This window comes from Typopeltis vanoorti, chromosome 10 (assembly GCF_054136105.1).
Source record: "Typopeltis vanoorti isolate ZY-2024b chromosome 10, IOZ_Tvanoo_1.0, whole genome shotgun sequence".
Taxonomy (NCBI): domain Eukaryota; kingdom Metazoa; phylum Arthropoda; class Arachnida; order Uropygi; family Thelyphonidae; genus Typopeltis; species Typopeltis vanoorti.
Window position 1 is genome coordinate 79,713,091 of NC_143558.1, and position 144,179 is coordinate 79,857,269.

Sequence of the window (144,179 nt, forward strand, 5' to 3'; positions counted from 1 at the left end):
AATATCCTAAATACATATAAAATCAGATTAGCATAATTGAATTAAAGGATCGCTGAGCTAAGAAAACTGAATCACAACTAATTGAATCGAAGGTAACCATTTCAACTTAAAATGAAATGTTTCGAAATCTCATCATTAACATTGCCTACACTCTCCGCAAATAACAGTCGCAGGGACTTCGTAACATTTGTCTTTCGCTTGGTTTACATTCCATCTAGGATGCTGCAATAAAAGCTTTTCGCTGAAGGTCAGTTGCGTGATTTCATTGATTGCAGGGAATTTTGATTCTGAAAAATTTCAACTGTTATTTCGCAAAACAGGCAGAAGACTAACCGAAGAACAAGCCCTATTATTAGACATAATACACTGTTCTCATAGCTTTAGTTGCTGTGAAATTAGCTTTATTTAAATCGAAATAATCCACACACACACACACACACACACACACACACACACACACACACACACACACACACACACACGGTATTCAATACAGATTCTTAGTTAATAATTATAATAATGAGCAATTTTATCAGCAGCTAACGAGATTTAATTGTTTTTAAGAGAAAGGATACAAATCCAGTGGATCGGATCAATGTTTGTTTTGTAGAAGAGATTTCTTGCGTAACTGGGTTTGAAATTCTATTGTTTTGAAACAATAAAATTATTTATAATTAATTTGGGACAAACAGAAACTTAAAAGTTTATATTGTATTTTTCCACTGATAATATTATCGATGATAATATACCACGAAAATACTGAAAGCTTTCCTTTTTTATTTTTGGCCAAAACATGTCAAAAGTTCGCACAGTATGGTAACTTAACTGCATCATTTCACTTTTACGACAACACTTTCTTTCTTTCCCGGCAACAAAGCTGTTTTTATTTCAAATTACCGCTAGATTCAGTGTAAAAGACGGGAAACTTTAATTAACGAGTGACGCCCGAAAAGAAAATTAAATATGGGCTCAAAGAAAAGAAATAATGTTAACAGACTGTTCTATGGTGATTAAGGAGAAGCATGCAATGTTCCTTACAGACAAATCAAGAAAATTAATGTCGGTACATACTATTTCATGGAAGGTATATTCAATGGACATTTTTAAAATCGCATGCTCACGTAAGGAAAAAGTATTTTGGTATGACGCCAAGGATATTTTAAGTAAATGACCACTTCTAATTTTATAAATATAATGATTTTCCTTTGTGGCATTTTTAGCATACCGGAATGTTCATTTAAAGAATAGAAATAGAATAACGGTTTAATCACGAAAATTAAGGAACTCTAAAGTTTTAACAGAAATGATAAATGAGTCTAATTGACTAATTACGCTTCACAGATGATTGGTGACTCCAGCTCCATTTCGCAGTCTTGATTTCAGTACTGCTTTAATGTGCAAAGAAACATTTTTTTAAAATAGATGCATTTTTATAGTTCTTGAAATAACATTCATCGGATTTTAAAAAGCTTCTCTGGAAAAAAGAAACAATCTAATGCGAAAATATTGTGTAGGCAATAGTAATGAAGGTTTGTTGTAAGTATTCAAAAATAGCTGAGTTATTTAGTTTTATCATTTTCTTTTTAATTTGATATATTTTTATGAAATGTAGCTCTAGGAAATCTGTGAACTACTATGCAAGTATTCTTGTTTTACGAGGAATAATATGATATGTCAGTTATGCTATAAAAACTGTGCTCTCCAGATTCAGACAAATTAATGAAACCAACGTTGCTAGCCATACGTTACAGAAAAAATATCATTTTAAAATTGATCCACGGAGGCTCAACTAGGAGCCTTTGTAGTTCAGTAGGTGACGATGATAACCTTTGGATGAAAAACAAAACGTTCGAATACCACCTTGGACGCGATGAATATAAGAGCTTTTCAACGAAAGATAAGTTAGCCAGTGATACGGGGGTGGAAGGTTTTCCTTGCAGAATCTCCGATTTTTCATTGTACTAAATAGAATACACTCAGTCAAAATACACTGTCGAAAATAGAATCGACAGACATAAATTAGATTTCTATTAAGTTTTTATGAAATCATGTTAGTTAACCCTGATAGGCCATTGAGACTGAACGTAGTAGCAGGAAGAAATAGAAGATAACTAAACAAAAAAATTATAACAGATATCATCAAAACTTGTAATTAGACCAGCCTGTTACAGATATTATAATTTTCTTTCTTTCTTTCTGCTTATAGCACGTATCCCATAGTAAAAGATGTTCAAGCTATTAAGAGTATAATAAGCCATGAGTATTATAGTAGTAGAACCGCAAAGAAATGTGCTAACTGAAACTTGAGTTCTATCATTCAACTAATGATAAGAAACTTTGAACAGCACATATGTTTTTAATGGAGCTGCGTCTAGTAGTTGTCGAGGTTATAAATAAGAACTTAACGAAGTGGAATTTATTCACACCACTTCCTTAAATTCTCAAGTTTGCTTTACAAAGTGGTGATACCATTTCATTTTATTAACAACTGTTCTTGTCAAGTGAAATGAAATTGTTGAAGATAATAACAGAGTGTACTGAAAAACATAACATCCCACGCAATTATTATTATTATTATTTATACGAGCATATACAAATACACTCGTTTATTAAATTTCTGGCACACTAGTATAGAGTCATTATTCTTTCAAACTTCTTCAACCACTAGAGGCTTCTATTATAGAAGTGATAACGAGCAGGGATTGGAAACGAGAGTAGCAAGGTCTAGATGGTGTTTCTGATTGCAGAAAACTTCAATGACTGACACTTATCGATAAATGAATGCTACGTAGGCGGGGGTGGAGTGAATGTAAATACATTATTGCTGTTCAATGCCAGCTTGGTGCATGTTCCCAAGACAAACCTCTTCTGCACTGCTTTCAGAAAATGAACGAAATGTTACCTTGAGAATTCATTTTTATCGGCAGTTTTCTAAAATAGTGCAGAAATTGATGGAATGATTTGAAGAGTTCCCTTGATGTACAGCAGATTTTATTGTTACTCCAAAAGTGTATAAACCATTGCAGCGATTCACTGTCTTAATGCCACTCATCATGGTGACCAGATAAGGCTCCATTTCTTTCCGAAATATTTAAAACGGCGTCTATTGTGTTAGTGAAATCTGGACAAAAGTGAAAATGTTTACGTGAATAAGACGCTAGTTCTGTCCTGATGTATTCATGAAACTACCTGAACATTGGTGGAAGTGTATGGATAGCAGAAGTCGTTGCATTGAGAAATAATTGCTTGAAATTACAGAATATCTACGAGTTACTGGGAATGGCATATACGATATTCGCTTATATATTCGCCAAACACATATTTAAATAATTTTTTTTCTTACGATGTTTCTACAGCCTGAGGAGGAGGAAAGGTAATGAGTTCGGCTAATGGGAACTATTCGCCGATCCAGAAGTTCTTAGCCAAGCCAAGAACTTCTGGACATTCAAACGCCTGAGGTGGTTGTATCGTGTAAGAAAGCAATATTGGAAGATTATTTGTGGGCTATCCGTTTCCAATGAAGTGTATCTCGAAGGCGTAGAAGAATATGGTTCTGTAGACAGTGGATTCATGATTTGGTCTTAGGAAGAAATTCCAGTGTACCAAACAGTTCGATGCAAGGAAAACAATCACAGTTACCTTGAGATTTAACCACTTAAATGTCTTGGGTCGAATGAACGCTTTTTCTCCGTTTACAGCTGAACGTTGACGATCATATATTTCTCCTTCAACATACCAATTTCTAAACCCGAAGGAAAGAGAAAATATGCTTACTCTTTTAATCAATTAATTCAAGATTCATTTCATCAACGACCATCGTTTTTCGGTGGATGATGCCAGGAGATGTAGCCAAATATCCTACTTAGTTGTCTCTTAGGTACTATTACAAGTTTCTTTATAGAAATTATATCCAGTCTATGTTTAATCATCTCATGATCGTATTCGGTCTCATCTTGGAAGGGGGAAAAAGAAAGAAATTACTTTCATCATGGTAGTTAACTTAAAAAATCTAAAATTGCAGAAGAAAGGTAGGCATTATTGATAACCATCTGGAATGTAAAAGTTTACCTTGCAATGCTTACTCTTTCAATCAATTAATTCAAGATTCATTTCATCAACGACCATCGTTTTTCGGTGGATGATGCCAGGAGATGTAGCCAAATATCCTACTTAGTTGTCTCTTAGGTACTATTACAAGTTTCTTTATAGAAATTATATCCAGTCTATGTTTAATCATCTCATGATCGTATTCGGTCTCATCTTGGAAGGGGGGAAAAGAAAGAAATTACTTTCATCATGGTAGTTAACTTAAAAAATCTAAAATTGCAGAAGAAAGGTAGGCATTATTGATAACCATCTGGAATGTAAAAGTTTACCTTGCACAGGAAAAACTAACAGTGAATAAAACTGCAATTTGTACTGTTTGAGAGAAACAACGAACCTATTTTGGAATTAAGAGTAAAAATTGCCTATGATGCATTATTCTCAACTGTGGTATTCAGGGAACTACATTATAACTTAGTGATTGAAAATGTCTACGATTCAGGAAAAGCTGGAAATAATATAAAATATGAAACCACTAAGTATCCCACAATTTGCACATAACAGAAAAAATCCACCACTCGTCATCATGTTTTAACCTTTTTCCAGCACAAGTTAGCAACAGGAAGCTTATTCTCTAGGCAATGTGGAAATTTGCTAAATTAGTTTTGCCTATGGCCATCAAACACGTGAATCACACCTTGATCAGGAGTTTGTGGAATAACCGCTTTGAAAAGCATGGCATCCTCGAAACTGAGGATGTTACTATTAGTCACACACTTTTTCACCAAACATTATGTTCTATATTTTGTTTGTGCGACTGTCCTGATGTCAGCAATTATCAGATTTAAATTTAGAATGTTTAGAGACACTATACCGAAATACCAATGATAAAACTGTTTTTTTTTTTTTTTTAGTAAACTTCATAAATCAGATCTATACGTTCAATATTTTTGTTAGCAGTTTGTTATTGACTGCTGAAAGAGAGTATTAGAGCATGTCAAGTGGTCAATATATCTTTTATTACAATAATATTCAATAACGAACTCATTTAATTTTAAAGAATTCATAATGTGTACGCTTTCGTACTGAACATTATTGATAATGCTTTCATTAAATTAGCATTTTTTGCTCATGAAGCTGGTCCGTCATTTGTATTTAACTATATACCTTGTTGCCAGGATGGGATGGTGCGTAATATGATTACACACTATCCCATTTTTATTCCACTGTATAATTCTAATGGCCACCTCCTGCCTTTTTGATGCTTGTAAAGATGTAATGGGTTCTCCCTAAATAAAATTAAAGATCGCCAGTATTTCGTGCGCACACACAATCACTCAGAAATATGAGGTGTCACCTATTTGACACAGTTTTTTTTTTAATATCTCTCCTACATGAAAAATTTTTCAGGAATTATAGCAAATTACTAGCCGAGAATGTGAAGGTTTCCGAATACACATCAGCTAGTCTGGTTGGTCGAGTGGTTAGCATATTTGCTCTCCAGCCAAGAGGCTGCGGGGTAGAAATCCCCCAAAGGCATGGATGTTTGTGATTACCCTACTAACTATTTACCATATATACTGCTATAACCCACGTCCTGGCACAGTATGATGTCTTTGTGCCATAAAAATAAAATCTAAACCAAATATACTGTACATCCAGATGGTACATAACCACTGTGTGTGTGTGTGTGTGTGTGTGTGTGTGTGTGTGTGCACGTATATGAATATGTAATAAGTATGCACGCACATAGATATACTGATTAACAGAAAATAAAATTGAAATAAAATAGGAATTTGATGTATGGAAATGACATGCATAATTACTTTAGGTTCAAATATTAAATTTCTATAATATTCTATAAGTCAAGAATAATTTTTAATAGTTCTACATTATGCAACGCGAAGTTCTAAAACTTTGTATGATGGCTCAATCGATCGATTTTTATTTGATACTGCGAAAAATATTTTTGCTATAAATAGTTAAAAAAAAACGAATGAAAGAAAGAAAACCACAATAAATAAGAAAATCCATCCCAGTTTGATTCTGAGTTAACAAAATTAGCTGCGCATACCCCCGAAAGAATAAAATGTGCTATGCAGGCATACTCCAGGTTCGTGACCACTGTCGTAAAGCGGGTTTCGTCGAATATTGAATCTCTGCTCCCCCCCCCCACTCATAGATGTAAGTAATGGTTTAGTAACGTTTTTAAGTAGTCACACATGTAAATGAATTTACCTAAATAAAGCATTTATTTAAGTCAGATATGTAAACGAAGATTTTAGAATAATTTTCGTAAAATAAAGTTAATTTTTGTAAAGTAAAAGTAAAAGTTATTTTGAATAACTTGAACACGCAATCAGCTTGGTCAGCAATTTACACCGTTAAAAGTTTTTCCATTTCAGCAATTTACACCGTTAAAAGTTTTTCCATTTCAGCAATTTTCACTTTAACTTTATTTTTAGCAAATGTAAAAACATTAGTGCAAGATAATTTTGGACACATCTGTAGAATGAGTGAGGACCGGAAGATAAAGACATTTATGTTTGGTATTTTGGATGGTTTAAACAGAAGAGGCAGACGATATAAAAGACTGGTGTGGAATGGGTGCAAAAACTGCGACACTGTGCACTGGACAAAGAAAGGTGGAAGAAGATAGTGAAACAGGCATCAGACATCAACGGGCAGTGAGCCCATGATTCATGATGATGAAGATGAATTTTAGCCTACGGCCTATCTCTCAGTGTCCGATACACAAACGTCACTACATTTAATAATTTAATCCTAGCATGTAATGCAGTAGGCTTACGAGTCTTCTTTTCGTTGGAAGCAACAGCACTCTTTGAATTTTATCTGTCACTATTAACAACAATGAAATAAAATAATAGTTAATAAACAGGTCAGAGCGAAACGCCGAAAAACAGAGAGATGCCGCGAGCAACGACATCGTAACCAAACTGAATCCTCGAAAACTGCGCATCAGTTGATTCATGGGACAGTGATGTCCTTGAAACCATCGTACGAGCGAATGCAGTCGTATAAATGGGCATTGATCATAATTAAAAATCGTCGTATGAGCGGATCATCGCAAAGCAAAGCACGTAAGTGGTATTGATTCATCATGAACACAATCGGAATAATGATTTTTTTAAGTGCATTTCTTAAAAACTGAATCTGAGAAATAAATAAATAACATAAAATGAATATGTTATCATCGTGCTAGCAGTTAACCCAATACAGTATCAACAACGGCAACTCTAAACAAAATATTAATAACCATTATCCTTATTTATTTATTCATTTATTTTCTGTTATCCGTAACCGCAAGGGAAATTTCATGACACTTGACCTGCAGAAAAATCATTGTAGGTTTGATTCCAGTCTCGAAGTAGAGGGATTTTTGTATGATTTTTTTTCACAGTAATCCAGAATAAGTCGGTCTTTGAATAGTATTTCTCTTATGCAAATTTTGACCTATTCTATACCACGTACGAATATATTAAATCTTGAACTCTCCGATTCTTACGCAAGTTTCAACTCTTGAAACTGAAATCTCCAGTTATGTAAATAGTCTAAAAGTTGTTTTGATACCGACGTTTCTTATTTCTGCATAATTATGTTTCATTTTTTTACCAAGTGTACTCTTTCCTGTAAAGAATAAGAAGTAAGTAATGTATTTATGTAAATTTTGTTTCCTTAACTACTTCGATAAATAAAATTTTAAAAATGCTATCTTCAGTAGCCTCATTTTGAGATTTGCACTTCCTTAACCTTGCACTTATTAAGAGAGCCAATATCTTTCTGGCATTCTTGTTTTCTTTTCATTCAGAGCGATAAAATATTTTGACTGCGTTGCTTAAAGAAAAAATTCACAATGAAATGTTTATTAAAACAAAAAAGGAATGAGCGTGATTATCGATTGAAATCAATACAAAGCAAGTACCTGAAAAAAAGTGATACCTTCTTTCACATTTTTGTATTTAACTGCAAACACACTCAACTTATTCAAGTGATATTTTTGTTTTGTAGAAAATAAAACTTAGACGATATGAATACGATATGCTTTATTTTCCTGCGTATTTCATAAGTTTTACAAAACGGTCCGAAGCATTCTTGGTCGTAATTATCATACAAAGTCAATGAAAAATATTATGATATTAATTAATCGTTCGTAGGTTACTTCCTCCCATCCCCTTGCTGCCAGAATCGCAGGTGTGCAGCGATTCTGGCAGCAAGGGGATGGGGGAAGAAGGTCTCTGTAAGACCTTCGAAAGTTGGAAGAGGTGCTGTACCACGTCGTCAGGATTGCTTTGTGCAGATATGTGTGTTGAGATGAAGGACTCATACTTGGATTTTCTCTGTCGACATAATCCCATAGATGTTCTATGGGATTCAAATCTACTCAGTTCGGTGATTAATGAAGCAATTGAGAATACAGTAGCTGTCGTGTTCAGTGAATGACACGACAACATTGCACGGTCCATTATCCTGCTAGAATATACCTACGCCATCTGGGGAAGATAACTACCATGAAGGGATATATCTGACTTGCCACAATGGACAGGTACTTTGTAGCAATCATAGTACGGTTTATGAGCCCCAAGAAATTCCCAGAAAATCAATTAGAACGATTACAAAGAAAATAAGCCGAAAGGCTATTTTACCGGCGAATTTGTTAATTAAGAGGGAGATGTTAAATCCCGTTTTATATTATAGCCGGGTACGAGTTTCGTACCCGGCTATAATATAAAATGGGATTTAACATCTCCCTCTTAATCAATTAGAACGATGTTTCCTTCCGCTTGTTTCTGTCGAACAGGACTAGAATATTATAGTGATTTCTCTCCCCAGATTTCGTCTAACTTAATACCTACCATCCGCATGGCATAGGTCTTTTTTTCCCAACTTTTGTCCAGTCTATAATGGTGTCGCTCAGCTGCAGCTATAGAAGTAGTCATCGATGATTGGACATATGCATTTATCCCTTAACTGAGTTCCTAAATCGAAAGCGAGTATGCAGAAGAATATGTTAGATTACATTGTGGGAAACATCGCCATTCGTACTCTGGTTAAATTCCGTGTTTATCCATTCCACAGTTTTTTTTATTTAATGGTTTGTGCAAGCTAGTAAAACTCTGCGTTCACCAAGAGCACCGATGATGCGTGGGTGTCCGCCATTGGCCAATAGATTACTGTCCTACCTACTATACCTCCACAATTCACTTTAACTAGAACACTCTGTGAGCATCTTGCGATATTGGCAATTTCCTGGATGCTGGCGTCCTTCATTAAGTTTCCTGCAATCATGCTTTTCGAATTTCATCAGATCACGTCCTTTGCTCATGCTGATTAGCATCTTTGAATGAATAGTACGTGACACACCTACATACAAAACCGGTGACGTATATAATGACTTTCACTATTATACGAGTGCCATGTAGTGGGTCTAATAATACCCGGTTATAGTCATAATATTTTGACTTGACTAATGCACGTTCATAACACATCCGATACCAAATTACAAAATACCGATTACAATTGGTACAGAATTGTAATATATACATGAGAAATACCCAAAAGACGGATTTTGCTTTGTAATTAGCATTTTGTGTGTGTAGGACTCGCTCAATTAAAACTGATTTTTTCCCAACCAGAAAACAGAAAATTCAGAACACACGAATTTATAGACATAGAATACTAGTTGTAGTGGTGGTAGATGGCGTTGATGGAGATGATTCGTAGTAGGGGTTCGTTGTAGTGGTTGAGACAGTTGTATCAGTTGAGACATTTGTAGGTGTCCTCCCGCGATGAGTCTTCGGACTCCTTGGAGGTGTCAGGAATAATAATAATAATAAAATAAATCAGTAGAAATCTCGCTTTCACAGTATTAAGATACTGTATTTGTTTTTTACTTATTTTCAGGTATTTTAGGCTGCAGTTTTTATTTTATTTTATTTTATATTAAGGGAACAAATGAATTCATAAGGGAATTAATGGAAAAGGGAATTTAATAAAGGTTAGCAGTTTTACTATGATTTCATGTTTTAATTCTAATAATAAACATAATATAATTTTTCAGTATTCATGTTATCGGTTTCATGATAAGTAATATGCTCAGCACGAGGTTATCGTTCCAATGATTATATATCATCTTTTTGTAAAGCCAAAATATATATTGTTTTATGACTTTTACGGCATTTTGAAAATACTCTTTTTTGTTTTTATATAATCTTATAGTTCTGTTTATTTTATGAAAACTAGGAAAGTTACAGAATCGCCATTCATCGGCAATACTTAATATTAACTTCCAAAAGACTTTGCAAATTGTGAAAGCGCCATTCATCGGCAATGCTTAACATTAACTTCCAAAAGACTGAAAATTGTGAAAGCGCCATTCATCGGCAATGCTTAATATTAATTTCCAAAAGACTTTGCAAATTGTGAAAGCGCCATGTTTAATGCAGTTATTTGTTTGTGCGTTGTAGGATTTTGACTTGCATCTGCACTCAGGTACGAACTGTAAACTTGTATAATTTGTGTGTTTATTGAATTATTGTGTTAGGATATAACTTATTTGTAAATTAGCTTCATTATTCTACGATATAGTTACTTTTTTCGTAGCTACAAGAAGACTTGCATCTGCACTCAGGTACGAACTGTAAACTTATATAATTTGTGTGTGTTTATTGAATTATTGTGTTAGGATATAACTTATTTGTAAATTAGCTTCATTATTCTACGATATAGTTACTTTTTTCGTAGCTACAAGAAGCGCAGTGCATAAATCGTGTACAGTATATTACTGCTATAGTTATTGTCCATTCCTGTGGTGTCAAACGGAAGAATTTTTGGGAGAATAAATAAGTTTGAAAAAAAAATAATTTTATCGAAAAAATAGTGAAATTATTACATATATAGATACTTTTTTTTTTAATTTCTAAAGAAAACTGTTTGCTACTTCTAGAAAATTTTCAAATCTTGCTCGGTTTGTTAATTATTTTAAGTTTGCAACCTAAACAAAACTACAGATCATAATTTTTAACTGCATAAAGCTTACTCGCATATAACGCTTATTTACATAAAATGCCAAATTCGCAAACTGCTATTACCGAATTTATCGTTAAATGCATATCGCTTCTTCTTAGCATATTCAAGATTTAATTAATTAAATTGTTTTTTTTTTATATAAAAAAATTCTTTCTGAGCGCAGAAATTTTTACTTTGCTGGTTCTTGAAGATGTTTACCACACAGACAAATACATGTAGCTGAATACTGTACCGTGCTTTGTATCTTCCATATTACTACATGTTGTAACAAGGTTGTTCCTTGTGTTGTAAAACACGCGTGGTTTTACACAAGGGTAAAACCACTGCATGGCCTACAGTTGGCTGAACTTTCTTGAACCAAGAACATTGAACGCATTAGTTGATATATATATTTTAAACAGTTTATTTTTATGCAGTCATGTCATAAACACGGAAAAACGTAACTCTTAAAGGACAAGTAGCTGTTATCAAAGATTCACAAATAAGCTATCGCAAAATGAAGTAAAAAAGAAATATGGAATATTATAAACGCTGGTGTCGCGACTGAGTATATTTATAATGGAAGTATAAGTAAACAACTTTCGTAAGTTACTCTATTGTATTTGGAGTTTTTATGTGCTTTTAATTCAAGAAACGAAAATATATGAAAAAATGTCTTTAAGCTGTAAGTTATGTAATTTATCATTACATAAACAAATCACTATATACATGCACATGCATATAGAAGATATTCATAGTGCCAATACCTGCATCTTTGGTTTCCATAGGTAATCTTAACTCGCGATTCTTTAAGGTCTGTCTCAGTACATGCATATAGCAGATAGTCTCATATTTTATTTTTTGAAAAACTACGCTATGCAATTAGACGTTCTTCCATGCTACTTTATTAACTGGAGAAGAAATACATCTTTTGAATTACGTTTTTGTTTCTCAAAAAAAAAGTGATCTTTCAAGTGGCACTGTTCTTATTCGACGATTAGTTCTATACTTTCTTGGATGCGAAGGCATGCACAGGACATCCTAGAGTAGCCTTCTCGAGGGTGTCCTCCAAAGTCACTAACTTATTGATGGCGAGTTGCAAACTGCAACTGTAACGCAGGAAATTTTATAAAATGTTTGAACCCGAAAATGTTGCAGTCCTAATTTCTCCCGACTAACGATAAGTATGAAAAGTAGTGTGTACGTGCACCAGCGGCGGAATTAGGAAAGGATGCTGTATTTTCCTTAAATGGGTGCATTCCAAAAGTTCACTACATCAAAATGAGAATTTTCGCTGGCGTCATTCTTTTGAATTTTTTTAAAATTAATAGATACATTATTGGTAGATCACAGAGGAGATAATTATCATTTTAATATAAATTGATATTATTAGCATCACGTATGCTTTTTTGTTTTTACATGGCGACAATTTTGTCATTCTCGATGATTTTTTTTGTTATTATCAATACTGAAATCATTGCCGACGACGAACTTAGCATAGCTATTCCGAAATTTCCCGTTTGTATCCTCTTTCATTTACTACTACAAAATTATCTACACTAGTTAAAAACGCTATTTTTTCCGTTATCCCATCCCCTACCCCAAGACTACATTTAACGATGGCTCCGATGCTGGCTATGGATCGAAACTTTGCAGGAATACACTGTGCGTTCGTCATGTAGAAGCGATATCTGAGAAAAAAAAGTAGTTCCAAAATTTACCACCAAGAGGCGTTGTATAATGTACCGAATTTAGATGTAGTAATTTTTCTGTGAGAAGGAGAAAAGCGACACAAGCATAAATAACATTTATACTGTGCTGTCCTTCCCGGTATGCCACGAATTGTATCCTTTGCACTGTGTGTTCAACGGCACAACCCAGCTGGTTGGAACTGATGTTGCGCACATTGCGTTATTCTGTCTTTCAGCGCTGGCGAGTTATCACGATGATTCCGGTAAACAGTGTCTTTGAGAAATCCCGAGCCAGAAGTCACAGGGGGTCAGATCAGGTGAACGACGCATCCACGTAGTGGGAAACGCACGGCTTCTCTGGCTTCCGTGAAATGTTCTCCGAGAACCTCCTGTACGGATCGACCGATGTGGGGGAGACATCCTACATGAAGATGACTGAATCCATGCACAAGCGCTGCTGTAGCTGTGGCACAACAAAATTGTTTATCATATCGAGATACCTCTCGGCAGTAATTGAGGGTAATTGAGTTGGAAGAATGCAAAGGAATTTGTTGGATTGCATGCGGGTTTTGCATAGCCTATACACGGCAACTGTGGATATTCACAGCTCCGTTCAGGTGAATGTGAGTCTAATCGCCCCATAAAATCATCCACGACCACGTAGCGTCGAACTTCACTCGAGCAAGGACTGTTAAAGCGAATGTCAGTCGATTTTCGAAGTCCTGATACGCAACTCCTGTGTCAGAGTTATCTTGAATGGGTAGGAATGCAGAATCTTCCATAGAATTTTACAGACAGCTGTATAAGGCACATCCACATGTCTTGATACTGCAAGTTTGCTGCAGCAATCAACGTTGTTATTCATGGCCTACTCCAGAACGGCAACAACAACTTCATTCACTTGCTGTGAACCGAATGGTTTTCGACCTCTGCCAGGTCTAACTCCCAACGACCCCGTTTCTTCAAAACGACAAATCATTCGTTTCAGAGCAATAGAGATAGTGGACCTCGTTGTTCAGACGTCGAAATTCACGAAGTGCTACAGCAGTGTTGCAATTATTTAGGTAGTACAAGTTCACGAGGAAAGCACGTTAAGGCAAGGTTAGTGCCATTACTTTGGACGGTATTAACAACCAGAATGGAGGAAAAATTCTCGTGTCCATCTTTTTAAACCCTCCCGGTGCTCAGTTGCGTGATATGCAAATTCCATGCGTAAAAAAGCGTTGTAAACTTTGGTGTTTACAACGCTTCTGGTGGTGGTGGTGAATTTTGAAGCTACTTTTTTTCTCAGACATCACTTCCACATGACGCACAATGTATTCCTGCAAGTTTCGCAGCATTTGGATCAATATTAAAATAACCCTTAATAAGGGATATTTTAATATTGATCGCCCTGTATATTCATGGTGTTATATAAAGATATGATTGATTACAAATCCTTATGTCTGTAATGTTACTTTAAAAGTAGTAACAAATCAAAATCCCTTCATTCAGAAGTCAACGTTCTGAATGCAGATATGTTAGAACATTTGATAGGACTTGGAATAATGGATACATATTTGCCTGTTTCTAGAGTTGCACATATGAAATTCTTATAACTTACAACACTTATAATAAAAACTTGGTATTTGGTCATGCGGAAGTTTAATTGTTTACTGTCCCTAAAGTCACTTTGGATATATAAATATTTGTAATCTGTCATGACTTCATTGAACACCTTGCATAATATACAGTAGATGCGTGAATTTATTTTGTTTTATCCCGCTGTTACATTGCAGCAAAGATTATGTAGTCCATTAAACAATTGGTGTACAGCCGTATTAGTTGATGTACAACTAATGTCTGATTAGTTTTTCTGAAGTAAACTTTGGAAAACAGTTTAAAGAAAATACCAGGGTACAGTCATTGCTGGATTAAAGTTGTAGAAGGCCTTAGAACATGTAGAGGTAGTAGGTACTCATATTGACAAGGAACTTGGTCAGGTAATCGCTTTGATACTTCTTTAATTCAACTTTAAGGACGGCTGTTTCCAATCGAAATTTCCCGGAGGAAAATAAAATAAAAAAGAGTGATTGTTTAAGTACAATTTCGTTTTCTTCTGTGTGTCTACTGGAATCGAATTGTAACATAATCAGAAAACAACTTTTAGTGAAATAAATGAATTGTATTAGTGGAGCCTGGTATACTATCTGCATCATTGACACCAAATGCCAATACTTAATCAAATCCCTGACTTTTACTTTTTCTAATTTCTTACTTTTTCTAGGAATTCCACGACGTGATATTACAAAGGTCCTTATCCTTAAATCCTATCATCTTTATTTTAGGGTACCTTGTGATCCATCATTTCCCAGCGCTGCCATGCGATGTGATATATATATATATATATATAGTTGATTTGCCCCGCTCAAACTAAATTAAGATAATTGGACAAATTTGAGTATAGTTCCTGAACGGTAAATTTGATTAAACTCTATTCATCCCAGTAGAGTTAGTTATTGCTTTAAGCATTTCGAATAATTTTACCAAATTTTAAACTACACTTCAAGCCAAACTGAGAGCTTGGAAAATTTTCAATAGCGATTTCTAAATAGCAATAACATATTTCAATACCACTGCATCCAGATATATGGAATAATATACGTATAATGACTGACCACTGGTATCACTATATAAGAAAAATGTGGAAATGTACCCTTCATTTTTTTTTAGAATATCCTAAGATACTTTCCTATTCATTCTAATGTTTTTTTATATGTTTTAAGAAACTACGCTATTAATGTGCAAATTTCGTATATTTTAAGATTTTTTTTTTTTTTGAAAACATATATAATGTTATTCTATATGTGTACTCTTTTTCAATTACTAGTACAAAATGTTCACTTGTTTCCGATATTCCTCCTCCCACCTCCACCAAGACTTCATTTAAGGATGTCTCCAATGCTATTAAATAGTATATTCTTCTTAACTTAAAAAAATATGACTGTGAGCCAAATGAAAGCAAGTAAATTTATTTGGTTTAAGAGCCTGCTACACAAAAACATATAATCAGTGCGTTTGCTACTGTTGCTAATCGTAAGGTAGCCACTACATTTCACAATAACGAAATATTCCACTCTCACCTTCGGACCTTCGCTTAGAAATACGGTATTTACCTTCACATAATTAAATTACCAGATGGTCGGAAGCTAGAGAGACACTTACTCCCAGATTAAAAAGCCGTGTGTTTGGTATACAAACAGTATAACTTTGATATAACGCTCTTACTTAAGTTCCAAGTAATGCTTTCTTGCCGGTTCACCTGTTTTGCTTGAGAAAAAACCGAGTGTCCGATGAGAAAACTCTCCGTTTCCCCTCCCCCCCATTCTAGACTGACTGGCTATCAATTGAAAAACCTTTATAAATCTTCCCCGTGGGGTACATGTGATATGGGTCAAAGATAAATAAATAAGAAAAACCGCTTATTATAGCAAGTATTTATTCTAAAGAGTCAAGGATATATTGCTCATTTCTTATGTTCTGTAACTTTTTGATGGATAGTTTCTTAAGCCTGTTAGCTTAACTAAAATGTTGCAAATTGAAAATTAGAATCTAAATGAAAGTTCATGCTTCAAAAGACATTGAATGAGGAAAGTAGAAGTCAGAATTTTTTTAATTTTTTTTTTTTTTAATCTCAACTCAACTAGCCTTCAAGAAAGTGAATATGCATTCCAGATTTTGCCAGTTTAAGATATAAGAATGAATTCAGCTCGAGAGTGTTTAGGTCCTATATCAAAATCCATACTAAAAGAAAGAGATCATTAATAATTTGATTTGAGCAACATAATAGTTGTTTTAGAACTATTGCTAATGAGAGGACATCGCTTCATGCAAAACCTCTTATTGATCGGAAAACATTATTACAAACGAAATGTTTTCTAACTACTATTTTCATTAACATCGAGATGTTCGATGTACTATTATCATTAACATTGAGATGTTCGATGTACTTTTTTGAGAGCTCGAGAAAATGGCGAAATGGAAGTTTCCAAAGACTGAAATACAAAATTGGAAGAATTTTTCAGAAGCGAAAAGGAGAGCCCCCATTTCTCTCTTCTCTTACCTTTTTTACATAGATACTTTTAAGCAATATTTGTTCAATAGAACTGTAAAAAGACGGTTTTAATAATTTAGTGCTTTTTGTACATGTTTAATAAAATGCCCATTAATTTTTTCATTATAATTATAAAATTCGCAATTAAAGTAGGAAAAATATACGCCTTTTGGTTGCAAATGTCTGAATTCGAATCTCATGTAAGGAACCGAGGAAAATTTAAAAAGAATATTCAAAATGGCGTGTTAGTCGGCTCATGAGTGTGTTTTTTTTTAACTCCTTGAAATTCGTTTTTTCGTCTTTGAAAAACATACTGGTCGGAAAAAAACACTTTATTGATGGATACAGCAGAATATGAATTGGATAATTTTTTTTTTCAAGTCTACTCACGAGAGGTTGGAAACATATCTTTCAGTACCGTGAGTGCGCCGAGGTTTAGATATTCGAAATCCTACCCAACTCTATAGACTAAACCATGGAAATTGTTCAAACCAAGTCCGACCTCCAGTGGGTAGGGTAGTCATTTCACACTGGGTGATGCGATGAAAATCATCTACCATATGAAGACATATTCAAAGACAGCATGCATCGAGATTTGACTCTCTTGGTTGGAGAGCGGAAGCTCCACCTCATAGGCCAACCAGGCAGGGAAAGGTTAAAATCAGGTGAAAGCTAAGTCAAGTATAACTAGATCATAACAGATAATTAACTCACCCGAATACCTAAATGGAAATGGGATAAGGTTCTATTATGATTTGAATGGAAAACATAGACACTGCAGAATAATTTCGTCACGTGATGGTGTGAAATCATCATCCTTCTTACTTCTTCATGTAGCTTCCTCAGTGAGAGGGTGCAGCACCATGTCCTTCCAGTTCTCTCTGTTGGCGGCTTTCTTTTCTGTTTCTTCATAGCCATGTGATCCTGTCCATGATCTTATATCTTCAAGCCATGTACTTCGTTTTTTGCTTCTTGATCCTTTTCCCATAATTTTTCCTTCTAAAACTGATAGTATCCTCTGTCCTGCTGAACGTCTCAGTACATGTCCTGTCAATCGCATCTTTCTCTGGATCATTTCCTGTAATAAAAATCTCTGTGTTCTCATTCTCTGTAGGGCATCTGTATTTGTCACATGTTTTGTCCATGGAATTTTCACAGCTCTCCTACGAGAGCTCTGAAATATATATAGCACCACATATCTCGTATAGCACCACATTTCAAAGGCCATTATATGTTGCCTTACTCTCTTCTTGAATATCCAGGTCTCACTTCCATATGTGAATGGCCACACTAATGTTCTTATCATTCCTTTCTTTGTCTCGATACTCACAGAACTTCTGAGCACATCTTTTTTTTCCAGAATGCATCTTTAGCTATGGCTTTGTATTTTTATTTCTTTATCTTGCTTTCCATTTGCAGTAAATTAGGTGCCTAAATATTTATATTCTGTTGTATGTTCAATTTTCATATTGTTTATGAATATTTCTAGCTCGGATCTGTTTCTTTTGAGATTTTCATCAATCTGGTTGTTTTTTGCATTTATACTAATCCAAATTCTTTACCTTCTTCAATTAGTAGCTGCAGTAATTTGATTAATTTGTTCTGTTTTCTGCTATTAGAACATCATCAGCATATCTAAGATTGTTGTATTTTATACCATTGATACTAATTCCTGTTTTTTGTTTTACAATTTTTTTCATCACTGTCTCACTATGGATATTAAATAGATTTAGTGAAAGGATACCACCTTGTCTAACTTCTCTTTTTATTTTCACTTTAGAAGTCTCAGAGTTAAACAGCTGCATTTTCTGTTTGGTGCAAATCATTTTTATAACTTAAGTACATGATCTTCTATGTCTAATTTATCTTATATATTAAACATTTTATTATGTTTTATCCGGTCAAAAGCCTTCTGAAAGTCTATGAAGCATATGTAAATATTCCTATTTCTTTCAAGTGATCTCTCTATTAGTATTTTTAGTTCTAGGATAGTATTAATGGTTCCCATTCCTTTTCTGAAGCCTTTCTGTTGTTCACTCAATTCACCGCTTGTTGCTCTTTCATTTGTTCCTTAACGATGGTTAAAATAATTTTAGATGCATGGGATATTAGGCTCACAGTTCTGTAATCCTCCCAATTTTGTGTATTATGTTTCTTTGGAATTGGTATGCAGATAGATGTTGTAAAAACTTTAAAAACTTCAAGTAATTACTAGAGAGTCCTAATTTGGTTTGAAAGCAAGATTTTCAGATAATCTAATTTTTAGCCCACTCACTACTCATCGTATACGTTTACAACCTTTCGTAAAGGCCTTAATAAAGTCAATGCATTGTCAATAGTGAAGCGAAAAGATGCTCCTGTCATGGCGTCAGTTATAAAATGCACCAATATTCCTAAGGATGCTGACTTTAACAGACATTTCACCATTTTACTAGCTTGGCCATCGGATTTATGACAAATCATATGCAGTTTACTTGCGGAATATATAATCCAGAAGGTGATAAATCCTAGTTTTCTGAAACGTATGATGGGCTTTCCGAAAGTATTCTTCTTTTTGATAACTCTCCACCCAAAAGAGATCTTTTAGCCGAAAAAATTCTGTTCCAGTTATGTAATGTATCCCGCCACATCATGTTTCGAAGTTGATTTTTTGTGTCGGGGCAAGCCTTAAGAACATTTTTACCATACCTTCCCCTTGCTATTTGCCCACGCAAAACTCTTGAACGTGACGATTCCGTAATAACTCTTTTTCATGACAATTTCTGGATAACTCCGGAAAAGGGGCGTTTTTAACGTAAAAAAAAGACAGTTCAAGCCTCTACTTTCTTTACATACACTGTTTTGCAATACATTTTCTTCACCTTGTAACAAGTTTTTGAAAGCTAAAAGCAACCTGAAGCTTATATTCTTCAGATTACTTGACTTGTCCGTCATTTTCAAACTGTATATCCATGTGATATGTCTTCGATTTAGAAAGTAATTACCAGAAATCCGATGTAGCCAAGTTTGGGCTTTAAGAAGGAAACTTCAATTCCAATCATTTCAATAGCTGTTGAAGTGAATGCATTCGTGGCCTCACGATTTCATATTTCAAAAGCAATGGCTGTTCCTCGCTAGAGACACAATTAATTCATTGTTTCAGCCATTTGAAGTCTTCACATGGCTTTAGGAATTAATGATAATCTCTTTCTCCATATAGTCCTGGTGAATGACACTTTTGCTGTTTCGAAAGACAGTCAGCATGCAGTTTCTGGCGTTAAGTTTTGTACTTTTTGTAGTGGGTGAGATACAATGGTAATGTTCCATAGAGAGAATATTCATTTTGGGATCATAATGATTGACCCTGCTTTCTTCCCAAGTCATGATTTTGTAAAGAAAAGTATTGTCTTCTCTTTAATAAATGTTTAAACAATCGGCAACAAACTTCCCGGCTCGCCTGTTTTTATTTTGTTAGTCAACTGACACTGTACTCGACGTGGGCACACTTGACTGTAGTCCAGTACTGATTTTGTTTGATTCGAGTGGGTCAATGATTTGGTTTACCACGCTAATCCAGTATTCAGTTCAGTGCTTGTGATCTCTGAATTATTTGCTGATTTCTTTAATTAACTGCTCAGCTTATGGAAATCGTACTTGGGTAAATATTTCGATAATCAGGAAGCCTTTGGAAATGGCATTGGATCCTAAAAATCGAAATATTTACCCAAGTACTGTTGCATCATAGCATCGGTGTAATAGTTCCGATTTATCCCAGAAAACTTCATGTCTCATTTGCGAAGCGTCTTATGGGTCAACTGAAGAGAGCGCATATGATGACAAAGGCTTAACTCCTATGGTGTTCGGTATCTCGAACGTGTCCTTCAATACGTTGTTCAATTGATTTTTCTGTTTGTCCATACTAAGATTACCGGCAATCCAGATATTGAAGTTGGCTAGATCGAAGTTTTGTAGATCGGAATAGTGATCTCATCTTGATAAAGGGGATATATAATACTTTTATTTTGTATTTCTTAAGTATTTTTGCTAGTTTTATGGAAATAGAGCTAATATATGGGAGCGTGATGAATCAGTGGTGTTTTCTTCTTTATTAGAAATTTCTCATGTCGGTTGAGTAGTTTGGAGATGGTGTGATCGTTATAGCCATATTGGAGGAAAGCTTTCTTAAATGTTGACGTTCCGTGATGAGTCGACGGGATTTTTAGACTTTTAATTTACCTATTTCCTTAGTTAGTGAGAAGATTTAGAAATGGGGGTGAACCATTAGATTCCAATTCATATGTGAATTTTATGTAAGGGTGTTGGCGATTCAGGTACTCAAAAAAAAAACAGAAGTGAAGGTAGTCCATGCTTCCAGACGAAGAATATATCATCAACGTACCTTACCTTTTCCATAAATTTGGTTTATATATATATATATATATATATATATATATATAAAAGATAAATACGTATACAAGATAAAAATACGTTTCAAGACCACTGTTACTCTAAGCGCTTTGCACGCGCAGGCATGAGTATTACCTTTAGAACATCCCTCGTACCTTGTTGCAGATACGAGGGGTGTTTTAAAGATAAAGCAAACCAAAAGAAATACTTGATACATGATTCTGTCAAGGGGTTTTAGAAGGAAACAGTTAAATCAAGTATTTCGTTTGAAGAAATTTTAAACTAAGCAAAAAAAAAAGACAATAAAAGTTACGTTTAGAAATGCTAAAGAATTTCATTTATTGACTAGCGCAAGAGATTAGAAATTTCCATTGAAAACGGTTCGCAATAACGAGATACTTTAGTACGAATTCCCATTTCTGTAATAACAATGCTTTATCATATTTGGGCCGTATTATAGCTAGATCAGCCTTTCGTAACAAGAAACAAATATTTAACTAGCTTATATTTATCTAGCTTACTCTACTATAAATGAAGCTAACCTTCAGCTATATATGAATGTATCGTAGCTGTATTTGCACGATACATTAATTTATGTCCGAAAAAGCACCTCTACAAATTTCGAAACTGAAATATTTCATAATTCAATACAGCCATTCGTTCTCCTTTAACACATGTAGCGGTTACTTTTTTTTTTCGAACCCAGATTTTTAAAGAAAAGTTTGTCCTACTGAAAAGGCAAGTTTAGTAAAAATCAGAAAATACAAATGATGCGAAACAGTTTACTTATTTTGTATAATTTTCCTTTTGAATAATAAGGCCAGAATTCATATTTTAATGTAGTGTTTAGAAAACCTCTCCTACGTTTTTTTATTAAATTACAATTTCCTGTATTTTCATAAAGTTATTATATGAAATGATAAATTAATCAAATTAGCAAGTTTGTATATTCCATTCAGTAAGTTCTTTATGTAACAAATACGAAAGTGCTTTTCCTGAATAAAAAATTTAAAAGCAAATGAAAATTGTTAATAAACATAGATTAAAGATGAGAAAGCTGCTCCTAATGATTCTTAGCATGTTAGAAGCTAATTTTATTGCTTATGATGCACAGTAGCTGTAATTACTTTTTTTTTTCCATATGTAGTTTTGTAGCTTTAGTGTGGCTTTTTTTTGGTTACTTTTCCTGGGGAAGCGAGATTAAAATAATTTTTCCCAATTTGGGAGGTACTAAAATTTTGGAAGCACTACAAAAAAGGGAGACATGAAGTCTAATATTTTTTAAATATTTTAAATTATTAAATAAATTTATTTATTTTACAATTCTGGTATATTAAATTCACTGTTGTTTGCATTTGAACTATGAGAGGATTTTATCACTGCTAGCCTCAATCTATCTATCTTCCCCTTCCATCTGATTCAGACGGGTTGGGTTTCCTCCTAATGAGGATTTACGGCGAAATGATGCAGCCGGCACGCTACTCCTCTGCTGCATCCTTATTGGAGGTATTCATGATTGTATTCCGTGTGTCTTCATGGGGCCGGTTTGCCTGCTTGCGGGATGAAAACTCCCCAGCTAAACTGGGGAAATAAAACCTACTTCCCGCGCCCAAGACCGGCTAACTTGGCTATGGCTGAGGAAGATCCTTGAGCTCCTCACGTCACCGAAGGGAAGCAAACCTAGGACACTTCTTCCCTAGGCATATGATTGCGAAGCGCACAGCCACTAGGCTAACCGCACGGACCACTGCTAGCCTACCTCCACTCATTCCAATTATACCAAAAGTTATATTTTAATGTACATATATTCAAAAATGCATATTTTATATTGAAATTATTTTTGTTTAATATATGTCCTCTATAAGCTGAGACGAGGAAAAGTTAATTCTAAATAGGATATATTTTTCCATTTTACAAAGAGGAAGAGCAAAATTTTCTATTCTTTTAGCAATGTAGTTTTGAGTGGTTTCACATCTACATGAAAATGTTGACAAAATCTTCATTGGTGAGGAAAATGTCAGTTAATTCCATTTTTTACTGCATAGCCAGACTTGATATTAATAAAAAGCGATATTAATAGAATACTATGCTGTGTAGTTTCCTGCGTAGGCCAAACTTGAAGTTTTGATTCGGTGATTGATGGTCGATGATTTTCTGTTGTGAGTTTTATATGGAAGTTGTAGTTAGTAGCTTTTTCAGTGATGAACGTAATTGTATATTCTGTATCTTTTCTGATCTTTGTAGAGTAGATACCAATAGTCGCCTGGTCCGTGTTTGACTGAGGGTAGTAGCAGCGGTATCTAGGGCACATCTGATAATCGAAAGCTGAGTCAGGTATATGTTGTCCAGGATTCCGGGTGTTTGCAAAAGATGCAAAGATGTGAATATTAGTGGGTTAGAATTTGTGTTGGCTTTTGAATATTAAGAAGAGTATACAGTGACATCAGGGAGTTTGTGTATTTTGTTACAGTAGGTAGATAGCAGCAGTAGAAGGGATCAAAGGATCAGGGTATTATGGAATGGAAAATATGTTTATGAGAATTCTGCTGGAGATAGGAATCATAAGACTTTTAGACCTCTTGCGAGGTCTAAAAATCTTATGATTTTGAGTTTTCTTTGTTAGCAGTGTTATTTGTTTTTGAGAATATTTTAGGTAATATTCTAGGTAATAATATCTTCGATAGTTCTGATTCCTTCTCAATAAGGAACGGAAGATATTGTGCAATTACAGATCTATAATATGTATTATTGTGAACCGAGGCTCTGTGAGTAAAAATAGACGGGATAACCTTTTAATTAAATGCGTAATGTATATTTAAATGTGTCATGTAGTTCTTGCAGTTAACAGCTGGATAACATCTTTATAAACGATAGGTAGGAATACTAGCGCATTGGTCATTCTGAGGATTGCGGATAGTAGTGAACAACTAGTTTTTTCCCCATTTTTCTGAAAATTTTCAGGAAAAGTTGTAGAATTGTATAGGTGGAAGCTGTAGTTAGTTGCTTAGTGATATACATGTATATCACCAGTAGAATCTTAGGGAAAAAGTGATTCTGAAGGATGTAATCTTGGTTTGAAAAGAAACTTTGTTTCTCTTTAATATGTAAATATGTTCTTGAAGTTATTTTGTATTTGGAAATGATAGTGTCATATTAAACATCCAAAATCAGGACTCATGGGGAAGTAGCAGTCTTCCATATTGAATTCAGATTTTTTAGCAAATTAGTAAAAATAAGGGGAGGATTATGTAAAGTCACGCACTTCAGATTTTCGCCCCTCTCTTCTGTTGTAGACATAAAAAAGGTACCTTATTGCAAACGTTTCAACTTTCTAAGTTCATGCAAATGATAGACCTTTTGATTTATCAGCCAGTCAATCAGGAGTGGCAATACACACACATACACATATCATGTGCGTATGTTTCCTTACTAAGCTATATAATATATATATATATAATATATATGTAGAAAGTATTTTAGCTATCACAGGAAACTGAAAATTTAATACTGTTACATTTTTATTAGATTTATGCATCAATAATTCTGTTTGCGTTATGGAAATAGTAGCAATTATAGTGTGTGAAGAAGATGTTTTTGTTCATTTACATTCTTTGTAAATGAACAAAATGTAAATGAACAAAAACTCTTCCTGTGTCTAAATCGACACAGGAAGAGTGTTTATTATAAAAAATACTCCTCATCTTACTCATGATAGCGCTTTTCATTTGTGAGAAATATCAACCAGCTTATGCTTAAAAATGCGAAACCGTTTCGTTTGCACATGTGCAAGCGCTCGACGAAATCCTGTGTAATCTCATAGACATATGCGCATTAATAGTAAACTATTAATAGAATTTATCAATAAAATTAATTAATTAAAATTACTAAAAATCATAATTTATTAATAAAATTAATTAAATCAATAAAATTAATGATTTATTAATAGTATTAATAGTAAATTATTAATATAAATTACCTTTGACATGATTATAATGTATTATAATTTTCTTTGGGATTAAATAAGTTAATGAAATCCTTTCAATTCAAGTTACTTCGATGTTGTACACTGTTTCTTGCATTTTTTCTTGATTCAGTTTGTTTTACCCAGAAGAATGGAATCTAGTATACGTTTTTTTCTGATCATATGATTTAAATGTTTTGGACAACATCCAGTTTTAAATTGTAAAAATAAATATTTCTGTAAAATTGCTAATTAATATTGTGTTTAAAACTTGAAATAGTTTGATCACATGAATGAAAATTCATCATGTAGATTTTCTATAGGAACAATGATATGTATGCATAAAGAAGCACACTTGAAACCAATTATGCTTTTAAACGTACAATTTTATTACGGTCAGTAAAACAGAACTATGATTTTTTTAGTAAATAATATTACATTATACATTATATAACAGTGACTAAATTATTAACGAGGTGTGACAAACGTTCATTCCGCCCGATCAATAAAGGTAATTCCAATACTGTAAACAAACAATAGAAAGAAGAACAATAGAAAGAAGGTTGAGTTTGATTTCCTAATACAAAGATGACGGGATTGAAAAGGAGGACTGCAAAATGAACGCATTTCATGGCTTCATACCAGTCTTAGTAGGAAGCTTGAATTTTTCTAGTTATTTAAATTTTACATCAGAACTATTTCATAATTCGTACAATTCCGGATTCAACATTCCAAAATCCAACATTTTTTTTTCCAAAGTGACGTTACCTTGACAGCGCTTACTGATTTTTTCAATGTATTAAATTTCACAATTGAAGCATAGTCGTTCAATGTAGTACTTTTCATCGGTTATTAAGTCATCCTATTTTATAAGTATTGTATTTCACTAATAAAATTTAAAGGCTGCCCAGACGCATGATTCAAATATGGTCTGAGATGAGAGGAATGTTTCAGGCAAATTTTATGTAGAACTAATTACGGTGGCTTTAGACGGAAGCAGCAAGGGAGGGGGATATGCTTCTCAGAAACTGCTTTTTCCCTTGTTAGGCGGAAGTCTAGAAGATAAGTTGAATAGTAGTCTGAGGAGAAGGCGTTCCAACTTTTCAACATATTAGAATGATCATTCATAAGAATAAAAACCGAATATTTATTACTCATTGCTTTTCCTTCAGTTATGACTAATGAAAGTAACTTCATAACTGAAAGTGGTCTCTCTAACAATGGAAGAAGTAGGAACAATAAATATCCATGAAAAGAAAGTAGTGTAATTTTAGGCATCATTTAAGGAAGCTGACAGCTGAGTGTCACAGACATGTTTGTATGTGTATGTGCTTCACGTTGCGTCTTTCATATCTTGATTGATTTTGACAAGAAAACAGGAGGATCTTATCTGAAATATAATAAAGAAAAATTCGATTTTCATGAAGAGTAGATAAGTATTGTATCACTTTGAGCAAAAAATAACTTCATATGTAATAGTTCATTCATACAAATAATTTCTTCGTTATTTACTCTGTTATTGACTGACTTCGTTCAGACTATGGCATCACTCTCCCTGTGCCATCGACAATCCGATTGTATTCATGTTGGCTTTGGAATTTATTTTATAAATTTACAATTTTGCATATGTATGCAGCTATATAACTACAAATCGAATGGTATGCGAAGAAATATCCATATTTGCGATTTTAGTGATTCATGTGAAAGAGGTTGTTCATTCGCAGCATTTTAATTTAAATGCGAGTGAATGTTAACAAGACTGTGCTTTTAAACCACTTGTATGACTGATGTTACTTAAAATGAGAAGCTCAAGATTTTCTTAATTCCACCATGCTTTCCAGAGATCAGAATTTTCAATTTATATAAAAAGCTACATTGTGGCATATAATGTAGGAAAGGAATACATTAAAGTCTTTCAATCATTGTTTACGCAAAATGTAATATGGTCACTAGAAAGAAAAATGCATCTAAAGGTAACCGTCGCCTATAGTATAGGCCTTACACTAGCAATATCCCCTGAAATTCTAGAGTATGCCTCAAGACTTCTTTTACGCAAATGATTTGTTTTGAAAAAGAAAAAGCATTAAACTCGCGTACTTTCTGTAAATAATCTTTTAAAAATTCTGTACCAAATGCGTAACGATTACTTTAGTCGTTTTATATGAATATATATCATGTATTATTCGTTTATTAATACTTCTGTTAAATTTGAATGCATGCACATCATATCAAACATATTGATTCAGATAATTTTGGAGGTTCCCATAAGTTTAAAAGCATCTTTATAGTATATTTTTTAATATTCACATTCATTAACATTTAAATGCACCTTTAATATTCGAGATTGCTAATGATATAAATACTCACTTTATATTAATTAATTAATTTATTTATTTATTTAAATAAATTTAAATAAAATTTATTTAAATTTTATTTTCAGTAATACTCTCTAATAGGAAGAATTTTACGAATTCTGTTGTAATTTTTTTTTTAGTTAACGAAATTATTATTCAAAGTACCACTTAGCTGTCATTTGTATTGCAAGAAAACATAATAAAATTATCGTAATGGGTTCATATTTACTCTCCTAAAGAAAACATTTCTCTTAATTTTGTATAAAGAGACTGTGTGTGTGTGTGTGTGTGTGTGTGTGTGTGTGTGTGTGTGTGTGATTTTTTTTTTTTTTTTTTTTTTTTTTCGTGGCGAGTAGAATTTTTCATAATTTGTTGAGCGCTGCTGTATTTTATATTGCAGTTTATAATATTACTTTTTTTCAGGCTTGATATTAGAAAATCTAATTAAAGAAAAAATAATTGATTCATTATAAAGAAAAAGCGTTCATATATGCATTTTTTATTACTAAAATGCATATATATATATATATATATATTGCACTGTCATCTTTCATAATAAATAATGTTGATATTTTTAAGGTATTCATTAATTTATATCTTACTTGGTAAACTGAATGTCACTTTTTTGCTTCAAGTCCCATTTTTATCGAACGCGGGGACTGTTTTCTTCACCTCTTCCGAGTTCACTCTTTTCTTATATTTAGTCTATTAATAAGGATAAATTTAGATCTGACTATATTAGGTTCGGAAACATAGATCCACAATACAACACATTGTTATCTCTTTTGAAGCATGCGAATATATTGAGAATTCATTCGTGTCCTTTTTTTCAGTTGGTACCAAGCAAATATCTCTCCTCTATTTTTGAAACGCGTGCCATAGGTTCGACAACGTTGATTTAGTTCATTAACAGCTCTGTGTATATTTACTTAAGCAAGAAATATTTTATTTTATTTTTTATTTTCAAATTTGTTAAAACTGCAGTTAGGTTCTTTAAACATGATAGAACGCCATAATTGTTTAAGATTTTCATTTTTTAAAATTATATTTAATTTACAATTCTTATTTCAGATGTATTTAAGACACCCACCAACTTTCTTCTTTCAGAAAAAGTTTTCACTTATTTATTTATTTATTTTCACTTACCAGTGGTTGCAGATCTTCAGCTATAAGATGTTATGAACATATGCAATACTGTTCATTATAGACATCCTCACAAGAAATTGTGCGATATGTCTCTATACCAGAAACTCAATTCAGTATCTCACATTCGTCATTCAAGCATGCAGATCTTCATAATTGATACCCGTAATTCCGGTGTTAAAACTTGCATAAAACAAATTATAGCTGCAGATCTACATATATTTTTGGTAAGATTAAATCGTTTGTGCTAGGAAATACTAGAAATTTCATTAAAGGCTTATACTATGCCTAACACGAATCACTCTCTCTCTCTCTCTCTCTCTCTCTCGCTTTTATATCTTTTCCCCATAAACTGCGATTGTCACCAGATCTGGCAGAAGCCACGGATAATGAAGTAATTGGTCCACTCTACGCTAAGATGGAAGGGTCGAACGTTGGTTATGTGTTGGAAGGAATGGGAGGAAATTTTGAACATCCAGAAATATATACATAGCACACTTGACACCAAAATATCTTCAAACTCTTAAATCCGGTTAAGTGACTTGTCCGCTCTATCGATTTTCTCTTTCTATATCGCTTACGAGGCACATATACAGTACATTGGGATCTTTCAAATGACCTCTCTTATTTATATCTTACGGCACACGACCCCCTCTGTAGGGTACACCTTCACAACTGGTTGTAGATGACTTGCAGTTTTGGCAGGCGCATGTTACAGCTTCGAAATATTCATAGTTCCTGAGCTCTGGATCAGCATCTCTATCACATTTCTTAAGACGAATTCGTCGCATTTGTCTTTCCTCGTGCATGCAGACAGGGTGAAAAGACTTTTTAAAAGGGAATCGCCAATCAGCTATCTGTAAAATACAAATTCAAATTACACATCTTGGAAGAGAAAAGCTAATAAATTATACAAATTTTCGTTTTTAGTCAAATCTAAAAAATATAGTCAAAGTTAAAAAAAAATAGGCGTTCTATTTTCACGAATATAGTATTGAGCTAAAGACAATCATTGGTTTTCCCAGAATATTTAAATGGAAGACAAGCAAGGAAGATTACTAGATGTGATCAGAAGAATTTCGGACTGACAACCAAATGACACTACTACAGTACAAAGCTCATCTATTAATGAATGAGTAAAGTAGAATCAGCTTGATCATTCTCTGTTGAGAAGTAATACCTCTAAGTGTGTGTGTGTGTGTGTGTGTGTGTGTGTGTGTGTGTGTGTGTGTGTGTGTGTGTGTGTGTGTGTGTGTGTGTGTGTGTGTCACATGCGATTTCCCTTTTCAGGAATTAGGACTTCTAAGAACAGCGAATGCGCATCAAATTCTTCTTCTTCGAACAGCAAAAATAAATGCAACAAAACTCAAAAGTTTGGTTTCTTTTTTCGAAATTCGAAAGTGAAGTTGCGACTACTGATGGTGCTAAAATTATATTCTGTTCGGAAGATTTATGGAGTCTCCAAGGAGATATGGTGAATACAACTTCAGAAATAGCATAATGTAGAATGACAGTTTTTTGACCAACAACGTTTATTAAAAATTAAATATTTTTGTTTTTTTCCAAAACTTCAGAACTTGCGGTATTAATTCGTGAGAGAACTACTTCGAAAGGAACAGGAATATATTCGGCAATATTTGATCATATTTTGAACGTTGTGCAACATATACCCTATGTTTGACTTCAGATGCACTCGATGCTTTTGAGAGCAACATTAATATATATATATATATATATTCCTTTCATCAAACGTAGTCTGTATACTGCTTTATAAGACAAAATGTCGCTAGAATCGATTGTACCCACGCATATTGTCAGTAGCACTTGCAGACGAGTTATCGTTGGATGTCATATCAGTGGCATTCATTCGTGACATTAGTAAATGACTGCATTACTCAGAATCAACTGAAGGCAATATTATCACCCACTAAAATATGAGGGTGCCATCTCGGACAAACGCACAGGAACCGACATCAAAGGGTGCTCGAAAGGGTGATACCGAAATTTCAGAACGACCGTTATGGAAGCGATCAACCAAGAGTTCAAAGAGTCTGTATGACTGCGGATTAGGGGGGGGGGGAGGAGGACGTTGCGTAAAGAGCTGCTGACTTAATTTCTAGGGAAAGGCAATTGCACATGAGGAGAGCAAAAACAATGTAAAAATAATTGTAGTCACAAATTGGTCGAGATCAAGCTGGGAATACAATGCGCCCTCTTGCTGTTTCCGTGTGAGGCATTCCTATATAACCTTTATTTTAATCCGGTTAAGCCAAGTTTTTCAAGAACCTTCCATGACATAAAAAAAGACATCTATAGTGATTCCAAATTTATTAGCGATGCAACCTGAAAAGGTGTTTGTTGAGAAGGCGAATACTATATTGCCCATAGTATTGCTACTGTGAGTGAACTAAGTTAAATAAACTGAAAATCATGTTCTAAAGGCCGAACATGGAGCTTTGCTTTTCCAAGCCATTTCAATTCTCTAATAAGGATTTTACCACCTAAAATTTACCACATATATATACAGTATATATATATCATTTTTATCCAAAAGTGAATTTGCTCATTCGAATTCTTTCTTTTTTTCCACAAACATGTGTGCTTTATCTCTACAGGTATTCGTCGCTCAGATAACAATAAACCGTATTACCTTATTTATATCAAATTACAAGAACTGTTAAATTAAAAAAATATGAAGGAAGATATTATGGATCTGAAATGCTGCATTACCTGAAAAATGCGCGTGTTTCTTATTAAGAATAGAATAAATGTATTCTCTTATTCATAAATATATTTGTTAAAATTTAAGATAATTTTCTATTATGAATTAAAACATGCAATAAGAAACATTAATTTACTTAATTAGAGCGAAAAATTGTCTCTCTTACCTCAACCATGTTTTTGGAGTATCCATATTTTTTAATGCATGGTTTTGTTGTAAGATTTCGGTTAGTAGCGTACAGGTAATATATATATATATATATATATATATATATATATATATATATATATATATATATATATATATATATATAAATATATATATATATATATATATAAATATATATATATATATATATATATATATATATATATATATATATATATATATATATATATATATATGAAAGAATGATCATTAACTCAGTTAACATACATATTTTTATAAAGAATTGAATGACTAAAACCGAGATTTAAGTAAAAAGGTTTTAATATAAAACCACGACTAGTTAAAATTTAAGATAATTTTCTATTATGAATTAAAACATGCAATAAGAAACATTATTTGCAATATCCAAAGTATGGAATATTGCGATTGCAATATCCCATACTTTGGACAAACAAACAAATCTATTGAACAACGGATAGAAGAGCATAAGAGAGACATCTCTTATAAAAGATCTCATGCAACTGCGTTATCCAGTCATGTTCTTTTTTCAAATAATCCTAATGATGACCAACAAAGCCACTCCGTTTGCTGGAATAGATCAGAAAATATCTTTCGCTGTGATGATGAGTTTGAGAAGAAAATTGTAGAATCAAGGGAAATCCTGCTGAATCCGGTCCACTTAAACAACAATTTAAGTTATAACATCCCAGATAGCCATGCTGCAGTTATTCAATATTGGCGTTCACGTGAACCTGCACGCACAATTGCAATAAACAATGGCACGCCAGTTGGAACAACCTGAAAAAATACAACGTTTTTATGTATCGATTATGTGAGGCAATTTGTACCTGTAATTTCCAGTTTGTTTAGATAATTCAATGTTTATTAGTATTCCTTTATAAATACCTGAAGAAGGCTGCTATATGCCGAAACTAGTAGTATTTATCATTAAAATCTTTAATGTTATCTCGGTTTTATAGTCATTAAATCTATATTTTTTTCAAATGTACAACAACCGTGTAAAAGCTGATCACCATATATATATATATATATATATATATATATATATATATATATATATATATATATATATATATATATATATATATATATATATATATATATGGAAAATTCATGAAAAGTATCTAAGCTTTGGTTCGAGATCTATCCTAATATATCAATGAATATGAGACCATATGTGTTTTAGAATTTTAATTAAAATACAGTAGTTCATTCCCCATAGCACAATCGATACGGACAATGACTTTTAGTTGCGAACACGTGGAACTGAATCCTTTTTAGGGTGCGAGAAACAATTATAAGGAGTTTTTAACTCAAAGTGGTTTAGTTGATTTCATACGGAGCTTGTAGGGTTTTCCATCTCCAGAACACCATTCATTTTTTTTAAATCCCGAAAAACAGACATACTCAGTAGATAACATACGGACAGACGGCAGACTATGCAGAGCAAGTTAATTTTATCGTAATATTCATTATGCATTCATGAAACTCAATGCCAAGCAAGTGATGAAACGTTATGAAAAGATGAAATGAGATATAATAATTCAAAAAGAATTAAAAAATAAACAAATATATATATTGCTATTTATTTTTAGAAAAACTGAAAAAAAAACATTCTTAAGAGAAGGGAGAAATAGATGAAAAACAACAACTGAAATTGTAAATACTTTTTTTTATAATAGAAATATATTTTTTGTTGTTAATTTAAAGTTTTCCTGTACGTCATTTCCAGTTTTATATTTGAAAGAAATTTATCAGAGGATTGTTTATGGAATTTAGTGTTTTACTACAATCGGAGCAAATTCCGTAGTCGCATCTCATCTCAACTGTTGCTATCGCTTTCTTGCTGTTCTATTAATGTCGCAGTAATAGCCTTTTCTCAACACTTCAGAAATGTCCAAGGCCACTGATATACGATTCTGCGCAATGTATTGGATTTTTGACACTTGGCGGCGCCATGACAATTCTCGATAATGTCATACTTCACCTCTCTTCTTCCGTCCGGAAGTAACGAGTGTAATGAGAGTGACAAACAGGTTCTCGCGGAGCAACGACTTCCGCTTTGCGGAAAAGTGGATGCGACTTCGCTTGTCTATCCAGCTGTTACATTAAATCGTTTCGGACACATGCAAGCACTGAGAATGCAACAAAGATGACGAAGCTCGAATCTTGAATATAATGAAGAGAAGAACGTAATTGTAATGGTACAAAGCTGAATAATGTGTCACCATGTGTTTACAAAATATTACTTACGAAGAAATCCACAACGTAACGTTACCACAGACGAATTTTATTTATACATATAAGGGCTTCTTTTTTATAGTTTAACATGCCGAAAGAACCTCAAATCATCAGTGTTACGTTATTCACCTTGAGTAATTCGTTTCAGTTCAGTTATGATTTCTACTGAAATAGTTCTGAAATTGAGATATTTTTCTAATTAAAGAAGGCCAGAATTTAATTAGATTTCCCAACGGATCATATGCGGTACATATGAAGCTGTGTTCAGATTGTCATTGAAAGTAGGTCTAAAAAAATCTCATCTTTCTCAAAGATACTATATAAAACGTACGTTCAGTGGAAGAACTTGAAACTATTTGCTTAATTTTGGAATATAAATGTATTAGAAGGAAAAGTTCAGAAGATATCGACACACTTTAACACTGAACTCAAAAAACAATAGCAAAACCTCTCCAAACACTTTTTCTTTTTCTTCTTAATATCTCTCTCTCTCTCTCTCTCTCTCTCTCTCCTCATAAGAAGATAACGCTGGAGATTCATAAATATATAAGTCAGGTAATATTCGGAACTTGGGTGAGAGGATGAAAAAAAAACAAAGAAAGTGTACTCTTCGACGCCGGCCTGGTTGGCCGGGTGGTTAGAGGCTGTCGGCTCGAATCCCGCCAACGATATGGATGTTTGTGGTTATCCTACTACCAATATGTACTGCTCTGACCTGTGCCCTCGCGCAGTATGACTTTTGATATCTTTGCGCTATAAAAAATCAAATAAAAAAAAAATAGAAATCCTCTTCGACAAGTGGAGAACATGCTAACAGACTACATTCGAGCAAAAATTGATATCTGAAACAATTCAGCTGTTCTTTTCCTACTGAAAAACATTCAGTTCTCTCAGCAGAAAAATAATAGAAAATTAGCAGAAAATTAAAAGACATTAGCTCTGCTTTACAGTTTTCATTTTGCAAGGTAAAAAGCTAAAACCAAAGTATTAACTTGTCTGAATACATCCTAGCCTTCATTAGTGTTACACGTTACGTGAATGCGTAAACGCGCAGAACGTTCGGAATAGGATTTTAGTTTACGTTGCCTGGTAGCCAGGGTTGGCAAAAATGGATTCTGAGTAAAGAAAATTATAACAGAAATCTGATTTTAATTCTAACTGGCATACTGACGGTGGTTTTTCCTGGTTTAATAAATATATCAAAAATGGTTTCATGGTACATTATTATTGACATTATTCGAAACGTATTAAGCAATTAGGCAATTTTTAAATTATAATAATTTATTTTAAATAATTAATTTAAAAACAGTTTTCAACCAAAATTATATATATACATATATATATATATATATATATATATGGTATCCAATATCTCGGACGTGTTCTTCAGTGCATTGTTCAATTGATTTTTCTGTTTGTCCATTCATCATACTATAGACAAACAGAAAAATCAATTGAACAATGCATTGAAGAACACGTCCGAGATATTTAATACCATAGAAATGAAGCCTCGGCTTTGTCATCACACGTGCTCTTTTCAGATGACCCACAAGACGCTTCGCAAATGAGACATCAAGTTTTATGGGATAAATCAGAATTATTACACCGTTGCTATTATAAAACAGAAAGAAAAATATGGAAATCTTTGAAAATAATATTAGATCCTAGACATTTAAATATTAACCAAAGTATTAACTTGTCTGAATACTTCCTAGCCTTCATTAGTGTAACACGTTACGTGAATGCGTAAACACGCAGAACTTTCAGAACAATTAGAAATAATTTAAAAAATAACATCAGTTTGTCTACAAACAACTCACTGGATTAGCCATAGGTAGCTCCCTCTCTTCTCATTGCGCTGACTTATTCATGGAAGATCTAGAGGATAAAATCTTATCCCAGATCATTCCAAAACCGAAAATTTGGTACAGATATGTTGATGATATCTTTCTCATTTGGGATCATACGAAAGAAGAACTAATGGATTACCTCAACCAAATCAATAGTTTCCACCATACTATCAAATTCACATTAGAAATTGAAAAAGATGGAAAACTGCCATTCCTAGACATCCTAATAAAGAAACAAACCAATAATAGTATCAACCTATCTGTTTATAGAAAACCTACAACTACTGGACGTTACCTCCATTTCAACTCGTCTCATCATATATCTCAGAAACTTAACATCATCCATATGCTCAAGAATAGAGCTATACAGTACACAATAGACCAAGATGACCTAAAAACGGAATTAACTACAATATCCAGAGAGCTATCTTTAAATGGTTATCCAAAAAGACTCTACAACAAGATTCTCTTGACTGATATACCACATAGACAACGTGATGACATCCAATACATCAGTACTGTTACTGTTCCGTTTGTCAGCAGCATTTCCAAAAAATTGGCTAACCTTCTAAAACCACATAATATCAGAGTAGCATTCAAGCCAGTCATCACTATTCGGAAATTTTTAAGATCACGGAAAGACCCTCATCCTTTCTACAAGTACTCTGGAGTATATAATATACCTTGCTCATGTGGTATTAGTTACATAGGTCAGACCTCTAGAAGCCTTGAAACGAGAAAGAAAGAACACATAGAGTATGTCAGAAACAACAGACAAGACATTTCTTGCCTGTTGAACAATGCCTCTACCTTTGCCTCTACCAACCATCACATTGAGTGGGATAAGAGCCTTATGCCCTATGTAGAAGATAACTATCATTCAAGAACCTTCAAGGAACCAGCTACAGTCTCCCGCACAACTGAAAACCTAAACAAGAATCAAGGTCTAACCTTACCAGAAATTTGGAAAGCTTTAATTAGATCATTAAACATCAAAGAAATGAACTTTCATGACAATTACATCATGAGTCATAACAAATAAATCACGTTTCCGAGACACGCGCATTGTCTCGCACAATACTAATTTTTGTATGAAATAGAACCATCAGTTATAACCTAGTCTGTTACCTTCGTATAGCTTACTAATTTGTATTCCCTGAAGATGCCGATAGAAAAATTGGCGAAACATGTAGAACGACAAAATAAAAAGCAACTTGACTAAAATTATAAAAAAAGTGTAATAGTTTATATAACATCAGTCTTTTCTGTATAACTGCATAACAGTTCTCACCTTTGTTACTCCTCATTGTTTTGTCTACTAGTTTGTATATTTATACCTGAAGAAATCCTGTATAATTGGGATGAAATGTCCTGTTACTAAGTAAATAAATGTTATCAACTTATTCCGGTGTTCAGCCTTATAAACTTTAATCAAACATGTGTATATATATATATTTCAGTTTCAAATTCTTTAGACGTATCCCATGTTCACGGTGATATCGCTGATTTTCAATACCTGTAAGAGTGATAATGGAACTTAAAGGCAATAAGATTTTAGCAATAGTTGTTGGGTGATAGGACCGACTCCGGTCCTATCACCCAACAACTGTCGAAACGTGTTAAACAAAGATATCGCCCCATTTATCCATTGCTCCCTTCTAGGATGTGAAGAACTTTTTAACGGTCGTTTTTTTCTGGAAAATCAATTTCTCATCCCCTAAAATAGCCGATCGGACGGGCAACACATTTAATTAACAGATATAATATATACAGGGAAGACTTTTCATGAAAAGTCATGGGAAGACTTTTCATGAAAAGTCATGGGAAGACTTTGGTAAGAACATAGAAAATAAATATCAAGAAAATGGCAGATATTCTGGAGGTTGTTGAAGAAGCTCAGAAATAGAGGAAAGAGTGCTGTAAAAGGAGTTAGAGATGATAAAGGTGACATGAAAACTAGAGAAAAAAGATATTCTTGAAGTATGGAGTAATAACTTCGAAAAATTGCTAAATGAAAGAACCAGTGATAGCACAGGCGATATCATGTAGGTAAAAAACACTCAACAGACATACAGTCAGGAATACATATCCATACTTGAAGTAAAAAAACAAAACATCAAAGGCTTGGAATGGGGAAAGGCAGCAGGAGTAGATGATATTTGACCAGAATTGCTGAAGTATGGAGGCATAAAAGTCCTACAGTGGCTACACTGCATAGTTCAGAAGCCCTGGACAGAGGGACGAATTCCAGATGATTGGAGTAGAGCTCTCATAGTACCCATCCAAAAAAAAAGGAAAATAAAACTGAATGTGATAATTATAGAGGTATTTCCCTACTGAATGCTCTTGGTAAGATTTATGCAAGTATACTTGAAAAACGGTTGACAAGAATTGTGGAAGAAAAGCTTGGTGAAGAATAAGCTGGATTCAGGCCAAATAGAGGCTGTCAGGATCAGATCTTCACTTTACGAAAAATAGTTGAGAAATTATGAGAATATAACAAAGAGCTATATTTAAGTTTTGTAGATCTGGAAAAGGCATATGACAAGGTGCCAAGAGAGAAGCGATTGAATACGCTACAGTTATATGGTATCAATGGGGCATTATATCAAGCAATACTTAGTCTTTATTTGAGTTGTAAGTCAGCAGTTAGAATTGAAGGAAGTACAAGAAGATGGTTTAATGTTAAATCTGGTGTGAGACAAAGATGTACATCATCCTCTCTGTTATTCATTATCTATATGGATCACATTATGAAGGAAAGTGGTATTAAACCGGATATTAAAATTGGAGATATTAATCTCAGCTCTTTCTTTATGCGGACGATGTTATACTTCTAAATAAAACCGCTACAAGTCTGCAAGATTCCCTGACCAAATTGAATAACTGTTGTAACAGATGTATGAAGGTCAGAAATAAAAAGATAAAGACAATGAAAATAGGCAGAAAATGTCTACTGCGTTGTGAATAGAGAACCTGTGGAACAAGTAAAACAATTCGGCTACTTAGGCACGATTTTTAGTGAAGATGGTAAATTAAATATGGAAATAGACAACAGAATCAACAAAGCTGGTATGGTAGGATGTAAATTGAAAAAAAAAACCATATGGAATAAGAGAGAAATTAGGCGGAACACTAAATTAGCCGTATAGAAGACAGTATTCAAACCAGTTTTAACTTATGGATCTGAGAGCTGGGTCAGAAGTAAAACACTTGACCAAAGACTAGAGACCGCAGATATGAGAGTCCTGAGAAAGATTAGGGGTACGAACAGGTGGCAACAATGGCAATATCATATTAAAAACGAGGATATTAGGAAAGAACTTGACATTGTCAGCATCCAGGGATGCGTTAGAAGAGCTAATCTGAGGTGGAATGGTCACTTAAACAGAATGGGAGAGGAAAGATTAGCAAAACAAGTGTTCTCTGCCAAGTTGGCAGGAAAACGACCCAGAGGAAGACCTAGATATAGGTGGATTGATACGGTTACAAAGTGCCTTAGACGATAAAAATATAAGATCTATAATGTTTTGGTCTTTGACAAGTAACAGACTGATTTGGAGGAAAATTGTAGATAGGAAGTTAGTAATGATGTAAATTTTTCATGTAGTACTATCATATCCTGTATACTCATTGAGGGTACATGGCAGGAATTAGATGGTGATGAATGTATAATGATAATGATTATGAATATATACAGGTCTTTGTTGGTTTGGCCGTATTTCCAGCGAAACCCGAAATCAAGTCGGCTGATATGTATTACATCCGATAAAAGTGTCGAGTCTGAAGACCCAAACTATACACGCGGTCTATTCTACCCCTCATTGAACTCATTGACAGAAAAAGTACTCTTAACAGACTCTGCACATCCATTCCACTCAATCACCACTCTCTAATTGACGATAAAATTATACGAATCATTTATTTATTACCGTTACTTTACACACACACACACACACACACACACACACACACACACACACACACACACACACACACACACACACACACACACACACACACACACACACACACACACACACACACACACACACACACACACACACACATGTAGAAAGTGCACTGGGAATCGTTATTGATTGTAGTTTTTTTTTTTTTTTTCTGTTTGCAGTCACTAAATTTAAAGGCAACTAGAATGTGTGCACATTTAAGTACATGAATGCTATTAAAATGACCAGAATTTTATGCATATCTCTTTCTTTCTTTCTTTTTCTTTTTTCTTTTTGGTTTTGTTTTTTGAAACGTTATTTGAAGGATTTGTAACAATGCAGTACGATATTTGCATAGCAATTTATTGCTGATTTTCTTCAATAATCATTTGCAGAATCATATAAGCTCATTAAATTATTTGAGTTTTTAAGGAATATGCTACAAGAATCCACGTTAAGTAGCACGTTTGCCCACTACAGTGCAGCATTGATAACGTTCTACTAGCAACAGTTGGCGCCGCCTCCCTACTCAAAATGCATTACTATCTCCTTTCATTTTCCAAATTTCTATTCAAAGCTTTTTAATATTTAATTACTACAATATCGCTACTCATTCAGTTGTAAACTGATACTTACCTCTCCTGAATCACACCGTCCCCAGCAAGACATAACGGTCAGCATATCCCAACACTGTCGTCCTTTTCTGTCGGTTCGTGTAGCCTTAAATGTATATTCTCTTCGGTGACACTCGAGAGTCGTGCGCGGATTGATGAGAGCAAGAACTGTCAATAATGGGGACAATGCCACAATGATAGCAAGGAGCCGCAAAAGCATCCTAACTCCGATGGCAAATAAGCGGTCTGAAAGAAAAATATCAGCAGATAAGTCATTGATAAAAAAAAGAAGCAATGATTAGTAATATAATTATTCTAAAATAAGAATTAAACGCAAATCATATAAGCAGAAGTTAATATGCCCGCATACATGGAAAAGGTGTGATATTTCTTTCTAACATTTACAGTTTTCTGTAAATGTAAGTTGGTGTTTAATAGGTAAGATAAGGTACAGTCAGAACAGATTCTCGAAGTAGATGGCGTACACCAAAGATGTGAAAGTTAAAATGAAATACAAACGATTTTTAACAAGGATATCTGAGAATCACTGCACTAGGTAAGAATCTTTATTTGTCTGAATTCTATCTCTTAATTGCCACCTAAAAAGGAATTTAAAAACTGCCGGAGATGATCTACAAATTCATTGAACAATTAATTACTGATAACGTTCACTAGATAAAATCCGAATAGACTGCTATGCAAAGCATTTCTGTTTCATATCTTTGTCAAGACCTTTGTTAGTAGCTAGTTTGTACATGAGAACGTTAATTAATGAAATGTGAAATAAAATAAAGTTTTGGGGATACCACTAAGTTAAACATGGAAAGAGAGCTTAGCAGGTGAAGTTAACATATTTTGGTATGTGGGTAAAAATCAGTTTTAAACATTTGGACATGATCGTTTAATTATTTTGTAAGAAAAATGACAATATACGAACATACGAATGATACGAATGTATATATATATATATATATTGTGACTAGTATTGACTCCGCTTGTAGATATTTTAAAAATTGGTGTTGACATTGCTGTAGAAGCTATTCCAGATTACAGTTAGCGGAGAAAAGAACATGACTGGAGATTGCGCTTGCACGGGTTCTTTGTAAGAGATGTCACGCTGCTGTTCCTCAAAACGTAGTGAAATAGGCTTATCAGTCAGTCTGTCCATAATAAGGTTTACCACAGTTGTAGGCGACTTTATAAACTCCTGGAAACTGAAGCTGGTTGTGTTTTGGTTTGGTGTGACTCAGAAAAGAACGAAGCTTTGGTAGGGTGGTGAAGTAGGTTTTAATGTTGAATTTCTTCATTATTTTTGCCAATTTTTAGGAGATAGAGAGCTTATGAACGGCAATTGGATGTGAGTAATAGGATTGGAGTTATCTTCTTGTCGAGGTTGGATACGTGGGTGTAGATGTTTACTGATGCTTCGAGAAGAATAGCCGTTGTTTAAAAATGTGCTTTTCAGATGGTTGAGTTCTGTTTGAAGGTCTTCTTCTACTGAAATAAGAGATCTTGCTGGATGGGCCAGAGTGGAAATAATACCAAGTTTCTGTGGAGGGAAGTGATGAGAAGAACAGCTTCAACACCATGTAGACTGGAATCTTACGAACAATATCCATAAATGCGGTGACGAACTTGAGAGACGTAGTGTAGAATTAAAAGAAATAGTTCTGGACCCATCACACATAAACAACAATTTAAGCCACAGTTTGCCTGACACCCACAGTGCAGTGATTGATTTCTGGCACTCTCGAATCAGTTGCCACTCACTTACAACTCACGCTAGTCCTTCCACCCGGACATCAGTTCAAATATGACTGTTGCTGTTCCTATTTTGATAATTTGAGAAGTCCATATTTTTTACCATGTATTTTTCCAGTTTTTTTGTTATTATTTACACACCTGAAGAAGTCGACGTTCCGACAAAACTAGTGTGTTATGTTAAAGTTTTATTACTTTTCTTGGTGTTCTTAGTCAGTATAATTATTAATTAAAAAATATATATATATGCATTCGTATGTTTCATTCATTATATATATATATATATATATACACATATATATATATATATATATATATATATATACATATATATACATACATACATATATATATATATATATATATATATATATATATATATATGAATGAATGATCATTAACTCGGTTAACATACATATTTTTTAAACGAATTGAATGACTAGAACCGAGATTTAAGTAACAATGTTTTAATATTAAAACACTACTAGTTTCGGCTTGTAACAGCCTTCATCAGGTGACATTATAAAAGAAAGAAAAAAAGAAAAAACACTAAAACACTGAAGCTTAAATAAACTAAGAACATCATAGAGAGTCTCTATACATAATTAACATTAAAACATTGTGGTTGTATTTAAAGCTGTTCTTTCGTTTGTGGTATTGTTGGGAAAATACGTGCTAGTAACGTCTCCTAAACGCCAGTACATGATTACAGCTGAATGACTATCTGGGAGGTTGTAGCTCAAGTTATTATTTAGATGAACAAGATTAAAGATGATTTCCCTAGATTCTACGATTTTTCATGCGATTTTTCTCTCTAGTTCATCATTGTAACAGGAGATGTTAGTAGATTTTTCCCAGCAGACTTTGTGACTTTGACTTTCATCATTAGGATTAGCCGAGATAAGGATATGACTTGAAAATGCACTGGCTCGCTGTCTCTTGTGAGTAATGTCCCTCATGTGTTCTTCCATACGCAATTCGAAAGATTTGTCTGTCTGCCCAAAATAAGGAATATCACAATCACATAATATTTTATATGCACCAGGGTATTTGAGTTGATGATGACAAGGTTTTGGGTGGCTTATTAAGAAACGGATTTTTGAAAGTGGAGTGAACAAGGTTCTGATATTGTATTTTCTTAGAACGTTTGCTAATTTATGTGAAACTCTACTTATATAAGGAATAGAAATATTGCAATTGAATCTATTTGTTTCTTCTGAGTGATGTCTAGTAGGATTAAGAAGGAATTTTTCAATGATTCTCTTGGAATATCCATTAACTTTGAAAGAAGTTTTGAGATGGTTTATTTCTGTAAGAAGTTCATTTGGGTCATCTAGAAGAGAACGGGCTCTATGTCCCAAGGTGGAAATTATTCCAAGCTTATGAGGAGAGAAGTGACGGGACTGACTATGCAGATATCTGTTGGTATGCGTTGGCTTTCTATACATCGATATTTTGAGTTTACCAGAGGAGCGTGTCAGTTTGACATCAAGAAAAAGCAGGGAATTATCCGTTTCAAGCTCGGCAGTAAACTTAATACTTTGATGTTGACTATTGAGATGTTCGAGGAAAACCATAAGGGAATCATGTCCATGGCTCCAAATAATGAAGACATCATCTACATAGCGTTTCCAAATTTTAGGTGTTAAAATAAAGGAAGAGATAGCCTTGGTTCAAAATTCTCTAAGTAAATATTTGCGAGTACAGGGGATAAAGAATTACCCATAGCCAGTCCATGATTTTGTTTGTATATAGTATCTTGAAATTTGAAGTAACCGGACTTGATGCAATGTGTAAGCAAGGCTAACATTTTTTTGGATAACTTGTCCTTGAGTAATGTTAGGACTTCATCTGTTGGAACATTAGTGAACAAAGAAGTTATATGCAAGCTACCCATGATTTCATCTTCATTAACTGTTATATCCTTGATGTATGTAACGAATTCTGTAGTGTTCTTTATAAAGGATGGTGACTTGCCTGAAAAACCTTTTAGGTATTTGGCAAGATATTTTGAAAGGTTGTACGTCGGAGAATTGATACTTTCTACAATGGGGCGTAGTGGGGTGTTCTCTTTATGAATTTTAGGAAAACCATATATGCGAGCAATAAACGGATGGAGAGAGAATAGGGATAAACAAACGTTACAGGATAATTCCGTGGTTGTTTTTAATAAGTCGCTGTAGTATTTCTCAGTAAGATCTGCAAAATAATCCCTCTGCAGATGCAATCCCCTCTTGATTCGAAGAAAACCGCTGCCCAGCGAGGAAGAGTTTTAGTTTTGGGAAGAAATAGAAGTCAGAGGGAGCCAAATCTTGGGAATAGCGTGGATGTTCCAACAATTTATGGTGCAGATCCTTTAATTTTCCCATTGCCAAAACACCTTTGTGGGCAGGTGCATTATCCTGATGAAAGATGATTTTTTTTTCTTCTGCAAATCGGTTATTTTCCCACGAATTTTTCGTCTAGTTCAGTTAAAAGATCGGAATAATATTTCTCTGTATTGTTTTACTCTTTTCAAGATAATTAATAAACAAAATTCCTTCAGAATCCCAAAACACCGATTCCATGACCTTTCCTGCTGATGGAACCGACTTTGTCTTCTTTGGCGCTGAACACCCGGCGTCTGTCCACTGTTTTGACTGGTGTTTGGATTCTGGTGTGAAAAGGTGAACCAAGTATCATCCGTAGTAATAAATGGACTAATAAAATCAGTTTTATTCTTGGTAAAATGCTCCAAGCACTGTTCAGAGATTTTCATGCGAGTGTGTTTTTGATCTGCTGTAAGCAAGCGCGGCACCCATCTTGCGCAAAGCGTTTTCATTTGCAATTCTTCATGCATAATATATCCTACGCGTTCCTTGGAAATGCCTATACACACACACTTTACACACTTTGACTCTCCGGTCATCCAATACCATATCGTGCACTTGATCAATGATTTCTGGTGTTGTTACACTTTTTGGATGTCCTTCACGTGGATCACCTTCAAAACTGGTACGGCCACATTTAAACTCGGCAGCCTATTTCTTATTTGTCAAAAACGAAGGTGAGGAGTGCCCATAAACTTTTATGAACTTCGAATGAATTTTCTTTGGAGTTAAACCTTCTTTTACAAAGAATTTTATAATCGCACGATACTCAATTTTATCCACTTCAAGGGATCTTTTGCTTCAGATAGCTGTATAAAACAAACTACTTGATACAATGACTTGCAATTTCACATGGATGCTTATGACATATGTGCCAACTTAGAAAAAAACTCGTGCCAATAGTGTTGCCATCTATGGTCTACGAAGTAGTGAGTGGTGCATCTACTATGAATGAGTTTAAAAAAAGTAGTGTGGTTGATGTTGATGAGTTCTTGTGTCCTTGAAGGTCTCAGATAATAATAATACAATGCTTCACCCAGAGGGTTCTTTTGTTACTTTATCTTCTTCCTTACAAGATGTATGTATTAGATTAATTAGAGTATGATACAAACATGTAAAGTAATGAATTCTCTTCAGATTTTCTTTTGATGTGAACACTGAAAGAAGTAAATATCAAAAAGGATAAAAGTGAAATATCAAAATTTGTGATTAAAATTATTTAGTAAGCATGGTGCTTTTTTGTTCAGAATGTATCTAACCTATCAGAGTATTCTGTTTTATACAAATAAGGTAAAGCAGTATCGGAGCCCGTGTATACCGAGAAATCCCATCTTCCCTTTCATGTTAGGCTCAATGATCCCATCATGGCTAAGTACCTTGGCTTCCTAGAAACCTGCTACTGAATATGTTAGGTTAGTTGATTATATCTACTGTGCATATTCTTCTATGACTCTAAATTGTATACATGTGCTCTTCTGCATGGGACACCCATTTTGTGGGGTGAAAAACCTAATTTTCAGTAGGAAAAACTCAGCCACTCCTGCATGAACTAGCTAACTCAGTCATTTGGCCCTGATAAGTTCTTCACTACTTAGACAGGTTTCAAACTCTGGAAGGAGGTAACGATCTTTCTATCCAAAAGGCTTGTCTATAACTGATTGAGTTATGGAGGCTTATACGGAAAGAACTTTATATATAATTTGAATTATTTCCAACTACCTTGTTGAGTGATATGTGTTGAATAACAAGTATATTTTTGTGCTTTGTAGATGCTGGTTTTGAATCCAGGAAAATATTAACAGCTTAATAAATCATTTATTTTATACTTTTCATGTTGTTCATACCGGGAAGCACAATTGAAAACTAAACTTTGAACAATATCATACTCTCTTGATACATAAACAATTACAAGCGCTTGCTAATGCCATATTTATTTGGGCATCTTAGTATGCTATTGTACAGTAATTATGCCTAGAGCACGACTGTTATGATAATGAATGGAACCACTATACAAAAATGCATTTGTAATTCTTCATGCAAAATATATCCTACACATTCTTTAGAAATGCCTATAGTCTCAGTAATTTCACGCACTTTGACTCGCTGGTCATCCAGTACCATATCTTGCACTTGATCAGTGATTTCTGGTGTTACACTTTTTGGACGTCCTTTACGTGAATCATCTTCAAGGCTGGTACGGCCACGTTTAAACTTGGCAACCCATTTCTTAATTGTCGGAAACGAAGGAGAAGAGTGCCCATAAACTTTTATGAGTAAACGAATTTCGTTTGGCGTTAAACCTTCTTTTAGAAAGAATTTTATAACCGCACGATACTCAATTTTATCCATTTCAAGGATACAGACAGCACTTTTGCTTCAGACAGCTGTATAAAAAAGCTACTTGATAGATTGACTTGCAATTTCACATGGATGCTTATGACAGATGTACCAACTTAGAAAAAAGAAAAAATCTTGCCGATAGCGTTACCATCTATGGTCGAGGCCGAGAACGTTTCAGACTACCCTTGTACAAGGGTGTACAAGGTTGAATATATATATATATATATTCAATTCTTAATAAAACTATGTATGTTAATCCAGCTAATGATCATTCTGTCATATATATATATATATATATATATATATATATATATATATATATATATATATATATATATATATATATATATATATGCCCTTCTCTAGATGTATATCAGATCACACCTTGTCCTAGTTCGTGATGAAATTCACACGCATAATCTATAAACTATATAGATTTCAGAATGAATCGACATTGCTACTGTTTTGCAGTTGCAGCAAAACAGTAGCCTATCTCACAGAAAACCAAAGTCTAAATTCTAATGGGAGAAAACTTTACAAAATGTTAATTTTTTATATGTGTTGGCTCTTTTATAGGTAGTTGATACACTCTTAGACTATAAGGTGGATTTGCTGCTATGGTGTTCTGCCTTTTATCAGTTTCCTCCCTTCTATTTGGTGAAACGAGAACTCCCCCCCCTCCTTATACTTTCGCCTTAGCCCACTGAAAATTTCAGTTCAAAGCTATTGAATTTCACTCTAAACGCTTACGCAATCTTATCGACCATGAAACGTTTATTCAGCTACATTTAATTTCACTCTGCATGATTTCGGATATATACAAAATATATCCGAAATCATGAAACATCATAGAAGAAAGACTTCAGGAGGAGACTTTCTACATATATTTGATGTTTAACTTAATTAAATTACTTGAATGTCCTGTGAGATGGTAACGGGTATATAAACATACAAAAGGAATGATAGACTGTTTATTACACTAATAAATTTACAACTCATTACAGTATTTAATTTTAGGTATATTAGAATTTACTTAATAGTTATAGAATTTTTTGATTTCGCGTTAAACTAAACCGCTTCCAATGTGTTCGATACATTTAGTCACGCACATTTATACGCACTTAAAGCTGCCATTAGAAGTGTTTATATGAATTATTCATGTTCCGTAAATTTTATGTCTTATTTCTTAAGAGAGGTGTGGCCGGAAGGGTTGCGTTTCAGTAATAACTGGTAAGTATATCCAAACGATGACTATAGTACAACTATGTATTCTACAAAGATACCAATGTAGGACTAATTTACATTCCATCCGTTTAATAAATTGTTTTTCTGTATAATAAATTGTTTCATTTACGGCAATTGAGGATGTGACGTGTTGTTTCTATGACAACGGTAGGTTACTAGTAAGATGCAAACTACTACCTCCAAATTCTGCATTTTCAAATACTTCACATTCAGGAAACTGAGAGACATTTGTGTGGTATTCTCTCTCTTTGACTCTAAACTCATTTAGATCCTAGAGACATATTAATGATATTAATCTCTCTCTCTCTCTCTGTTCTCTAAATGTGTTTAAAACCTGTGAGGGATATTGCATACTGCATTCCCGACAGCGAAATTTATCTACCCGTCTGCTGTTTTCTTTGTATTCATTAGAAAGCAGTTAAATTGAGTTTTTATGATTCCATTTGTACCATTGTGCCCTTATTGTTTCATATTTCAATTCAGACTTTATTTTCATTAGCTATTAATTCGACAATTGTAATAGAGAACTCATATCACATAAAAGTTCATATCATTTTATTGATGGATACATGTAAACTCCTTCAGAATGCTTATTCGCTCCTTAGCAATGACGAAATAAATAACTGAATGGAAAATTTCTAATATTTTAATAACTACGAACGTAATTAGAAACTATTTAGCATGATAACTTGCGCACTCAAATTTCGTAAGCATATTGTGTTAAATGTGGTACTTCGAGGTGTTCAGCTGAGTTTTTTCCCCTCTGTGTTCTTGTGTAGACAATCTTGTATTCTAATTTCAAGGAGTGAGTTGTTCGTCCTTTGGCGTGGGTGTGATTAAGATTGAATTTATAAAAAACTTTCAATAGGAACTTCATTCGGCTACTAGAACATATCAGTTAGAATTACATTACATACTGCCTATTATAAAATGAATACCCAAAAGTTCTAGTTCCACTGACCAATTTTTGGACCAAATAGAATTTCCTGCTAAATTTTCAGTACTCTGCTATCTCAGTGTAGTAAGTTAATCTTCATTCGTCAGACTATGCGATGTGGGAGAAAGGTTCTGATTTCTTTTCATCGTGATTGATTTAGTCCTTGTGCTCGTCAATCCTAATCTATGCTAACTGGGCTATCTGGCCCTGTATCCATTAATTTCTATACCGGAAGAAGGAAGAAGTAGTGTCATTCCTAAAATGTTGACGAAGTTGCTTGCTTTTCTCGATATTATTACAATAGTTATAGTGAGTGTTGGATATAGGCTAAGGTCCTAGAGCACAAGGACTACATTGAATATATCGAAGAAAAATTATGCCCTTTGCCTATCCCATTGTTACTGGGCACAGGATCCAGTGGAACCAAGCGAATGTGTTAGTCATAAGTTACTATATCATTATGATTATTATTTAAAACGGAAAATATCAAGCATTTCGCAACAACTCTAAATCGATGTGACTGCATATTAGTAAAACGTGGGAAGTGACTGCTTAAAATACCATTATTTTTTACCAATGAATATTAATTTTGTAATTAATTTTATTAGCTAATGAAATAAGCGCTTTGTTATTATTTATGTTTGGCTCACTATGGAATGTTCTACCACTCAAGTAACGGTTACCGAAACCTGAATTGTAAACGTGCTTAACGTCATATCAGCTTAAATGCATTATTATTATTATTATTATTATTAGTAGTAGTAGTAGTAGTAGTAGTGGTAGTAGTAGTAGTAGCTTTAGTCGCTCCCTGATAAAATTGAAGTGAAATCTAAGAACTATTAATACCTGTTTCAGTAATTATATGTGTAAACCGTTACTAATATTCATTATCTGCAAAACATCTTCTTAAAATCGGCATAAATAGCACAAAATTTGTTTATCCTACTACAAGTTCTTAACAAAACGACAAAACAGAGACGCCGGTCCCGCAACATATCATTAGCGTGCGACAACTGATGGAAACTACTGTACTCGATTATGAATTAAGACAGTTCAAAAATAAACAGAGAGCTGTAAAACTAATAATACATTCTGGTTTGATATGTATTTGAAATATCATAAATATCATTAAGCAACTATCATTATTTTAATTTTCACTTTCTATAAAGTCGTATAAAGTTTGAAGATTACTTTGAAATCATTGACGAAATTTTTGTGGGAAGACGAAAAATTTCTAGGTTTATTTTCAAGTGAGGATAAGTTAACTGAGATCAGAATAACTGACGATTCTTCCTATTTTTTTCCACTTAAGGAAGATATTCTCTTCCTCTCTTTTGTGAGCTAGTTGTACTTGCATAAATGAATGTCTGTTTTAAAACATTGTGTTTAATTTTACTTCATCACCACCTTTGCTGACGATGTACTTACGCATGTCATTCAGTTCTCATTAAACAAGCAAAATAGCAAGAGCGCAGTACTTGTTAGATGATACTTTTTGTTTTCTGATATCCACACACACACACACACACACACACACACACACACACACACACATATATATATATATATATATATATATATATATATATATATATATATATATATATATGTAGAAAGAGAGAATAGTAATGATGTTTGTCAGTCAGAACAAAATTGTTGGCAATTGTGTATATGCCAAATTTATTTATTGGTTATTGATATCTCTCTTTAACACATGTTAGCAAATTGGAGCGAATGTGACATCACTGAGCATCGGAATGACCATACGGTATCTGTGGATGTCCAGTGAACATGTAGATAGATAGACTTTAACACATAACAGCGATATTTCAGGAACTCGCGATTAACACTATCATCTGAAAGATCTGCGATTAAAATTTGTAGCGCCATCTAGTAGCTAATATTACAATTAATATTATAATTAATAACAATCGCATGAAGCGTTGTTAGATTTATGAAAATCTTCATTCAGCGGCGATGGTGTTCTTCTATTTCCGAATGTATTTCTGCAAGAAAAACGTCATTCGATGAGATGTTTTTGGATTTTGGAAGGAAAAAAATAATATAACTATTTCGAGAGAGAATTTCGCAGCATAGGTTTTAGCTTTTAAAATTCACTTTCACGTATTAGTGTTTTTATTTTATTTTAGCAGTTTGCATTAAGATATTTAAAGGACCTGGGATGATTTCATTCGTAATGAACAATTTTCATATAAAGTAATTAGTTTAGTTTCATAATTTCTTGACTTATTATTTTGAGGTATGGCATTTACAAAAAATGCTCGATCGCACATTAAAGCATGCGTCCACGAATACATCTTACTTCAAATCATTAAGGAAATTCGAGTCATGTGCGTGATGAATGCAGTAGTATAAGAAACAACAACGCTACTGAAGACTCGGCCGTGCAGAATGTGAATTAACTTTTACGGAATAATCTTCATAAAAACAAGTTTCTATTTCCGCTATCCGATAAAACTATCTATATTCGAAACTGCCAACAGCTATTGAGTATATCTGATTTCGTACTTTCCAAAAATATCATATCAGGAAAAAAAAGAGAGAGAGAGAGAAATAAATTGTGCTGAAATGTAATAGGGATTGATGTTTTATAGATTTTGAGGAATTAAAGAAAACTTATACAAGCACGTAAAAAAAAAAATAATTTAAGTCCCTTGTTCTAATTTTTTTTAACCTCCAGAATCGGCGCACATTATCTCATTATCTCACCCCCAATAATGGGGATTGTGATCCGGAAAGCAGACGATTATTATGATAAAGTTACCTGCAAGCTTAAAAGTTTAATACTTATTAATACAATATTAGAGAAGATAAGAGCATGAAAGCATTGCATTCATTTGGCATCAAAATCTGTTAAAAGAAAAACTAATAAATACAGTTATTCTTTATAGCCAATGCTTTTCCATTAAACCCGAAGGTTCGAAAGTGACGGCAAGAACTTACAATTTTCGGCTTGAGATTCGCGTGCCTAAGGTAGTGGTCAGCTCTTTTCGAAAACTTTTTAAGTTTGAAAGACAACCATTGCTCCATCGTTTTGCTGTTCGGCTATAAAACATAACGTATACTTATTATATTATGATTTCAGCTTATTATTATACTTGAATCTCGTGTTTAGTCAGATTATTTATTCAAAGTATGCTCTGTTACAAAATATATGAATATTGTCTCCCCCCCCCATAAAAAATCTTGTATCTGAAAGACTAACATGGTCTAGTGTTGTTTATTTTTCATTTTTGTGAAGCTCATCGGTGTCAGACTGTCAGACGTGAGGAACTTCGATGTGATATGGAATACTATTTTGGTTTTGCAAGATAAAATGAAAACGGATAAAAGAAAACTAAATCTCTCTGTGCTAAGATATAATCCTGAATGTTTTTATTGAAATTTTCTTTTCAGATTTTATTGAAAATTTTTTTATTGAAAGATTTTCAAAAGTACATTTTTAAGGGATAATATGGAATATATATTTTTTTAAAATTCAAAACAATGACAATAAGCAATATGTGTTTTAAAGCCCAACTGTAGTAGTCACATAAATGTTTCGACACCAGCTGAAACATCAGCTTTTCCATATCAAATATTGCATATGAATTACCAATTATTCCATAAAACCCGACAACGCTGTTTTGAAATTACACGTCGTGTGGCCACGTACTGAGAGCTAAAAGAAACGTTAAAAGTAGACTGAACTGAAATTCAGTCTTTGTTCTACACGTAGTCAAGCGCACTTAAGGATATGTGCTGTCATGGATATGAAAGTTGAAAAACTTACTTGTGAAAAAAATGTCAAAAGTTTCAAAATACGGAAATCGAGAAAAAGAATGTCTACTCTAGGGGAAGCTCCAAAATAGACCATTTCCTCGCAGTCATGGAGGGAACGGAGAGATAAAGGAGTTAATAGTTCTACTGTGGTCCGGTCGACTGTGACGCTTTATAAGCGATAAACCATGGTATTTTTATTACCCAAATTTCCTCTAGTAGGATAAAATTCTATCACTAATGCTAATAATGCATGCAAATAAAATGCTAATAATTAGATGAAGTGCAAAATGTTAGATAAAACCGCATTGATTATTTGAAAGATTTTTCAGATAATATTTCTAAAGTTGAAGGATAACTAGTAGGGACTTGATGAAAACCGTCATCACCTTAGCTATAGAATGATTTATATAATTTCTTAGCACTAAAGAAGCCGGTGTCTAGCCTTCTGTTGTCAAAACGTTTGGTGATGATTGATTATTATTATTATACCTAACGGAGTATGGTAAACTAATAATAATGAACTGTCTTGTTATTATTGTTTTACATTCCGTTATCAGAGCGAATTCATAGTCAAAGAGCACGAAAACATCACAAAATTATCAAATCTTTGACTAGTAATTGTGTCCATTCAACCTTATTCAAAGAGTTTGGAATCGATTAAATATCGACTGCTACTAGGTTATATGATGGTACATTGCGTGTTTCTTGTTGCTAGTGATTTAAGAAGTACATTTCTATTAATATTTTTATTTAAAATACTCATTTTCTGGTATCTTGTGTTCGTCACTTTTAATTGCATACCGTCTCGGCTCTGATCAAGTCTTGTGTGTCAAGTTTTTACAAACATTACCTTCAAACTTTTTACACAGGCATGTAAATTAATATCCTTTAATTAAAGCCTCATTTTATTTTAATTTTTTAGCTATTTGTTAACAAAAAAGGGACCAAAAATAGTTTAGCTTTTTCTTTCCTACGTACCTCTTAAATTTCATTTTTGCAAGTTGATTAAAATGGAGACATACCAGAACTCCTTGAAAGGAAATGACTACTCATAGGTTTCCATATTAATATATGCTAATAAAATAAAATGTAATAAGTATATTTTTAAAATTTAATAGATTTATTAACCTTTAAGGTCGGCTGTGTTGGGGCATCTCTATATATCTTAAGCATTGCTAACTATATATTATTTTAAAAAGAAGGAACTACTGAACATTTATGCATCAGAAATCCTAAACTTTTTAAAATAATTTACCTCATAATAAATCGGTAATTTTTATTGTATATTCATTTTATATTGTATAAATATTGTATATATTCATGATTAGGATCAAGTGCAGGGAAATAAATTTCAAGAGAATGAACACCGGATGCAAACTGAAAAGAACAATATCAATAGGATCGTTTTCGTGCTCGACAGTATAATTTAAAAAATAATAATAAATAAATAAAATAAAATAAAATAATAATAATCTGTTATATTCAGAAAATTTTATGAAAGTGGTATCTGGACTTTTCAAAGAATCTGCTAAAGCGATTTTATCGAATGAAACCCTTAAAAGTGAGTAATAAATGATTTTGCATGTACAGGTAATGGACAAAAAAAAAAAAAAACATGGAAACACTGAGGTATCGGGTCGCGTTATCGGTAGTTGTTACCATAGTCTACGATGCACCAAACACAGATGCAGTTGATATGCAAATATACTCCCAACATTCCTAGGGAAAGTGTATCAAGGCAAACTGAAGCCTGTTTCTGTTTATTGCATGCTAGAATGGAATCCTGAGAGGACTTCAATGACTTTGAAAGGGTCGTGATTGTTGGAGCCATGCTGGCAGGTGCATCTGTGTCTAGAACAGCTTTGTTGAAACCCATTTCAACAAAAACTCTACGCCATGGAACTATATAGAGTTGAATATTACGGTCGGTTTGCCTTATACAAGCCTTTGATAACTCCCGTCAACGAACGTCGTCCAATGGTGGAAGATCACATGCAGTGGACTACACAACAGTAGAGGGCTGTGATATGGTTCGATGAATCCACGTTCACACTTTTTGCTGCAAACGGACAAATACGTATGTGGCGTCAACCGAAGAAAGCTTACCAGCCAGAGTGCTTGTTTCTAACTGTGAAATGTTTGGTGGTTCTGTAATGCATTCTAATGACATGGTTTGGGTCCACTTGTTGTATTGGAAGGCAAAATGGATGCTGCACGTTATCTTTCAATTAGAAGTGTGATCATTTTTATTCCATTATCCTGTTGAAACATGATAATGTTTCAACAGGATAATTGATCGAGCCATTCATCGAGCAAATGTGGTTTGCAGAACATGACTGTGAGAAGTACTGTCTATCATGGTCTTCCCAATCGCCAGATTTTAATCTATAGAACATTTTGGAGCGATCTCTCAGGCAACGTTAACCAACCTCCAAAGAACGAAGGCGAATCGATCCAGTTTCTGTCGGACGAATGGTGTAAAATTCCCTCTGTTGAGTTTCAGGCACTGACAGAGTCTCTCCTTCAAAGAATACAGGCTGTACTATACGCAGGGCTGTACTTATACACGGGTACACGAGACTCTAACTGGGCCCCTGAAAAATTAGGGCCAATTTTAGAGCCCCAAACAATAAGTGTGAGCGGGACACTAGTGCTTCGGTCCCTGCCCCCTCCGGACAAGTGTAAGTACGGTCCTGACTAGACGCCCACGGTGGACGAATGCCATATTAATCGAAACGGGTCATTGTTTTTTTGTTCATTACATGCACATGGGTCTTTGATCAAATCTTCTTGTCACATTTTAGACCTCTATTATTCAACAGTCACTGAAAACAATGAAAACTGATGGCAAACATGCAGTTTCCAATATGTCACTTGCGTTTTTTTTTTCATTTTTATATTTTTGCGGTTTTATATTATCATTAGTTTTTCATTATTATTTCTCCGTCTTCTTTGCACCGTATAAATCATTATGATAAATCTGATGAAGTTACTAGATATTAAAGTTTGCAAAAACTTATCGGTTCATTCCTTAATATTTATATGTATTTTTGTCTGATTTGTTTTCATATAATTCCCGTTTCTCTTCTCCCGTCTGAAATGCAGTGTAGTTTCAAGAATATTCCAGATATGTTAAATACATTGTAGTGATTCAGACCCTTCCTTATGTGAGGATACAGTAGTAAAATGATTCCGCAGGTCGACAGCTAAATAACTTACGGGACTGAACCTGCTGGAACAAGTCAGATTCGAGACCACGTGTGGAGAAGATACTGTGTTCACTTGGTATAAGCGATATGTCTACGAATCTTCCTACTCTTTATTTCGCTCTTCCATTTAACCATCAAGGATAGACAGTATACACGTAAATTCAGATTTGTTGCAGATTATAAAAATCTCCCTGAAAGCAATCTGTAAAACATAAAAAAAGCAAAAATCCCCATTCAAAAAACTATAAACATTAATAAAATCTGAAAAAGTTTCCATATCAATTTTGCCAACATTCATGGGCCAGTCCGTTCATCTCAACTTCACAAAAAACCACCCTTCACACAATTTCTTCCGCCAGTGTAGTGCCTGTGCGTTCATCAGATGATATTCCTTATCAGAGAATGCGACAAATTGATCTGATCTGATTCAAAATTTCCTTATCAAGCTTTGCTACGTTCATTTGCTGTGTCTATTCAGCTAGATTTTCTGCAATCTGAAATACCCAAATAGTGACGTTATCCTCCTCGGGGACTTCAATATCCACAGTTCAAATGCCTTCCCTTCTCGATCAAGTAGACAGAAATGCTGAGGTATTTGCCAATAGCTACAACCTAACACGTTCCATCTCTTCAGCAGAATATCGGACAGTTATCATCATTCTAATACCCTAGACCTCTTCTTAACAATGCTACTTCTCCATTTGATAATCTCACACCCAGTTCTCATTCAAGTTTCCTTTATTATACAATATCTTACCTAGCCGTTCTCTGTCTGGTGTCCTTGTCATTAAAACGTACCATATGGAATGATCTCCGTAACTTCTACTCCTTTTTTTTCCTTGATCAGATTACTGTCTCCATTGTCCTGATCTCATCACCTGCTGAAACTGGCCCAAATAGCAGGAATAAGTTTTACAGGACTGAAGATCTTGCAAAACTAATCAACTCTTCAAGGTTAGGTAAGAATTGTGGCAAGTGGAATGATTTTCGAATCAAGTATTCCTTTGTCTATACAAGTCTCCACCCTCCCAAAAAAACCCAAAGAATATTTAGCAGAATACGCTTCTAAAAGTGTTCCCTATTCTCATCTTTCGACTTGTATGTTATTTTCTATATAAGTTCTGTCAATATTTGTAACTTTACCTGAAGGATTTACATATTCTTTAATAGCATGCTTTCATATTGACTTTGGAATTACATATATTACATTTATTCAAATAATATGAGGACGAAGATTTTTATTTGTGAGATTATTAAAATTATATTTACTCGAAAATACTTTTTTTATTTATTAACGTTGAGCGACTTTTCAATAAATTGCGGCACTATAAACATTGAAATACATTCAGAAAATCATCAAGATGAATTAAATTTAATTGAACTTTAATTTAAAGGTAGCTGCAAATCTAGAGAGACTGCGGCACGATGAACATTAATTAGGATTAAATACGTTCAGAAAATCATAAAAATGAATTAAATTTAATTGAACTTAAAGATAGCTACAATTGATAATGGTTAGATGAGGAGTAAAGCAGGTAGAAGATTAAGTATAGGTGGTACATACAATGGAACAGCACTAGTAACGAAAGATCATAAATAGTCTGTTTCTCGCTGTTTGAGTTTTGGAATTGAGACTTGGATACAGTGATACAAGCAGTAAAAAACGATAATATTTAGAACATCCATTCTTTCTATGGATTTTTTCATATATCAATTTTCATCATCTCTTGGCGCGCGCTCACGCCCCCCCCCAACACACACACACACACACACACACACACACACACACACACACACACACACACACACACACACACACACACACACACACACACACACACACACACACACACACACACACACACACACACACACACACACACACACACACACACACACACAAGGAGGATCTGACAGGCCTTGCTGATGTCCTTACCCGTGTAGCTGGAAAAAGAAATCTGCAAGGCCTGAACTAAAGTAAGAGAAACAAAATACATAACAAATTATTGTATTTTAAAACCTAATATTATCTTCTCTTACAAACATCACATCGATTGCAGAACTTCGTTCTCTACATGTGGGAAGAAAAGAGGCATCATTAATGTGGAGGAAAGGGGAACAATATATATATATATATATATATATATATATGACATGACCCTACGCACACAGGTCACAAGATATAACACAACAGATAACACAGCAGTCCGGATGTGAGCCAGTGATCACGGAGAAAGAGGGATTCTATTAACAAGTTTCCTGAAAATTTGGTTATATTCATTGGTAAAAAATAAACCATTATGAGGAAAGCCGTTCCAAGAACATGGTAGATGGAATAAGAACAGACAATGAGTGGTTGGTTTGAAATGGTTATGAGAAATGGAGAGAGTTTCATCTGGTAGGAGGATTACTCCCTTCTATATACTACTAAGAATTCTTAGAGACATTTTGTGCACAGTACCATTCCCAAATCTGAGAAGAGTATTCTAAGATCGGACAGATTTGAGATTAAGTGTTGAGTAGGAGAGAAGTAGTATTTTGAACGAAAAAAAAACCCAATTTTTTGAGTCTGAGAAGGATATGGATGTAATATGTTTATGCTAGGATACGTTACATATCAAAGTCAGCTAAGAAAGAAAAATTGATCTTCACTGGATATAAGAACATCAACAACAGCTAGAGATAGCGAAATAGGATTTTTTTTCCCGAATAAGACAGGATTGTTTTGATAGCATTGAAATTTACTGGATTATTGTCACCTCACTCTCTTTCAGCAATACTGTCTTTCTACCTACAGAAAAAATATAGTTTTTGCTGTGGATAGAAACGGTGATCTTTTCATTATTTTTAAAAAAGGTTGCTTTATAAATCTGAGAAGTTTCAACCTCCAGATGCCATTTTCAGGTTTCTCCGTCTACAACCGTATTAAAATTACACTCATACACTTAAATCAATGCGCCACCAATGACAGATGACAGATATATAAAGGATGATTAAAGAAGCATCTCAATTACACAAAACATAAGAGATGAAAAAAGAATACTTGATATAAGACTTAGGTATTCGAAGTTGACTCTTCTTGCTTAATTGCCTTCTGGTGCTGTCGGAAGCATTAATCGAAATGCATTTCAGAAAATACAAAATTGTTTTCTTTCGTTGAATTGTGTTTAATGGCCTTGATACCAATCAGTCTTTCAAGACGACCCTCAGAAACAATAAATAAATAAAATCATCGTCGTGCGAAGTCAAATCTGTCCATTATAGTGGCCTACTTGTAGTGATCCATTTTGCTAAAAAAGTAAAAAGAAATGCTTATTAGTTGATAGGCTACGAGGAAGCACATAATCCTAATGAAGCATTCACTTTCCAAATCTACTTCCGATGGATGTTCCTTTAAAGTGCTTCATTATAATTTTTGGTATCAATCCTGATGAAGCATTCGCTTTCCAAATCTACTTCAGATGTTCCTTTAAAGTGCTTCATATAATGCCTTAAAACCTCAATCAAAAATTCCTCATTGAAGTTTGCTTTTATGGAGAATATTTCATGCACACATTTCGAATAAAATAAAAAAATAAGTTATGTAACTTTGGCTTTGCTGCTCATTTCCGTGAGGATAACGGACTTAGATTATGAAGACTTTTGCTGAAAAGAGCTGATGCAGAACAAAGTCAAGCGAAATATTACTTCAGATGCAAATGTTCAGTTAAAATTGAGTAGATACTTAAGGAAATGCGTCTTCTTATAATATTTCATCCCCAATTTTTGATTATATCAAATTAAACTGCGCACTTTTTTTTCACAGTTTAATCATTTCTTAACATTCATGGTCGTCCACAGAGCACATCTCTTTCGATTGCGTTCTCCTTTTAAATCAATAGACCTATGCAAATACTCGTATATGTCCCATTATAGTATCTCTATATGCTATTTTCAGTGTTTCCTTATTTTTTACTGTTAAAAAGCAAAATTTGGTATTTGGTACAAATACGTTTCTTCTTACTTTTAGGTATTGTAAATATCGCCAAGAAACAAACTTCTTTCAATTTTTATTGAATTACCACAGCAGGCTGACGCCGCGTAGCGAACATGCAGGTTTAATCAAGATAAGCCTATGACTTAACGTGCTTAAATCTGCACAAACATGTACTGAACGTACATATAAAGCATACGATTGTCATCTAAATGATTCCACCTGATACATTTTGACTGGACTTCGTAATACCAGAAATAAGTTTCACTATATTTTCCATATTTAAGCAAACATTAATTAGTGATATCTTGACACAGAATGCAACAGGGAGTGAATTCTATGTCGTATATTTCTGAAATTATAGTTTGTGTTTGTACTTATCAACCACTTTATGTCGCAAGAACTACAGTGCACCTATTCTAAATATTAAGATATAAAATTTGTAATTTTAGTCATTTCCTCGTCCTGATATAATATGCTAGCAAGACCTTCATGGCTCAGTGGAGTTAAGCCACGTATTTGATCGAAAAGACGTAATTGAATATGTTCACCCGATTTCACTCAAAGCTAAGTTACTTAGCCTTTTCACGTTGATAGCTGGTTATTTTCATCCGATAATTCGGGTTGCACTTTCGCAGAAGTAAATGTGAGAAAATAAGTAATCTGCAGGATGCTAAAGGCATTCTGTTTCTTGCTTATCTTGAAAAAAGTAAAACAATAACAGCGGAATATTATTCCAATCTTTTAACCAGACTAGACGAAGAAATTCATGAGAAAAGACCCGGTTTGCAGAAATAAAAAAATCACCTTTCATCAGGACAATGCACCTGCCCACAAAGATGTTTTGGCAATGGGAAAATTAAGATATTTGCACTATGAATTGTTGGAACATCCACCCTATTCAAAAGATATGACTTCCTCTGACCCAAAACTAAAACCCTTCCTTGCTGGTCAGCTCTTTTCTTCGAATCAAGAGGTGATTGCAGCTGTAGAGGGGTATTTTGCAGATCTTACTGAGACCCACTATAGGAACGGGATAATGGCACTGGAGCATCGCTGCAATAAATGTATTCTAGTCTTAAGGGAGATTATGTTGAAAAATAAAAATAATTTTGAAATTATAAATTCGTTTTTTTATTGTTAGACCGAGAACGTTTCAGACCATCCTTGTAAACGGTGCTTTACGGGACTGCGTTGTGTATATTATTATTTGTGTGGTATCAGTAAAGTTCTTGACCAACTAGAGAGAAGAAAAAGAAATTTAATTTGTGTAGTAGAAATAAGCCATTAGTTTAGTACTTTTATTTACTTGTTATCTAGAGTTATTTAGTGGAATACGCTATCATAATATGGCAAGTCATAGGGAGGTAGGATACCGGAAAACACCTGGTTAGAGTGATGAGAACATTGTAGGTAGCTGAATTCTCAAATAAATTGTGTGGCATCTGTAACTAGATTTCTTGACCAATCATTACAATTGGTTAGAATTATGGTCGAAACAGCGAAGATTGTAAAGCTTTTATGTCCGTTAATTTTCAGACTGATGTTTATGCTTTGGGGCGAAAAACCTGTCATTTAAGTATGAGACAAACTCGCATTCAGTTTAAAAGCTCTTGTAAATATTCTTTGCATTCGTAGGTCTTTCCAGCTGATAAGCAATTGTTGATTCGTCTTCATTAGTACTGTGATCATTATAAGGATAAAGTAACTTAATAATTACCGATGCGTAGATTGTATTGAATTATCTTCTCTGTCTCTTCCTCCTGAATTCTTATACCAACTATCTTGCATGTGATTAATTCGTAGAGCTACGAAAAAAAATCCATTGCATGAAATATCTGGGAATGCATAAATGAAAGACATTGTTGACTGTAAAACTCTCATTCTAGTTCCGTATAATCTGGCGTCGACTACATCAGGAAGTCTTTGATATACTATTGTAAGATAATCAGGTATCACTCTAACTGAATTTCAAATACTGTAAGTGGTAATTTACTAAGATAGTGCTATGTCATCGTCTTATATCTGATTTTATTCCTTTGGGTTCATTTATTAATAGTCAATGATATCGTTCTTTTGTATGTTTACGAAAAGCAAAAGTAAACTATATATTTTGTACGAGATATGACAAAATAACTAGATTATTTCAGCAAAACTATTTTACTACTGACTTCTACTCGGGGCCATCAATTCAAACGAAGGTAGTTTCAAAAGCTGTGTACACTGTAATCCTGTTGGTAAACATAAACCGAGCATTTATTTAACATCATACATTTACAGGGCTTCAGTATAATCTCAATTCTGCCTTATTACTTGCTACCCAACGTTTTCGCAGGTCAACAAACTCGTTTTGTAGATGTGTTTAAGTCTGATCAGTTCAACAGAAACCTCGTCAATGGTAGTAAGTGTTTTCTTACTGAGTGACTATTTCAACTTAGGAAACATCGAAATCTGAAGAGCTCATGTCAGAACCGTAATGGGGACGAAAGAAAGCTAGAAACTTTACCGATACTTCACTAGAAACATCAGGCCCCTCGCTGGAATGTAAAATGAGTGTCCTGGCCGAACTCATGTCAGGTATTTTGTTGCGACATTTTTGGACACAAAATATATTGCGGGCTCTTCACTGTCATTTTATTCTTGTTATGTAAGCTATTTTCACAGTCCACTTAACCGTTGGTCGTTAACACTTTTTTTTTTTTTTTTAGTTTGACTAGAATGGGTTGCATATTTCCACCTTGACGATTGATATTCTCAATTCTGGTTTCAAAGTTACGCTCTTTCGTTTAGTTTATGGCATCAGTGTTAACATCCCCCCCCCTCCAAAAAAAAAAAAAGAGCGGTTCTCCATTCAAACAATGTAGCAGTTGTTTTGCAATTCTCTTGTGAATTCCTTGTTGGCATTGACAGATTTGGGAGCACCTTTTCTCTTTCAATGTAGTTAAGATGTTTGCTTCATTGCGATTTCTTCCCAACTTTTTACTGATCTCTTCTAACAATCCGTAATCGATAACTACCGATCTGTCATCCGTCGATGGATGTCAGATCGGCTTTACATAAGATATGTAAGTCACTGTTACACTTCAGTTGATTTTTTTTAATATAATGTTTTAGTTGTGTGGAAAAATCTACTATATTATGCTTCACATGTAACTTCAGTCGGTTTTTTCATATAATGCTTTAATTGTGATGCGATATCTAACCCAAGTCAGATTCCTTCCCCACTTTGCCTTATTTCTTGAAATAAGAATATTACAAATTTGGTTTACAATTGCGCGAAGGCAGCATCTATTACATCGCACAGTGACACATGCACGTATGCAAAAAAAAAAAAAAAAAAAAAAATGCAGTATTGTGCTGCCTGTTGAATACCATTGACAAAATTGTAATAGCTACTAAGATTAGCCTGTTTTTCAAAAATAGGTCAATAGTGACTACATCAGATTAGTAAACTCCATTTACTCCCTTGTGGTAGACAACTAAAAACGTTTCGCAGAGTAAAAACAACGAATCCTACTTTTGCTATATCAAAAAGTTCAATATATGCTAGGTTAGGTTAGGTTAGGTTAGGCTTAGTGATTTTTAGATTAGAGACTTTTAGAGTTCTTTATAGAGACTTTAGATTAGTGAGGGACTTTTATTATGGTTCCTATGTTTCCAGCTACAGCTCTGTGCTCCCAACTCCCCAGTCTTTCCAAATACCAACATTATTTTAATTAGTACTCCTGTTTTTTGTTGTTATTGGAAGAAGGGGATTTAAGGTGTTTCAACAAGTTATTCTTTAATAATCATTACAAAAAGAACAAATTCATAGCGTTTTTTATATGAAATTTTACAGAAAACTTTTTTTGTAGAAATTATGTTAATTATCATCGTTTTGTGAAGCTAGCAATTGAATACAAGAATAAGTCGAGCGTCGGAAGTGCAGACAAAAAGATTTAATTCCGTACTAGATACGTTAAGACGATGTAAAAATTCCCGATATTTCAGACCGAAAAAGACAGTCATCCACTGTCTGATATCTAGCTATAATCCAGGCGTTTTTGGTGACTTGTTAGTGTTGCAAGTATATCTTTTTTTTTCGAGGAAACCTTGTAGAACTGATTTTTTAAATACTTTCAGAGAAAGTTTGCAGTCTCATCAAGTAGCCAAGAGGACCATGCTTACACTTGTCATCGAATTGGTCATAGGTTCAGCTTCTGCCCTGAATTTGGAAGGTTGTGACGGGTTTAGGTAGTGGATGAATTTATTCGTCCTGAGGGAGACAACACATTGCTTATTTAAGACCTGAATTGGCTTGTAAAAGTTCCATATTTTGTCTCTAAAACATGGTTTACCTTACCGAAAATCTTACTCTTAGTTAGATATTTGGTAAGTTAAACCATATATTTAGCTCAGTTGGTATCGACCATGCCTTTTGGTTGAAATGACCATGGTTCAAATTCAGTGTAGGGCAGACGCGAACTATTATAAGGGCTTTTCACCTGCAAGTGAGCTAGCCGTTTTCATACAGAAGTGAGGGCTTTTACTCCTGGAACAGTAGAGTTTTTATTCCCACAAAACGGATACAGTTAACCTGCTAGAAAAAACTGGCATATGACAAGCATAATGCACTGCCTCATAACTTGAGATGCTTCGGCCAAATAGTCCACACAGGGTCTAATCCTTAGCACACCCACGGTGCTAATTCATGAGACGTTTATAACCTTTCTTGGGCGGGAATGCTATATATATAACACTACAATCATATGCTTTACTACTATTAGTACTACTATATATATATATTTTTTTTTTTTTTTTTTCACTCTTTGAATGTGTTCCATCCATTTATGTTTATATGTATATATTTTTAAAATTTTTTCTATTACTGATTCTTGGTTTAATTCTTTCATAATTTCTTCGTTTCTTTTGTGATCAAATAGAGTATATTTTGCAGTTTTCTCATAAACTTCATTTCTGCTGTTATTATTCTTTTTGTTTTATTGTCCAGACTTCACTTCCAATATATATATATATATATATATATATACACACACACACACACACAAGAGATTTAATAAAGTTTCACTACTAGTTTCATCGGAAATGCCGACTTCGTCAGGTGAATACAGTACCATGGAAAAAAACAACATCTTAAAAAATATATATTGTAGTTTAGACAAAAACAGAGTTTAGAACGAGTAGTAGTTGTGTTTAAAATTGAGTCCGAGCGTTAGTTCTGGCGTGAAGCACTGTGCGACTGAATGATATCACGAGTGCGCCAAAACTGGATTACAGCGCTATATGAATCGGGCAGGCTGTAACTGAGATTGCTGTTTAGATGGGTAGGGTCGAGAGCTATTTCTTTGGATTCCAAGATACGTCTTTCTAATTCATGGGAGCATTTATGGATGTTTGAAGTTGAATTCCAGTCTATTTGATGTTGTCGTTCTTCAACATACACCGAGACAACATAAAACACCGAGATAATTTAGAATAAAAGTTTAATAAGGACACAACTAGTTTCGTTGTGTCCTTATTTAACTTCACCAGGTGTCAAAGCACAAGGGTATATACAAAAAGACAGAAACATTGCACATTAACAACAACAGAGTTTATCAAAAACTATAGTTAAGTTTGAATTGGAGTCCACGCTTCAGTTCTAGCTATATTTATATTCGTGCGTGTGATCTCGCGAGAACGCCAGTACGGAATAGCAGAGCTATGCGAGTCTGGTAAATTGTAGCTAAGGTTGCTATTCATGTAAGTAGAATTGATTTATCAGTTTGTCCGTAATAATTTACCGCAACTACAAATAATTCTGTATACTCCTGGGAACTGAAGATGGTTATGTTTTTCTTTAGGCTGACTAAGGATAGATCAAAGTTTTGATAAAGTAGAGAAGCACGTTTTGATGTTGAACTTTTTTAAAATTCTTGCCAATTTTGGGGAGAGGGAATTAATGTAAGATAAGGAGATGTAAGCTCTGGGGGGTAGTAGAATCTTCATTGGTTTGTTGACGACGGTGAAATAGAAGTTTCTCAATACTTTTTTGGAGAGAAACCATTATTGATAAAGGTCCTTTTGAGGAAATTAAGTTCGTTTTGCACTCTACGTCATCTGATAATAAGGATCTGGCCCGATGCGCAAGAGTAGATATAATGCCATATTTCTGCGGAGGATAGTGGTGAGAGGACGCGTGAAGGTATCGATCTGTATGCGTTGGTTTCTTGAAGACTGAAATTTTAATATTACCAGTACTCCTGGTCAGCTTTATGTCTAAAAAAGAAAGACAATTGTTAACTTCTAGCTCAGAGATGAATTTGATGTTGTGATGAAAGTTGTTTAAATGAACCAAGAAAACTTTGAGGTTATCTGGGCCGTGTTTCCATGTAAGAAAAACATCGTCAATATAACGGAGCCAGATTTTAGGTTTGAGCGTGGCCGAACAAATTTCTTTTTCTTCCAAGTCTTCAAGAAATATGTTTGCTAGCACCGGGGAAAGCGGACTACTCATGGATAGTCCTGTGTTTTGTTTTAGATCTTGTCTTCGAATCTGAAGTAGCCTGAGTCGACACAATGAGTAAAAACTTCTTTGATAATTTCTCCTTGAGAAGAGTGAGAACCTCCTGGGTTGGTGCATTGGTAAAAATCGAAACTACGTCGAAGCTTTCCATCATATCTCATTTGTTCAGTTTGAGGTTTCTGATCTTGGAAACAAAGTCAGCTGAATTCTTGATGTAAGAAGAGGATTTACTTGTGAGATGTTTTAAGGAAGAGGCAAAATATTTAGATAAATTGTATGTGGGCGAGTCGATGCCTTCAACTATGGGTCATAAGGGAGTATTTATTTTGTGAATCTTAGGAAGGCCGTACAACCGTGAGATAAGAGAATGAACGGATCTGAGCGAAAGGCGGATATTCCTTGGTAATTCCGAAGTCGATTTTAGAAGATTGTTGGTTCTATTATGTAACTCTCTTGTGGTGTCCCTAAGTTCAGAGTAAGTATTTGCCTCTAATAAGCACAAAAAGAGACATCTCTTATAATAGAATCCGAGCCAGGGCCCTCCCAGCCACGTCCTGTTCTCTATAAACTCTGATGAAGGCCTCCAACACCAAATAGACTGGAATCAAGCTTCTAATATTCACAAATATTACGATGAACTTGAAAGACGTATCCTGGAGTCAAAGAAATCGCCCTCGATTTTACTCATATGAATAGCAACCTTAGCTACAATTTACCAGACTCGCATAGCTCTGCTATGCGAGTCTGGTAAATTGTAGTAATCAACAACGAAACTAGTTGTGTCCTCATTAAACTTATATTCTTAATTATCTCGGGGTTTTAAGTCATTAAAATTATTGAACATGTTCATAAACGGAGTTTATGAACATGTATAATGGGTCATAAGGGAGTATTTATTTTGTGAATCTTAGGAAAGCCGTACAACCGTGAGATAAGAGGATGAACGGATCTGAGCGAAAGGCGGATATTCCTATCTATCTATCTATATATCTATATATATATATACTTTTTTGAATATTCATTTATTGCATTCTCATTTGTACACCCGAAAGGAAAATGTTTTCTTTCTCTGTAAATATATACTTATAATATGTAAATAGTCATTGTTGCCTATCGTGTAATGTTTATTTTAACAAGTTAAATTAAAAAAAAAAAAAATAAAAAAAAAAATATATATATATAGATAGATTAAGCTAACATTAACCACAGTAAAGGCTAATAGTGCTTCCTTTTATAATATTTTATTTTCAATCACACTCTAACAAAATAGCATACAACACTTTTGACACAAAATATGATCGATATTTAAAATGAACTAATACTCCAATGCGTAATAAGTATCCCATATAATTTTTACTTTACTAACTCGTTATGGCCTGTATGTATACCCTGTGGAAATGACGTTTGCATTTATAGCGCTAAGCCGCCTGAAGATGCTTTCCTCAGATATGTCTGTGGAAGGCGTATTTTTTCTCATGGAAACTCGGGTTACACTTAAGAAAATCGACCGTATAAGCCACACCATTTCAGATAATAATGCATAATGTTTTGGTTTACAGATCGCTAGATGGCGGCACTTATTTTTCGTACTCACCTCCCGTGTGCCACTTAAAATCACTGATAATCTTGGGCCACCTATTCCGTGATTGGATAAGGGTGGATGCAAGCTGCCCACTAGTCTTCAGAAATTAGTTTACGCTAAATTGTGCTTCCTACTCTCTGGTTAAAGAGAGTAGGAAGCACAGGTTAAAGCCAAGCAGATTTACTGATTGGCTTTAACCTAAAATAAAATTAACCATCTTTTTTTGCTGTATAATTAATATAATAAGTTATGTGATATTGATAAATTAAATAAAAGTGAATTACCATATTTCAAATGTTTTAACACTCTCTGTTATTAATATCACAACGTATGGGGGGATTTAATGAAAAGAATGTGAGCCTTTCTGCTTTCTTGTCCCAGTGAATGCCACATGGCCTTAGCATTGAGATTGGCTGAGGTGTACGAAATGTAAAACTATAGCACCTGCATTGTGGGTGAACTGTAGGTAAGATTATTTGGAAACCATGTTATAGAGACGAAACATGGTACTTTTTTGATTCACTTCAGACCTCTGATAGGTAGGGAGGTGATGATACTTGTCCACCACTTAAAGTCATTCACCAATATCCGTTTAATGGTAGGAAACATTCGTTTCATATTCATCTCCTTAAAGAATGATGTGATTCATTTTTTTTACGTGCAACCAGCAGTTTCACAATTTCATTTCTGCACTGTCATAGAGGTTAGATTCTGTATTGCAGCGTATGATTTTGTTCCATCTTGAAACATTGTGGATAATTCCTGTAATTAAAATAGTCTGATTTAAACCTCACTGAAGTGTCTTAATGATGAATCCTTCGAGCTAAATTGAAGTTCTTATATGCACACGAAAGGGAATTACGGATAAATAAAGCGAATATATCGAATCAGAGAATTAGAGAATATAAGCGATTAATTGGATTCTTATTATCCAGAAAAACAAATCTAAATGATTTTGCGTCGTTGCGAAACGCACCTTTATAAAAGTGAGAGTAGCCACATGTTTGTTGTGGGTATGAAACTTATAATTAAAACGGAATATTTCGGACATGTTAAAAACTGTTAAAGTTTTGAATTAGGATTTTTTTGAGGTGGCATCGAAGCAACAGTAGCTGTGTCCAGTATTCATTGGACCAATTGAGATTGGTCCAGTCAGTCTGCGAGCAGATTCACGACCAGCCGTATTTGTTATTTTTTACTTTATCAGTAAAAAAAAAAAGACAGCATAGACCGTAAGACAATGCACTAAGGTATTTATGGTGTTTTAATACATTTGTTAATTTTATATAAAATATAAATTTATTATTATAACTCGACTTAGTTGAGTATCAACATAATAATTCACCATGCATAGTACAAGGACGGCTCTATCGACATAGTTTGAGCAAATTAGTTCCCTCCAAAAACTGACTGATGTTTGAGTAGGTCAAAATATCTTACTCGTTTTATAAACATTATTGAAAAGTCTGTTCGGGAGAGTGCTATTTGTAATTGCAGTCGAAATGTGATTAACGATGTATTAAAGTTTGTGAATATTTCAAGTGTCTTCATACGCTCTACAATACAGTATAGTATAATATAGTATATCAAAAATAAGAGCTTAATAATAATAATAATAATAATAATAATAATAATAATAATAATAATAATAATAATAATAATAATAATAATGCTATTATTTAGATATGTTATAACATCAGATGAGATATACGAGTAATGCAGGTTTCGAGAGAAAAAGAAAGCAAGGAATCTATCTCTCAAACGAAACAGATTTTATATAACGGATTATTATCTAGTATGACTTGTATTTAATTTAACCTACTAATTTTTCATATAATCTACAAAGAGTTTTTAGGTGTTAAATCTAAAAACTCGTTGTAGTTTTTAGATTTAAAAACTACAAAGGTTAGCAAATATATCACATACAAACTTGCAAACCATTTTGCTTATCTCATTATATCTGATTTATTTTATGTCAGTGCCACCCAAGAAAATTTATAAAATGTTTAGCTCAACCAATAGTACATTGGGTTTAGATAATCTGGAATCCCTGATGCAATCAAATGGAATATTTGGTCGCATCAGGGATTCCAGATTTTTACAATTCACTTCAGTTGTCCATTAAGCAGAATAGTGGTGGTGGTCTGGCTCCGAGATGAAAAATTATCTGTCGCCTAAAGACATACGCAAACATCGATTCCACAGTGGAATTCGAACCAACCACTTGTAGGTTGGAGAAAGGAGCTCTATTCACTTGACATGATATGCGGCCAGTGTTTTCGCTGGCACTGGTTATTCATCTGCATTTAATTCTACTTTTAATAAAAAAAGTTTGAAAAAAAAATTAAAAACTTTAACTTATTTTTATTTTTTAAAAATTTATTAATAAAGCACTTATTTTTATTTTTTTGTTGATCAAAATGCTTAGTTAACAAAACGCCTTATTGGGATTCACGAGGCCTATTTGGTAGAGGAACTGACATACTGAGTTAAGCAGTCACTCATTATAGGTTATTTGTAATGAAAACATTTGAGTGATTTTGTGTTTATAGATGTATGGTAATTGTAAATTTATTTATTTCAGTTATTTAAAAGTACAGACTACTACAAAGTTGATCACATCTGCTGATACTTAAAATTCTTGTATGTTTTAGCAATTTATAGACTATTTATATTATAGACGTTTACGATTATATTATTTAAACTTAAGCCACTACGACAAGTATTGCTAATATTCAAGTGCACAGTTATAGAACTAATGTGCAAATACGTACATGCACTCACGCATGCATACGCACCTAGGAGAACTATACTTCTCTCAGATGTATACTGTTTAGCCGGCCTCTTAACAATTAGCATACCATAAATAACTTTTGACTCCCCCACAAAAAGTACATCTTATTCAGTTATAACTACTACTATTACTTTCTTCCTGATAATCCAAGGTATTAGAAAGGAAAATGTAAAACGACGGACAAAGAACGGAGAATCTCTCTCTTTTAATTCCTAAAGACGCATTGAAAGAAAAAAGAACAATTCCCAAAGGAGATTGGGACTTTTACTTCTAATTGGCTGAAGAACGTTTAGGAAGTAACGGTTATAACAGCGTAGCGCTATTGATTTACTGACTCAGTTCAGATTAGCTGAGAGAAAACTTTAGCATCAAAATAATCTCTTTCTCTCTCTCTCCCTGTGAGAGAGGGTGGTGTTCGGTGACAAGCATTGCTACAATAATTAGTTAGGATAAATTAGCTAGAGCATTCTCAAGGGAAAAGTGGCTGGGAGTTTTGTGTTGAAAAAAAATGATAGAAGTGGATGTTACCTGTTAGACGACGGATGTTCGTGAAGACAATCACCAGCCAGAGAAAGATGCTTCGGTGATGCAGACAGGTGGCGGCCAAGTCTCAAGACGCGGCTTGCATGCTACACCCCAGCGACGTTTATATACGGCCGGGCTTTCTCTGTGATTCCTAACTGTGACAAGAGTGAGTGGCAAATATCCAACTCGAGCGGGGCGTCTGACGATCAGTGAGCCCACGCAGTCAATGTCTGCTGATTGGTTGGCTCGGTGTGTGCCACCCACGCAGTAGACTGTAACGTCACTGTTATTACGATACGTGATTCGTGGCAGTCCATTTCAGAAACTTCTCTGAGGAGGGACAGTTCCTCTATCACTTACTCCACTTGTTCCTACACCGGCGATTCTCTCAACTCTGGTTGCTGCTTGTCTTCGTCCTCTTTACACAGCTGAGAAATACGCAAATTCCGTTTCATTTAAAGATTTGAAACAGGACTGCGGTGGCGCTGCTGTAGCGTCAATGATCACACAGTAATGTTCTGAAAACTTTCTTTGAACTTATCCGACCTGGAATAAATACGTCAATCCAAGCTGAGCGAGACCTATTCACCTTGGAAGGTTGGGGTTGAACGGAAGAGCCAAAGCAAGGTCTCACACGAAGGCAGGTTTATTGTTCACTAAAGATCATACAATAATAAAATCCCCTCTTTATTCCCCCCCTCAAATGTTAACCTGCTGGTAGTAAATGCAGCGCATGTCCCTCCCTGCACGATGTCACATATATTTTGTTCTTGATTTAACACATGACGAACTCATGTGTTAAAATCTCACTGTTGTACAACTGCAACTTTATAGTTATCGTACAACCTTCCACTGTCGTAGCAATAGCTTCCTATTGGGTTATCGGTCCAGTTAAGGACAGTAGAATCTGTGTAGAATAAACCCATTGTGTAGAATAAGTATAAACACTAGTGCTGTATTACCAATTGTCATCTTTCCGTTGATAACTATTGCAACCGCATTGCTTACCTCTGTTGTTATTTTATTTAAGAAGAGCCAGAAATAGCAAGTGGCTTGCGTAGTGGTTAGTGTACGCCTGGTGTAGTGGATATTTTTTATATATCACTACTACCTAAAGAAATTCAGGTAGTAGACTTCATCGCTCAGTGAGAAACAATAATTCTGTTTACTGAAGATCCGAAGTGGCTTGAAGAAATTCCTGTTTTGACTATAGAGACTGATACTAATGTACTATAGGCTTAAAACGTTCCTCGGATTATTCACATAAAAATAACAACTAATTGTTCTCATTAAGCTGTTTTCTTAGGTAATGCTATGATAACAAATATCACTAACAGAATTTTTAATTATTTGAATCATTGCTCCCCCTTCGACCATGCTTCCTGAAATTTTAAACTCAACAGAATCTTAAGAGGAAATTTACATTTTGCAATTGGATTGTATTTAATGCTGCAAAGTTCACTGATATAGATTTTATATTTTTGTTATTTTTCTATAACTTGTATGAAAGGTATTATAAATTAATTTTTCAATTTAGGTTTAAGTTTTCTGTACTTTATTCACTCTGTTAAGACTGACTTATTCAGCCTCAGTATTCTGAATACGAACTGAATTGAATATGAATTGACCTGGCGAAAATAAGAATTAACTTGAACTCTCAGAATTCATAAAATTTCGATTAAGAAAATCTCAGTTTCTTTCTGCGAAAATTTCGCCACGATGCGCTGTAACAGACACTTTGCAAGTCAGTGTAAATAATTCGTATTTTTTATGCTATATTTTATGCTAACAAAATAGACAAGTATTTTTCTCAGAACTCATTTTATAATGAAAGAAGAAATAGTTTTTTAATATTGATTTATAATTAGAACAATATAAAGTACAAGTACAGCGAAATTACCCTGATTCATCTTGAGATAGTATCATTGTTATGTGAAGAAAATTATTGGCTTGAACTTTCCTATTTCAAAGAAGAATGACGTGCAAAATCAGTGATTTTGCCATCTTAATATCTGAGAAAGAAAAACGTAGATAAACTTCTAGCATAATTTTTCCATGTTCATCTTGAAGAAAATGATTCCATGTAATGATTTGTTTCTTTTTTTTTTTCATATAGATTCCACCCGTGATTGATTGTAAACCTATATATAGTATTTTAGTTTTAGTACTCTGGGTGAGTCAACGGCTATGGAATCGCGAACTCTGCTCTAAAGACCAAACATGGAACATTTTCAAGCCACTTAAAACCTTCACAACCAAGAGTAGTGGTCTCCCACTGAGCGATGAAGTTTATCTAGCACTTCAAGATATTATGTAAACACCTATGCCCATGATCCCATGATGGGGTTCTAACTCGCAATCTGTGGGGTAAAGAACGGTTGCACTATCACTCGGTCAACTAAGTCGGAAAGAGTGATTGTTAACTCTTTAATTATGATTACGCTAAGAAAGAAGAAGAAGAAGAACGAGAAAAAAAACGAATGAAGATATATGGTGATTCTATCTATCCCAATGGCTTTAACAGGCCTTTAAGGCCCACAACCTTCCAAGCATGCTTGAATTTCGTAACCGAAATACGAGGATAGAATGGTTACTCCTATGCCTCAAGGTATTCTTGGCTGTATCCCTGTGTGTTCACGGAGCTGGTTTGCCTACTTGCGGGACGAAAAACACCAGATAAACTGGCGGAAAAAGCCCTACTGCCCGCGCCTAAGACCGGCTAACTTGGCTATGGCTGAGGAAGATCCTTCAGCTTCTCACGTCTCTGACGGGAATCGAACCTAGGACACTCCTTCCCCAGGCATATGGTTGCGAAGCGCAAAGCCACTAGGCTAACCGCGCGGACATACATGGTGATTGGGGGAAATGATAAAAGATATAATAGTTAAATATAAGAAAATGCAGACAGTTAAGTATGTGAATATGAAAGCAGAAGTTCCTTTCTCTCAAGACTTTTCTTATGCTAGATGGGATAAAAGAAATTTCAGGCTGATCTAATAAAAACTTTATTAGAACGGTGAAAGATTTCCGTTCTAATAAAGTTAGAACGGAAATCTTTCACCAAGTATATAGAGTAGAATCAGCTAGATAGTTTTTTGTTTCTTCAAAATATTACCTTGAATTAGCGAGAAGCACAATTATGTAAATAGAATTTCAGATATTCCTTTCTCCTGCTTCAAAAATGATAGAATTCAAAGAATACTACGTGATTACATACCGTTTCAATCTGGAAAATATTACAAAATTTTTGAAAGAATTTTATTTTTATTAAGAGAGTAAACGAAAAACAGAATTCAAAAATTTAAATTTTGATAGGTTCAAAAGTTTAGTGCCGTTTGTTCGTGAAGTTGAAGGCTGGAATATCCATCGATGAAAAACGAATAAAAATATGATTCTGATTATAGACATTCTCCATGAAAACAAAGATATATACAATTTATAGGTTCATGTCAAACATTTTGAGAGGAAATTTGAACATCCTCACTCTATTTTGTCCGTGCAGGAATTTTTAATTCCTCATTCTCTTTACTCTCTTGATCTAGCACGAGTGACTTTATTTCCTTATGCTAAAACCCAAGTTGACACAGAAAAGAGGAAGAGTTTGTAACATCATTAAGATTAAAATGTTCGCAGGTTATACTAACCGAGTTCCTAATACAGGCCTTTTGCATATATTCAATAATGATGCCAAACTAAGACTCGTTGTGTCATCCCTCAATGATACATAATGTACTCAGGGTACGTCAAGTATCATTCAGGTAAATTTTATAATCATATAGAAAAAAATGCAATCCAAAAATCTTTCATCCTATTGCCCTGCTGTGAAAAGATATGCTTCTTAAGTTTAGCTTAAACGTAAAAAGTACTTTTTTTTAAAACAAATTATAAATCACAATATTTTTATACAGTTCATACCATGTCGCATTCTAATACACTTTCAAAGTAATTTTTTCTTCCCTTAAATCAATGATATGATACTTTTTTGCATTGCTGCATTATTTTCCAGCGAGTAACAAATTATTGTACTTGTCTCGTCTGCCAAGTGCAGCAAACGAGTTATTATTTTCTTTTTCCTATTTAGTTATCATATAGCTTGATAAACAACTAATATGTAGAAGCAACACAGTAGACAACCGACCTGGTAGTTCGAACCTACGCTAGGTTCGAAGCTCTCCGTGGATGTTTGTTATTGTTTTTAGATAGGAGATTATTTCACCACCACCCTGCTTGTTATGACTTGAGAAGTTCGATGTTCGGTTTCGAGAAGAGATTTTGGGATTATGTGAAAGAGAAATAAAAAAAAATAAATAAAACTATCTATAAATTAAGAGAAGAAAAAAGAAAAAATCTCCCATCCATGGTTTTAATGTATTGTAGTTTACAACCTTTTTCTTGGTGGAATTTGCATAAAAAACTAGACATCAGTGCCAGTGAAATTAAATCTATCTTATTTTTGCTAATATAATTCTTTTAACTTTTCCTGGCTAACTGATTTCTATTAGAGTCTAATCTAGATTTGATGTTTCCTTTCCATACAAGATTATTTCTCTTCATAAAATCATATTACCAACTCATCGATAACGTTCTCTGCACATAACATGTTGGTTCGCATAAATTTTAAACTTTACTTTTAGAACACCATTAACGTTCTAACATATCCAAATCTGACTTCTGCATTTAGCAAAGACAGCATTTATGTTATCCACTGATCTCTCTCTTTCTCTCTCTCTCTCTCTCTGCAACTGATTCACTGTACATAATATATAATTATCCAATTTTTTCCCAGAAAGTTCCGTTATCGAAGATTGTCATGCTTTTTGGTTTAAAAAACTCGGTTCGAATTCTGTCTACGACGCAAACTTTTATAAGGACTTTTCAAGTGAAGGTGAGTTTGGCGGTGTGGTATACAGAAATGACAAGATTCTTCCTCCTGAAATCTCTGGCTTTTCATCCAGAAAAGCTAAACGCCTGAAGAAAGCACGCAGTTAAAAATGTAAGACACTGGCCTCATAGGCTTGGTTGCTTTGAAAATTCAGATCCGTACTGACATCGAAACCGTCATCTGTTTTTTTCTAAATCTCTTATTAGTACATGCAACAAATATTTACCAGCCACTGAAGATGGCGGAGCAGTGAAAGTAGTTAGGTTCACTAGGATATTCTGCGGAAAACTAAGAGCTGAAACAAGCTATTTGTAAAGACTTTTATAAATAATTAAAAAAAATTTCATTTCGAAATCACAGAAGACGATTAGGGATCAGTCATCACCATCAGTCAGAGAAAGAGTGGTTATCTTCGAGACATCCAGTTTATCGAAGAGTAGCATACCCATCTCATTGGCCTGTACACCTTAGGTTCAACGGTCTGTTATGGGGAGTAAAAAGGGAGTACAAATGTCATTCGTCGTTTTAAAGAAATTGACCTTTAGGAATCTTGTGTACCTTGTGTAACACAGTTGATAATGACAATGCTGCTTGTTTGATCTACACGTTATTGTAGATCCTATTTGGGCCTGATATAATGTTTTTTTGTCTGAAGGTGAGTTAATTAGTTTCATACTAAGGGAATGTAGTTATTCTTCCTGAAAAGGTAGATAAACCGGCCAGAGAAACATAGGCTCTGAGGCATCGCTTACTATGAAAACAAGATTAACCGGTATATCATTACCAAAATTATGCTTATAAAAAGCCGAGTTATTACCATAACAGACCGTTGAACCTAAGGTGTACAGGACAATGAGATGGGTATGCTACTCTTCGATAAACTGGATGTCTCGAAGATGACCACTCTTTCTCTGACTGATGGTGATGACTGATCCCTAATCGTCTTCTGTGATTTCTAAATGAAATTTCTTTTAATTATTTATTCCTCTGGTATAAAAGTCTTTACGAATAGCTTGTTTCAGCTCTTAGTTGTCCGCAGAATATCCTCGGAGAGTATTATTCTTCGTAGGGTTTCAAGTAGTACTCAGAGGGACAGATCGTCCTTTAAAAAACCAGCTGAAGTGTTCAGTTGTATTCGAAAACTTCTCTGACCTCTGTTTCATTGCTTTTAGAGGGCCTAACTGTATCACTCCAGCAGTATCCGTTCCACCCACACCCATAGCAACCCATAGCAACCACAGTGTTTCAGAAGGGTCTGTTTCCAGTCAAATTTCCGTAGCTGTTGCAATGATTCATGTCAAAGTTTCTTGAACAAAAACTCCGTGAAACTGGAAAGCAGATAAATTTACTGACTAAAACTAATTATTTGCAAGCCGAGGTTTCGCTGTCTCAAGGTAGAATTATCAAAGGCACTTAAACAATACACACAAAGACAATAAAGAAATGACCCGAGAACAAGAAATCATTATTTCACTATATATGAGACAAACTGCCATGGTGAGAGACATATATGGTACAACAGAACCAGGTATCATTGGACGAGGAGTAAGACAAGACTGTACTCTGTCACCAATTTTGTTTAACATGTATTCTGAAGCAATGTTTACAGAAGCACTGGAGAATTCGGAAGAAAGAATAAAGATTGGAGGTAGACAGATATTTGCAATAAGATACATATATGATACAACATATATATATCTTATAACAAGGCATTATTATCAAATTTGAAACAAGATTACAACACCTGTTGAACAGATTATTGGAATCCTGTATCAATTATGGAATAAAAATTAACATCAGAAAAACAAAGGTAATAAAAATAGCAAGGAAAGAGGCAAGTATGGATATCAGAATAAATGGGGAAAAATTGAATCTAGTAAAGACATTTAAATATCTAGGAAGTGTGAATTAACAGTGATGGAAGATGTAAAAGTGACATAAAAGCAAGAATAGCGATGGGAAGAGATGCCTTTAATAGAAAATGGAATTTATCCAGAAGTAAAATGGACAGAAACCTAAAGAAAAGACTAATAACATATGTTATGTGTGGAGTGTTGCCCTCTATGCAGCTGAAACTTGGACATTGAAGAAAGAAGAAATTAAGATTTTGGAAAGCTTTGAGGTGTGGATTTGGAGAAGGATGGAAAAATCAAATGGACAGATAAAATAATTAATGAAAAGGTATTGAAAAGAGTAGAAGAAGAAAGAAGTCTGTTAAAGAGGATAAAAAGAAGAAAGGGAAACTGGATCGGATATATTCTAAGAGGGAATGGAATCATCAGAGATGCGATCGAAGGAAAAATAGACTGAAAAAGACCAAGAGGAAGAGAAGTAAAACAATGCTAGATGACATTCTGAATGGAGACAGGTACACAACCTTGGAAGAGAAGGCTCACAACAGAAGAGAGTAGAAAGAAAGTTTCTGCTACTAAAAAAAGAACCTGAAGAATACTCAAGAAGAAGAAGAAGAATGCTAACGGAAGATAGGGTGGTGCGCCAAAATCTATTCAAGATCATACTATTAGTTCTATTGCAGTTAACTAGGTTATACAGAATCTGGTTAACTATGGGCTCTTCACTCCCTCCCTCCCTTCCCTGAGTTCTACAGAACCTGGTTAACTGCAATACGGTTTATGAATTAAACTGGGATTTATGAAGTATCTTGGTTCCTTCCATGTGATTTCTTAGTTCTCTTGTGCTAGTCCGCTTTTAGTTTATCCCTACCGGATGAATGTTTATGTTCTTTTTTTTTTTTTGATCAAGGCGGTCCGTCCTGTCTGTCCAAAATACTGCGTTCCCCCATTGATAGGATGCTGTTGTCACGTGGAAAGGAGGAAGGATTCTGGTGGTCCTTGATTTGTCTCAGGAATGTGAAAACTTTGTTCAGAGGGGTGTATACTGTTCTAATTATGTACTGTTTTAGGAGGGAGCCCAGTTTATCCTTTTACCTTTTATGTAAGGTAAACATATAATGTATTTTACGATGTGGTTGGCGAGGTGGAATTTATTATTCTTTTTAAGGAGTTTAACGAGAATTTTTCTGTCGTATCCATTTTATTTAAATCATATAAGCAGAACTTGTTGTTCCAAGTGTAGTGGTGGTTCTGAAGAAGAATGGGTTCCTCACTTTCCCTCTCCCCATTGCTAACTTATGCATGGAATATTTGGAAACTTGAATAATTCGTTTACCTCCTCAGGCCTAAAGTATGGCCCAGGTACATAGACGATTTTTTTTCCATTTGGCCATATGGCCTACAGGCTGTTTCTAATATTTTACATTTCCTCAACGATATCCATTCCCAATTTAATTTTACCAAGGAAAAAGAAGCTCTGGCCTTCTTATATATTTTAGTTACAAGGAAGTTGGATGGGTTACTAGGCCACTATTTAAGAATGCTGCTGGTCATTATCGTCACAAATTTTCACATTTGACCACAATGGGAAAAACAAAGAATCTTTCGTAGTTTGATATAGGGCTTATTGTGGGTGCCCGCCTGTCTGTAGCCACGATTTTGAAAACAGCAGAGCTGACTGGTTTCTGAAAAGGTGGGATATCCCGGGAGTTTAATCAGTGGAAAAATAACCCAAATTGCTTGTCTAAGAGGCGACGTAAACCACTGATTTCTGTGAAGTTTCTAATTCAGCAGCCGGTATGTGTCTTATCTAAGTAAGACAAAAATGAACAAATACAAACAAACCAAATAAATAAATAAAAATTAGAGAGCTTACTTATCTGTAAAATACAAAATATTAATTTTACTTTATACACAAAATGATAAAAATTCAAATAAAACCTAATTAAAATGATACAGAAATACAGGAAGAAACTAGATTTTCTAAATATATATATTTTTTTGTTTTTGCATTTTTTCCCCATATATGTCTAAAATTTCAATATCAGCCGTAAAACTGATATAGTGGACAATCACTGTGAGAAAAATGATCACTATAAAGATATTTCTGGCAAAGAAATTTTCTGGGCAAGAATTTTTCCGGGAACATGCCACTTCACATCACGATCATGCCCAGAAACTTGGAATGTTCAAAATTTCAGCCTCCAAGGTTGAGCATTTTTTTTAAAGAGACAAGCCTTATAAACTCATGGAACTATACAAGCTCGTCCAGAGCAGGTTTTACAAACATCTATGCTCATAGCGGGATTCGAACCCAGATAGCCGATGTCTAGCCAACTTATCCACTCTGCTAACCAGAACGGCATTTCGTCCTCAGTACCACCGTATTTGGAAGAAAAACATTCTCTGCTTACATCATTCGAACAAAATTGATACAACAGAACTCATTAAAAAGGACATCAGCCACAAACAACATACATACACCATATCTCTACCATACATCAATGTTTTTTTCTTCTTTTGGTACGATATGCAACGATACTGCGTACTGGCACCTTTATTATTATTTATTGACATACTGAAGCGGTATTATCATTCTATTCACCTTTTCCTTCTAGAAAGAATGCGTACCGGCACCTGTTGTTTTCCAAAAAGAAAAAAAAAAGAGTCACCCTGGGCTGTCTCATAAAACAACATAGAATTAGAATTATACTGTTCTAATTCTAAAGGAGGCTCTAAATAAAATTTCCACCTTCTGAGGTAAATCAGCGATCGCCAGGATCCTCTCTCCTTTCTAGGTGTCTACAGTATCCTCTGTCATTGTGGAACTTAGTCCACCTTGGTCAGAAAAAAAAAACACACATAAAAAATACATCAGGTAAGGACAACCAAAAAGTCGACTTTAATACCACGCCTTCGAAGAAGATCATTTCATCAGATGAAAGAAAGAAAAGCTATTTCGTAGCCAGCATATTTATTAATTACTGTTTATCGTAATAATGACATGTTTTTTCTTATAAAGTTTTGTTCTTGGCAATTATTTTGTCTGCATCTTTTTCTTATCTTAATAAAACAGAATAACGCGAAGATAGTAGTTTGTTAGGAACTTTGCAGGTGGTATAGATTTTTTTTTTGTGTGTGTGTACTATGTTATCACAAAGTAGCTTAGTGAAAGTTAAGCTCATACACAAAATTAGATGAAAGACATTTTGAAAGAAGCCTATAATGTTCGACTGCCTTGCTACGTATATAAATTGCTTTAGAAAAATTGCTATCCGTTTAATTATGTTGAACTTAACTTACTTTTGTAAGCTTCTTAATGTGAAACTAACTCCGGAGATTTGATCCCTCATTTAAGGACAAAAATAGGCCAGTTATAAGTGGTGTTTAGTTACAGATAACAGATAATTATGGTGCACTACTTGAAAGTCTGTGGAGAAGTTCTTTCAGTTGATCATTTTTTTTTAACCATTATATAAATTTGAACTGTATTATAATGGCGTAGTATAGTTATATTACGAATGTTAGTAATATAGTATTTCATATATTATGCATTTATTTAAATGCTCCTAGTCACATTATATTATCGAAAATTTATTATTGCAAATATCTCGGAAAACGTTTTTTTTTCTTCACAGATAAACGTAAACATTACGGAGCATAAAAATTAGATGTTCTGCCTTGATATTATTGAAGTTTTAATAAAAATGTCTCAAATACAAGCATGACACCCTGTCTCAAAAATGAAACGTAGTTTCATTTTTGAGACAGGGCGTCATGCTTGTATTTTTCGAAGTGACATTACGAAAAGAATGCGTTATTCGCTAATTATCTTCATAATCATTGATCATTGTCTTGGTTTGGTTAGAAGTACGGGATGAAGTAATTCATGCTATGAGATTAGGATTTATGGCTTGTAATTTCGCTTGTTCTGTCATGTTCGCCTAATTTGGTGGCTGGTGTTTGTGGAAGAAGGGAAAATTCCTTAATACCACCATGTGAGATCCGACCTGAGCTAAGGAGCTCCAATTATGCCACAATGACAGCAAGTTTTAAAGCATAGTAAAGAGATTTAATTATATTGAATTTATTCGATTCTTTCCCACACTATACGAGTAACAGAAAGAAGATTAATAAAACTATTTACATCTTTAAATTTTCTACGAATATGGTTTCCAAAATTTCATAATAGTTTTAATCTTGACACTTCTGAAAGGATCTTATAATTGCGAAGAAAAAATACATTTGATATTTTGACCCTTGAAATTCCGATGCTGTCATTCTCAGTAATGATTTGCAAAATGTGTAAAATGAATATAAACACTTAACTGCCACTTGAAAAACCTAAAAGGAAAAATATCCTTTACTTACCAGACTTTACTTATTATGTGAAACTGATAATACAATCTAGCATGTTAGCGTGGTAAAACCTAATAACTTTCAGATATCTATTTTTAAACTATAGATTGATTATACCACAGATGACAGGCAATGTTCAGTCAGTTTTATTAACTTGTACTTCGCTAGAATGAGCACGCATGATTATAGCCATTGCAGTGTCTCAGTGGAATTTTGGAACATGACTCCTTGCGTGACTGTCTCTTAAATAACCCAAAATAGTTCGATCATAAAGGATTTTGATCTTTTCATAACAAATGATACCAAAATGCATGCACTATTTATCTTCGGGTAGATTCCCATTACAGAGAGCGCTGCAACTCATTCTGGAGGTTGCGGCATTCGCCTTTAGGTTGGAAAGATCTGGGTTCGATTCTTCCCGATAATGCTAGGAACATTTGCAGAGATTTTCATTTGAAGACGAGTTAGCTTTTCGTTAGCTTATGGAGATGGCAAGATATTTCCTCTAGGAAATGTATTTTTCATTCTACAGAAAAACAGGCGGTCAGAGAATACATGCGAGTGCATGATGGATACAGCAAACTACTCGAGGGTAAAAGTAGAATGGAATTTGGAGTGTCACCATGCGGCACTTATTTACGCCCGTATCCGGTCTTCCCAAGTATTAAGGAACAATGACAACAAATTCTTTACGATATGCATTAGAAATGTGGAAATGTAATATCAACAAGATTTTTTTAAAATTATTATTATTATTATTATTATTTTATTTTTTATTTTTAAATATTTTTTTCTACATTTTTTATAATTATCGAACTTTGGTTAGTATCTTCAGACAAGTGTGATAGCTTAAATTTACATTACAAGAACGGTAGTCCTCGAATACACCAGAAACCCACCCACCGTTCGTAAGATACTCTATTACTGAAAGTTCCTTCTTAGAGTGGTGCTTTCATTTCAGTGAAGAGGTCAAAGTTAGGAACTTGTCACCAGAATAAGACTATGGATTCTCCGTTGTTTCCATTTCGGTTCAGAAATTTTTTTGAGGGTTACAGTTGTCGTCTTCTTGACAAGTCATACAGTGTCTGGATGGAAGAGTAGTTCTGTATAAGATGATCTTTAAATCGTGGACATTGCTTAAGAAATTTTCGCAGATAACTATCATCCTTATCTTTTCGCTATTCCGTTCTTCCGGAAGAGAGAGAGAGAGAGAGAGAGAGAGAGAGAGAGAGAGAGAGAGAGAGAGCCAATATTCTGTGCTAGATGATGTGATAAAAACTCTGAACTGGTTTGGTGAACGAATTCTCTATCTCTGAATAGTCATTTGCTTTCGTCACGAAAATATTGCACTTCTCACGATGATAGAAGCTACTGTGCAATAAGACTAACATAACCACCATCTACATGACAGACACACCGTAGTTTCAGATTTATCGTTTTCCAAACTTTTTTTTATTCCTGTATGTTTCTGGTGTGGTTATTTTGCAGGATCAGAGTTTAGAAAAATATCAATTGTATTTAACGGAACTCGTTCTTAAATGAAGTCATTAGATTGCATTTTGGACTCCTCTTCCTTTCATAACTACTAGCCCATGAACCAAGGTCGGACATATCGGTCCGGCCCCGCTCGACGTTCCATTTTATCCGTTCGTCCGGTGTCGAATTAGGTTGAGATGGATATTCTATGTAGAAAATATGTGGAAAAGCTTTTCCACATTCTTTCCTGAAGCCGTGTCGTAATAACATCTGCAATGTGATGTGAACTGTCTTGCTAAAAGAGACATGAATCTGCTCCGTATAACTGTTGAACCATTAAGTTAACCAGAATTGACTCAGGTCCATCTGTATTTCTCCTTCAAGATAGTCAACCAAAGGTCCGAGTCCATATCAGGAAAAATCGCTCAAGACAATTACGTCTCTCAATTAAATATCCAAGTCCCTGCAGACTAGTCGCAGTTATGTTTATGCTATTGTATTCTATGCTATGGTTGCCGTAGTTGATGTTTTGATTAAGTGCAACGGTTCTTCATGGAAACAGCGACGCGACTGTGTTGCTGTTTGTGTCCTGCTACTAATTAAAACTCCTGTATAAATAATACTCCCTGAGAAATCCGAGCTCCTGGCTGATGGTTTCTACGTAGTAGCACTGCAGAAAATGTATGCATTTACAGAGAACAAAATGAGCATTATGCGTTTACAGAGTAAACGCAATGACTGCAACGTTAATTATGAAATTAACATTGCAGTCATAACAGTGCATTTCGTAATGAGATTGTCGATTAGTGATACAACACACTATTAGAAATCTTTATCTTAAGCCATTTTCGGCATATGTACTGCTGACATACATGTACTTCACTTGAAAAGTCCCAATAAAGGTTCTTCGCTTCCTATACGGAATTCGAACCCAAGTCTTTCCAACCAAAGAGCTTCTTCTATACGGAGGCTCTTGAATGCTATCATACACTGTTTTAAGTGAAAATCTATAAATAGAATATGGTAGGATGATTACAGTTTTTTTTCTTTCTTTCTGAAGTTTGTGTTTATTTAAATAATGGTCAACCGTGAACCTATTTGCCATAATCTTCTGTGTGACATTTTTTTCAGTAAGTGATAAGATTCTTTCTGGTATAAGGTTGGTTAATATTTCGTAGCCTGTGGCTAAGCGATATCCCTCTGTAATTTTATATGTATTTTTGTTCCCTGTTTTATACACATACCGGCCACTGAATTAGAAACTTTTATTTAATACCGTGTTGGACCACCTTGAGACCGAATTACAGCACATGTATGGTTTGGCATAGATACTATAAGGTGTTGGATTGCATCTACGTATACCAGACCTTGACCAGACAGCTTTTTAACTAGCTCAAATTACACGGAAGAAGACTTTGCTCTGGATCTGTTTTTCTAATATGCTGCATACATTCTCAATGGAGTTGGGACCTAGGCTTTGTGGTGGCCAGGGAAGATAATGGAAGTAGAAATTATGCTCACTGAACCACTTCTGAACAATTCTTGCAATATGGGCAGTGGCTTTGTCGTCCATGAAACAACCGTCACCTGCTTGATAAAAAACCAACATTGTAGGATGAACTTGATCCGCAACAATGTACAGATATTCCTTGGAGGACACCTTACCTTCCAACAATATTAGGGTACCCTTTCCGTACCAACAGAACTCCATCGTATCACCCCACACCATGACACCACCTCTAGAACTTTAAGTTTGTGTTTACATAGCAATCTGGGTTCATTGCTTCATGGGGCTCTGCCAAACTTACCGCGACTTATACTGCGACTGGTCGGACGGCATGACTTTTTTCCAGTCTTCCAGTATCCAGTCACCGTTTTCTTGACGACACTGTAGACGAACGTTCCGGTTCTTCGCAGGAGTCAGTGGTTTATGTATAGGCATGCAACTACCAATACCGATCGTCTTCAATTTCGTGCGCATAGTTCGATGAGATATGGGTCGGAAACAGCCTTCATTAGATGCAATGCTTCGGTCAATTGCTGCCCACAGGAAGTTTTGTTTGCCAGTACAAGCCTTCTCGCACGACGGCGGCGACCTCGTTCCTGAAAGAATGTCTTAGGACTACTGTTACGCCTTGTAGAGAAGCAAGGTGGATTATTTTTCTGCTGATTAAATTCCTGGAATATCCCGCTTTCAAAACCATGGCTCCAGCCAGGCTGGTACACGATAAGCCTTTTATCGAACTCCGAGAGATCCTTTGTTATTCCCATTGTCATCAACACTATTGACGATTACTGACCAGTAGCATTCTTAAATAGTTGCCTAGAACACGTGGTGACGCACGTGACCAAGTATTTTGCATATACGTTGAGTAAGTGACGTTTATGTGCATCTGTATAAAGGAATTCAGTGGACTGTATGTGTATATTATGTGATTAATAATTCTTTCAATATTGAAGTTATTTCTTTAGGAAACGTTAGAGGCTCGATTCACATTCCTCACATTCTGCCGATTCGTATTCTTCATTTTTCCATTATAAGTCCATGTAGTTCTGTAATTAATTCACTGCCACTACCATCATATTTGGTCAGTACAGTTTTTATTATGCTATTACCTAGTGGTTTATTGCTTTTGAGTTTCTTTACGTTTTCTTCTGCTTCGTCTAGTGATGGTTTAATTATATCTTTGGACAGGTATGATATTATTATTATTATTATTATCTGAGACCTCTAGGGAGCAAAGGACTCATAGAGAGTGGCTATAAATCACCCAAATCAGCTATCATACCTTTTCTTAAAAGCATTCACACTAGATGCACTCACTATCCCTAAAGGCAGAATTTCCTTTCACTCACTGCTCTGAGAGTAAAACCTAGCTCTCACTCTTTGCTCTACTGCGAACAAACTTAACTCGCGTGGTATCCTATCAAATGCCTTAGAAAAATAAAATTCAACATTATTATAGTGTATCCATTTTTTTATTCAACTGGGCCGTAACATTGTTATAAAATATGAACAAAAACCTTCCTTTAGTAAACTTCTGCTGCTCCTTGCAGAGTATAGTTTTTTTTGTCTACCCATTTCTGTATGCGAGTTCTTACCAACTTCTCTAAAATCTACACTATCGCATCAGAGATACTGATAGGTCGGTAATTAGACACATTAATTTTTACACCACACTTGTACAATGGAACTATCATACATTTCTCCCATTGCTGGGGGGGGGGTATCATTCTTGAGCTGAGACTCAAGTTATACAAATATGTGAAAGGCCTAGCCAATTCGGTTATCACCTGCATTCACTAAAGCTATTCTTCCATATTCATTTTTCTTTGCTTTTGGCATTACGATAAAATTCTTTTGATTGCCTTTAGCCTGCATAGACAGTTTCTTTTCATACTCCAGTTTATCTTTCCGCACAATACTCGTGGCCTAAGAGCTTTCTGGTCTGCGCTTATATGTTTGATAACTCCTCTCATTCTTATTCTTGAGATATTCTTTTCACATTAACTTCTACTTCTGGATCTCTTGCTTAATAAAGTTGCACATCCATTTCACTCCCAACCTATTTATTCTTGAACACTAGTGATATATTCAGGTACAGCCTCATTTAAGCAATTTTTTGAGCTGAGATTCCCATGCATTACTGACATTTTCCCCAAAGACGTCGTGAGGAATTTTGGCGCCTATGGCCAGAACAGGAAAGAAAATTGCACTGTTCTAAAAAAAAAAAAAAAAAAAAAAACACCTCAATTTTTGCGCTTATGTAAAATTAGCGCCTTGGCCATAGGCGCTTCTGATTTTCCCCATTCAGTAACTGATACCAAGAGCCCAGAGATAGTATTTTTCTAAGTTGATCATAATTTCCAGTCCCAGAATGGGAATATTGATATTCCCATTCCAACCTGTTCCAGTGGGAATATCAATATAATTAGATACTTCCCAAGAAAGCACGTCATTATCACTGTCATCAACCGTTCGTAAAATAGTCAAATTCTTAACAGAGAACCCTTCTGATGCGATGAACAAATGTAACACTCTTTGATCTCGAGTTCCTTCTTTCACATGTTGCAATCGATCCCAGTTAACATATCTTATTTTGATAGCCAGAGTTCACTGATGCCAAAATCTTAGGCCACATCGTACACAATAAAGCAATAAACTCAACTCCTTTGTTTCTGATGCTCCTAGCATTTCTGTATAGAAATAACAAATTACTACTTAGCATATTCTTATAATTAGATATGCAATCTATCTGTTCTTGTTATAGAAATTTCTCTTTTCCTTCTCCCAGACATACTCAAAAGGTTCAAACCGAAAGAGTATATTTCCTCCTTCGCCATATCGAAGCCGTTCATGTCTTTATCATGTTTGCATTCTATAGCTGAACTTTCACACACATTTTCCCCATTCCTCTCTTGATGATCTAGTGTTCCCGACTCTCTGCATTAGGTTTCATCCCTATAAGTAATTTTTCCAGACTTCTGATGCCAAATGAATTAAAATGTCGGCCGTCCTTCTTATACGTCTTTTTTGCCATCAAACGCACTCCACATATCCAAAAACTCGCATCCATTTCTACACAGGGCATGGAATCATTTGCTATCATTGTCATCCTTCTTAGCTCCGTACTGCCGTATCTGGGTAGAAAAACTAAAATTTTTACTCTCTCACATTTCTTTCTCTCTTCCAACAGAACCTGTCATATCCCCTCTCATACTATGTTTGTTGTTACTTAAATCATTACTTCCTACTAGAACTATCATCTCTTTTACTTTTCTTTTCTGTTTTTTTTGAATACGCTTGTCATATCTTTAATTTTAGACCCAGGGAAACTACAAGTAGTGACTCCCCTCAGAAACCGCAAGTTTTATGATTGATTCACCATACTACATCGCTTCTTTTTTATTAGGTTTTAATTGACTTACCTTGTTGTTATTATTATTATGATTGCCAAGTTCAGTGCTTTCTTGCCCCTTCTTGTTATAATCCTTTTTCTTATCCTGTCTAAGTTTTGTTAAACGTTTTTCCACTTTTTCTAATTCTCTTGTCGATTTTCTAATATTTTTTAATTGAGATATTTCCAATGTCAGAGTCTCCGCGGATATATCATCATGACTGCAGTAACGGTTCTTCTCATCGGGAAAAGGTTCTTCTCAATAGTAATAACTTTAACTTAGGCTTTAGATACTGCCCTGCTGTGAAGAGTTTTCGGCGTCATTCTTAAGTAATAACAAATAATATTTCTACAATTATATTATTAAATACTATAGTATAATAAATAGTAAAATCTACAATAATATACTAAAATACATCAATAAATCTAAAAAAACACTGAATAAATGAACAAAAATCACCGATGTTTCAGGAGCTTCCTAACAGCACATCTTTTCACCAGAACCCACTCCAATATGGTAATATCTGTTTCAAAAGTTTCAGCAGTATCATTGCACTTTATGTTGGCAGTTGGTTATAATAATACCTGTTAATATACCATATATAGTAGCTTACTTTCACATTGCTCTTGTTAATTATCGTTAGTTTCATATATGGATTTACTTTCGGGTGTATAATTTAATAAAACAATTCTATTTGCTTATTTGTCTCACTTTTTTTCCAAATTTATTCAACAGTTAATGTGAATATTTTCTTTTTTGTTATCGGATTATTTTATTGGTCACTTTACTGCTTTCTCTTTGTATCCTTTAGCTGTAAAATATTTATTATTCATCTGGTTTATTTGTCTTCCTTCTTTTCTTTACTGCCGGTTTACATTTTTCATTTACTAGTATTTGATTTCCTTGGATTCCAAATGAATTTTCTGCTGCTATGTTTATGCCTCCTTAACGTGATTCCAAATCTTTTTAATGTTTTTAGTTCTTTCAAGGAAGAATCTTTGATACTTGTTTAGTGGCAATAAGATCTTTTACGACATACAGTTATGAACTATGAGCTCAGTCCTCAACCTGGAGGATCAGAATATCTCTCTTAGTGTAACCCATTCCCTTTGACTTGTGCCACTTGGAAGCTTTATTGACATTCATGCTACTGCCAGTAACTAGTAACTTGCGAATTCATAAGAATTCGCAAGTCCTGTCACTTCTCGTACCCCCTGAGACTTCATCATGGATGCCAGATAGAGTTAAGATTAGGAACACAAAACGGCGGCAGTTGTCTGCGATACTTTCATGAGCTAGTCTGGTTGGCCGAGTAGATAGCATAAACACTCGGCAGCCACCAGAATATGTATTCAAATCCTACTGTAGCATGGATGTATGTAAAAATGTTTCGGTGGTAAACAATGTTCACTGCAAAATTATTGGACGCCTGAAGTACCTCGATAAAGATACCTATTCGGTTTCTAGAGATCCTGATCTAGAGACCGAGCATTAAACCGGATTATCTTTCCGTTAGTGAACTGCAGTAGTAATGTGCGACAGATTTGAAACCTTTCATGGTTTGAGATTCACATTAACGAAATCATTCGCATTTGCTCTAAGACCAAACATGGAACTGAATTATCTATCTATTAGTCCACTGCGATATTTATTGGCTAAAGATTTATAACTTTTCATATTAAAAGTCATGTGGGAGATCGCAAATCACCGGTATCCATGAACAAGTGACGCTGATGATTGAAACAGAATACCTACCGAATTTAAAATATTTATTTTTTTATCATTTTTAATGTCCATGAAGTGTTTTCAGTTGTACAACTCTTCTGTTGTACTAAAACTACTCTTAGTGACTAATGGTAATATAATTCGAAACCATGCTCCAGAGATCATATATCGAACTCTGACACTTCGTGATTCCAGTGAGCAGGGGTTGTTTGTCGTACAAAGGACATTGAAATTTATTTTCTACTCAGAGACGTTCGCAGATATCTGTGCCCACAGTGAGATTCAAATCAAGAGCCTGTTAGTTGAAGAGCATATAAGCACTTCATGTAACAGATTTAAGTCCCGTGTCTCTCAAAATTCATTTGAGAGACACGGGACTCACGTGTCATATGTAACCTCACGATTCGTCTTCTCTCTTTTTTTTTTTTTTAAGTTATAATATTGTTTCAACTGGTTGCCTCGCTCCTCATTACTCTTCAAATTACTCACGTTTTTTTTTTTTTTTTTTTTGATACTACTGAATGGCGGGAATCATTATATCAACATTTTGCAATAAATATCCGTCATCAGAAATAGCAGCACAGAACTACTTATGCGGTGTTAACTTTGTAATTGTCTATGATAGTGTTATCATATGTAGTTTTTATACCATACTCTTATGTGATTCAGTTTCGCTTAATAATGTTATACTATATTTATACAAAAATTATTATTGCATCATCATTCCATTATGATAGCTGTTATAAACTGTTTATATATACATTCTCTTCGTTCCTTTCCTTACCGTCCTGCAACTGGTAAGAGCTGCAGATTTCTATAAAAGGGAACTCGATTGTTTTAATTTCAGTTGCTATTTGTATAAGCTTTACACGGGCATATTAAGAAATGTACATTTTAATGACGTTGTTTAGGTACACTGGTTTTCATTATATTTATCAGTTTACTCCTACCTTATTTTCGTCTATAATTTAAATCATAAGTATCATTTTTTGTCCTTCGAAGTTTTTGAGATTAAATTAAGATCTAAAAGTAAGTGAGCGGAGGAGCATAGAACATCACTAACCAAAGAAAGGAATCCTAGTATTCTAAGAGTCGAACTTGAATTTTAAGGAAGACCTAATAAGAGAATGAAGAAAATGGAGGAAGGCAAACTGAAGGATTTGTTTGTATCTTATTTCATTTATTGAGTGAAATACTTAATTAAATGCTTTGGTCTCCATTAAATCCTTACCTGTTTATTTTCTATTTCGAATACAGCATGCTAAGCTGATGCGTACTTATTTTACTAGTAAACCGTACTAATTAAGGTGTTCATTCAAATAATATCAAATTTAGAGTGAGGTATATTAATGATTTTTGAAATAGGTTAAGCAGACAACGATTTAGAGGTAGAATAAGCAGTATCAAATAAATGGTATCAACTTATATATGAAACGAAGAACAGGACAAATGAATGCAAAGAAAGAACTGCTTGAAATAGCATACCGTAACATCAAAGATGTCAGTAACACCCACAGAGGTTCACCGTGAACAGCGTAAAAGTGTCAGAGATCACTTTCGCTATCAGTAATATTTGCTGCTTCAGAAAACTGTTTGATCCTTTCAGAGTCGGTGGCAACAGATATTGTGATCTAGAACGACCTGATAGGCCAATAAATTTGACAAATAAGGATCAGCGAATCCTGAAATCAAGTAATTGCATCATATTTTATAAGTCCCCTATAAAATATGTATTGTCAGTTATTAACATGGCTTATAAGAGTGTTCACTCCACAGAGAGAGTTGTGCGACATTGTTTTTCATTATAAAGACGTTACAAATAAAATATGACACAAAGGAAACATGTATTGTAAGCAGCAACAGCACAGCTTTGATCGTTTTTAGGTGTTATGTGGTGCATGAAGAGATATGTTGTCCATCCATCCATCCTTTTTGATTCTATGACAGTGGAAGATCGTGTGGAACAGCGTTACACTGTGGTGAGGTATGGATGTAAATAAACACCTGAACCTGATTATGATGGCTCTTGTAGGATTTGGTGGTCGAATCTTCGTTTGGAGAGTGACTGTAGTAATATACTTGCAGAGGAGGATCAATGATGAAGAGCAGGTGTTTTCTTATAGCTCTGCTTTTAATGGCCTTTTTTTTGATGACAGTGCCCATCGGCACTTCATTGGAAAAAAAAAAACTATATGGTGTTTTGACATTTTAGGTGGTTTTTCCTATACTCTGACACAGTTATATAGAAATAGGTTTGCGGTATTCATCCTCCATTCTCTAAGACTGTGTTTTCTGCAGTAGGTTAAGGATAAATATAATAGATTTTTAGTGTACATTGTCAGGAATTGGTCGTAATTATTCCATAAAGCGTTACTCGTACATTGAAATCTTCGCATTAAAATTAGAAGTTGACATATGTTTATTAATTTTCTTACTAAAATCAATTTAATTGAACATTACTATGTATGACTATGAAATATGTTAAAATAATATTAGCAAAGCACTGTATTTCAGATAAACATAAATCGCATAACACAATAGTTCTGAACTAGTTTGTGATAATATGAGTCATGTATTTTGTCTTCTCCGCACTATTCTATTAGTACATATGCCATTGTTAGATTAGACACATCTGGTTTGTCCGCTTTCTATGAAACACTTCTTACCGAAGATATTAAATGGATTTAGATCAGGACTTTGTGCAGGAAAAAATTTTGCTGCGAATTTGCTGTTGGAGCCACGTTGCAATAACACCTGCAACATGACACGGTACGTTATTATTAGTAGTATTTAACACCTCCAGGGAGTCCAAGACTCATCGAGAGAGGGCACCTACTCTACAACTCTTCGTCTCCACTACTCAATCTCACCCACCAACCATATCATCTACACCAACGCCATCTACTGCCCACCACCGCCACCACTACTATTCTCACACAAAATCAAAAACATCCATGCCCACGACGGGATTCCAACCTGCAGCCTTTTGGCTGGAGAGCGGATACGCTAACCATTCGGCCAACCAAGCCCGCATTATTGTGTTGAAAAAGAACCGGGTCTGCTATTTAAAACTTTCCAACTGTAGGAAGTATTGCACTATCAAGAAGTTGTGCTGCATATCGGTTAGCGATCATCCTTTTAGGCATTGCAATCTAAGTTTCGATTCTATACCAGAAGAAATAGCTCCGACTGTTATATCTCTTGACAGCGAAACTACATAATTTCGCTTTTAGAGTCATTACACATGACTGTTCAAACTTAGTTGCATCTCAGGGTAGCAAGGGAAGAGACCCTTTCTTTTACAGCTTTCTTTTCCTTTACTTTTGCAACACTTATAAGCTACTAAGTACTTTTTTGTCTTGATAACGACTCGTAACTATTAATAACCTAATGAGAAATAATTATTATTTTTTTTTCTTTAATATAATTTATTTCTGTTACATAGGCAAGTAGATATTAAATCCAACATTATTTCAAATCCGAAAATCTTTGTAGAAACTATAAAGGTTTCGTAAGTTGACATGAGAGCTTACGAGAATACAATCCTCAGCATCCCTGAGTTGCCTTAGCTTGGACTACTTAGAAGACATGAACACCCAAGCGTCCATATATTTCCCCTTTATTAGTCCATTCGATAAAGATTTCACTGACCTAACAACTGTTTCGAACTGCTTGGTTCTCTTCAGAGATCACTATGTAAGTAAAGAGTCTGCTCCAAAAACTAGAGATCCTCCAGATCACTGTAAACTCAACGAATGACCCGAAGAATCATCTTACTGAGTGGTGGTTCTACTTAGTGACAGGGTCACCCTACCACCGAGCAGAACCGCTCATATTCCAGGTAAAAATATTCATCGACATGGCCCCGATAAAGGCCACGCTGGAAAACACAACCTCCAGAAACTCTAAATGCTCTCTCTCACTATGTAAGCAAAGAGAGTTTTTGCAAAAACTAAGCGATCCCCATCTAACTCAATGAGTGACCTGAAGGATCATTTAACTCAATGGTGGTTCTACTCCGTGACAGGCTCACCCTACTACTCAGCAAAATGAACCGCTCATATTCCAGGGAAAAACATTCACTAACACGACTCCAATAGAAACCACTCCGGAAAACACCAATTCCGGGATACTCCAAAAGTCTCTCCCAGAACCTTAAGAGAGCAAAATCTCTCGTTGAGCACTAAGGAAATCGAAAAGTCAGAGAAATATAATTACATAGGCAAGTGGATATTAAATTTTACAACATTATTTCAAAGCCGAATGTTTGTAGAAAACTATGAACGTTTCGTTAGTTGACCTGAGAGCTTACGAGAATACAATCCTCGGCATCCCCATGTTGCCTTAGCTTGGACTACTTAGAAGACATGAGCGCTACCCAAGCGTCCATATATTCGCCTTTTATTAGTCCATTTGATAAAAAAAAATATTCTTGTCTTCAGTAACGGTATGTTTCACATCTTAGGTGAATACAAAAGTGTAAATTAAGAAACCAGTAAAAATATTCCTGTCTTCAGTAACGGGATGTTTTAAAATGTTTCTTAGCTCAACTTACGAAACTTTCATAGTTTCTACAAACATACGGATTTGAAATTATGTTGAATCTAATATCCACATTGCCTATGTGATTTTTTTACATCGCCGAAATACAGCCTTTTGGTTCATTATTTAGTAATTAAGAAATTACTTCTATTTTCATTAATAGCATTTATTTCATATTAATGACACTTTTGGCTCTCTCCTCTAGTTATTAGAAGGAAGACGAAATTGCTGTCCGAGTTAGGTGCCAAATAGTCCATATTATGCAGAAATTCTAAGAGTGTAGGCTTTAAAAGACATTTACAAATATTTCTAGCATAAAAAAAAGCGTTGACCCCCCCCCTTTGTTGGCCAGTTGAAGAACCACACTTTACGTGAATACAAAAGTGTAAATTAAGAAACCAGTAAAAAAATCACTATATCTTGCGAAGAGCTCTTAGCCGAAACAGATGAAAGACATTCTTTTTAGCCGAATAGATAACGTCTCCGCTCTCCAATAACACTCCGTGAGTTCGAATTCCATTCTGTCGTGGGTGGTTGGGAAATCTTTAGGCGTAGACGATTTTTGTCTTTTGTGTGAGACCACCACCTGGCTTATTAGAGGCCTCTAATAAGCGAAAAGTGTCATGTTTTGTCTTCAGAACAGGGTTTCCGGTTTATCTAATTCTGTCGTCCATTCATGATGCAACCTGTGTGATAAGTTTCGAAGATCGCTTATTTTATTATTATATATATGCACGCCTTGCTTATGATTTGGCTCTTATGTTTTAAGCTGTACAATTATTTAAATTGTTTACAATACCTCGTTTTATAGCCACATAAAAGATAGATAGACTCTAAAGTAGCCACTGTCTGGCTATAAGTGGGAACTTATGTGATGCCATCTATCCACAATATTGTGAACTACAATGATTAACCTACTTTTAATAATTCCACAGAGCAGTGCAGTATATTTGTACTTAGACTTACAATTCAATTCTAAACCCATACTGTCGTTACTTTTTTTATCTTCATTCATTCTTTGTATACAATATCATTTGAGAAAATGCTTCTTTGTTATTTTTTTAAAAACTTTCATTTCAACTTATGCATTTAAAGTAATACTATATTCTCTAGAGTCTAGACAACACTCATTTTCGTTTCAGTACACTCATAAAAAACTGGAAGAAATTGTTGGATTTTGTTCAAGGATATTTACCTGCTTCCTACGTGGAACTGCTTGCTGTATAATAAATTGCAGTTATGGTGCTACTCGTTATCGGATCATTTCTAATTGCGATATGGAACACTAGAGAAATAACTGTTGACTATCCATTATATGGATAATGAGGTTATGAGTTATATCTCTCCATGGTATCAGTTAAATCTTAACACCTGATACTGCTATTTACTAACCAGTCCTTTAGATGAAAACACCAAAACTACAATCATTCTGAAGCGATAATTGCTGTCATTATCCGGCATGGAATGAAGTTAGACGCAGCTATCGATAATTTAACACGTGAATAAAGGCATAAAATATGCAGCTGCTGAGCACTGAATTCAACAACATGAATTCGACAGTGATATAGTGATTGTCCTCCATTCCCTTTTCGTTTCCGGCATAGTGTAAAGTGTATTTTTTCAAGAATACACTATACAGTATATATTTACCGTGTTTGGTTTGTGATATATTTAATTTCAATATATCTTGCCATTCATATTACTGCTGTCGAAACTTTAAAGCAGTACTTTAACAAATGAATTGGGATATCTATATGTAAAATGTTGCGTCGTTTAGACAGACAGCAGTGGAAAGTGTCGCCATCTTTTGATATATTTGAACACTGCATGTTTTAAGTCCTTGACACCCATAGGCGATTTGCGGACATAACAAAAGAACAGTGCCTACTCCATCATTCAAGTTTTCTCTTCTTCCTTTTTGACTGCTATTGGGGATTTGTCGAACTTTACAAATTGCTATCCACTAATTAATAAGAAATGTTTATTTTATTTATTCATTTATTTTAATGAATTACAATAGATGTTTACACATTTACTATGTGCTATTTATATTTTAGAGCACATTTAAACTCAGGTTCCCCTTGCCCCCCCCCCCCCCCACACACACACAAACGGACTCGAACTCATTTTTATTCAAATATACACATCACTTTCGCGAATATTCTATAAACGCCGAGATTTCCATAACGATACGCTTCTTAGATAAAATAGTCATTAAATTAAACTTGCTAAGAAATAATATTCTTGTTGTTTCCTCTACCAGTGTATGCAAACAAAGTTTGCGCGTGAAGTACATTTACGATTAAGCTGCTTGTATATATATATATATATATATATATATATATATATATAATCATGTACTGGCGTTCACGTGATGCAGCAAGCACGCACTCTTCCAACAATGCAACAAATGAAAGAACAGCTTCAAATACAACTACAACGTTTTAATGCTAATTATGTATAAAGACTGTCTATGTTGTTCATAGTCTTTTAACCCTCAATGTTTAGTGTTTTTTCTTTTATAATGTCACCTGAAGAAGGCTGTTACAGGCCGAAACTAGTAGTGTGTTTATATTAAAATCTTTTTAATTAAATCTCGGTTCTAGTCATTCAATTTTTTTTCATAAAACTATGTATGTTAACCGAGTCAATGATCAATCTGTCATATATATATATATATATATATATATATATATATATATATATATATATATATATATATATATATATATATATATATATATATATATATATATATATATATATATATATATATATATATATATATATATAAAGAGGTTAAATGACTTCACATTAATTGCCTTTGTATCCCATAATGCAAAGCACACATCATCCTTTCGGACGTGTGTATAATGTAGGCATTATGGGAATGGTGACTGCCAAGACCACCGGTTTCTATTTTTATTGAGGTCTTATCAAGTGGGAGCCAGACCCAAATAAGATACTAAGGTTGAATCAATGCAAAGGTCCTTCCCATAATGCATAGTATTATACATTTCAAACACACACACACACACACACATCCGAAAGTGTGTATGTGTGTGTGTGTGTGTGTGTGTGTGTGTGTGTGTGCGTGCGCGTGCGCTTTGCATTACAGGATAAATGTGAAGCTATTTAGTAGTTTAGTCCTGAATATACTTCACGAGTAAACTTTGTTTGCTTACCCTTGAAATAAGCACGAAATAAGAATATAATTTATCGGCCAGTTTAATTTAATTTGCAAGTTATAAAATTTCTTACATAAATTAGTCATGTTATCTGCAAATAAAAGTATACTGCTTTAAATTAGAGTTCCCAAACTGGGGAGGAGAACATGGTGTCGATATAAACATTTTCTTTTCTTTTTTAGTTTTTAGCCATATATGAAGAAACATTTTAAAATCATTTATTCAGTTGAGGTACTGCAGAATTCAAATACGTAAAACGGCACTATACGTTCGTATAAGCGCTTCAACAATATATTCGAAAACCCATATTTAGCTTTATATGATAAAAATATGTATCCTACTTAAGTATAAAGAGCTAATAAGTTTCATTTCGGCAATGAAAACATTACTTAAATTAACTTTATAGTTTATATACGATACTTTATAGTTTACTATATTCGGCAAGAAACTCTCTGATTTCAATCTTTGAGTTTCTTATTCGGTTTTAAAACTATGTGGGATTTAATATCCCCTTCATTTAAGTATATGTATCCTAATTTTTATTTCTTCTAGACGTGATCTATATGTGAAATTTATAAAACATTTTAAGGTGGACGCAATCCATAAAAGTTTAGGAACTTCTTCTCTGAATAAAATTGATAATTTTTAAGTCGGTGACCATTCCTTTTAAATAGTATATCGATTTTTAAAAATTACTGCTGATTTATACGATACCTCAATAAAATAGCATGTTCAATCTCATGATTTCTCCGTATCCACAAGCAATATACTGTTAATATTCTCAATAGCGGAAATCATGTATACCGTTATTTCATGATTGCAATTAATTCCTGATCATTTCAAGAATGAAATTTTGTGACCTGATTGCATCCTTAGTGGCGGTTCATAAAATTTTATTCTTAAATCAGTAATAGAACTTCTTGAAATGAATTCACTGCTAAAGTTCATAACAGCACGATATTTGCTACTTCGAAGTTCTTTTAGGATAAGGGCAATTTTATGCGTTCATTGTTATTCATATTCGTGAATTATTAATTTGATATAAGTGAGATCTTCATCATATTTAACACGTCTTAAAAAATTTACGTATATAATCTGAAAATCACACGAAAAAACGAAACGTACTACTTTGTTTGTTATTTTGCATATCTCGTTCATTTTGTTTTTTTTCAGATTTAAATTAACATTCAGAATTATAACTACATGATCAATTGATACTTGAAACTAACTTTATAGAAATGTTTATAATATGCTTACCCATTGTTTCATTCAGTAAAAGTTGACAGAACACAATATATGGTAACTAATGCACTTTTAGGTAATCTAAGGGTAATGTAAACATTTGATAATCCGAAAATCCTGTTCTAGCAACGAAACAGCACTTCCGTTTTCAAACGGAAATTCTTGTAACGAATGGGCTCGCAATACGCGAGGTGGCCATTAAAACGAATCACAGTAGACAGTCCATGAACATCGAAAAATATCTTATGCTCCATATGAACTTCTGTGGAAACTTTATCCCATCAAGTATATTTCCAAGTATAAAAGAAGTTCAAAAAGCAAGTACTTTGCTTATAATTCATACAGCTGTTTATAAGATACAAATTTATATAAAGTCTTGGTTTGTTGAGATTCATAAAGCAAGAAGTTATGAGCAATCTTATGTTCATCAAATGTTCTTCTACATAGAACAGTCGAAGTGGATTTTCTTAGTGCTCTTTGTAGCCAACAAATATTTTAACGGGCTTAACTGTGTTCTTAACATCTCAGTAGTATATCTATCGCAATATTAACGTTTTAATATTGTGATAGCTGTGCTACTAAGATAGCAACATTTTAACGCGCTTAACTGTGTTTTTAACATCTCAGTAGTACAGCTATCGCAATCTGAAAAACACGTTTAAGCGCGTTAAAATGTTTTTGGCTACAAAGAGCACTACGAAAATCCACTTCTACTGTTCTATGTAGAAGAGCATTTGATGAACATAAGAATGCTCATAACTTCTTGCTTTATGAATCTCAACAAACCAAGACTTTATATAAATTTGTATCTTATAAACAGCTGTATGAATTATAAGCAAAGTACTTGCTTTTTGGACTTCTAAAATACAAAGTATTTGTTTTATATAAACGCTAACTATTAGGGAAGCCAAGAGAATAGATTTCTAGCCTTATTTATTCTTGTATCCGCACAATGTAAACCACTTTCCATAGTATAGGAGAAGTACTCATTTTCCAAGTTAAAGATTAGAAGAATCTTTTAAGATCAACTATATGTTAAGAATGGTTAGACATTTCTTGCCTAATGTTATAAATTTGGAGAAAAGTTCTGAAAAATCTAAAGCAAAATAATTTATTCTGAAATTATTTTTCTCTTTCAATCTTTGATGAAATTATTGGTAAGACTTTATCGATGTTACTTCATTAATGCTAATAATCAGTTTTTTTAATAACGTAATACAGATATATGTAGCCTGTTAGATTGGGTTGCTTGGGAAATTATGGCAGAATCAGAGAAGGTTATGAGGACAGTGTATTATGTATTTTAACTGCGTATATTCTCCTGGCCAGTTTGCCTGTTTTTCGAAGGTGAGCAACCCGCGTTCCAAAGGAAATAATATAAAAAAAAAACCTGCACCTCCAAATGAGGCCTTTTAACTCATTATTAGTTGACGAACTATCAATAAAGAGGATCTTCTCATCATCTGAGCATGCGGTCTTTAAAAAGTAATTTTTAAAAATCTGAATATTTTAAAATTAACTTCGGAATAACTTTTCTAAACTATAACAACTTAAAATTTCATTTGTTTATTTTATTTGAAAAATAAAATATCCATTTCAATGATGTGATATTTTTATGATGTGGTCAGGCATGGGTTAGGTAGATTGGAGAAAATTCTTTATGATCTTAAAAGGTTAATTAGTCACTGGAAAACAAAAAAAAATCAGAGAAAGATTTAATTGTATTGAGAGACAAATAGACTAGCATCAACACTCTGAAGGAGATAATTCTGTGAATTGTCTTAACATTTAATATCAACACAATAATGAACATTATTTACAAAAAAAATAATAATATAATAAAAAATTATATTAGCTGCCATCAAGTCCCTGTATGAATGCCCAGAGTTTTCAAGGTAAACAGCACAAAGTCAGAACCTTTCACGGTCTCCGTTGGCCTCCGCCAAGGATGTATTCTGTCACCCCTCCTTTTCATAATATTTATGGACTGGATTGATAGGCACAGCCGAGGCAGTGAGCGTGTCAGAATTGGAAGATGTAGCATTGGACGTCTGCTTTTTGCAGATGACCTAGTTCTGCTTAGCTCTTCCACAAATGAGCTCCAGCGGACCCTGGATAGGTTTGTAGCTGTTTGTGCAGACGCCGGAATGAAGATCAGTGTGGCCAAAACTGAAACAATTGTTGTCTCAAGACAACCATCCCAGTGCACTCTACATGTAAGTGGAGTCCCAATGTGAAAGGTGGAAAAGTTTAAATACCTTGGGGTCCATATTCACGAATGATGGAAAGTGGGACGTAGAGCTAGATACTCGAATTGGCTTAGCAAGCTCAATATTGCAGGAGCTTGGCCGCTCGGTAGTATTGAAGCGGGAGTTAAGCCAGAAGGCAAAGCTGGCTGTCTTCAATACAGTCTATGTCCCCACCCTCACCTATGGTCATGAGAGTTGGGTAATGACCGAAAGAATGCGGACACGAATCCAAGCGGCTGAAATGAGGTTCCTTCTAGGGGTTGCGGGGCTGACAAGACTCAACAGAGTCAGAAGCTCTGCAATTCGGGAAACCCTCAATACTCAACCGCTGCTTCTCCGTGTTGAGAGATCACAGTTACGTTGGTACGGGCACCTAGTCAGAATGCCACAAGAGAGGCTCCCTCAGCAGGCCCTCTTTGCCAAGCCAGAGGGTGGGAGGCCACGTGGAAGGCCAAGTACTCGCTGGATAGATTATATCCAAAACCTTTGGTGGACACGTTTGGGAATCCCGCCAGAACACCCGAACTTGGTGGCAGAGGATCGTGACCATTGGAAGTTCCTCTTGCAGCTGTTGCCCCCACAACCCAATTAGGAAAGGTGGGCCTTGAAGATGTATGTATGTATGTATGTATGTATGTATATAAAAATTATAACTACCGCTGCTACCAGCATATTTGTTATAACAAAGGAAAAAGACTCACTTGAAGCAAAGTCATGATTACGTGTTATTGATAATAGCAGAGACATACGTGTACGGGAACCACACGTGTTCGATGTTGCCTCCTGTCAGTAATGTACTCAAAAATACACAATGGATCTAGATTCTCTTTCCATTCGGTCTGTTTATTTGTTTTGGCTTTACGGTCGAATTTTCCAAGTCTTGACTGACAAAATATTATGTCTATAAATTGAGTGTGTTCTGCTGGTAAATTTGCGAAGATAAATCCGACTATCTATAAATCCGACTGGGAGGAAACCTTTCTGTATACTTTTATCCATACCGAAATGACTGGCATATCTACAAATTTTGCCACTCTACATTAAACTGAATTTTTGTTGCTAATTAGCAAAATACATTTTGTAACTCGCGGTAATAAAAGTTAATATACTCGTAAAAAAAGATATATTCCTACTTTGTGGTAGTTCGTCACTTCTCTAGGAAATTCCAGAGTACTCTTTCATTACAACTGACGAGAAATTATCAAGTAAAAGTCATCCACATTAAAATTACACCAATAATTAAATAGATCCGAAGATTTAACGATCGTTTTATTTTTGTAATTTCTTTTAGTTTTTAATAATAATTTTTTGATAATTATATATATACTTTTGTGTTTGGTTTAACCCACCTACGGACATCCTACAGTTATCATCACATCCCATGAATGTCGTCTGTATAGCCTGATTGCATCCCTAAACATCTACAGTGACGTAACTACGAGGTTTAGTGAATTATTATTAATTAATATTACACTGAATAACTGATCTGAATCGTGTAGATATAGTGGTAAATTTCTTGGAGATAAATGGATTTATTTTCCAAGCAACGACAAAATACTTGATCAGTTTAATAGTTTATTCTCCTTAAAATCGCAATAATGCCATAGCATAAATCTGAGACTGATTTTTATGTAGAACTAGTTTTATGTAGACAGGGTATGTAAGTGTAGATAATACACTGAATGACCACTTTGCAAGGATATATCATCCTAGTGAGGTTACCGATTAACCTATGTGACAGACATTAATGCGGGAACAGAGGTGGACGGATTGGAGCTTCTTAGAATATTCCAAAATCTCAATGTAAATACCGCTTTTGCGAGTATATAATACATACATTACATACGTTGGTTTACATGTGATACGTACATTACATGCACTTGGTTACATATAATACATCTTGGATGAGAACTAATTTCTCTGCTTTCATCTTCGAAGCTTATATGTAAGCTTATCTGAGGATGACACCAGTTGGTTATTATTTATTGTTTTTTTTTGCTGTGTTGGGAAGCTACGAAATCTATGATTGAGAAATTCGCACGCACGCACGCACGCACGCGCACGCGCACACACACACACACACACACACACACACACACACACACACACACACACACACACACACACACACACACACACACACACACACACACACACACACACACACACACACACACACACACACACACACACACACACACACACACACACACACACACACACACACACACACACACACACTAACTTGGAATGTACTGATGCGTCGCTGAACTGGAAAACTGAACGAATATAGTGTGTTTCATTAAGTTTGTATGGTATTTTGGGTGTGTGTTTCTTGTTCATAGTATGTCCTTAGAGCTCTTTTCAGGCTATTGTATTTTGTAAGGTTTCTGTATTCAAAAGGTAATTGGTTTATCATGTCTGGGATGTAGAAGTTTCGCGTGCCTTTCCATAGTGATTATTGTATTTATATGTGATATAATTAGTAGTCTGAGGTCTTGTTATACGGTATGTATTTCTGACTATCCTGTGGATGGCATCGAAATAATGTTTTAGCAAAGCTGCATAGTGACATAAATGTTTTGCTGTCAATATTTTGTGTTCTGATATTGCAATGTATATAAGGTCGTTATTTTCATTTTTTTGTTCCCAAAAGGTAAGTTTTATCATTTTGTACTGTAGAGACATTAATCTATTTAATTTGTAGGGTGCACAGAAAGCATACGTTGTTATAGCGTATCTTAGTATAATTTGGCATAGTGCTTTGTATATTAGTGTTTTTAGGCGTATGGGAACTATGTCTTTTAACCTGTAGAGTTTGCCACTTATTGTTCGGAGTTTGTTGTGTAGATGGTTTATGTCGCTATTCCAGTTCATATCTGCATCGAAGTAAATTCCAAGGTATCGTATTGTTTCAACCTGAGTGATTGTAGTGGTTTTGCTGTTCTGTGTGTTTTTTATGTTGGAAAGTGGATGTTGGATGGTTATATATTTGTTATCAACTGGTCGAGTCAGTGGATTTCTGAATTTCATTAATTTTGTCTTTTCCGAGTTTAGGTGTATGGAGTTTGTCGTGAGCCAGTCTATGATCAGATTTATGTCATGTTGCATATTTGTTTGGGCTATGCTTGCGTTATTATGGATGGATATTATTGCTGTATCGTCTGCGTATTGGAATAACTTACCTTTGAGTGGTAGCTGATTAATATCGTGCGTGTAAATGTTGAATAGTGTTGGAGAGAGTACAGCACCCTGTGGTACTCCACAGGTTACTAGTAGCTCTCTGCTTCGGTTTGATCCGATACGTGTGATATGCTTTCTATTTTGAAGGTAGTTTGTAAACCACCTGTGAAGAGGCCCCTCTATTCCAACATGCCTCAGCTTTTCTAACAAGGTTTGATGAGTAAGTGTATCGAATGCTTTAGTTAGATCAATAAAGCTACCATGGCAATTTTGTTTTTGTCTAAGGCGGTATTAATTACGTCCGTAAAGTCTTCCAAGAGAGATGTTGTTCCCTTATTTTTCTGAAACTATATTGTGTTTTGGGGATAATATGAATCATAGATCTCAGTGTATGCTGTGAGTTTCTTCAGTATGATCCGCTCCATAATTTGATTGATAATTGGTAATGTTGCTATGAGTTTGTAATTGCTGATTAAATTTCTTTTTCCATGTTTGTATATGGGTGTGATTATGGCGGTCTTTAGCAAACCTGGTATCTGTCCTGTTTTAAATAATTTATTTATTAATTTTAGTAGGATAGGACTTAAACTAGTTGCATGTTGCTTTATATCTTTAGGTCTGATACCATCAATTCCTGGGCCTTTCTTTGGTTTGATTTGATGTATTGCAGAGAGAAGTTCTGCTTCTTTTATGGTTGGGAACCATAATACCTGTTTTGATTGTGGTCTAAGTGGAGGGTCTCGTTTTGTGATTGGGGGAATATTTCTGTGCAGTTCTTGGATGGAGTCTGCAAAGTATTGGTTAAAGTCATTTGCTAGTTGTTGAATAGGTTTTGCGTCTTTCATGAAGTTGTGTTTTATGGTTTCGGAGGCGGTGGTGTTGGGAACAAAATCTAGCATCTCATTGATCAGATGCCAGGTTTGTTTCATGTTGTTTTGTGCAAAGGTTAGTTTGTCTCTGTAGTAGCTTCTTTTTGTATTTCTGATTTGTGTTGTAAGGCAATTCCTTGTTATCTTATATTCAGTTTTTAAAGCTGTGTTATTTGGATATCGCTTTAATTCTTTCCATAAAGCGTCCTTTCTGTGTATTTCTAGAATTAAGTTTTGTGTTATCCAAGGATTTTTGTGTTGTTGTTGAACGAATTCTGACTTTCTTTGTGGCTTTCTTATATATTTCCTCCAGTGTGAGTTTAATGTTGTTGTATAAGATTTCTGCTGAATCTGATTCCAGGTGTTTCCAGTCTGTTTTTTTATTTTGGTTGACTATTTCTTCGTCTATTATTGTTTTCTGTCGCTTTTATTCTGTGGGACATTGCATGGATATTGTCTTGGTGTGTAGGTTTAGAGCGGTGAAGTAGTGGTCTGCTACTTTGCACTTTATGACTGATGCAGTGTAACTGTTTGGTGGTGCTCGGACGTTTATATGATCTAGACAGGAAGCAGTGATAGTATATCCGAATATTTTTTCTCTAGTACTTGATGTTATTTTTGGTATTAGATTATACATGGATAGCGTGTCTAGGTATTGTACAGTGTTGTTCTGGTTTTCGTTTGCAATATTTATGTTTATGTCGCCGATTATCATTAGATATTCGGTTGAGCATATTTCTTGGCTTGAAAACCAGCAATTGAGTTCGTGAAAGAATTTTATCATGTTTAGGTTTGGTGGCCTGTAAATAGCATTTAGTATTATGGGATGCTGTCTATTGGTGGTATTAGTGATTTCGAGGCAAAGGGTATCAGCATGCTAAAACTGATAGGCTGTTTCTTTTGCTATTAATTTTTTTTGATAAATATTAATATTCCACCCCCTCTTTTTGTTTGATCTATGTGGTTAGAAGCCTGAAATTTGGAAAGCAGTCGCTTCGTCATTAGTTATGGATACTTCTGTAAGAATCAATATATGAATAATATCAGTGTAATTCCTCAGATAAGCCTGTAACAATAACCAATGTTTTCGGATGCTTCTGATGTTAATATGCAAGATTGAGAGACCTCTCGCTTGGAAACAACATATCAAGCGATTCGAAAGTACAATTACTGATGTATTCTGGTGTAATTACATCTATCTGATGATTCACATTCATTTTTGTTGTGTTGAGATCTTCTTATTGAACTAAGTTGGAGTGTTTTGTTTCACTCTGGCAACCTATCTATATCTTCCGAGCTTTTTATTTGTATAGACGTTGAAGTCTGTGACTTTCTCAAGAATATTTTGCCGTCTTTGATCCATAAAAATTGATACTTTTTTTCTTTTTTTTCTTTTCTTGCTTGGTTCAAAAGATTCTGATTGAAAGGTGATAAATACTCAGATAGAAAGATTGGCGTATTGTCTTGGGTTGCATTTAAATCCTTGGCTACTGGTTTTTTCTGTCTGCTGGCTTTTATGAGATGTCTCTTGTAGTCTTGCTTTTCAGACGAACTATGACTGGTGCGAGTCGTGGCGAGCCTTGTTTTTTGTTCTTCCTGGGAAACCGATTTATGGTCTGAATGCTCTAGGGGGATATCGATTGCATGTCCTAACTTTAAAACTACTTCTCTGAGATTTTCTGTGGATTTAGTTTCTGGAAGACCGTTTATTACAAAGTCTTCATTATGTTGTTGTTGGTTTAAAACTTCGTATTGTAGTTTCAGGGAATTAAATTCTTGACGGAGTTCCGATGTGTCAATAATAATAATAATAATAATAATAATAATAATAATAATAATAATAGTGAAAGGTGTCTCAAACTACTTTACTGAATTTTCGTACAGAATATGCTTGTAATTAAACTAATACAAATCACTGGTTTAACACTGCTTTCGAAATGATATTTGAAAATCTTTCATATATAAAGCATTGCAGGATGGGACAAGAATCAAATAAACCGAAAAGTTTTTTCTGGAGACCAAACCTTCCGCAAATTTCGATAAGTTAAAGAAGTAACGGCGGATGAAAAAAATCATTCATAACTTGTATTTTATTTAATTTTTACAGAAATCTTAAATTTAAAAATTGGGAAAGTTTTATAAACATTGTTACTGTCGACAAGTCAGCTATTAGAAATGGCTGTAATTTAAATAATGTATGAAGTTTCTGAAAATTGGTCCCAAGAAAGAAAGAGTTTCCGAAAAAGTTTACATAGATTTATTTTTATCTGATCTAATTGAAATTTGGACACCAACCGCAACAACAACAACAGTAATAATAATAAATAAACAAAACTCCTTCTTCCGCACTATTAGTGAATTATCCTGAAGTAAGCATATTGAATCGGTTAAATGTTTTAACTTTTATAAGGAAAACTGAGAAGTATATTTAATTAAAGTGCAAGCGGTCAGATACTAAAATGAAAAATGCAGAAGCATTTTCATTTTATTAAATCTTCTACAATAGCAAACTGTAGAAGATTAAGTAAATCTGCACTAAATCTTCTGCAGCAGCGAACAAATTAATCCGAACAAGCCGAATTTTCGTCAAGCTTTTGGTTTGGTTTTTGTTTCACTTCACAACAATTTTGGTTTTAGTTCACCAATTTGGTTGAGTGCTGCTGTTTTAGTTGTCTTTACGATGAATGTTTATTAATAGCGTAGTGAGTTTTTAATAGTGTAAACAAGTTGATATTCGTAGTGTTTTCTTCATTTTGTGTAGCTATAAAATGAATACATCTCCAAGAAAGTTTTAAAAAATATGTACTTTTTCTCAGCACACATCCATGACTCAAAGACAAATTACCAATGAGTGTGTTGTTGGTTTAGGTACTGTTAATGCGATTTTAAAGAGGTTTGGGGAGACAGATTCCTTTTCTCCTGACAGAAAAGGAAAATATGAGCGAAAAATGAAAAATGCACTTACTCAAGAACGTTTACTAGTTAGGAAATGCAAAATGAATCTGCTGTAGACTTAAATAGAGAGACTTGGCAGCTAGTGGATTAATGTTTCTGACGTGACAGTCCGTCGGAGATTGTTGGAAGCTGAGTGGACTGCTCGCAGACCAAAAACAAACAATTGTTGATGAAGGATATGCAGAAAAAGAGGCTCCATTGAGCAAAATTAGAAAGATTGGACTGTTGAGAAGTGGGCGAAGGTCATATTCTCAATATTCTCAGGTGAGAGCCATTTCTTTGTCCAAGGAGAGCAAATATCCTATGTTCGCAAATCAGCACCTGCGAAGACTTCTCCCGTACATCTTCCATCTTCAACAAGCTCCTAAACACCCAGCTAAAAAGATGTGCTGGAGTTGTTTTACACATGACTGTGCCCGATGACGACGGTATGATGAAAATTGACGTTACATAAAAATGTCGGAGATAAGAGTTATCCCACAGATCCAGAAACACAAACAACTCATATTCCAACAGGATCTTGCTCAGTGCCATACTTCAAAAAAAAAAAAATAAAAGTGAAAGAGTACCTCAAAAATCGCAATATATAATTGCTTCGTTGGCCAGGTAACTCTCCTGACATTAAGACAATAGAAAATTTGTGGAGCATAGTGAAAAAAGAGACTTGGAAAATTAAATTGTGATACAAAGGATATCTTAATACACTCCATTATAAAAGTATGGTTTCGAGATGCAAAAAAGAGCAAAGGTGTTCTGCGTTGGTAGAGTCCATGCCTAAGCGAATTAATGTTATTCGGAACAGAGGAGCACATATAAATATTAGATAACGTTGAAATTTAATTGTTGTGCTGTACATATTTTCTTTCAAAATTAAAATTTTTGTTTAAAATGTGAGTGTTCGGATTAATTTGTTCGGTACTGTAGATACATAATGCTTAACTATGCATTTCAGCTTCACTATCTTTAAGGTTATCCTCATTCCCTCATCCATTAATAAAGTCTCAATGGAAGTTTTCTTTTTCTGCGACAATAAATAAGAACGTTCTCTCTCTCTCTCTCTCTCTCTCTCTCTCTCTCTCTCTCTCTCTCTCTCTCTCTCTTTGTCTGTCTGTCTTTCTCTTTTCTAAATTCTTATGCTTTCCAATAAGTCGCGTACCTTTCTTCATTTTGAAGGATTGAAATTAGCAATTTCACTCTTTCATAATGAAGGTAAGAATAATAGTTTTTACCTACCTCGTTAAAATTGGGAAATTTTAAATGAATATTTCACTGAAAGAGACAAGTTGTTTCAAGTGACTCTGTCTGTGTAAATCTGTTTACTTATATTGTTATTATCAGCTCTAAATTTTATAGGCATAATGTAATGTAGTAATACGAGCTTTTAAGTCGTATCTTAACGAATAGCTTCCTAACTCCAACTTGTTCTTATTATCCTAATATTTACAAAGCACAGCCCGTTTTCACTTTCAAAATCTGTCACTTTATTATTTAATTATTTCTTAATTCTCATTTCGCTGTTATAGCACTCTGGTAATCATAGATGGCAGCACTCGTTGGAAATGTAACGTAATTGAATCTTTCTTTGTGTGTGTTGTGCATATATATACTCATACACATATATATATATATATATATATATCTCGAAAGAGCAGGGGATGAATGAAGATATTAACTGACTGTATCGGTACCAGATATGAGATTTGAGTACCTAGGTTCAATGCTTGCATGTTTCCTCTAGGAGAATAACATATACTAATTGTGTTGGTAGTTGTCCTAATATAACCGTGAATGTAGCGTATTCAGTCGCTGATCTCTCTCTCTCTCTCTCTCTCTCTCTCTCGTAAGATGTAGCCTATCATATGTGTGCCTTCTATAGTCGAATTGAGAGAGAGAGAGAGAGAGAGAGAGAGAGATTTTTATTTCTTTTTACATAATCCGGAAACACTTCTAGAGAACAAACATAGAATTTTTTTAAGCTACTTGAGGCATCCATTAAGTGAGGCGGTGGATTCCCATTGGGCGATGAAATTCATTTCCCACATAAAGATAATAACGAACATCCATACCCCATGGCAAGATTCGAACCCCGGCTTGTCGTGGTAGTTGAAGAGTGGATACGTTAACCATTATGCAGACCAGATCAGTTAATTAGATTACTTATGTCAGTGAAATTATACTATCTACAGTGTAGTAAACTAGGATGTTATCTTTATGTATTTTAGTACTGTGGCATCATTGGATATTAGGCCCACGTTTTTTCCTTAAAATATTCACCCCCTTTGTTCATATCCGCGTTATCATTTCTTTATTTATTTTCATAATGAGATTTGTGTCTGTTGGCATGAGTGCACTGTTATCATGGTTAATCTCAGCTAAACTATGTTATAGCATGCATGTCACTTGAGACTCGATAGAGCTTCCCATTTCATCTTTATGATATTGTTTCATGTGTTCTTTCATTGGGAAAAAATCCATGTTTGATTCTTGCTGGTTGCTGATAAAGAAACTTTTTTATGAGATAAGAAGGCGACGTAGCCGGTCTCATATGAATCCCCTCCATACACAAATTAGGAGACTAATTACTCTATGTGTCAAACGTATTGGAATACCTGAGCAGGAGCAAAAATGTGCAAGGAACATGTAAATGCAGATATAAAATATGCAAATATGCGGATGGCATTCTAAAAATATTATATTAAGGAGAAGTCAGTAAGCAACATATACAGTTTGACCCAAAATTCCACATGAAGCAGAACTTTTACGTTTTGGACCCGATAACAGGATTTCCTCCGTATTGCTGCCATTATCCTTAAACCAGAATAAAATGGACTCCAGAGTATACACTATATAACGATGATTCTTACTATAGTATATTTTCATCGGATGGGAAACATGAACTTTATGATAGTCCAGCCAACTTTACTTGGAGGACTTCATTGTTCCGTTATAAACATGCTGGTGAAAATGGATGTTTCTCATATGTTGAAATGTTCCCTTTTTTTATTGATACTGCCATGAACGGAGGGGCGTTCTCCCCACTCTCTGAATAATAAAAGACCATAAATGTATTTCCTGTATGGCTTTAATATTCTGTTCAACTGACAGAATATTAGACTAGTTTGTACTCCAATCCAAACCCTATTGAACACATCTCAGATGAAGTAGAACGATGTGATAAATTGTTTCTGGTGGCTTTAGACAGTACTTGATTGACGAATGCAGATTAAGTCCCTATTATTATTATTACAGTATCATTGTCATCATCATCATCATCATCATCATCATCATCATCATCATCATTATCAAGGATTTAGGCCTAGAATGGCCTGTTCCAGCCTTCCAGCCATCGTGGAATCTCTTACGAGGACATTATTATTGTGATCCACAATAATACTCTTGGCATTATAGTGTATCTGTGGTCTGATGCACTGAAAACTGGATTCAAAGAGTTGCTCCAGCTGGAAACCAGATTTAAGAGCTGAAAATATCGAGCACTTGAATAAAATTTCGCATCAGCCTAAGGCTATACATCTATGATTAGTGCTCCTGATCGTTCACTTAACCAACTAGGACAGGAAGGCATAAACATCTCAAAGAAATATTTTTGTAGTCACACAGTTCTTACCGTTACAAGAACCAATGGGAAGAGCTCCTTGCCCTCTCCATTAAAAGATTTTTACAGAAGTAGAATTTTGTGAGTTCAGCTCTAATTTAATATTAAATACCTAGCGTATTTAAAAATGCCTCAGTTTATTATATCCTATTAAGTTTTCATAATCAATAGTGCTGAAATTACTTTAATGCGGCCATCTACATAATGAACATAATGAAATAATTAAGTATTTTATAAGAGAACCTTGGAATTAAATTTAACCAAGTATGTATATGACAAAATGTTTCGTCAAACATACTTTATTATTGATGATATTGAAACATACTTTCGATATACATGAGTTTTCCCAACATAATGAAGCAAAATTTCGATCTAGAATCCTGTGGTGGTTACGTAAAGAAGACAATTTACTAAATACGTAATCAATATCACTCTGGCTGCTCGTATCAACATGATTGATATATAAGGGAATTATGAAATAATAATCAACTATATTTACTCACGGAATTATTTAAATTACGAATAGCACATCCAATACAAGTCAACTTTGGTTTTGGTCGGAATTATGACCGAACCAACCAAAGTTACTAGGCCAAGTATATTGTCTATTTAATTCTGTTTGTTCTCCGTCCGATGTGCATGTTTCGCGGGATGAAAACTGGAGTTTTCTTGAGAAAAAATGATATCACTTCTATGATAGGAATTAACTTACCGTCTTTAAAATGAATGCTTTGATAAAGATTCCCCGATTTCTACTCAGAATTTGAACTGAGATCTCTCTCTAATCGAAAAGGAAACTTTCGCGTCATCTATGCAACTGTGCTATGGAAACGGTCAACCTTTGTGAATATAACTAGATATTTTAGTTGAGTTGGATGAAAATGTTCTTTAATATTTAAGTGAGTGTAAGGCAAAATAACTTTACACTGAATAAAGAAATCCCATCTGTGGTGAACAGAAACCTAAAAATATTCACTCGGATATAAAAATAAGCTGAGACCATTATGCTGACTGAAGTTATTACTCATTCTTTTCAATTAACTTAATTTAATTTTCTCTATGCGCTATCTTATAATACGTTTTATGCATTTTGTGTTTTGTGCCAATAAATTTCATAAAATCTTCGATTCATTCATTAGAGGGCAATTTTAAAAATTAAAACCCTTCCCCTACTTCTTTTGTAATCACAGCAATGATCTGTTTATAGATACACAAATGATACTTCCACAAATACTATTTCAATTAAAACAACACTAATAATCCCGTTAGTTTCATTTAAAATATTTAAAACCATGATAAGAAAGTGGTCATCAATATCAATGCATATTATGTTTTATCAACCGAAATGTTTTTTTATAACACTCTCCCTTTCGGTTTGTCACAAGTATTACAGCTACGACAGTTTCCACCCTCCTCAAAAAGTTAACAAGTTTCTTCTCTGTTTCTAATCCTTTTCCATCCACATGCACAACACTAATGTATTACAGGATTGAACTCTTTCGAATGCTTGCGCGCTTGTGCGTGTGTGTGTGTGTGTGTGTGTGTGTGTGTGGAGGGGATAAATAATCTGAAAGAAATAAATTAATTATCCGCTCAGCATTTTGATCTAATCTGTGGGTTTTGTTACTATTATAATTTTTATTTATTTACCGGATTCATATTTAATTTGGGAAATGTATTGTTTTTTTTGTATTAACTCCCATTATGCTTGGGAGTTAATACAAAAACTATGTCCTAAATTTATTCGCATGTTCTGAGTTCTGCGTTTACCTTCATTCAGCGCATGCTTCACTCGCCTCAATCCTATGTTAAACATATCCATAAGCATGATGAGAGAACAGTTTAGAAATGATAAAATGCAAAATGTCTGAACGTAATGTAAATAATTTTAAGTGATAACCTAATGGTTTTGCTTTTCCTTTTATTTTACTCTTCAGATAATTCAGTCTCAATACGTTTTGTTACCTAGATGAATAAGAGAGAATCTGACAATTGTTCCAAACGTGAGTAATAAATCGCAATATAATACTATTGAACATTGAATAGTAAGACAAACTCCACTATGCAAATTATAGAGTTGGATATGAAGACATCATTTCTCTATATTAAGCTTGCAATTCGCATTTCTTTAGGTATTCCTATTTTCGATCATTTTCAGTTTACCTTATTCACGTTTGTGACCAAATGTATTTGACGCATTTTTTCCCTTATCATTGCCTACAATGGAACAAACAAAACACTTAATCTACCATGCTTTTCTCGTTTGCTTCTATTACTTATGTTACCTTTCTTAGATTCGCAGCGTTACTCCTAATTAATTATTCAACATGCGTTTTCCTGAAATATTGCTTCCTTATGCGCAACTCTAATATAATGCTGACGATCACGCGACAAATCACCTCTAAAAATCAGTAATCTATTATCCACATCCATTTTTAACTTATATGAATAACAAGTTGCTCTGTGGCAGTTTCTTGAATGCTTTTACAAAATCCACAAAATTATCGAAAAGCAATATTTTTAACTTATTCCAATTTAACTGATGCCATATGATGATTTCTTAAATGCGTTTGCAAAATCCAAAAATATCACTGTATGTCCCCTTCCTAATATTCTTCTTCTAATTTCTTATTAATAATAATCCTACCCATGGCAACTTAAAGTTTTAGTACTATAGATTAATTAAGGATTAGATAACCTGGAAATTTTGCTGTAGAGAACAAATATATCACTTCCCACTTTCAATAAGTACGATTGCTAATGCTAATGGTCTCTTTAGAGAAACACATCATTTTTTTGCAAGTTGCAAGACTCATAAAACGGCAAAGTCATATGAATGTGAACTTTTTAGTACATGCCCTTAATAGACGTATCCATACCATTCTTGTTGTTTTTATTAACATGTAACTTACTTCATATTTCCTTTTTATTCATTTTTAATTTCTTCACTATTATAGATTTGTTTGAACAGTTCGGCTTTCAGTGATTGCAAACTTTTCGAAGTTCATGCTAATGGGCGTTATTAAGTATTTGTTCTGAATAACGATTACTCATCCTAACCACACACACACACACACACACACACCACACACACACACACACACACACACACACACACACACACACACACACCGTACAGTGCTCCCACTGAACAATTAATATTGCTGTTTTTTTCCACACACACACACACACAGTGCTCCCCCTGAACAATTAATATTGCTGTTTTTTTTTCTCAACAGTTCAAAACACGATTATTCATCCTAACCACACACACACACACACCGTACAGTGCTCCCACTGAACAATTAATATTGCTGTTTTTTTTCTCAACAGTTCAAAACAGCTGTCAAACTATCAGAACATTTAATTCAAAGAACTAATAGAGGTGAATATATCACCGGACTGATGGATCGAATGGATAGTTTTTACCGGTTTCGAATCGAGAGTTTTAAAACACAAATGAAGACCACTCAACTAAATGCAGTGGTCTTCAGCTCCTCGAATTGAAACCAAGTCCTTGGCTTTGTTACTGTAGCATTATACTTTGTGAATGTCTGTAGTTATTCAACAGTTCTCACCGCTCCGTGTAGGATCCCCATTCTGTTTATTATAGACTTGAAAGGACTTGTAATTCAATAATAGTCTAACTCTCAGCCTACCCATCACACAAGTGCACGTAAGTTTTCAAATGTTCATGTGTATCAAAATAAAATGGGCTACTGGGAGAATTCGTTTGTTTTTATGTGGTAGTGTTATATCCAGCATCTCAGCCTAAGGGTGGTTATTTTCATGAAATCTCACTTTATAATTTCTAAACAGATATTGCTTGAATTTGCAATTTGAAACTGTTACCCTTTTATTATAATTCCTTTTAATAAGATTCATTTCCAAATTGAAACAGTTTAGGCTCTTTTGTTGATTTGTGTCTGGCTGTTTGTTTTATTTTATTTCTTTTTTTTATATCGCCAGTATTTCTCAATAAAGACGAGCGTATCAGAACGTTTTCAAGCTATCTAGCACTCCTAATCACGGCATCCAATTTTCTCAATTAATAAGTCTCGCTACATTATAGCCTGGACACCCAGTTTGTGCTTTAAGTGGTGTCGCTATCTGCAAACTTCTGTTTACCTATTGTTAGAGAAAGATTTCTATTCAACCTCACTAAATGCATGTAGCCCAATTAATTTTTTAAACGACTAACAATTAGTTGTCATGTTAATTAATATTTATCAGGGTATATAATTTATGCTAGAATTCTTTTTAGTAAATAATCTGAATATTATAAAGCCCTTAAAATGTGCATTATCGATGTAGTGAGAGAAAAATATACAAAATACAGAGAACGTTTGTGTAGTCAGAGGAAAGAGAGCATTTGCTACTTTATAATTATTCAAGGGATTCATTACGCTTAATCCTTCACAAGCTGCTTAGTATGTGGTACATCAAAGAACCATCATCAGTATAAGAGAAAGCTAATTAGTAGGCATAAAGAGATTATATTTTTTTTTTCTCTTATGCTTTACGCAGGAGTTTCTTGTCTTTCATAATATTTTATATATTTTGATTACCTTTTTTTTTTTTTAATTTATGGAAAACTGTGTACATGTACCTTTCCCAACAGTCGCATATGTTTGTGGAAGCGGCTGAAAAAGATGGCAGAAATTTATACGTGAGCGAGTAGCAACTGACATTGGCCTCCATCAATTTTGTACATCGCTATATTAGTAGTAACGATATAAATTTGCGCATTGCAATTCATGACAAGCATTTATATCCGTTTTTCATTTATTGGAAGATCTAGGGGTAGGTGGTGTTTCGTTTACATTTTCCTCTGCCGTTTACATATTCAAAATCAGCACACCATATCTGTTGTACTGAAATAATAAATGTAAACAGAGAAACAGTTATCATAAAACCTTCCAAAGTTTTTAGAAATATGCTGGGATGCATATTTTTGTCACACCTATTTCATAAAGCAGATAGAACACATGAGTTTAGGTTGGTTCGTATTTATTCGTATTATAAGAAAAATTCAGCTTGCTTCGTGAGACCTTTTCAATTTAGAAATTTCCAAAAAGAATCAGAAGTCAAGGATTCTTGGCAGGTCGTGAACCTTCAGGGCCTGTAAAGCCAACTGATTATTACTGTTACTGTATTATTATTATTATTATTATTATTATTATTATTATTTATATATTTCTTTAAACGCACATTGTGATTGACACTAGAATAACTTCACATCTTGATACATGTGAGTATGGAAATGTTTAATCATATTCTTCAATTTGCCGATAGAGTTAAGTCCGTTTAGGTCCTAGATATGGTTTGGAGGTTTATTCGGGTTCATCAAAGTAAACGTTTTAATCTGAAGGTTCCTATAGAATTTTCTTTAATTTGTTACGATCCCCATTAACAAAATTGTACTTATAACATATTAACCAATGCGTATTTAATGGTTTACCAAGAGATCACAATTTTGCCTTTTGCTTTTCCGTCGACCGGCAGTCTACGTAGAAAAACGGAGTGAGCATAGTGATTTCATGATGTTTCATGTAATACTGTTCTGTCAATTCAAGTAGAATAAACAAATTTGCATTTTTTTAAACTATTCTCATGAGGTTGTTTATCAAAAAAAAGTGCAGAGCTAATTTACTATTTAGTTATTTTATTTATTTATTGTTTGATACTTATTATGAGGATATATCACATCCCTCAACAGTGTGTTGAACGCAATGTTGATAATCATGTGTGTGTGTGTGTGTGTGTGTGTGTGTGTACACACTACTTTAAAAAAACGTCAGCGGATGCCCCCAGTAAGATGCATCGTGCGATGTAACGAGTTACGTGTTTATAGCCATATAAAATGGAGGAATATGATGCTTCCATGTCAATGCAACTGTCTCCGGAAATGGCTTCGAGAAGAGAACTGACAGAGGCGTTGTGACAATACATCATGTTTCAGGCCTATCTGTTCGGAAAATTGTTGACAAATTAGGACATCCAAGGTCAACAATCAGTGAGGCCATACTGAGATGGAAGTGCAGGGAGTCAACTGCAAATGCTAAATAGTGCACGTGCACGACCCACTATATTTTATTTTTCAATTGAAAGCTCTTGCATTATATTCCAGTATACACAGATGCACCCAGGAAACAGGAGAGATAACGAAAACAGCAGAGACAGAAGCGCAGGGAGTCAACTGCAAATACTGCTACCAGCAGTGGACGACCCATGACACTCACCGAACGTGAACGTAGGATACTACGAAGGATAATATGTGAAAACCGCCATTTGTCGGCCGTCATGTTGAAAGCGAAGTTCCGCGCATCGACTGGAACACGTATCTGCACAAAAACATTCGGAACTGAGGCTCAGAACATGGGAAACCCATGTAGCCTTCATATTACGGTAGGATTGTAATATGAAAGTCCCACATAATCCAAACGAACATGCAGCGTCTTCAGCAGTAAAAAGAGATCGTACAGCTGGATGTTGCAGCTTGTAAAGGCTGTGTTATGGAGCGACGAATCACGGTACACCCTGTACCGAGCAGATGGACGTAAGAGACGTTCGCCGGGCATCCGCCCGGTGACCGTCTCTTTCCAGAAAAATCAGAAACATCCATAAAATTTGGAAAGGGTGATGTGATAGTATAGTCCTGTTTGTCCTCGATCTCTGTTTATAGACCTACGAACATTGAACTCCAAGTGGTATATGAACAGTCTGGACAATGCAATATTTACTATTTTGTGGTGTTTCTACAGAACTGACCATTGTCTCTTTTAGAAAGACAATGAACCGTATAAGGCTCCTGCTGTAACTGAGTGGTTTGTGAGCATGAACGTCACTACACTTGACTGGCCTCCAGAAAGCCCTGATAGTATCTCTACTGAACATCTGTGGGATGAACTGGAGCATCGGGTGAGGTCAAGGGACGTCCGACCCACAACACTCCACGACCTTATTACATATCTATAGGAAGAATGTTCCAAAATTCCAATTGATCGTTATCGTACACTTGTGAAAATTATGCCTTATAAGAACTGCTGCAGTCATCGCAGCGAAAGGATGTCCTATATCTTATTGAGGTGGGCGCCATGGCTGTTTGCTCCTCACACTATGGTGTCCGTTGACTTATTTCCAAGCGGTGCATATAAATAATGTGAATTCATTACACAAATGTTGTGAACTTATTCATTAGCACCGTGGATACTAATATACGATACTTTTTCAACCTATTGCTAGGCGTAAGACTACAGCTTGCTCTTTGCCATTGCTTATTGGATGGGGGCTAAATTTGCTCGAAAATATTTCACATTTCGTGTTAGAACAAACGTTCCTGGATTATCCAACCTATAGCTCACTAATGGTTTAATAGATAACAGACTTCCAGCACCTAATGACATTTAGAAACATCCATGCAATGCCTGTAGTTGCAGTCGAACCTACAAACTGGTAGTCGAAAGCATTATTTGTCAACACTACTACTAGTGATATAAAGAGAAATCGTTAGATAGGTTGTAGAGACAATGCGAAAAGCACTTTACAAATTTTTATTTTTCATTAATTACACTGGACAACAAAATTTTACAAAAGTCATGCCCCTGATTGTTGAGTCATTTATTATAGATTTCTAGGTGCTGAACACGAATATTACAATGAAAATGCAAAATTGGCTACGGTTTGTGAGAGATCTGATAGTTTCTTATATAATAAAATTATACGTACTTATCACATATACTGGTAAATGTTCACTTCACCGTGCTCATCATTAACCATGCTGCAGTTGTCGTAGAAGATATCCAAGTGGTAATGGAGCAAGCGTATTTTTAAGGACATATTGCAGCCAAGGTTGTGGTATAGAGACACGTCTTCAATCAGTTACTTGTAGTTTTCTGCCCTGACATTTCCAAGCGAGTTAAGTTGACACCAGTTCTCAAGCTTTTTTTCTCATCACCCTGTAGCAGATTGTCTAACATCTTGTCAATGAAGAGCTCTCGGATATTGGAGGACCCACAAAAACTAAACTTCTTTAATTTTCACTTCGCTGAATCGAGGGAATTTGTCAGTCAGGTACTTGAAACTGATTCAGTCTGATCTATGGCTTTTACGAAGTTTTCTTACCAGACTGAGTTTGATGCGTAGAGGCCGTAGACAGAGATGTCAGCCGTGTTTGTTGTATTGAAGACAATCCAACAGCTGTTTTAGGTTGTCGTAGATTTCTTTCATGTAGCGTGTCCGACTGGAACGGATGGAAGCTGGTTTCCATTATGCAGCAATACCGTCTTGAGATTCAATTTCGACGGATCTATGAATAGTCTTCATAAGTGCGGGTTATGTTTGATTCAAAGGGCATTCATCAAGCGATCTACATTGCAGCAGAACACAAGGTCATCTTCCTTTCGAAAGTAAGGCGCAAACTACTCATGACGAGTGCCAAACGAAGTCACTCGGACATTTTCCTTGAAAAGATTCCATTGTAGAAGTCTTGATCCTATTAACTCCGCTTTGGCCTTGGACATCTCAGGGTCGCAAACAAGATCGTTGTTCTTGTGTGAGAATGTGTGGCGCAGATGATGTACCATGGTCGACATATGATCATCATTAGACGCCGAAGGCTCGGTGAATATGACATCGTTCGCTTCCGTTCTCTAAATCTATGGTAAATTCTTTCTGAGGTTCGGGAACGGGAAGTCCTTCGCCGTGAGGAACTGGTCGGAGGGCCGGTGGTATATTCGGGTACGGTTTTGCTCACTTCTTGTTCCTCGCGATACCTCCCAAAACAGGTGGTACCATGTAGTAGTCATTTGCATGATTGCTTGGCTCCCTCCAAAACCATAGGAACAGCAAACGGCATCGACACTCCCCCCCCCTTCAGCTACTTCGAAAGATTTCTAGCACACGTACGGCAGCATATCTGTGGGGCCCAGGCCTTGTCCTGGTCTCCGATTTTACATCCGAAATAAAGCTGATACCTTTTTTTTTTTTTTTATTAACGGAATGATGGCCTTTGTTTTGCTTGGAAATGTCCCTTCCCCGCAAATGTAACAAAAGTTATTTGCACTATTAACACAAGTACGAGGCATCAATACTGAAGGTATCACTTGTGTAGTACTTATAACGCAGGAGTAAATGAGAATGTAGTTCAGGAAGTCACACAAATACTTGCTAACCTTACGAGACTTCATTTTATATTAATGATTGCACCATCTTACGAGAGTGATGTGTCATGAGTCAACTGCATTGCAACAGCCAATGATGCAGTAGCTCCTGGGGTACTGTATATGATTGACTGATTCAATATGACGCAATGGGTTGCAAATAAGAACAGCGTTGCCACATGATACCTACGTACACAACGCGGACTGTCTGTCTTAAACAAGAGCCGAACAACAGATTATATTGTCATTTTCGTGTTCAGCACATCGAAATTAGTAAAGAGTCGCTATTTTCATTTCAGAGGCAAATTTGTATTATCCAGTGTTATTATAAATGCGGGCAATGTCAATCAGCCAATTTTTGTATAAATGTTGGTAGACATGCAGATTCATCTTATAAATAATCGGTATAGATGTATTTTCACTAAGAAAGATTCACAAAAAAATAGTTTGTAATATATCGGTCGTAATTAACATATAGGTTTCAAATCTTGCTTATGCAAATGATCCTATTCTATGCTACTTTCTTTTATTCATTTTAGTCGTTGTTTCTTATTTGTCAGCGTTAGTGAAAGTAAATACTATGCCAAATTTACAGGAAGTATAGTTTACATTGGAGTCCTCAGATAGAGGATCGTTTAGATCATGTACACGCAACTTCCTTCAGGAACAGAATGGATAGCAATTCCTACAGTTCTCCTAACCATATCGTGTCATGCAAATAGGAAAAAAAATCACATATTATTATTTTGCAAAATGTATTACTGGAGTAGAATGTTAGAATTCCTTCTAGAATGTGTATAACATTAAGGCATTTCAAGTGAAAGTATGATAGCCAATACCGTACAGAAAATGTCTTCTTTTCTGCAAAAAGAGAAATAGGAAAGGAAATACTGTCGGAGCGTAATATATTGACATTCTGGACCTAGCAACCCAGGCGTAATTCCAGAGTAGAAAAAATATACAGGGTGTTCGGGATAAATTTGACAGTTTCGTAAGGAAAAAGAAAATCTTCTTTGTATCTATTAAATTTAATGAATTGACAAAAAAACATTACAGGCAGAGTTAATTACAATACTATCAACAAGATTTACTCAAAATAACCACCATTAGCATCGATCACAGCTTCAATTCTGCTTCGGAACCTCGAACAAGCTGATGCTACAGTCTCCCTGGGAAGGGCCGCAAAAACTGTTTTAATTTTATCCATTAACTGGGCTTTTGTATTACTGGAAGTGCGATTGGTGTCTTTTTCAACTGCGCCCCATACAAAATAATCCATGGGGTTAAGGTCTGGGGAGTTTGGAGGCCAAACATTTGGACTGGTGAAGTCGTAGAAATTTTCAGACAACCATTTTTGACTTTTCCCAGAGGTGTGGCAAGGGGCCGAATCCTGCTGCCATACATACGGCCTACCATTGGCTACCCTTGTTATCCAGGGCTTGACTACAGTTAGCAACTCCACGAACAAAGCCCGAATTCCAATGCCAGGGTTCTTCAACACCTGTTCCTGCAGATTTGCGAGGAATTCTGCTGTACGAACGCAATCAGATCGTCTGCTAGGGATCTTTCTTCTTGCTACATCCTCGTAGTCACCATTGCAAGTCTCTAGTTCATGCCTGATTGTTTTTACTGTATTCAGGGAGCATTGGGCAGCAGTCGTAATATCCTTATTTTGATGGCGGGCACGAATCATCATGATACAAGTTATTCTCTTCCATGATTCAGGTGGGTTCCAGCTATCCATCCTTTCTGACATCTTGTATATGAATGAAGAAGGGTCCAAACTTTTAAATGAAGAGAAGTGTGTGTTAATACATGTAACTTACGGAAAAATATAATTAATTATAAATATATCAAATTTATCCCGAACACCCTGTATGTAGACATTTTACATAAATTCTTTGTAACTTGACTTCTCAGTTCTGCGAAAATGGGATTTGCCTCCATAGCCCTAGACCGTTTTAGATTCGATTGTAGTCGATGACTTGAATCGAAGTAGCTATTCCGAATTTATAACTTACTATTGAATTCATTACCAGATACACTATGATGCTTACAATAATTACTAGATAACATAGAATTCAATCAGTTAAGTGAAATATCGTACAATTAATGAAATTTCTTGTCCCTAAATGTAAACAGATACCTCATCCTTTATGAATGTGTATTAATCCTAAAAAACACTTCGACTTCCGCTCTCTTTATTCATTTACTGTTTCTCACATTGCTCAAGAAGCTTTTGAAAGTGATGGTGATAGAATATTTTGTCCTCATTAATTTACTTATGCACGACTGAAAGTTAGCACCACCTGAATTTTATGTATGTAAGTACAGTACATGTATTTTCCTTTGCTTCCGAATAGAATGTCTAAATTCGAGTTTATCTCAAAGGATAAAAAACGGGGAGTGAACGTATTTTGAAATTGGCTAAAGTTTTAGACAAACGTCTATTGAGGTTATTGGTCAGTGGTTGTATTATTTTTAAATGCCACCCATGTAAAGAAAACTGCTAGTAAGAATATATCAATGTGGGCGGTGCTTGACACCTTGCTGAATTTCTAGGTGGGTATTATTGTAAATACCACGCAACAAACGTTGTTAGTAAAAATTACTGTCAGTGTGGGCTTTGTTAGTGAATAAAGTTTTCGTTAAAAACTGACTAAAGTCCTTCCTGTAGACTTATTTTGAGGAAAAAAGGTGCGTGCTATATTTTAACAATATATGAAGGAAACTGTTGGTAAAAACCACTATCCGTTTAAACTTTCATATCAAAACGTAAAGTTTTTTTTTTCAATTCTTAGTCGTTCATAATTTATCTAAACGCGTAAATGCGTAAATCAATGATGCTAATGCTTTTCTAGTAAAATTTTATTCATAAAAACCTGTTTACAGAATTCCATTTCGCAATGCTTTTAATCAAAAGGTCAGGTGGTGTTTGCGCTCTGTTGGTAGATTAGTAAGCGAATAGATTTTTATAATAGCTTCGTTTTATTACTATTGTAAAAATGGTATTTGCACATTTAAAATGGAGGAATACTTTACATAGTGGATGAATAGATACCTCGTCATTAGTTGTAATACACCAATCTAAGAATTTTCAAAAGAAACGTGTTCTCTTTCAAAGCATTCAGCAATAGAAGAACATAGCATTTTGTAATCGTAGGAAATGGCATCGTTATTGGAGCTTGACGAGGATTTTCGTATAAAGGAAGGAATAACAAAAAAAAACGGATGAACTGCTGAAAAAACTTTATGAATGAACATTCCATACGTATAACAAGTTTCCTGACGGAATTAACTTTTCGAAGTCACATGAGTAAAACAAAATATGTAAATATTCATATTATGTATTGATTTGAGGAGAGGAGCATATATGAGAACTTATCTGTTCGTTTCCTCTGTTGCATGATGAAAATTTACTTGTCGAGTTGTTTGCAAAGTGTGTAGGTAGTCTCCGAGTACAGTCGTGAATCTTCAGCGTCTTTTCCTTTTCAAAAGAGAATAGCTGAGTCAAATAAAAACATACAGTCCTTTCATACACAGGTTTAATACATGAGCTGACATCAGCCTCATTGCTATATTTTCATTGCGATTTTGCAATATCCTTCACACCTTTATCTCATTCATTTCCAGTTTTTTATGTTTTCTCCCTAATATCAGGTATTATACCGTTGCCACTCTGATGCCATACGAAGTGACTGTTCAGTATTAATTCAGGTATTTGAATTATTGAGCCTTTTCCTATTATCTACATTTACCATAATTATACTGACCATATAACTAAAGAATTCCCTAGTATTTCCTATTCTTTCCTCTCAAAATCCGATTCCGCCTTCTTGACTCTACTTGTCACTTTTCTGCGCTGTACTCTGCTCATTCGCTTCTTCATCAACTCTTTTGTTGTATATTCTTCACATAGACTTCTGTTTATGTGAAGAATATACAATTCAGGTATTTTCCTCCCGGAAACTTGGGTTTTTCATCCTGCAACTAGGCAAACCGGCTAGCTGAACTCAACTTACTGACAAAAGAATTCTTATAGACATAAGGCTAACACCTTATTCTGGAGTTATGGCTACGAAATCCAAAGATACTTTGAAGGACTTGAGGGTTTAAGTGACTATTAGAATCACTGATGATGATGATGATGATAGCAGAGTTCTGCTGTAAGAGGAAAGTCGATCATGATAAGCAAATTCTTAGTTTTTGTTGGTTGCTGTTATAGAACAGATTATCCAGTTATTCCATATTGAGGTTAGTGTTTGTGAAGGAAGCGTTTAATTAAATTTCATATATGAACAAAGTAGAGCACTAGAGACATTAATATCCAAGAAAGTTTCACGAACATCATATCAATGGGACATACATTATCCATTCAGAATTCTGAACTTAATGCATCCATTAGAATTTGCCAGTAATAAATAAATATCAACTTACCTTGATTTACTAGGCCGCATTGAGTTCATCTTTGAGTCTTCTCCCTTGGATTACTGGGAAAATTAGAAACATTGAATAATATTGTTAATTTTGTTTGGCTCAAAAGTTTTGCTTACAACTGATTTTCTTGTGACTTTGTACGAATCTATATGAATTTATTGTACGTGATTTATTGTTATTGTGGACAGACGTTTTGCATATTTTGTTGAAGTTGGATCAAGTTTCCGTGATTTGTGAAGTTACCTGCGCAATGTACGAAATTTAATACTTCTAATTTTTGTTTTTGATCTTGATTGATTAGTCATGTGTTTAAATTGTAAAAACTAAAGGAGATGATACTATAAGTTAGGGGTTGTTGTATTCACGATTACAGTTCGTTATATTTTCTTCTTTTCTTTTTGGAAGCTATTTTTTGGAGTTTAGAGCCTGGGGGAAATAGTGAGTAAACCATTTTCTTAATTACTCCTGTTTTTTTCTTGCAGGATATTTATATTACCTATAAATATTAATATTTTTATGTATTATCGCTTAAGTTTATTTAAATTTTATGTAAGATCTGTGTGACTGAATACTGGAGAGAGATGTGTGCCTCCATATAGAGCACCTGCCTTTAATTTTCTACGCAGTCGGCAGAGCGTATGTTGGTTTTTAGCCTAGCATACTGAAAGCTGTAACTTGCAGATGTGTTCTAAATGTATTATCTGTATTAAAACTGTAATAAACTCTGTTTTTTTTTCTAAATAATATTATTATTTCATCCCACATTTCGCTAAGGATTAAAATGTCATCCTTATAATTCATTGTATACCAGTAAATGATAAAAATAAATCTGAATACATATTCTAAATCTTTAGTTTTATAAGTAAGAGTATAAATAATCATATATTATTTATAATAGTATAAATACAGTATGAAATTTATAAGATTATAAACAATTAAAGCAATTAACAAATCTGTAATTTTCAAAATCAATATCAGATTTCAAAAATGTGTTTTCTAATTAAAATAGAATTTTTTTTCCTGTTTTCTCACTATGAAAAACTAATTCAAAAAGTAGCATTTCTAAAGTAAAATTTTCAAGCAGTTCAATTTTACTTTAGAGATAGAAGACAAGTTCATTTTATTTTAATTATTTAATATTTTCATCTTTTATGTTGGAAAAAAATTAACCTTCATTTTTAGAAAAAATATAATTGTTCTTATTTTTGAACTATTGTGCTTTCATATAAGTACTCCTTATTTCTGAGCTTGAGGCGCTCGAATTATCGTTGATGGGTATTCTTGAAACTGAAGTGTGAGGAAAGCACAAATCCATCATGATGACTTTTGCTTAGAAACTGGACAGATTGGATTTAGTTTATTTATAATTGCTATCTGGACTGTGCGGATTTGCTTACTTTTCTCCTAAGTCAATTTGTATTCTTCCTTATAATTTCACCAAGATTTTTCCTGTAATTTTTAAAAAGGAGTTTTTAAATGTTATTCGAACTCATTTAAGTTGTACTTTTGTTTCTGGTGTAAGTTGGCCGATTTTTTTTTTCATTTTTCATTTGTAAACTTATGATTATCCTTCTTTAATTCCACTAAATCCGATTTTTTAATCATAATTTTATTTTTCTTCGAAAAAAATACATTAATATCACATAAATATCGCGTACACTGATACCTGATTAAACAAAATATGTTCTTTATCAAAGGAAGAATTTTAAAGATTCTCACGAAACAGTCTTTTGTACAACAACTTTTTTTATGCGTCCAATAATAATAATAATAATAATAATTCGCGGTTCCTACAAACCATTAAGGCTTACGAGTTTCTCATTTTCCTTCGCTTACTTAACCATAATATTAGGATAAGACGGTTAGTCTTATTTCTATATATATATAGTATATTATATTTGTACGTAAAAGTTTTATGTTTGCCCGGACGAAATGATAAAAATATGAACTGAATTTCAGAGGAGAAAATCCTCCTTCACCACCGAATTAGTCTAGCCTTGATAAGTTCTCTGAAAGTTCCAGCCTTGAAAAGTGTTCGAATCTAGATCAACCATAGCTGTTCGCTAACTTTTTTGCCTCTCATACTACCATCTAAAATATTTATCAGCAAGTAATATCTACTATTTTATTTCTTTTAATATCAATTCAGGTTGGTAACTTGTTTTGATTCTGTTTATATATCATTTTAGCTGATTTTGATCTGTTATAAGCGCAGGTTATTGAGATAGATTTTTTGGAACTTAATGTGAAACTTAATGTGACAATTAATGTGACCAATTGTTATTATAATAATTCATGTTAGAAAAGGAACACCAGCATTGAGTGACCAATTAAGTGGCACATTTTTTGTAATAATTTAAATCTCCTCAGAAATCCATAAAAGCGATTAAAAGCGCATTGTTTCAAAAATACATCGATTTTTGATGAAATTCGCTTTTAAATTATTGGACTAATGCTGAAGATCTTGTAGGTTGATAGTGCCTCACGACACTTTTTCACAAAACATATTCTAAATTATTTAAACGAGCTATCTAGTATCTGTAATGGAATCCTGAAGAAACTTAATGTGATAATTAATGTGACCAATTGTTATTATAATAATTCATGAAAAATATAGCATTATGTTAAACATGGAACACTAGCATTGAGTGACCAATTAAATGGCACATTTATTGTAATAATTTAAATGTTAATGAACTTTCTTATTTTTTGAAACTTCTTCATATAAAATTTGTTCGATGTAAATAATGGGTTCTTGCTCATTTTTCGCCACATTAGCTGTTTTGTTTTGTATTTATTAACCTCTCTGTTATGTAGTATTTGTAGCGTTTCTTATCAATTTCTTTTCTTTAAAGTTTATAGAAAATATTTTGACAAATACCCCAAAGCTTACGTTAGGGAATCTTCTTTTGAAGGTTGATATTTTTCTTTTTATCCGTCAACGTTCTTGTACAGTTCTCCAGTGTACAGTGAGAAAGGCTATACAGAATCTTTTTATATTCATGGACGTTTCTTACTCCCACACCTAATGATAAATTCAGATAAGCGAGAGTAAACTCTTTCCTTCTAGGGTTTAATGCGTATTTTAAAGATGTGAAATTGTAAAAATGCTCGCAGTACGAGAATATGTAATGGTTATATTGGTAACAACTTTCTGTTAGCTGATCATATTACAAAGCGGAAAAATAATTGTGTTAATAAATGCTTTATTTCAAATTGTCATTAAGCATGAATTTCCTATAACATTTATATAGGCATTACATATAGGCATTATTTCAATTAAATCAATGCCTTTTATTATATACTGTTGCACCGCCGTAACGAGATGTGCAGCGATACTTGGTTTGATTCTAAAGAACTGGGTTCGAAACCCGTTTTACATCTGAAGATGGTTTTTCGTTCCGGAAACTTGAATTTTTTTTCTCTTACAACAGTAGAGAATAAATTATTTGAGAGCCAAAACTATATAATGTTGAACGAATTAACCATCTTATTGTAGAGTTAATTAGGTTCACATACAGTCAAGTTATGTGGCCGTGACAGGAAGTTGAGCCTACAACATTGAACGAAGAAAATAAGAGGATATAACAGAGATTCGATTTTTACTATGTGTGTCAAATTCGCTTTGTGTAACTAAACACCGATATTCATTCCTATGAGAAAAAATGATTCGTTAATTTTTTTTTTTTTTTGGAAGTGCTGTGGTAGCAATGGCAGGAACTCATAGAAATTGCACAGAACTTTAAAGAAAACGTTTAGGTTTCAAATGCCATTTTGTTGTCGAGCAATATTTTTCACATTAATTCCAAACATCAAGGGCTCTAAGCAGAAAATCATATGATTTCTATGGACAAGTAATTTAAGGAAAGAAGGAATCTGTAGATCTGTTTCTTGAACGCCTGGGGATTATATTCCTCGGTAAAAACAGTGTGAGAAAAGGTGGGTCAAGAGAATAGAGATATACGAGTACGGTATGAAAGAGGAGAACATACAGTTGCTTGTAGATGTAAAGTTGAAAGTATGAATTTGACCAACGGTTGCCCATGTTTTTATAGGTAGGAACGTAGCTGAATAATAAATTCCAGATAAATACATCAGTTCCACGAAAATACCTATAGAGGAAAAAGCATAAGGTGAAGACAGAACATTCAGGAGAAGGTAATTGGATTGAGGAAGTCTGTGTATGGGAAGAGGAATCATCTGTTATTCGGATTGCCTTTTTTTTGGACGTTTTTGGTTCCTTATCCTAATTTATGTGGAAACATGCATTTGCTTATTTTTAAAGTTAGGTCGATCTGAAATTTGTGCAGGTTTACAGGCTTTTTAAATGTGTTTTCTAAATGTGAAACGTAGTGCACTGAACAGATAAGGACACCAAGAGTTTTGGAGGCAGATGAAAGACTAGAGATGTAAGTCAGCCAAAGAAAGGAAATCATATGTTGTCTAGAAATATACGTATTAACAGCGGAAATAAAAGGTGAGGTGGAATTTTAAAGATCTTGCAGGTAACAGAGTTGAAGGCATTCATTGTTACCAGTTGAAGCAGTCCTGTCCAACACTAACAGAGATGTTGGACAGCAACAGCACTTCTAAGAGTCGGGGGCTAAGGTTTTTTTAAAGAGTTATATAGTGGGTCGCATTTTTTTTTGCATTATTTTATTATACATTTAAGCTCATTTAATTAATCCTTTCTTTCATGCTTACCCGGTGATCAGAATACATTATAGAAATTATGGGGACAACTACCGTGTTAGAGCAAAGATTTACTTTAATGTAAACCAAAATGAACACGCGACGTTTCGACCTTCATATAAGGTCATCATCTGGAGCATACACATATATACAGAGAAACAAGCTGCACTACAATCTACATGATTTGCTAAATTTACTGACAAACCGTTATAACGATTATTGGCCTGACCTTGGTGAAAAAAACAAAAACCTTTTCTACATCAAAACTAGAGTCCTATTATTATCTATTAGGTTACAAAATTAAACGGGACTGGAGAGCAACATGTTTATATATCGATACAAAATTAATAACGGAAAACCCACGTACAAAGATTATTTAATAGTATAATTTTCGCCTGTGTGTCACAGGCATCTTCAGTAGATATTAAACTCAAATTAAACAATAACTGACAATTCCAAAAAGCTCCACCTAAGTAGCTGGTGTAAGATAACTAAAAAGGTCAATAAGTTTCCTAACAAAAAAAATCTATACAATAAAAAGTTAGGAAAGATTAGCTGATTTTTAAAGTACTATCTCCCATAAAGCGGGATAGACGTAAGCCGTCAGATCATCTGTTTAAGTTAGGAGAATGAAGTAAAGTTTCACATGTTTCTTTATAAAGGCGTTCCATGAGGAACCGACTTTTTGAAGGACTCTTGTCTTTCTCCAGTGAACTCTGTCTATCGAAGATGGCATGTTCTGCAAGTCCAGACTTTTCAGGTTTTAAGTATTCAATATAAATTGGTGTTCTTCTAGCCGAATAGAGGCAGATCTTCCTGTTTGTCCGAAATAAGATCCACAAGAGCACGGAATCTGGTAGACACCTGGATAATTAAGATGTGAAAGCTTGTCCTTAGGAAAAGTGATAAAGGTGGAGATTTTTCTAAATGGTCGAAAGGCAACAAAACTATTCAGTGGTTTTAAAACTTTTGATATACGTTCACTAATGCCTTCTATATAAGGTATAGGAACGCGCGTTATTTCTTCTGTATTCGAAGAGAAAGACATATTAAAACGACTCAAAGCTCTTTTAATGAAGCAATTCTTATAACCATTAGATAGAAAGGAAGAAGTTATATATTGCAGTTCTTTCTGTAAAAGATCGTCTGAAGAACAAAAGGAGTGGGGCCCGATGAACCAGTGTTTTAATCATTCCTGCCTTTTGGCTGGGATGGTAATGAGATTCAGCATGGATATAATGGCCTGTATGGGACTTCTTTCTATAGACTGAGTAATGTAGGTTACCAACTGGTTGACGATGAATTAGAAGACCTAAAAAGGCTAACTGCTTATTTGATTCTACTTCTAGGGTGAACTGGATCCTAGGATGAAGTGCGTTTAACTTAGTGAGAAACTGTTGAAGTTCACCAGAAGAGCCATTCCATACAGCAAAAATGTCATCGACATATCTGAACCAGTGAGTAGGTCTGGGAGAAATGTTTTCAAAGATACGTTGTTCAAAATGTTCCATAAAGAAATTGGAGATAGCAGGAGAAAGAGGATTGCCCATTAGCGTTCCTTCAATATGTTATCAACAAATTGAAGGAACAGCAATTGAAATTGATACAACAAATGCCATCTTCACTAGACATAGAGTTCATTGGAGAAAGACAAGTGTCCTTCACAAAAGTCGGTTTCTCATGGAACGCCTTTATAAAGAAACATGTGAAACTTTACTTCATTCTCCTAACTTAAACAGATCCGACGGCTTACGTCTATCCCCTTTATGGGAGATAGTACTTTACAAATCAGATAATCTTTCCTAACTTTTTATTGTATAGATTTTTTTTTTTTTTTTTAGGAAATTTATTCACCTTTTCAGTCATCTTACACCAGCTACTTAGGTGGCGCTTTTTGGAATTGTTAGTTATTGTTTAATTTACTATTAAATAATCTTTATACCTGAGTTTTCCGTTATTAATTTTGAATCGAAATGTCTACTCACGGTATACCTCTTTTAAAACTTATGTTTATATATATATATATATATATATATATATATATATATAAACTTATATATATATAAGTTTATATATATATATAATGTTATAAAAAATTAGTATGACTGAGTATATACCTAGAATGAAAAAGAATAAGGTTTAATGTTAAGATACTACTAGTTTCGTTGAATAAATCAACTTCTTGAGGTATCACAGGCAAAGAATTATATAAAATAACAGAGACATGATAAAATTACATCAACAGATCTAGTATAAAAGACAATAGTACATTTTAAAACAGGAATGCGTGCTAGAGTTCCAATTGAAGGTGACTACGTGCGTGAGCTGTCACGAGTTCGCCAATACTGGACAGTGGCAATGTGTGCGTCAGAAAGATTGTAGCTAAGGCTGTTGTTAATATGGGATGAATCGAGGGATATTTCTCTAGATTCGATAATCTTTCTTTCGAGTTCATCATAACACACATGGATATTAGAAGTTTCCGGCCAGTATACGAGGTGTTGGCGACCTTCATTCGAGTTAATAGAGAAGAGAACGTGGCTAGAGAGAGCACTGGAACTTGTGCTATTGTAGAATATGTCTCTTTAATGTTCTTCCATACGTTAAAGGATGGATTTAGCTGTCTGGACGTAATATGGTTTGCCACATTCACCCAAAATCTTGTAGACTCCTGGATATTGAATAGGGAGATGTTTCACTTTAAGTCTACTTAGTATGGAGCGATGTTTTGTAAACGTAGTGAAGCAAGTTCTAATGTTGAATTTCTTAAGAATGTTTGCCAGTTTTGGGGAGAGAGTGCTGATATATGGCAACGATATGAACGCTCTTGGGGGAGAAGAATCTTCAATAACAGTTGAGCGATGGAAAGAGAAAAATTTATCAATCTTTTTAAGAGAGAAACCATTGTTGATAAAAGTCCTTTTTAGTAAATGGAGTTCATTTTCAATTTCTGTTTTATCTGTTAGTAAAGATCTGGCTCGATGTATCAGGGTTGAAATAATACCAAATTTTTGCGGAGGGTAATGATGGGAAGAAGCATGAAGGTATCTGTATGTGTGTGTGTGGGTTTTCGAAAAATGGAGATTTTGATATTTTCAGCGCATCTCGTAAGTTTTATGTCCAGGATTGGCTATGGGCAGTCCGCTCTCTCCGGTTCTTGATGATATATTTCTTAAGGATTTTAAAGAAAAAGAAATTAATTCCTCAACTCTTAAACCAAAAATATATGGTATCGTTATATAGACGATGTATTCCTCATCTGGGAACACGGTGTCAACAACCTCAATTTTTTTCTAGACCGCCTCAACAAGTTTCATGAGAAAATCAATTTTACCTACGAACTGGAATCCAACGACTGTCTCCCTTTCCTGGACTTAAAAATTTACGAGATGCGCTGAAAATATGAAAATCTCCATTTTTAGAAAACCCACACACGCAGAAAGATACCTTCATGCTTCTTCCCATCACTACCCTCCGCAAAAATTTGGTATTATTTCAACCCTGGCACATCGAGCCACATCTTTACTAACAGATGAAACAGAAATTGAAAATGTACTCCATTTACTAAAAAGGACTTTTGTCAACAATGGTTTCTCTCTTAAAAAGATTGATAAATTTTTCTCTTTCCATCGCTCAACTGTTATTGAAGATTCTTCCCCCCACCCCAAGAGCTTTTATATCGTTGCCATACATCAGCTGTCTCTCTCCCCAAAACTGGCAAAAAGTCTTAAGAAATTCAACATTAGAACTTGCTTCACTAAGTTTACAAAACTTCGCTCCATACTAAGTAGACCTAAAGTGAAACATCTCCCTATTCAGTATCCAGGGGTCTACAAGATTTTGTGTGAATGTGGCAAAACCATATTACGTCCAGACAGTTAAATCCATCCTTTTATGTATGGAAGAACACTAAAGAGACATATTCTACAATAGGACCAGGGCCAGTGCTCTCTCTCTAGCCACGTTCTCTTCTCTATTAACTCGGATGAAGGTCGCCAACACCTCGTATACTGGCCGGAAACTTCTAATATCCATGTGTGTTATGATGAACTCGAAAGAAAGATTATCGAATCTAGAGAAATATCCCTCGATTCATCCCATATTAACAACAGCCTTAGCTACAATCTTTCTGACGCACACATTGCCACTGTCCAGTATTGGCGCACTTGTAACAGCTCACACACGTAGTCACCTTCGATTGGAACTCCAGCACGCATTCCTGTTTTAAAATGTACTATTGTCTTTTATACTAGATCTGTTGATGTAATTGTATCATGTCTCTGTTATTTTATATAATTCTTTGCCTGTGATACCTCAAGAAGTTGATTTATTCAACGAAATTAGTAGTATCTTGACATTAAACCTTATTATTTTTCATTCTCGGTATATAGTCATTCAAACTTATTATATATATATAAAAAAAAAAAAAAATATATATATATATATATATATATATAAACATGTTGCTCTCCATCCCTATTTCATTTTATAACCTAATAGATAATAATAGGACTCTAGCGTTGATGTAATCAAGGTTTTTTTTTCTTTTTTCACCAGAGGTCAGGCCAATAATTATTGTAACGGTTGGTCAGTAAATTTAGCAAACCATGTAGATTGTAGTGCAGCATGTTTCTCTGTATATATATGTGTATGCTCTAGATGATGATCTTATATGAAGGTCGAAATGTCGAGGTGTTCATTTTGGTTTATATTAAACTAAAGGTTTGTTCTAACACGGTAGTTGTCTCCATAATGTCTATAATGTATTCATTTAATTACTATTACAACAACTGAATTTAAGAATTTTAAAAAGAACATGAATACATTTAATGAGAACTTCGTGAACGATTAAACTCTACTAAAAGTTGTTGCATGCCAATCTATGCTTGTCTGGAAGTCAGAGTAATTAACTTCTCTCATTGTGTGTCCCAATTCATTCATTTCATTCAACAATAGCAAACAATACATAATAAACGAAAGAAATAAACTATTTCGTTATCTCTTTCTGTGACACTGCGATCAAAATAAATCTCCCTCGACAGCTAATCCATCATAACCAATCAAACCAAGAATAATATTCAGAACTTACTAGAATCCCTAACAAAATCACTTTCATGTCAACTTTACAATCAGCCTTGGCATAAATTGTAACATAAACGACGTTAATCACTACTTAGAGACAGTAGTGGAGAAATAGACTAGACCTTGTGCTCTTAACAGAAAACAAATTGAAGCTACATCAACTACAGTCCACCTTCAATTTCCAAATTACAATCTTCGCGATTCATTTTGCAAAAGGTGTCACCTGTGCCTTTGTGCGATCTGACATTGGCTGCCAGAGAATGCCAAATTTAGAATCCTCCGCTTTGACTTCCTCTGGCTCAAGGTTTCCTTGCCCTCGCGTAGTATCATCATCTGTATTTACCGCTCTTCAAAAATCACTCTGACCTTTTCACCCACTTCAGGAAGTTGTACCATCTGCAGTCCAGCTGTCAAAATAGGAAGTCTTTAATTTCTTAGGTGATCTTGATGTCCACAGCTCCAAATGGCTCCCGTTTCCAAGGAGCCTCCGTACTTAGTCGGTTTCAACGATGCCCTTTGGTTGGAAAGACCTGCATTTGAATCCCCTCTAGGACGCGAACCTTTATCAAGGATTTTCAAACATTAGTCGTTCTGACGTTTGAAAAGCCCTGATTTTGAAAAATACGAAGGTAGAGGGAAACAGGCAAACTGGCCATTAGAACACACTCAATTAGCATACACGATATACTGGGCTCATAACCTGAGTTGCTTCCGTCGTAAATCTAAATAAACCACCTTTTTAAACAATATCGATGAATCTCGATGCGATTAATTTTTTTTCTATAAGCAATGATCTAACGCAAATCGTGCATCTACCTACCTCGAATTCATGATTATCCCCCCCCTCCGTTTTCCCAATATCCTCCATCAGGTACACTGTAGAGATCACTTCTCTCGGCAACTGATATCAGAATCTTGTGAAAGTTTCCACTCTCACATAACGGTGACGCAGAATTTTTTGCTATACGTAATGATCTAACACAACTATTATATCTACCTACTTACCCTGAATTCATGATAATCTCCCCACTCCACTTTCCCAATTTCCCAATACCCTTCATTATTTTTACCATTTCTCCTGCCAAATATACCGTAGAGGTCACCATTCTCTCGGCAACTCATATCAAAATCTTGTGCAAGTTTCCACCCACAAAAAAGTCCTCTTCTCTGACTACATCCAACTTTGTGTCCTTTGACACCACAAAGGTACCAAGTGGGATGACCTCAGAAACTATAGTTCGCCCACCGATTAGAGATCTCTCGACACTTCTGTGCATGTCAGAAAAAGGAGAATCCATTCCGAGAATAGGGTAATCAATCCGTCTTCTGGGATGAGTTTGTTTATTATTACAGGTCGGAAAATTTAGCTTTTCTTTTACGAACATTGTAGTTTTTAAAGTGTAACTATTTTGCTTGTATAACAGTTGGAAAAATGTATGTAGAGTATTAACAAAATTAAAAAAGGTATAGCATAAAACAAAAATTTAACTAAGTTTATTTTTAAGTAAGTTTTCTATAAAATAAAAATAATTATACAGAAAAACTGAAAATTTTTCAAATGAACTTAGATATTCTAAACTTATGAGAGAACGGAGACACTTTAATCTCCTAAACCGATTAATTATTTATGACTTGTTGTGACTTTTTTAACTGACTCTTTTTTGTGACTCTTTCTCCATTCAAAAATGTTGTAAAAATACCATTATCAAATCCTTTTAATCTTCAGAGTCATCTGAATCGGTGTCCGAATCTCCATCACTTTCACATAAACTGATCACCAGAGGTTCGCATAATTCTTCGATAATTCCGTCTCTGTCCCAATACATATTTTCCAATGAGGTGACATGAGAGAAATATTTTCTCCAGTTTTGAACTGTAATACTTTCAATCGCCTGTTCTGAAAGCTTAAAAAGTTTCGACATGTCAATATCCCCAGTTGCGTTGCGTTGCGATGGCGAATGAAACTTTTCACTTCTGCCCAAACATACTCAATAACATTAATATCGCAATGATGTGGTGCTATCCTCAAAGCTAGAAATCCATGCTCTGTGAGCATCGTGTCGAATTTAAATAGTTTAGTTGTGGGCGAGTTTCTTTTGACCAAATTAAGCAATTCAATTTTTCACATATCTTGGGAATTAGAAATGTTATTTGCAGAGAGCCAATCCATAAGAACTTGCTTCTTATTAGACCAATTTGGAACTTTGTTTAATCGAATAGAGTGATATGAAGCGTTATCAATTATAACAACAGCATTTTTAGGAAGGTTTGGAATCAGTTTTTCTTCTGCTCACTTTCCGAAGATCGTAGAATTCATTTGCCCATGGCAACTCCAGTACTTGAAATAGCGTTGTATAGTAAGTTTGAATTCGGTAAAAAACACATTTCTACACAAAAAATTATTATGCGCCGCGAGGCATTTCCGGTTTGTAGCACTGCACATTCTTCTTTAGGCTGCCAACATTTTCCATAAGTTAAACTACTATCAATCCAAGTTTCATCTAGATACACAATCGGTCGTTTCTCCTCCCTGAAACGTCGTATTGCTTTCAAATACTGCGTTCTAGATAAAACAATGTCACTTCGTTCCATGATAAGTTTCCTTTTATTCTGGGACTTTTTAAAACAAAATCCGATTTCATGAAGTATTTTCCTTAAAGTTTCTCTTTTCCAAGGAAAATTAATTTTTTCTTTAAGCACAGGAATCAATTTCGGAACAGTTGGCACTCTTTTCTCGACCACGTAAAATTCGTGAAAAGTTCTTATAACGTCTACATCAAAATTATTCAAAGCTACGGTTTCGATTGTTTTCTTTCTCTGGCGTTTTTTTAGGCGATTTAAATTTTGGCTTACCTTCACCTTTTGATTCTCTACGAATTATTTTAACAGTCGACCCCGATACGCCCGCAATTGCACTTGCACGTTTTATGACTTGAGAAAGGGTAACAAGGAGATGGCCTTCTGACGATTCATTTTCGCAGAATGTCAGCACATTATTCAATATTCTTTTGCAAGAGCTACTGAAACGTTTAACAACAGAACTTGTTGACTGTACTCTATCCATCATCATCATTAGTGTTCTGTCTCTTGACAGGTCCAATGGTATAACTCCATCAGATTCTCATCCTCCAATTTCCTCTGTTTCTTGCTTCCTCCTTCATTTCCTGATATCTTCTTGTTCCCATTATATCACCAAGCATCGTTAGTCGTCTTCTTCCTCTTGGTCGCTTTCCTTCAATTTTCCCATCTATCATTCTTTTCAGTAGGCTGTCTCCTCTTAATACATGTCCTATCCTGTTATGCTTTCTTCTTCTTATGGTCTTCAGGAAATTCCTTTCTTCTTCAACTCTTTGTAATACTTCTTCATCGGTGATTTTTTCAGTCCATTTTAATTTCTCCATAACCACATTTCAAATGCCTCCAACATTTTAGCTTCTTTCTTTCTAATTGTCCATGTTTCTGAACCCATATAAAGTCATACTCCAAATATAGCACTTAATAAGCCTTTTCTTTAGATTTTTATTAATTTGATTAATAAAGAAATTTTTCTTGCTATAAAAGGCATATTTTTCTTTGTTAATTCTATCTTTTATTTCCATGTCACATTTTCCATTTTCGTGTATTATACTACCAAGGTATTTGTATTGTCTCACGGATCCATCATACAAATTAATAATAAAAAAATAATGCAAAAAGCGGCAACAAAAATCAATCTAGTACTAATACAGAGACAAACAAGAAAGCACGTGATTTCGCATGTTGGCGACCAATTCGTACATCCTTCATCTCTTTCTCCCCTTCAGCATGAATCGACTATTCTTGGCAGAATGCCAAGGAGAGACCTACAAACGGTGGGCGAACAATACTACTCTTAATTTCCATAGTCTGACTATTGCTTTCAGCACTTAGGATCCTGACGTCTGTGCCGAGCCAGTTACAGAAATTATCATCACTGGCATAAAAGTCTCAATCCCCCATTCTACCAAAACGTTTCGTCAACTTTCCAAGCCCTGAGTCAACATAAGAAGAGTGAACGAAATTGAAGAAAAAAAAGCTTCCCGCAGATGGCTTGCAACGAGAATCCGAACTTTATACTTAGCCTATGCTGAAGCACACTGAGTAAATGTAAAACAGCTATCAGTAAATTAAACCCCAACTTCATAAAGACCACCACCAGAAACCTAGCTTCTTGTCCAAATGAAAACCCTGCTTTCTGGTCTCTCGTAAAGGCTATTGGACCCAACTTCTGTTCACTTGTCTACCTCACATCTGGATGGTATCACTGTTACATCATACAAAGATAATGCAAAAGTTGACCTCCTGGCATCACGAATTGTGCTTCCAATTGTACTCAAAAACTGTGTTTCAGAGCTATCACTCGGCCTGTATTACTTCAATCTTCTATACTCAGCTGAAACCTGTCCCAACACATGGAAGCAAATGTATATCCACCCGCATATACCAGCCAATAGCCATCACCTCAACTCTCTCCAAAATAAGGAGAAAGTTATTAATAATCAACTTCTTCACTACCTATAAATCACCAGTTATTTAGCGATCAGCTGTATGGTTCAGCAATCCTGATCTCTTAGCCTACATCACCCACCAAGGGACTCATGCCATGGGAAGATTCAGAGAGAGACGTGCTCTTCGCTCTTGACATTTCTGTGACTTTCGATCGTGTTTGCAAACTACTGTCTTTCGATCTATATGCAATTGGATAGCCAGCTTTTTATCTGGTTGTTGACTGCGTGTCACGTTGAACGGCACTCTCTATTTAAGTTTTGCCATCAATGCAAGATTACCTGAGCTCCGTTCTATCACTTTTTTCCCTCTTACATATAAATGACCTACATCCAGTCAACACTAACCCTATACACAGCTTTGCTGATGAAAACACACGCCATCCATCCTACTTTTTCGACAAACCATATAGTTCTTAAACATCCCAAGCATCAAGATCACCTGTAACCAGTGCCTTAAATATTGATCTCCATACTGTCCTTAAATGTGACAAGCAGTGGCGGCTCGTGGCTTGAAATCGTGGGGGGGTGCTGCAACTTTCGAAATATACATGCATACTGTAAGTACAGTGTATACGTGTTTGCATAAAATATCAAAATTATGGTAAAAAAAATTAAACATGAAAAAATATTATTTATTATCGATAAAATTATACAGTTTAGTATAATTCGAAATTATTTAAAAATAAAATCCATTCCTTTAATTACAATTAAAGGAATGGATTTACAACTTTTGGACATTACAATTAAAGGATTTAATTGTAATGTCCAAATATTTAAAGAGACGGAGTAAACACGATAAGCATTACTCCCTACTACTGGCGCAAACTGCATATAAGCAATAGTGGAACTGTGTGGCGGACAGTGTCGGATTACGCTAATAGCTCGCGTCTCACTATGACGTGAATATGCTTGCACGCCTAGCAATATGACACTGTGGTAAACACAGTGCTGCTAGCCTCCTTTGCCCTGCTAAGTGGTACAAGATGGATTTTTATTATTTTTTTATAGAAAATCAGAGAACTGTATAGGATTGTTGATGATATATAAATAAATGAATAAATATATTTATATATCGAGAAAAATTGGGGATGCTGCAGTTCCGTAGTGCCTATGCGCGAGCTTTCCCTGGTGACAAGGATAATCTGGTCACCTTCAATGCCACCACAACTCAACCCTGCCTTTTCTCTCACAAAAGCGATCTCAGCTCACTTTCTCGTATCTCCACCTCGCCACTCTGCTGGTGAGATGTGTATTATTGGGGATAGAAGACAGAATCACACTTTTCTCCTTCGACGGACATTTACATTTACCTCCAGCCTTTCCTGGCATCAATAATTGAAAACAATACCTCCATCAGCTTCTAAAAACTATACATTATTTTTCACTCAAGAAGCTATTATATACCCCACCAAGCTACTAACTCTATATAAATCCCAAATCCGCCCATCCTTAGAATACTATTCATACATTTAAGGTATGGAGTCCAAAACCTCCCTAAAATTCTTGATGCTGTCTAGAAGAGAGCAAATAGGCTCATAGACGACCCATCCCACACAGGCTCATTTCACATGTATCTCACAGGCCTAATTTTTAGCTATGTGTCTCTTCTATAGGTACATCCATGGCCACTGGTCTATAGTGAGGTAGCAAACATCATCTCTCCGCTTACCGTGAGCGTCAGCTGCCGAACATTCCAATACAAATGTAAATACATCGGACCCGCTCCTATTCTTCCTAATTTATTCTATCTAATAGCTTAATATTAATATATATACATATATATCCAAAAAAAATATATATATATATTAAAGATGACAAGAAATTACAATCCTTTAATTTAAGGAAGCAAACAATGTTTTGCGGGTGAAATATATTAACGTCTGAGCTACTTGTATATAGAGAAGCGGTCTGGGTAGTGGCCCTTACCATTATGCTATGCATAATGGGAAGGGCCACTACCCAGACCGCTTTCGACCTTTATTGAAGTCTCATCAGTGAGAGCCAGATCATGGAGAGATACCAAGGTTGAAGTAATGCAGAAGTCATATATAACTCATATACACGTAGCCAAAATGAACCAAGTATATAATTTCTTGACATCTTTTCTTGACAATTAATGTATAGTAAAAACAATGTAGAAAATTTCAACATCTTGTCTCATTCAGAGATTTTTTTATTATTAAGATTTATCACCTTTTGGCTACTTGTATATAAGTTATATATGACTTCTGCATTACTTCAAACTTGGTATCTCTCCCTGGTCTGGCTTTCACTGATGAGACCTCAATGAAGGGCGAAACTTGTCTGGGTAGTGGCCCTTCCCATTATGCATAGCATTTTATACGTCCGAAAGCGGGTGTGCTTTACATTATGGGATACATACTAAGGTAAGTGATGTGAAGTCATTAACCTCTCTATATACAAGTAGCTCAGACGTGAATATATTTCACAAGCAAAACATTGTTTTGCTTCCTTAGGTAAAAGATTAAAACCAAGTATATAATTTCTTGGCATCCTTAACGTACAGAAGAACCAAGGTAAAAAAAAACTTTCATATATTATATATCCAAAATCTCTTTCGTTTGGGTATTTATCAATGGAAGAAAAGTTTAAACAGTTCTGCTCAATTCTTCAAGCTTTAATAACTTAATATGCTTGAAGTTTACATAATTCCATTAGATAAATGGGGTTTGTGCTCTCACTGTTAACATTCAATGGATTACTGATAACATGCATGCTTAGTATGAGTCAATAAAATTCACTGAGTTAATCAATGTGTTAAAATCTATAGTTTCATAGAGAATTACCATTTCATTCACGCACTTCGAATCCTGAAAGGATTCGAAGTGCGTGAAAATCTGGCTTTCTAGATTTGATTTTAACAATAGCAGTTTGTTACGAAAACTAGATGTATGACTGTTTAAAATTTACAGATATTTTGGTCTTTCCCTTCCATAGCAATATTGAACGCAATCAAATGTTGCCTGATATTAGTTAGGAAAATGAGTGAGCTAAGAAAAGCGACATCACCAAGACTTTTATTTAGATCACTATTACATTTTATTTCTATCAATTTTTATTGGAAAAAAAGAGATAAATTTCTTTTCTCAGTTTGAAAAATCTCACTAAAACATTCCCCGCTCCATAATGGTGTCGACCATGCACCAGAAATTCAAGATATACGGCATCAATTCAATCTAAATATGTTGTTAATTTTCTCTGTGTAAAAGCACGGTTTCTGCCCTAATTAAATTTATTATTTTCACTGCCTTGTCTGTTATATCAGATAGTCCCAGCGAAGACCCATATAATGAATGTTAGTGTACAATGAAATGCAACATTTCAAATTTGATTCTGTTTCTTTTTAGCAAACCACTAAGTCCAAAATATTCTCTCATTTTCATCTGTCCATTATAATGGCGGTGTATTTGTCGAAATCACAACATTGCGTTGTAGCGAATTAAAGTCACGAAATGAAGCTAATTTTAAAAACTCCTCATCAGAAAATTATCTACTGTTGTGATAAATTATAGCACATGATTGGTATCAGGTGCATCATCAGTAAACTCATCTAATGCCACGGAAAAATATGAACAGAGCAAATCATCCACCTTTTCTGGTTTGTCAATAACAAGTTTGCCCTTCCATGTTAAATGGTAACCTTAGTATAATGTGAAAGCGAAACGCTTTCAATCTTTTTAGTTAGTTTGTCTTCACTAAAAGCCTTAGCCATGCCAATAGAACAATTTTTAATAAATTTCGATCAGATGATTTCATCGCTTTAGCTGTTCTTTTGGAAACGGCAAATCAGGCGACTATTACAGAGCTTCGTGAATTGACTTTTCAGATTCTTTACTAAAGTGATCCTCCATTCTACTTAAAAATAGTTTGTTTTATGTAAAGAGGTATAATGTTTTTAAGATGATATTCTTTGTTAACCAATACAGTTTCTGAGAACA

At 34.6% G+C, this 144,179-nt stretch overlaps 1 protein-coding gene across 2 annotated transcripts; it reads right to left on the bottom strand.

The window, feature by feature from the left end:
• Positions 1-25,582: 25,582 nt before the first annotated feature.
• On the bottom strand, positions 25,583-99,968 carry Gpb5 (Glycoprotein hormone beta 5). 2 transcript variants are annotated; one of them, XM_090398803.1, is made up of 3 exons: positions 99,469-99,968; positions 40,287-40,510; positions 25,583-29,555 (listed from the first exon to the last, which is right to left on the bottom strand). In XM_090398803.1, the coding sequence occupies exons 1-3, from the start codon at positions 99,470-99,472 to the stop codon at positions 29,334-29,336; spliced, it is 450 nt and encodes a 149-aa protein (XP_090254929.1). In that variant the 5' UTR covers positions 99,473-99,968; the 3' UTR covers positions 25,583-29,333. The 2 variants fall into 2 exon arrangements, with proteins under 2 accessions (XP_090254929.1, XP_090254930.1); XM_090398804.1 differs by lacking the exon at positions 99,469-99,968 and adding an exon at positions 71,291-71,618.
• Positions 99,969-144,179: the final 44,211 nt, after the last annotated feature.

Coding starts and splice junctions, on each gene's coding strand:
- Gpb5 (XM_090398803.1), bottom strand. Junction 29,556..40,286: donor GACGGTGTGATTCAGGAGAG/GTAAGTATCAGT, acceptor TGTATTTTACAG/ATAGCTGATTGGCGATTCCC.